General features: G+C 43.3%; 2 protein-coding genes across 6 annotated transcripts; one reads left to right on the top strand and one right to left on the bottom strand.

Annotated features, from left to right (window-relative positions):
* Positions 1–52,433: 52,433 nt before the first annotated feature.
* RMDN2 (regulator of microtubule dynamics 2) lies at positions 52,434–107,159 on the top strand. 5 transcript variants are annotated; one of them, XM_075412706.1, is made up of 11 exons: positions 52,436–52,552; positions 53,168–53,640; positions 61,548–61,734; positions 62,698–62,800; positions 65,726–65,786; positions 78,689–78,764; positions 80,427–80,504; positions 89,212–89,310; positions 91,027–91,080; positions 91,169–91,249; positions 101,553–107,159. In XM_075412706.1, exons 2-11 carry the CDS (start codon positions 53,186–53,188, stop codon positions 101,604–101,606), a joined length of 1,248 nt encoding a protein of 415 aa, XP_075268821.1. In that variant the 5' UTR covers positions 52,436–52,552; positions 53,168–53,185; the 3' UTR covers positions 101,607–107,159. The 5 variants fall into 5 exon arrangements, with proteins under 5 accessions (XP_075268824.1, XP_075268825.1, XP_075268826.1 ...); XM_075412708.1 differs by lacking the exon at positions 91,027–91,080; XM_075412709.1 differs by lacking the exons at positions 91,027–91,080; positions 91,169–91,249; positions 101,553–107,159 and adding an exon at positions 89,889–90,480 and having other exon boundaries at positions 52,434–52,552.
* Positions 107,160–126,740: 19,581 nt separating this feature from the next.
* On the bottom strand, positions 126,741–132,717 carry CYP1B1 (cytochrome P450 family 1 subfamily B member 1). The gene is made up of 3 exons (XM_075445632.1): positions 132,698–132,717; positions 131,064–132,080; positions 126,741–129,603 (listed from the first exon to the last, which is right to left on the bottom strand). Exons 1-3 carry the CDS (start codon positions 132,715–132,717, stop codon positions 128,991–128,993), a joined length of 1,650 nt encoding a protein of 549 aa, XP_075301747.1. The 3' UTR covers positions 126,741–128,990.
* Positions 132,718–144,179: the final 11,462 nt, after the last annotated feature.

Raw genomic sequence — 144,179 nt, 5'->3', positions numbered from 1 at the left:
ACAAAAGTGATCTGAGGGCTGGAGCACGCCTCCCATGAGGAAAGGCTGAGAGAGTTGGGGCTATTGAGCCTGGAGAAGAGAAGGCTTCGGGGAGACCCTATAGCAGCCTTCCAGTACCTGAAGGGGGCCTGTCCTGCCCAAAAAGCCTGTATCCTTCCATTCCAACACTCCAGTCATAGAAGCCATCTCACCATGTCTCCATGATGCCAATAAGATCATAGTTCTGCAGGTGTGCTCACATCTCTAGTTCCTCCCATTTATTCCCCATGCTACATGCTTTTGCATAGAGGCATTTAAGTTGGGCCCCCGATGGAGCTGACTTACTGGCTGGAGTGGCTGAAGTTCTTTTGCGCTGCTCTTCAGGTGCTCTTCTGCTGATTTGTGATACTTCTCCAGGATTTATTGCTGGTACTGGCATCAAACTGGTAGGAGTGGGATGGATTGAGGTTCCCCTCTCCCAGGAACTTTAGTTTAAAGCCCTCTTCACTAGCTTGGCAAACCTATGACCAAAGATGCTCTTCCCCTTCTCTGACAGATGGCACCCATCAGCCCCCCATTAGACCAGGTTTCTCAAAGCGAGTCCCATGGTCTAAGTGGCTGAACCCTGGATGTGGCACCAGTCCTGTAACCATTTGTTGATTTGCCAGATTTGACTGGCCCTTTCCAACCCCTTCCCTTTGACCAGGAGGATTGATGAAAAAACTACCTGGGCTCCAGAGTCCCTTACCACCACTCCCAGGGCTCTGTAATCTTTCTTGATACTCCTCAGACTGCTCCTGGCTGTATCACTGGTGCCCATGTGAAACAGCAGCAGTGGTTAATAGTCAGTGGACTGTATGAGGTTTGGTAGTCTCTTGGTGATGTCCCTGATACCAGCCCCTGACACACCTCTCCAGAGAGTGCGTCCCAATGGCAAATGGGCAAATGGGCACCTCTATTCCTCTCCAAAGAGAGTTGCCTACTACTATCACCTGTTGCCTTTTCTTAGTTACGCTGGTTGTTATGTGGGGAGCAGACTGGGCTGCTTTATTCCGCTCCAGCTGAGCTTCTTCTACCTGAAGCTGTCTAATAATGGCTCTCAGCAGGTTAAATGGGCGTTCAAAGAGCCCTGTGATATTTGCAGCTGAGCTACTTTCCATATTTGACCCACATCTTTTCAGCTCTAGCTGAACAAATGTTTCAAGTTGCCACAGCTGTCCTTCCCCTTCTGCTCATCCCAGATTCATGTACCCGCTTCTGGGGGTGGAGAGGCTTTGCTTATGCCAATGTAATTGTTTTTCAGCCAGATCAATTCTCCAGCTCACCCTGTGGCTGCCCAAGCACGTGTATTGGCACCCAGTAGGGGATAATCAGGGCAAGGGCATTAGCAGCTCAGGCCAGGGCAAGACCCCTTCCTCCAGCAATAGCTGATACCAATTTCTGCTGGCTGAAAGTGTTTGTCAACACGTGGACATCAATATGTTACACAAGACATAATAAAGCATAAGAGTACAAAACAGCCTGTCCATCACATCTACTGTTCACTGAGAAGTTGTACAAGGAGCCATGGAGGCTGACTACTACAGATTTGGAGAGGACTCTGTGCTGACGCTGGTACGCACACATCACCCACCATGTCACAGCCATTCATACAGATCTAAAATTGCAAGCCCGCAAATAGCTAAAGTACCCCTAAAACCCCATCCCTCAGCTGAGCCCCACTGAATGCCACTGAATCCACCCAGAATCAGAGGCGTTGCCCCAGATGTGTGCCCGACATCAGCCTCAGTGTTTTAACTTCACCCACACACAGTGTGGGAGGAAGCGGATCTTCAAATTGTAACGGGAACAGATTTTAAATTTCTGGAGACTGGTGCCAAAGTTGGGCACATTCTTGTTGTTAGACAAAACTGTGTCCACTAGAGGGCTCTTTTAATTTCATCTAATAGAATCAGAATGAAAATTTTATTAAAATATTAAAATCAAATTATATAGTTATGTGAACTGTTCGAAATTGATGGCTAAGTCATATCCTCCTGAAAAGGTAAATACTGATAATAATACTCAGCATTTTTTGATTCAAAGCGCACTTGATTATCCACTAATTATCAATTGATTATTTACTGATTATCAGTTATCCTCATAACACTCTCTGACATGGCAGTGACTTCCATTTTATGCATGGAGCAATTTGGGTCGATCAGATTACCTGTAAGAAGTTCAGCATTTACATTCGCTTACAGGCAAGTGGAAGTGGTTCCACAAGCGATGTGGGGCTCTGGACGTGAATCCTCAGACTCTTATTCTCAGACTGCAGCGTTCTCCTGCGGCTCACATGGTAAGGCAGATGGAGTATATTGCATTGCTCCAAATGAAAACTCTAGAAAACAAAGACTATGAAAGCAAGGCACATAACACCTCTACAGCACAAACTTACCTCCACCTTCCTCACTTGACACCGCACGCCAGAAATGCAATAGCTTTACAGATGCTGGAGGGACGCTTTGGGAACCAACGCCGAGGCAGAGCCCTGAAAGCCAAACCCCTGCCTCTTTTCTTCGTTCAGACAAATCTCCAGCTCAGGTCAATTGCATTGAGCAGGAGATACTTACTTCACACAAGCCATCTCAAAGTCTGCAAATGTTATTTTTCTCCTTTCTTCTGCTCTCAACATAACTGCTGGTCTACTGCCTTCCCCTGACCCTCACTAAACCTTGGAGTCCTTTCTTGCAGGAGACACCCAGCTTGCTGATAATTTCTGTGGTGACAGGAGAGCTTGTATACCTCTGCAGGCACAATCCACAGAATTACATGACAAAAGCCTTGTTTCATGTACATGTGTACTTCCTCTCTTGTGCAGTCACAGCTCTGGGGAACTGCCGCTCAGTTTGTTCACCATTCCGTACCGCTACGTATAGCCCAGTAGCTGCAGCTGGACTAAGTACAATGAAATACTGCAGTTTAAACCATTAGAACACAACCCCAGTAAAAGCAATTATTTCAGTCTTCTACTGTTTACTTTCCAGGTTTGGGACCCCTCAGAGATTAAGCGTGACCGAAGCATTTCTCCAAGGAATGCCAGGAGGATGGGCCAGATCAGGTGCTTCTGGTTCATAGCCCACAGCAGCAGCTATGGTAAGGAGAGGCAGGGGAGGAAGGGGGAACAGGTTCAGATGGAAATAGCAAGTGTGGAGCTGCCCTTCCCTTTTAGCTCTGACTGCTCGGTGTTTTTCACGGCATTTGGCCCCTGCAAGGCAGGAAACCTCTGACCTAATCACTCGGCAGCTTTATTTGACCACACTCAGTCTCTCTCGTTAGGAAACATGATTACTGGGTCCTAAATGCTTCCTAGAGTCTTTCATCTTTCCTCTATCTAATTAATGCTAATTTCCTTGATGGTACTCCTAAAGTACAGTTGGAGCCTGGATGTAGATTACAGAGCACTTTACAATATCAGCATTAAATCAGACAGAGATTGTGAAGCACGTGTAATATGCATTTCCTGAGACAGGGAAGGGTGGGATTTTATCTTGCAGTGCATTAGTGCCGCTAAGATTGTATAACACCATAAGTCACTCAGTTATCATGACTTTTGGTTGCCTGGAAATCCTCTTCCTTTACTCCATATGCCTACTTCATTTTTGTAGACAAATCAGTTTGACACATGTTAACCTGGAACTATAACTTTTGCCTTTCATACAGTTTTAAAGAGTAATTTTTCCCGAAGACCAAAACATGTAACAAATGCTGAGAGAAATGAAGAGGGACTAAAGTCATCTTCAAGAGGATCACACTCATATTTTGCACCCAGAAGTGTATCTATTTGAGACGTAACAGAAGAATGCACATTAAAACTAAAAGGTACGCTCAGCTTGCACTGTAACAGGTATGATACCATTGAATCCATGAAAAGAAAATTGTCCTCCATTTTAGAGACACTTGCCTCTAGTAAGAAATGTATACACTGTTTTTCAGTGTAATGTTAGACCACTTGGCTATATGACTTAAATCATATCATGCAGCCAGCATCATCCCACATATTACTGAGAAGTCTTTCATATGGGTATATATGACTGCTTTCACAAGCACATTTCAAGGTGTATTTGTGGGTGTACGTGCAGAGGTGCAGGTAGAATTTGGAGATCAAGTTCTAAAGACATGTCCTAAATCCTCTAAAAGCCAAACCTATCTGGCTCTGTAACTCCAATAGCCACTGCGCTCCATTGTTTGGTCACTTCCAGTGGTGGAAAACAGACATGAAATATGTCTCTTTTGGCTTGGTAGCATCTTGTCATCACTTCCTACTGATTACCAAGGGATCTGATCAACCCAAGGAATTCCCATAGATTTCATCTCTGCTGTTCTGAACAGTATCTCTTCGATGGCAATACATGCAACCCAGTACAGTTTATAACTCGACTCGGATTACTGTTGTAACTCACTTACAGTGTTGGGTCAGTTTCTCTGTATCTCTTGCTACTGCCAAAGATTAGAAAAGCTCTCAGCGGCTCTTCCTAGCTGAAGTACAGTGTCTTCTCAAATCCATTCAAGGAAGGAAAACTCAAACAAATATACCCTTTCCTCCTTAATAATACCAAACTTCCCACGTTTTTACTTGAGTTTTATATAAAACAAGAATATGATCTGAGCACATGTATCTAAATTTAAGAAAAATCATATATTAAACGTTCTCTAGAGGTTTTCTGAGCTGCCATATGTGAAAATGAGTTCATTTTTTTCAATAGCAATTTAGCTTCAGTGACTACTACAACCCAAACCCAAATTATTTTCATTGTAAATTATGTTACCCACACTTCACAAAACCTATGTGTTATTCAGTTTAAAATCCTCCTCCCTTTTAATGAAATACAGTAGCTGGCATTTCTACTGAAAAATTCATTAAATATTTCCGTACTGGCTTCCAGCTTGTCTGATGTTTTTGCCTGGCAGAATACAGTGCATCTTTGTGCATTATTAATGGGCTGAGCTTCTGGACAACACCATGCTTTTTGCTACTGCAGAATTTTCTTACAAACTATGCACTATAAAATGGACAGAAACAGAAACTTTCATACTTCCAGAGGGCTATTTTTGACAGAAGAAGTTCAGTCACTTTGATTAGGGAAAAGCTGAAACAGAGATTTCTTTGCTTCTAATCATAAATTAAACATTTTCAAAAAATCCTAGGCATTCTAGCAGTTGCAAAACTGGGAGGAATGTGGGAGGCTGTTAGCCTGCAGGTCTGGTCTTTGGCCTGTATGAGTCCTCCCTTCCTTTTGACTCTAAGATGAGGGATAAAGGTATGAACACTGCAGATGCAGAACCACGTAGAAGGGTTGCCATATGTGGGTGGTGCAGACAAATCACTGTCAAGCATTAGAGGAGCCTTTCCAGGAGGGCTGCAGGCTCTGAGCTGGGAAATGCGCCATTCCCAACGGCACCAGGAGCTACTGCAAATGCTGCTACGTTCCCCCAAGCACTCTGGAGATATCCCAAGACCTTAGGGTTGAGTGTTGAAATACAGCATTTCAATATTAGGTACCCTCACTGCCCTGGCACCCAGGAATCTTGCAGCAGAGCAGTGCAGATGTGTCTCTCAGCCTCAACTAAGATCTCTCTGTACTTCATGGCATGCTCAGCACAGGTGGTGAAGCAGGAGAGCAGCTGTGTGCAGCCCTGTGTGCAGTGGGCAGGAGCACATGGAGCTGGTTCTTCTCTTATGGAGGAGTTAAACAAGGTTTCCTTGGCTGTGTGTCTGTCCTCCTAATCCTCACTCCTGCAGCTGAACATGTCTTCTGAAATGAAAACAGTATAGAAAACTGTCTAGGAACTGTCAAGCCTTTGAGATCTTTTTCCTACAAAGACAGTTTTGGGGGAACCTGCCAGATATTGTCACCCCTGGAGCAGAAATAAGTGTGTGCCTTGGTCTCAGCTGCAACATGTCATAAACCTGGGTTTATGTGTTAAACTGCTGGTGAAGAGGGAGTTGTGCTGTTGAGCCAGTATGTGAGTTGGAAGGGAGGTAATGACACGGCTTCCCTTGTGCTCTCTCCCGGGGGGGGGGGGTGTCGTCGTCGGAGGTCGGTCAGCTCTGGCAGACAGGCACAGGAGAATTTTCTGAAACTAACTGATCTAAATTTGCCAAATGAGACCATGTCCTATATGACAACAGTAAGGTCTCATGGAGCTGAATATTTTATTGGCAATATTTCTGGCTTCCTTCATTTCAGAATTATCAGGATTGGAATAAAAACAGACAGAGGCAGACAAATTGGTCCCCTGAATCTCTTATTTATGAAGTTTAATACATAAAAGACAAGGCAAGAGTCACTCATTTAAATTGCCTCAATCACATTCACAAAATGTATGTATTTAACCACCATCAGTCTAAATTACTCCAAGTGTGCACCTTCCCCACCTTTCCGTTCGCCCCCATCCAAAACCTACCCTCCTACCTCAAGGCTTCCAGGTTTCGAATGAAGCGGTGCTCTCTGTTATTTGGCAAAGTGGAGGTCTCTGTCAACTCAGTACAGGGTGAAAACTTGGACTGTCCCTAGCCTTGACCAGGTCACAAAATGAAAGTCATACAAAGATGGGAGACCATCCTAGGAGTTTCAGTGTTAATTTAGTGGGAAGGGATGGGGATCTGACCAATGTGGGCTTGTATTTCCTGACTGCTTGGCAGAAGTGAATCTCTCAAAACGATTTTGTGCACAGAGGCTGGCCCACGCTTAGCAGTCTCATAGCCTGGAACGAGACATAAAGAAATGGAAAAGGAAGCAGCAGTGGTTGAGTAATGAACATGACAGGATACAAAAATGTGGATTTTTTTAAAGAAAGAATTGTTTGGAGAAAGTTCTAACATAAGGTCTGCAGTGGAGGAAACAGCATGTCTTTGATGACAAAGTTGTTCTCCCCTTCTGCTGGAAGGTCTTCGCTCAATATTGCAAGAAAATAGCATTATTTTTAATCTAGTCTGACATGATGAAAATCCAGATTGTTTTTTTTCTTCAGCATTGTGTGCTCTAACAACTACTTGCTGGGACCAGCAACCAAAACTGTGGAACATGCTGCATGTTCTCCAGCACCATCTACTGGCACTTTCCCTATTCACCACTTGGGCATTGCATTACCGACAGCCCTTGAGACACTGTCAGGAACAAAGAGAGGGAGTAAAATCCTCCAAGAGATTGTCCATACACAGTAAACCTAAAGACTAGTCTGGCTGAATTGGTGTTTAAATATATTTTGATTCTTATAAGAAATATAGTACAAATCAGTTAACTTAGAAGCTGTGCAGCCAAGCTAATGGTCATACATGTCCCCTAAAAAAAGCATACTGGAGGCCAGGGACAAAAAGACAACTCAGAGCAAAACAAAACTCCCGAGGTGATGAAAACACAAGACGATGTTATCTGGGCAGGGAAAAAATCTACAAGAAATGTAAGAAGATATTAACCTGGAAAAGAGCTTTTTAGAAGCAGAGACTGGGGACAGTATGTGTTTCCTGAGATCTGTGCCTTAAGAATGGCATTCCTGAACAGGCTTGGACTGTTATTCTCAAATTTTGCAATACTCCTGTTTAAATATAAAACTGGTTAAGAGGGAGGGATGACTGTGTTCTTTGAGGAGACTTTACATAAACAAGCTCTGACCCCTCTGACTAGAGCAGCTCTACGCACTTCTTCAGTGGCACAGATCTGGTGCTGGGTTTATTGACAGTCTGTACTGTCTTCAGAAACACTGATATGAAAACAAAAAGGAAAAGCAAATTTGGAGCACATCTTGTAGACACTGTAAATCAGTGCAACTTGCTGACATCAAAAGCACTCACTGATTTGCTTCAGTGAAGGAACCTTTCCCTCTGTTTGATGCCTTTTCTGCCAGTGGAGTAAACCCAAATTGAAGCACAGCCACTGAGTAAGCCCTAAAATATATTCAAGAGGTTGAATAGTGTTCAGTGCATATTTTCAGTATTCATTTCATTGACAAAAGATTGATTACCACCACCACAAAAGATGGTGTGCCAAAGGCATTCGAGATAACCATGAATGAGCTGTTTCTGGTGTTTCTGAACATGAAATAAGAACGGAGAAAAATGGCATAACAGAATGTGCTACTGTCACATTGGGATAAATGCTCATTAAGCCTAAGGGGTTTTTTGTTTGTTTATCTACAGCTCTGTCTTCACAGATTGATAATAGTTCAGTGAAGCAGTACAGAGAGAGAAGTATATTCTCCTCAGTATGGAAGTTGACCTTAAAGTCATCTAGTCCAATAAAAATAACTGACAAAAGGCTTCTATTCAAAACCTTTTCTTCTTAAAAACTTTCTGATTAATACTTAATTGCAACATCAGCAAAATGTTGACAAAATTAACATTTGCAATATCAGTCTGCAGTATCTCTTTTGATAGCAACACCTTCTGAAAGATGTTTCAAAGTTGTCAGCTTGGCCTCATGAGAACAAAATTTAGGCAAAACCTCATTTAGCATCAGTGCTTGCTTATTTGCTTGCAAATGCCTTCAGCTGCTAAAGACAGGATAACTCCATTATTAGCTGTAGCTAGGGATTCCAGCAAGCTATAGTTCCCCGTGACATCTACAGGCTTGTAAGTTCTGTAAATCTTTTTGGAAGATGTTATTTCCAAAGGAAATAGAAGGACCTGAGATGTCTTGCAAAGCTAATGACTCCATCTCTGATAGAAATGGCCATATGCGTGGGCAGCAGTTTGATACAGGAGAAGTCAGTGGATGAACAGACCAAGGGTAAAGCAAGACTGGATGACAAGTGAGGTTAAGGAGACAAAAGCTTGAAATGACAAATGCCGATGATGTTCTTTGAAAAGGCAACTGATAAAGAAGGGGCAAAGGCAGATTTAGAAAAAGCCAAAATGGTAGAAAAATTGCCCCTAAGAGTTATTCTGGAAATGATGCAAATCAAGCTGTTTACTTTTTATATACTTCTTTAAAAAGACTAAAACAAAACACTGGAGTATGCTTTTGGGGATATAAAACATCCAACAGGCTCCTCCATTGCAGTGCAATTTTATGATGTTTCCAAATTTAGTCATTTTAACAACTATGAGCTCAGAAAGTTGCTTTTGTACTTAACTGGAGATGAGAAGTTGGCAATGCATTATTCCAGATGGCTTTTAGACAGATCCAGGACGCCCAGATAAAGCTGAAGAGCGTTTGGTGAACACATGGGTGAGCAAGTTGCTTATAGATTTTGCAAGACATTGATAGCATCACACTTCTGGCAAAACACAGACTACTTGTTCCCATTTATGAGAAATGAAAGCCCCAACAAGTGTTTGTCTTGGATGACAGAGAGTAGCATGTGCACCAAAGAATTTCCTAGTAGCATCTATCGCTGAGGTAGAACAAATCCTACAACTTAGGGACAGAAACATAAAACAATGAAACCCCACAGCTGGAGTGCTGGAGCTGGAATTTGGCCAGGACTTGCGGATGTAATGATAATTGTACCTCCTTCTAAGGGCTGCAACTCAGTGTGTCGGTGTGACAATTTGGTCTTCAAGAGCAGTTCAAATTGCTAACTGATTAAAAACTACCATGTCTTTCATCCTCCAGGGACAAGTCAAAAGCTGACATTTAAGGAAGGTGTCATTCTTCGGTTGGAGGGTAATCAGAGGTAGCTTTGGAGGACTCTGAGAGTTAATACCTGAGTAGATGGCCCGTGGTAGCAGATTGTAGTTCTTATTCCCTTAGGGCATCCAGTGCTTTACACATTGTGCAGACATATATCTTTTGCTGGTACTAGCATAATATGTATGCAAGTGCAGAACAGCAAAGTCCAGAATAAAAGCAAGGAAGAGTAAGACGTGCCTCCCACACGCACATGTGAGGGACAGGATTTTTTCATGAGTATCTACAACTTTGTTCAAGAACTACAATGAAAGGAATGTAACTTCCTTTTAATAAGGCAAAAAACTCACAGCAAGGAATCTTTATAAATAATCCAGTGCCAAGACTCCTACCTTCAGTTTGCGTGGGGACATATGTGCACCTGGAGGATGCATATGCAGAAGGAGAAAGACTCCTAGCCAGTCCTCGCCCCAGGCTAAGGGCCCAGCCAGCCCAAGATCTCCCCACGTCCTCAGCTGCCCTGCAGCAAGGCCTGCATGGAGGTGTTTGCCCTCCTGCCTCAGCCCCTAGCCCACACCTGCAAGCAATTGGCCGTGGTCCACAACCACTGGAGTGCAGGTCTCAGACCCTGGTCCAGAGCCTTCTTTGTGCACCCTTTCAGAGGAACTCACGTATTGCCAGCAGTGAACACATCCCAGCTCTAGTGGAATTTGCTTCCAGTGCTGAAGTGGTCAACTGAAAAGACAGACAAGGAACCCTGAGAGAAGACTCTGCTGATGGGTAGGGTCCTACAGTTCAGTAAGGAAATCGCATTATTATAGCAGTGAAGTAACCATGCTAACAGCTGTATCCTGTATCACTTCAGATCTGTTTTAAATGTGAAATAGTGGATGACTCTCCAGAAGAAAACAAAAGAACCAAGCATCCAGTCGGCTGTTTGCAGAAGCCCAGCAAAGTCCAAATTTCTAGGTAATTCAACTACACTGTCTTGCTGCCAGGTGCCTGAACACTGCTTAATGATGTAGGGTAATTAGAGCTGCGTCCTAGTGACAGATGCATTTTGATGTAGAGAGACAGGATATAGGAGCAACTGAACAGTTTTCTAGTAAACAGTATTAATAAGAGAGTGGTGGAGGAGATCCTACTGGGCGAGCATGAAAAACACTGCCCTTGGGAAGAAAGTGGAGTTGAAAATTTGTATTTTGAGTGATGGGTAAAGGGCCAAGTCTAGACTACTTGTAGAGTATTCTATAATCATTACTGGTTGGAATTCAATAAAATAGTATTCATTGAGTTTTAACTAGCAATTTTGTGGTTCAACACAGCAATATATCCTTCTTTTAGTTTGCAAATCTGCCTCTCAGTTTTCAACAGACCCACACGCTCCCCTGCTTCAAGGCGAAGGAGCCCACAGGAATGCCGTCTCGGGCTCTGCAGGGAGAGGGGAGTCAACAAAAAGTGTACGTAATGCCCACTTCAATCAACAGTGCTATCAAGTGTGATTTTATGAAGCTGAAGAATATTCAATAGCATTGCCTATTTACGTTTTAATGAACAGATCATTTTACCCAAGAGGAGTGTTCACAGACACGAAGAAAACTGAGTTTCTTACAGTCCTTGCAACTATGCTGTAGTGTATATAATTTAGTCACAGTATACAATGATGGCAAATAGCTCTCCTGCATATGGCATATACAGTAGAACTGTAAAATAAGTTACCTAATAGCAGTTTTGTCCCACCTGCAATTGTTTCATCTATTTAGGACAATATTTGGGGAAACAGAGAAGTCATTCAAAAAGTATAATCCATTTGTGGAAATGAAGACTATAGATTACTATACTTGCATAAAAATTACCTTCAGTAATATCAATAGGGTACATGACACCACTGGTCAGTACAACAGTGCTTGTAACTCCTAGAACAGGTATTTGAGCCTGTTTCAGGCTGATGATGCCTGAGAGTTATAGAAGATCTATATAAAATGAGCCTGTAGGCTTAGCTGAAACATTTAAACCTATGTTTGAAAACCAACAGCTTGGCCGAAACTTTTGCTTAAGCATTCAAGCGCTCCACCCAATGTACAGCTAGGGCACACTGACACTAGTTTATCCTAGCAACTGATCAAGGTAATTTCAAAGAATTATGAATTTAGAGAATGTTTTGGTTTGCTTTTATTTCCTAGCTGCCTGTAAAGACTGGATTTTTGTCTTGCTTTTGGCTATGCTTCATTAGTTATGAATAGGAGCTTTATTGCCTATGCTTCATTAACTACGAATTGGAGCTTTAAGTCTCAAAGGGATGACAATCCAGCTTTTACTAAGCACTAAAACAAAATCAAAATAGTATACTAAAAAACCCAAATAAAACTATTATTGTATTGTCTGACAAAATTACTGCAAAGTCCAAAAGGACTTCTTCAAAAAAGTACTATCTAAATTGTCAGAAGCAAAAATTTTTCATGTTAATTACATGGCTTTACTGACCATTTTCAAGAAATAGTTTTTCATTTTGTTATATTTCTAGAGAACTGGAAAAATGTGCTTAATAGTGGAAGTGACCCTGCTGGGATGGGTAAGTAAACAAATTTTGGCAGACTAGGTTGTTTATTCTGCTTCTTACTATAGGAAGGTAATTACAATTCTTGCTAAGGGTGAAGAATGAAAGACTTTCAGAGGTATTCAGTAGTTCTTAATACCAAAGAGCATGTGAGTAAGTTTTAATGATGTTGGATAGATTCAACTTCAAAGAGTGGGCATACTGAGGTCATTTAATTAAAAACTTACTGAATACATGGCTAGAATATGCTCTCGACTGGTTATTAGCCAAGGTGACACACAGATGGCCAGCCTGCAAACCAATGACAAGAGTCTCCTTGAAACAAAACAGTGATGAAAATGCCAATGATTGAAAAATGCAGTCAGAAGGAAGCTATTTTTCGCTGGAAAAACGAGAGGATCATCAGTCAATCCTTGGCTATTTCTCTGCATATCCTAGTTTTATCTGAGAAAATAACTTCTGATATGGTCCATGTATCTCAAACACAGACTGGAGAGCTAAAAGCCAGTTAAAAGGCTGCCTTCCCTGAGACGGGAAACAGAAGGAAACCTGAGCAGTTGCAGTTTGGCTCGGAATACAGCTGGTGAGGTACTCTGATAGAGTCTGAGGGCTGGATATACACTGCGAACCAGAAGGGTACAGGCAAGTTTTGCAGCTGTGACAGATGTGTCTCTCATCCTACTGACTGAGGAAGGAGAGGGACTAGTGCATTTTTAAAAACAAGGTGTCCTCTCTCTATTTCACCTGAAGTCACTCTCCTAGCTACAGCAGTCATCCACTGCATCCTAAGCAGATGCTCTGACTTTCTCTGATTTCTTCCAAAAGTTTTGCTTTTAAAAGGTGCTTTTGGATGGAGGCTCTAATGGGCAAAATCATGACAGTGTCTCCAAAGGGCTGTTTTCTCTTGCTTCCTGAGCAGCACAGTGGAGTTGGCATGCTGTGGAGCACCTGGTGAGGGCAGGGACAGGCTGAAGGCAGGTGGGAACAGGGGCATGGCACAGCCCTGTAAAGACAGGGATTGTGCAGTGCTGCATGCAGCAGTAATTGGAAAAATGAATTTCTGTTAAAGAAAAGGAAAAGGCTGGGAGAATGAGATGCTGTGAGAGATTAGTGCTTACGGCAAAATCTCTCCCCTGTTCAGAGGCTGGGAGCGGTTAGATTCATTGAAGGAGCAGTAGAGAAGTTGTGCAAGAAGAAATGTAAGGGCAGTCTAAAAGTAGAGGTTGTTCTGTGCGATGTAGCAGTTGATGGTTTCAAGTATGCGTATCAGATACAAGATAGGAGTGTAATATCATCTGCTTAACAATCAATGCAGGTCCTTCTGCTGAGCAGGTCTGTAGCTGGATTAACAGATTTTGTGTGCCCCTGCCTCTCACTTGCAATGGCAGTCGGGTGAAGATTGCAGTGCTTGGCCAACCCTGGGCCAATGCACAAACCCCTGGACGAGGTAAAAGCTGAGTTCCAGCAGATGGTGGCTTGGTGTCACACAAGGTCTTGGAAGAGGTATAAACCAGGGAACAATAAACCCAAAATATATCTGCGAAATGTTCATCAATAAACATGTTGAACCAGACTGTGATTATGCAGAGAAGGGCTGGTACATCAAACAGCAGCTGGGCTCTCTGAGGAGGACTGCTTGTTGAGTGTGGGATCTTCGGTGGTCTTCTTTGTGGGAGACAACAAAGGGTGCCCAGAAGAAAATATGATGAAGTTCTATTTTCAAACAGCTGAGTGACTCCACAAAAGCCATTTGCAACTATGATTTCTCTCATATTATTTTACTGCATTCTTCTGTTTCAACAAAAACGTACGTTGTGTGTTTGCATGTGGTGAACTGCAGATGTGCTGGAGAGAAGGAAAAGTTCATTTCAAACTTGCATGTTGAAAAACTTCATGCAGTGTGAACTTATTTTCTCTTTAAACTAAACATATATTTGTGTACATTAAAAAAGTGCTGATTTTAACTGTTTTTGTTTCTGATCTGGGAACTCAAAGGGCAGTCATCTGAACAAATTTTTGCTCTTACTGAGCTATTATTACACCTTAGAGACCTGAATGATTCCAGTGTGTGAATCTGAAGGTAATTTGACAAGACACGTGGAATCTAAAGTAGCAGAAGTGTGGACAGAGGCACATTTTCTTCCAGAAAAAAAGGTTCAGAGTATAACCCAAACTGAAATGCCGACTCAGCAGCAAGGTGCCACAAAAATTTCTTTCCAAACATTGTGGCATCTGTTAATGCCAGGAAACCTCACAGAAGTCGAAGAATGTGATTGAGATGTTCAAAGTAAGATCTCGAATTCTACTTCAAGGTCTGCTGATGACAGTTTCTGGTATGTCTATGCAGGAAAAGTATCGTTGTTATATGGGTAGGACTACCTTGCCAACAAAATCCAGTAACATAGGTGACAATAATAATGAAGACTCAAAGTCCGATGTATTAGCACATGCCAGCAACTACACTAAAACTCTCCAAGAATCCTGGCCATGTATTTTACTTTCTAGCATGTCCCAAAGGCCAAGCCACCAATTCTTCTTGGCTGTCTTCTGTCCTTACCTGCTGATGCTAGCCCAGGTCTGCCAGCACAGCCTGCAATAGCACGCCCTCATTTTGCTGTGATGCTCGTATCACAGTGAGAATATTTAGATATGTAAATTTAGACGTCTAAAAGAGGGAAATGGTTTGGATTTCATTTTGATGGTCATCTGAACTGACTGCTGTATGCTGGAAGATGAATCACGGGTGCTCGTTGTGGCAGTGGGCAGCTGTGCACTCCTACACTCTTGTGTCTCTGTAATCGCTGGGTGGCCAGTGTCATTGGTAAACGAAAGGAGTATTTCAGACTGAGTACACAGAGATGAGGAGGGGTAATGCAAATGGGTAATTCAGAAATAAAAACTAGGTAGTTGTTCTAAAGGAACAGTTATGATTTATCAGCTGTAAAGTTAGTTCACCACATCTAAATCAAGGAGTGTTTTTGGAACACCTGTGCTTTGCCGCTGGAAGCTCATTTGAGCTGGAAAATTCTTCCTCCAGAGGCAATTTATTACCCATGTAGCGGATGCTATTCTGTTGAATGTGTAGCATACTGAGGTTTGGCTACCAGTTTCACCCTCTCAACACAAAGTGCAAGTATGGAGCTTGTGGGTGTGGAAGAATTTATCTTATTGATATGGAAAACTGAGAATTTAACCTGGAAATTCTTTGATTAAATCCTGATTCTGTTTATGTGGGGAAAAGGCTGTTAATGTTGGAAATTAAGTTCAAACACATTCAGTAACAAACCCCTTCATCAGAGACAGCTTGTTTCACCTTCTGATGGGACACCACTCCCTGACCAAAAGGTCTATCTTTCAACAGGCTGCTATCATGATTCTACATATTTTAAAATTTGAGAGTCATATATTTCACAAATGGGAAAAGTGGAGGTCTGAGAGGCAAAAAGAGAACATTTTCTCTTACTGAAGTAGTTTTAAATTGTTAAGAACAATTAAGAATGCAGCGACTCTGAAAAAAAGCACACCGAACTGTGTACCCTGAATCAGCTGAAGTCACTTAATTTTTCTACGAATGACTTGCAGTGTATTTCCACACCTTTAGAACACACTTCTCTGGATTGTGTGCCTACTGATCTGACTGATGTACAAGATTAGAGAAACTCTAAAACTAGAAATCTAATCATTTCATCTTTCCTTCCTACAACTTCTTTATCTGAAATGGTATTTTTGTTTCATTTCATATTTTAATTTCAGTAAGCACAGGAAGACGGGTATGACTGTGTTAATTTTGTGTATAGGATTGCTAAGGAATTACCATACTAGACTGCTCATGTCCATCTGGTATCTGATGATTCAAAAATATATACAAGAAACTCTGAAATGACTAATCATAAAGTGAAATACGGTCCTGTGAAGCAGTTGTGGATCTATGATGAGTCTTCTAATTTCAAATATTTCAAAGTGATCAGAATTTTATATTCCTTGTTCTAGTTCACCTCAAAATGATAATGACAAAGATGCTTCTATTATACAATCCACAGTCGTTTGACCGTTTAATTATAGCAGTTTTGATAATGTTCTTAGTTTTGAACAGGACTAGGATATGCTTATGAATATTTTCCTTTTTTAGTGTAATGTAAGGTTTACTTTGTTTTAACTGTGAAATAATAGGATTTAGTAAACAAAATCATGGGTGAAAGTAAATCAGTTTCCTGGTGTGGATAACTGTAGCTCAGATATTTTTTTGTCTTGAGGCCAATACCCTATCAGTCCTCAACTGAGGAATAGATCTGTGTGTTCTCTCCTTACCTCCTCCTTTGTACATTCATATTTGGATTAATGTCTTTACAAATGTTCTAGGGAAGTGTCAGATCTGCAAAGACAAAGAACAGGTATTGCTATTTTTGCTGTGAAGCTTAAGTTTATATAATGGAGAGTGACAGGCTGCTTGTGCAAGTGCAGTGGTACAAGTAAGCAAAGTGGAAGGAAGTCTCTCAGAAGCCTACACCAGGCCTTGCAGCAGATAAAATTAGCCACAAAAGGTCTGGAGAACAATATACGGGCTCTTGAGGATAAGGGCTGAACTGGGCATTGGCGTATGCACACAGTTTGTTGCTATCAGGAGAAAAAGAGTAATAATAGTACACAGTACTGATCAAATCCCTTCCTTGAAGGTGGTTATTAAGGCCAATACTGAAAAAATATTAGCCCAAAGGGCAGGCATGTGGTGACCTGGAAGAGGTTTATCGGAATTGTATTGTTCTGTAAACAAAGTTGCGTATCTCAGATTTCACAATGACTGCTTCAGGTGCAGCCTTTCAGCTGAAGTACAAACCCTGTTAGTGCGGAAGAGAGAAACTGCACTTCAAGAACTGTTTGTGAAACAAATACAAAATGCCAAAGCTATAGGTTTGTTTTGCTTTATTTCTTTTTTTAGTTTTGCTTGTTTAGTGCTGTAATTACAATGCGAGTTCCGTGTTGACTACGTGGATACTCCATCATTCATATTTGGATTACTCAGGGTCTTTTTCAAAGGCTTATTGTCAAAGCAACTGCAAAAATTACATTTGCTCCCAGCTAAGGTGACCACCTCATTCCTGTCACTGAGGGTCTCTAATCACTGGCTTCCAAAAACTTCAGTCTGCAGATAACAGAAAGAGAGAGAGACCATGGTATAAACAGCAGGGTTCCCCCCTCCATACAAGCCTCTATCTGTTTCCTGATTTAGACAGAAGTGGGGACAATTGGGTCTGTCTGGATTTTTCTCCTCCACCCTCCAGTTCTTATTTTAGTTTCTTTCATCAGCTGTGCAATGAAAACACTCTTCTCCCAGGCTCTCAGCACAGACAATAAAAGGTATGAGAATCCTAACATGTGATAATGCCAATTAAATCTCTATCCTGCATCATTACCTCATCCATCTTTAAGTTGCTCTTTCCTCCTGGCTGTGGGTTCAAAAGACATCATCTCACTGCATGGAGCTACCGGCACAAAGTAGCTCCAAGGCCGGTTCCGGGCTGGGACCACAGCCTTGCTCCGGGAACAGCGACTGGAACCCCCCTGCCGCGGGGACACCTCCTGATGCCTGAGGTGGACAGCGAGTGCCTTCGTTTCTCTCCACTCGGCATTGATTTTTCTGTTGCCATTCGACTCTGCTCTCCTGCTCCCCCGATCAGGGCTGCCTTTGCACTCCCAATGCGCTTGCACACTCTTTTGGGTGTGGAGGTGGCATTAGCCTGACTTCCACCACTAGCTTTGATGGGTGCAGATCACACAGCCAGGCACCAGCAATTCCTCCAAGGTCTGGACACACAGTAAATACCGTACTTTTGGGATCAATATAGAAAATGGCTACATGATTTATCCAAGGTCACAAAAGAAGCTGATGGCACAGTGGGGCTTAAATCCCCAACTCCCCCATCCATAACCTACTTGGTGATTTTCCCCTTTTCTGTGTTCACATTACCACTGGGAAGGAAGTGGTGCTGGGGCTGCTCTTCTGCCTTACTCATGTGACGGTTGCTCCTTCCCTACAACCCCGCCATTGCCCCATGTACCCCCATGCAGGGAAGAGCCTTACCTTAAATAAACTTCTTGGCATTTAGGGAGTAAATCTCTCTGATCATCTTACAGCACTCTTGTGCAATGGCATAAAAGTTGGTACACATTTTTTCTCTTACGAGCTTACCTCCAGGAAGATGAAAAACCACAAGGAATCTGAGCGCTTTGAACACAGGCTTTGCATGGAATTTCTACCCTCTCTCCCAGTAAATCCTTCGAAACAAAGTTATTTTCAGATGTCCCAAAAGAATCTTTTCATCAGATTGCTGAGATCATGAATAATAGCTTTATTAATGAGAAATGTTGTCGATCGCCTGGTCAGCAGTGAGGAAAGACATGATGGCCCAGCTTCTTGGCCAGATCTTTCATACATTTTTTTTCCTCACCATGAAACCTTCAGGCTTCCCTCTAGCACCCATGAAAGAATTAACTGTGCATCCCTTTGCCACTGCCAAGATCCTTCTTATCCTGCTCTGTAGATGAAAGGGCAAGGAATCTATGGATCTGCTTTGCATCTCTCACTGCAGGCAAATGTCCCCTTTATCACTAAGAAACACACCAAGACTTGGTGAAGATTTAAGTCACAGACTTGCTGTGTCCAAGCGCAGGGCAGAGCTCAGCAGGCAGCCAGCACCTGGATGTAAGCCTCATGCCCACTTGAGGCAGACAGGCAGTATTTTAGCCTCGAACATACTAAGCTACTGTGCCACTGGCATGTGTGCCTATTTTCGGCGTCACTGTTACCAAGCTAGTTAATACAATTGTGAGCCTTATGTCTTGAGCTGGATTTTAAATTCCACAGCTAAACACCACACTTGCAAAAGCTGCATCTTTGGGTATTGGACGAGTCTGCTCGCAGTGGCTGGAAGGTCAGCAGTTTCAGCAGGTTCTGTAAATCAGGTCACTCGAAGTACCTTAAACAGGGGGCATCTGTACTTAGTAGGCGCTTTTCAAAAGTTGGGTCAAGGTCTTATTTTGAGAAAGTAGCGTTTGATCCACTGTAAAGTTAGTGACATGCTTAACGCTTAAGGCAGACAAGGGGCTGGGCTGAAGACTTCTTAATACTAAAAAGATTTAATTTGTACCCAGTGGAGGCAAAGTGAGGCCCCATTTCTACGCCTGCTCCTATATCAGTCATCTGTTTACTTCCAATAGGATTGTTTTGGTCTGCAACCTCTACTCAAAATGAGTAAGGATAACAGAACCTAATCCACTAATAGCAATGTATTAATCGTATTTTAGACTCAAGAGTATGAACTTTCAAAAGTAATTCAGGTGTGATTACGATCCATGCAGCACCAATATTTTTGATGTTGTACATTATATGTGAGAGACCATTATGGTGGGCTTACAGGAGCTCAAATCTAACATGACTTACGATGAGTCAAGTACTTTTTAAAAGTTATGGAAGCTACTCCACACTTCTGTATGGATTCCCCTTTAAAATCAGTGTTCTATTGCAACCTCATTGCTGAAAATATCTTTCCTCTTTCACAGTTTGCTCTTAATGCAAAGAGTAACTCAGAAGAAGGAAAGATGGCAGCTGCTTTTAGAATAAATAGCTTTTGAAACTAGAAATAAGCAACATATACGGAGCTCTGACACTACAGCATCTAACAAAGAGGTGACGTAAGGCTTTGAAAGTAGCTGAATTCTGAGGCGGTAGCTGAAGTCTGTGGGAAGAGCTGAATCCTTATTTAACTGGGAATTTCTGAGTGATGGACACTGCTCTGTTTCCCATCCATCAGCTTCTCCCTGATTCTTTACCTTCCTCATATACATACAAGAATATCTACAGGCAAATCTGATGCAAAAGGTGGCACAGAGTTATATTTTAGTTTGTTCTATTTTATTTTAAAGCAGCTTCTAAGTGGTCTTACTGAAACTGGAAGAAACCTGGCTGACTTTTAAGAAAGTGTCCAGACAGTTTAGTTTTGCTATAACAGTTTAAGATAAAATCCATAAACTAGTTTGACTGAAAGTGCAGGGTCTTACCTATTCTGCTGTAAGGGTTGTTCTTTGCTATGTAATCTCTGCTAAATGCAGCAGACATGGTTCTGCGATTACTGAACTAGAGGGTTTTGAGAGCACAAAACTTGTTTTCATCAAGAAGAAATGTTCCATCAGAACTGATCTTTACCTACTGTTTCGAAAATACTTCCTTGCAGAGCAGCAGAAAAAGGCATGTGTTGTAAAGTAAATGCTCAGCAAGTCACAAAGCATTAATTAACTCCTAATTTTCTTTGCTACTTTTTACCTGTGACTTTACATGCAGCTTCAGTGCGTACAGACTCCAGCCTTAATAGCCAAGGTCCGCTTCCTTACTGCTGAAGAATCTGACCCTACCAGCACTCTGTTACATTGAGCAGAAAAGAAAATATCCTGAAAGGTGCCCCAGCATCAGGGAATGGGAAAGTAAGTGTAAATAAAGCAGAGGCTGGGCAGACCAACAAGAAATGTTTAACATTCCATGCTCTCCACAAAGGGCAGGTCAAGGAAAGGGAATGAGTGGTTGGGATGAAGCACATGCCACAGATATTTTTCAAGTACTGTTCGGCAGAGTATATCTGGTCACGTAAACATCCACAACAAACAGAACAGCCTTGTTCTTGAACGTGGCAAACCTCCCGAGGTCCTTGTATATACGCAGGAGATGGGCCTCGCTACGCAGGGAAGACGCAGCTGCAGAATTCACAGGGGCATGTTTGAATTAATAGGCACAAACAATACTGAAAGCTGTGCCCCAAGTGCCAGATGTTCTCAGATGCGACCAGTTGAACTCTTGCTTGTTCACATCCAGGTCAAACCAATATACTGTCAAGCTACATGTGCACTGACTGATTCTGGGCAGGCTTGAGGTGGAAGAAGTGACCTTGTCAAAAGTTGCAACTCGGGGTTTGGGGAAAAGATGAAAAAACCGTTTACAACAAATGGAAGTTCCAGAAGTAGTGGGAAAGAGTTCTTATTCTTTCTTCTTCTCAGGTGCAATACAAAGTAATTGCATGAAGATAAGAGTTATTAACCTTTTCTTTTAATTTTTATAGACTTGAAGCAACAGGTTTGATTCCACTTACAGCTCAAGTCACTGAGGGCTTTGAATTTGTGAGGCTGTAGTGATGTAAAAGTGGTGTGAGACTAAAATGAGGTTTGTTTTTGGTTTATATTGAAACTTCACCCACACAATGTTTAATAGCAGTTGGCTACATAGATATGGGTCTTCAGAAAGCTGCAAAGCATTCAGCAGAGGTAAAATGCTTCGAATAACTAAACCTTCTTCTGTCATGAATCAGCGACTACCCCATTCTGGGGACTGCCATGCACACATGTAGAAGCAAGAGCACGTTGCTAAAATAGCTACACTCAGCAGGGAAAACATAAGCTGTACTCTGCGAACAATGGTATGGAAAAGAGCACTGTCAAGGCTTTGCATACCAATGAGGAAGATACATGTGCATTTGTTTATCTGGAGGCTATTTTGTTAACACTGTTTGCCCTGCCAGGGTAGGACCACCAAGGGCTCTTGATGCAGCAGAAGTCCTCCCCAGGTGTCCCATGAGTTCACACCGTGCCCCGGCTGCTGCAGATATTCAGCAGTGGCCAGAGATGTTGCACTGGTTGGCAAAACCTTCTATTTATGGGGAAGGAGGGAGAGGTAACTGCACCGGCACTACAGATCTCAACTCATAAGGATTGCAAAGGAATGGAAGGCATGGAAGAGCTTTCTTAATCTCACTTTGCAAGACTTGGACTTGTCCCAGTTTAGCACTAATAGTTGTCTAGAACACCATGAGTTTTTTGATGCCGTGTTCATAATTACTGCCTTAGTACAGAAGAATTATGTAGCTCTACTACTTGCGACAGTGCCAGTACCTATTTTACCTTTTTTTCTTCTTTTTATATTGGTTAATAGTTAGTATTAGCAACTATTTTGCCTCATATGCAGTTTGAAACCACTTACTGGGGAGTTTGCATGGTGATCCAGAGAGACAGGTAAGCTGCCTGGAGCTTGAGAGTTTTGCAGACATGTGATTTTTTTTTTTTTTTTTTTTTTTTAAGATGGCAGGGTTCAGAAATCTAGCTGGAGTTCATGAACCTATATTTCCTGTAACTGAAACCCATGTTTTAGTCAGGGTTGATTCAATTTTTAAAATAAATGTTTTCCTAGTTACAGGGAAAGCCAGTGCTATGTGTAAGGGGTAGAATAACACTCTTCCAAAATCACATGTCATGGGTGGGTGGCCTACATACAGGGTATGCATGCAGACAAAATCTAGCTTAGAGTAAGTCCTGTCTCACTATCTATTCTCTCCCACCTACTCCCCTGCCATGATTTCTGGCATCTTTCTGCCTTCTCTCTGAGCTATTTGCATATCAATTGCTATATTTTTAAAAATAGGTTTGTAGTCATTATTTTCAGTTTCTCCAAATGGGAATTGAGCTCAGCACCATTAAATTTCACCAACATAAAGGTTTTGTCCAGTTTCAGCTGAAGCAGAATTTACTTTTCCTTAATGGGGCTGCCTGTCTGAACTCGGCTTACTGACATAAACACAGTGATAAGAGGCTCTTACTGCTTGGGCATGTCGTTTATCCAGCCTAAGTCAGCAACAGCACCTACTGTCTTGAAGCATCTGGAACACCAGATTTTTCTGCAGAGACCAACATGGGGAGAACTGGGACATGCCACCCTAATGTCCATGACTTAACCCCTGCAGGAGGGCAAAGGTGGAAGCCTTTGTGTTACAAGTGCTGTGCAGTTTTTATGGCTGAGACCTGCAACCCTGTTGCCAAGTGGAGTATCACTGGTGTCCCATCGTTCCCCAGGAAAAGCTCCCCAAGGACAGCAGGATTTTTACCTTGCTGGACTGTGGTCATACAAGTTGTATGAAATTAGTGGGGAAAATTCCATGTACAGATCAAGGGCAGCACAATCTTAGGTATGCAGTCATGTGCCAAGAAAAGACACATCGATTTTCTTTCATAAAACCACAGAACTACCCTTTGCAAAAGGGAGATAAATCATTAAAAGCATGTTAGGATATCAGACAGGAAAATGTAAATAACCACACACAACAGCATCTGTTCCTGATCAGGTTCCATTCTTTGATCTTTAGAAAGATGGTTATTAATTAGCAGGGTCAACACTAAGCTTTTTCTTGGTAAGAATGCTCTGCTGAACCACTCAAATACTAGATAGTTGCTTGTAGTTTTGCTATGCTAAGCTTCTCTGGGAAGGATTCTTCAGATAAATGGGATAACAAAATAACCTTAATATAAACAATTTTGAAGTTATGCCATGTCTGTAGTAGATAGAGGAACCATTTTACTGACAACCATCCTTTGAAATCCTAAATGAAATAAGTTCCAATCATACTGAGATTGGTGGCATTGCAATTGAGATTGCGATCTCTGCTTGAAATGTGGGTATCTATCTGCCATGCCACATTCCATCTGCAACATGAAAGCCACCACATTACAGGCTCCAAGATCGCTGAAACGCTCCTGTTAATCTGCATTTCAGTCTGGTGCTACTGACTGGATTGAAGAATTTTCATTGAACTCACTAGATAAACTGTAGAGTCCTACTGATGCCCACATGACTGGACCCCATGATGGAAAGCAGTATCAGCCCCTGGGGCTGGTCTCAAATCCAGAACAGGCGAGTCCTAAGGCCTAGCAGCAAACCATATGGCAAGAGTAAAACCCCAGAGGCACAGTATATGCTAGAGCTGGGTCTCACTAGTCTCCAGTGCACAGTTTCTGATTCCACTTCTTTGGAATTCAGCAGCAAACTGGAACAAGCTATGCATGTAATTTAATTGTGGGTCATAAAATTTACAGGCAACATCTTTCTTGCTGACATGCTATAATCACACACGCTGTTTTTTCAACGAAAGTCATAGCAACCTCTATGGAGAGAGTCTACTGAAGGAATGGGAAATGACCTTGATTTCTACTACTTTTCACACAGCAACAGGCATTAGAAGTTCAGCGTCTGTGACTATGTCTTTTCCTGCCACAAGACATGCAGAAGACTAGTCTACGTGAATTTGCACGTGTGTTAGAGACAAGCCCAGTATGACCCAAAGTAATTGGGAATAGAACTGCTGTTTCACAATTTTTGGGGCTGGATGTTCAGAAAAGCATGGACATACCATCTTGTCTAACTGTTAATGTGGTTTGACACCAAAATATCTCATCCTCTTGAAAAGGATGTGTAGTCAAATACACAAACACTTCCTCCTTCCTCAATCCAACAGATGCTTGGTATAATGTAAGCCAGTTTGGCTCTCTGTTCATGAAAATGTGTGCAACCAGTTGGGCTATTTATCATTGCCTCTCTGGCTGCTTTGACAGAAACAGAGCAGGGAAAACTTTGCTTCACATACAAAGCTTGCATCCAATGACAAAATGGCTGACTAAAGGTGAGAGAGGAGTCAAAGCAATCTACACAATAGCAGCAAACATTTGGAAAATGCGGGCATCTGTGGCCTAGGCTTACCTTACAATAACTGGAAAGAACTGGGTCGCTATGCCCATGTGTCATTACTTGCACAACTGAAGTATCGTATGTAGGAGCGTATGTCAAGTAAAATCATCACTCATTCAATCCGTAAGCGAAATGCTGCAATGAAACCGTAGCTATAGCTGACTGGAAGAGCAGAAAAACTGTAAACCCACCCATCAGTGGTGCGTTGTTAAGGTCGTAGTGGCTGCACAGTTGAAAACTATTGCATTGGATGTTGTGATAGGAAACACGTGGCACTTTTAAGAATGATCCTCCCTGTTCCTTAGCACATATTGCAGAATTGTAAGATTATATCCCATTTTAAATATGTGAACTGGCCTACAGATTTCAGCCAGGATTCCACCAATTCATACATTCAGCTTGTTCTCCAGGACCTGGGAGCACCAAGGCTGACATGCCAATGTCTCCGTGGCCACTTGCAGCACTAGGGAGCCCTGGCAAAGACCAGTGCCTGGCTCCTCGCTCCTCACTCCACTGTTGTCTCTCCCCTTCCACAGCCACACTCACACGCATTACTCCAGGGCATCACTTACTGCCCACTTCTCTTGGAAGGAACCTCCTGTGGAGCTGGGGCACACTGGATTGCACGATGTTTGTAACTGTGTCTCCATGCTGAAACACTTGCGTAATGCGCTTGGTTTGGTAAAGCAATGAGGTACACAAACGCCTCGCCAACCTGAGCTGTACTTAAAGAACCTAGCTGGGAACCAGTGAATGGTGGTAGGAGTTGTTTAATCTGCTTTGTGCAATTCAAAACTAGCACAAACAGACTTGAGCTTTAGGTGATAATTAGATGCAATATCAGAGATGTATTTTACTTTTGAGCCCTTTGTGGATAACATCGAATTATTGACCTTAAAAAGGGTTGAGAAGTGTCCTTTTCCGAAGCTGTTACTTTTACCCTCATCCTTCTCCCTGTCTTTTGTGCAGCCCCATAAACTACTCTTTTAAGAGTTCAGAAACCACGTACAAAACATCACCAGCTCAGAGTGCCCGTGGTGGCCTGCCTGCAGCAATCCTCAGGAGCTTTACAAGTGGAAATGGAGAGGAAACTCCTAAGAAATAAACACAAATCTTTCTGTGAAGTGTGTTCCCTCTGTGCTGGGGTGGAGGTGAGGGTTTTTTTCTTCTGCTGTGGACCCAAGCCCTGAATTGATAATAACTGGCTGTGCACAAATATTGTGCCTTCTTATACCTTCCCTGTTCTCCCCGCCATCCATGGCTTGCGGACAGAGCACTGCTCACCCCTCTGCTGGGACTCATAAATCTCCATCTCCAAAGGGCTTTATTTTTGCCTAGGAAAAAGGAGCCTAACAGGTAAAAAATGTGGGGTTGTATCTGGAAGAGTGATCCCTATCGTTCTTTCTGCTGGCTGCAGTTCTGCACACTACTGCCCACCAGACCATAGCAACAACCAACAACAGGGAGTTCTCTGTATCCCCTGCCGTCTGAACTCTAAGTACTAAAAACAGATGCTAATTGTACAGTTTCAGAGAAAAAGAAAAAGAGCGTGCTGGGGTGACTCAGGACATCTTCCCGCTGTCGTGCAAGGAAAAACGATATTTAGATATGTGGAGGTTTGTCTGTGGTTAACTGTGGCTTGTTGAGGGCAGGGGAAGGGTATGCATGTATATGCAAAAACTCACAAGCACCACCCTGAACTATTTTAAGTCTTGGAGATGAAACTGGTGATTATCTACGAAGTTGTTAGCAAATGACTATTCAATGCCATGGTGGGACAAGCTGAACTCAATGACAAATACAGAATGGGATAATAAACAGAATTTTATGTGTTTCCTTTGAAGCATAAAACTCGCTATAAATTACATATCATTAAGAAAAGGCATAAAAACTTATTGGAAAACAGAGGGTGGCAACACTTAGACAAAAATGTAAATGTGACTTCGGTGCATATATTTTTACCTGAGGGAAATCAATGCCTGTGAAAACACTCAAGACAAGAATGCCTATGAAAATGGAAACATTCAAGGCAAGAATTTATTACCCCGCAATTATATTTTTTTATTGTATTCTTGAACATCCAGTCAAGTGATAGGAATGCAGTGCTCTGGATCGCAGTCACCCTCCTTTCAGTGCTTGACTACAAGACCTGACAAGGAACTTACACCTCAGGTTAGACACTTAAATTTATAATTAGGCACCTAAATAGCTAGCATCATTATCTTAGCTAATAAGCACATAAATGGAAAACTTCTTTAGAAAAGTTAACTGAAGTTGCTTATTTAGGTGACTTACAAGTACCAAAGCTTGGCAGTGCTGTCTATAAACTACCTGTGCCTTCGGTTACTTCAGTTCGAGGGATTGTAAAACTTCACTTGTTACATGTCATCGCATACTACAGCTTTTTTTTGTCACTGTAAAGCTCCGTATGCTGGACTCAGGTTATTAATACAGAAATATTTTTGGGCACTCTACTGTGACTAATGTCCATAATGGACTTGCAGCAAACAATGGTTCCAACCAGATAGCTTCTCCCAGCTCTCTTTTAAGTATCTCCTTGAATGTTTGAATAAGAAAAGCCATTGTGAGAGGATACATCTGTCTTCCTTGGTATGGTCCTTCCTTGTCTCACCTGATCTGAATTCTGTCTTTAGGCATCTTCACTTTTTGGACAGACATAATTTTTTCTCAATAATGCTTTAAGCTGCTAATAAGATAAAAAGTTTATACAGACAGTAAGTGGTTAGCAAGAAGTAGAGCTATTTTTACACCACGAGAAATGAAAATTATGGCTCTTGATACCCCTTTACAACCTAAGCCTTTTGGTTATGAGGTCTCATTTGCTGCAATGAACTGTCAGGTTCATTGCTAAATGTTACATTACTCTCCATTTCCAACCTCCAGGCTGCAAAATCCTCCAGTAATCCCTCCAGACGAGACAGGACTGCTGTCAGGATGAAGCCAGGAGTGAAGGAGGAGCAGCAGCGATATACTGGAGACAGCTCTCCAGGACTCCGCAGCAGTAGGAAGCAGCCTGTGGTGGCCACGGCCAGCAGAGCAGTAACAAACAGCTACTTGCTGGTGGTCTCCAAAGAGCTCCTGAGGACAGGAGGCCACAGCTTGCTGGTCTGTGGCTCTGCACCCTGTGGTGTAACTGTCTGTGGATGGAAGGAATAACCTTCACGTTGGGTATGAAGACAGGCATTTATTTTCCTATAATGCACTGTCCTGTTGGGACTAGGTATGAAGCTGTAAGCTGTACATTTACATAAATTCTTAAGGCAGCTGTGCCCTGAATATTTGTATGGAATGTCTCTGGCAGGCCTAAAGAAGATCTCCGGTTTCTTTGCTTGTGTACATTTGGGGGACACTGGTGTGGCTGGCACACGAAGAACCTGATGTACGAAGAAACAAGGATAACTTGCTTCCAGACTTCTAGCAAATTCATGGCAATTGGAGGCACAGAGTAAACAGCGGCATCCCACTGTGCTGAAGGCAGACAGGGCTCTCTGCTGGCAGGGTGCTCTGGTATTTGGGGCCGTATCTGCAAGTCCTGGTTTTTTAAAGCTCCAGATGCTGTTGTCAGGCTGATACCTGTGAATGTGAGCTTTTGTTAAAAATGAAAAGAGTAATTTAAAAACAATAGTCTTCAGTATTATAACCAGAAGGTTGAAAATGTAAAGCCTAAATGTCCTCAGGCCATGAGGAAGCAAAAGCAGTATTTCTGATTTTTTAGATCTAGAATTTTTAATCCAGATTTGAGTGAATGCCCAGCAATGGGCTCAGTTTCACTCAGTGGTTTGGCTTTCCCTGCACACGTCCTTCCACAGGAGAGTGGAATCCAACTTTGTTTCTCTTACCAGTGATGCTGGAGCAAGAGGGTTTTTCCACTGTGAAGCTTATGTTTACACTGGCTGCACTATGGCCCCTTTCTGTGGTTCTTTCCCTCCTTTTAGACAAATACTTAAGTTTCCACTGCCAGACATAAGAAGATTGGGTGACTGAAGGGTTTTGGGGTGAGTGAAAAGCAAAGATGTGTGATGACAAAGGGAGCAGAATTGTGAAGTGGGGGGGGGGGGAAGCAGAGGAGGAGGAAGCTGAGACATCAGGAAGGAGTGTAAGACTCAAACACTTTGTGTCGTTGAACCTCCAGCACTTCCAAGACAGAAGGCTCTGTAAGTTCTAAATAACATTATTTTTGTCTGCTTACTATAAACTGATAAACAGGACATGTGTTATAGTAATAAACAAAGGACAGGAAAAAGGAAACGCTACTAATCAAACAGGAACATGGCCTGGGAACACAAAAAGGAACAAACAAGAGTTACATTTTGCCCCATTCTTGCTCAGGATTGAGAATGATAACGAGTGTGACAAAGCACAGGACAAAAAAGGAAGAGATGGTTGTGGTAGGACAGAAATGAAGACCAACATTATCAGAGAGATTTTGGGGCCTTGTTTATTGCTAGGAAAGAGGATGGGAGCTCTTGGCCTCTGGCTGCTGTTCTGCCTCTTACATGGGAGAGTTTTACAAGCTTGTCTGTGTATGAAATGGTAACTACCCCACCTTAGAGCCATCTCTTGTCTTTTGCACACGTGTTTGCATCAACAGAATGAAGCTATATTAGCATGAAAACATGTACAATACTCAGCAGCTGCCAAAGCTAGGCTATGCTCATGCTGGATGGAAAGTGAAAATATAACTTCTTTCATTTTTATATACATGCATTTTATATATATATATATATATATATATATTTTTTTTTTTTTTTTTTTTTTTTTTTTTTTTTGTGCGGGAACATTCTATTTCCAGCATTTCTAGATTTTACTTCAGGGCTAGGGAGTATCCTTTAGTGTATCCTTTGTTCTTTTTTTGTATGTTTGTTCTGTGTTTTAGCCACAAAACCCTCTTTAGAAAACAGACTGTTTCTGTAGAGAAACTTTAGTCAAAAATAAGTCCTAGTGTTCTTCTAAATGTTGTCCCATGAGGTTCATCTTGAAAAAAACCCTACTTTCTTGGAAATACTCTGTTCCAAATTTTGTTGGATTATGATTCACTTAATATCCCATGGCTTTAGGTTGCATCTAAAGGTGAATAATGGACAGTCATTTGGATTTACTTTCTACAAATAGGATATCCATAAATAAAATGCACAAATGAGAAAATGAGCTTCCAGTGGATAAAAGCTAGCAGCATTTGAAATACCTGATTGTTCTTCGTTAATAACCTAGATACTGAGGCAGACTGCACCATCAGCAAGCTTGCAGATGGTACGATACCAGGAGGAGTGGTTGATACATCGGATGGTTTTGGTGCCATTCCTGGGGACCTTGACAGCCTGGAGAAATGAGCCAACAGGAAACTCACAAAGTCTGAAAAAGGGAAATGCAAGCTCTTGTCCCCGAGAAGGAACAACCCCACCTGCCAGGACATGCTGAGCACTGACCGCCTGGAAAGCAGGCTCTGGGGATCCTGGTGGACCTGAAGCTAGCTGTGAGCCAGCAGTGTGGTGACAGCCACTGAAAGGACAAGAGGCAATGGGCACACACTGAAACACAAGACATTCCATTTAAACATAGGAAAAAAATTTTTACTGTAAGGGTGATCAAACACTGGTACAGCTTTCCCAGACAGGCTGTGGAGTCTCCACCCTTGGCAATATTCAAAGCCACCTGAACAACGTCCTGACCTGCTTTAGCTGACCTTGCTTTGAGCAAAGAGGAGTTGGACTTGATGATCACAGGTCCCTTCCAATGTCAACTATTCTGTGATTATGTAAAATTAAAAAAAACAATAATGACAAGTTGAAGATTAAATGGTTGGCAATTCATAATGAAGGACAAGAAGGGGGATATTCTGCAGAGCACCTCTGACTACCTCATTTCTGAAGGTACCCAAAAAAGCAAGGAGATGCTGCTGAACAGTTGCTCTGAAGGTGACCGGAGAACTGACACTGGCAGGGACCAAGCAGTTGAAAAAGTGCTCTAAGGTTTCCTCCACCAGACACTACAGATGGCTGAACGATGCAGCTGGTAAGGAAATTCATGGGTTCTGGGATGAGAGAAAAGAAGTGCAGGTGGAGTCTCAGCATGCTGTTTGGAGAGCGGTTACATGCTGGCACAGTAGCTGGTAGGGATGTGGGATGTGGCTGGCTCCCACTGTATGTCTCAGTCCTCTTAGTGTTCCTGAATGAGTACAGGGTTGTGTTCAGCCCAGATGGATGCTGAGCTTCGGCTTGAGAACAGGCATGGGTCTGGCATGAGTGATTTCTCATTCAGCTCCGGTCATCACCTGCTTCTCTCACTTCTCCTCCCAATTGGCTTTAGATGATGATCCAATTCCTACCAATCATGACAAGATTACTTAGATACTCCTCAAGCAGTACAGCAAGGATAGTCTTGGAAAGCACTACCCAACATAAGGACGGCAGAAGGGTGCGCTGAAGCAATTCCATCTCCCTTGTCTGTGTTGGGTCCTTGTGCCAGAAAATAGCACCACAGAGGTCTGGCGAAAAGGAACCAGACAGGGTTAACATACATTACTTGCATGAACTTCCCATGCTTTACCTTAATGAAAACAATGAGGTACCACTCCACTAGAGACCAGGGTACCTGTGCCTTCCAGCCTAATTAGCAGCAGACTGTCCCTGTACCAAAGAGCTGTATTTCTCTGTCAGGGAGGTACGCGCATGCTTGCTTCACTCACGGTCAGCATGGAGGAAATGCTTTGCTGCTCTGCCAGGAGCCTGAACCTGACACGCTGTGAGCACATCTTCTAGACCTGCATCTTCCCTGCAAATGCCCCAGCTTCAGTCCACAGACATGCCTGTAACTGGCATCAGAAGATGACTTCAGGTGTTGACTGGCTTCAGTCACATGTAAGTTGTCAAATATGGACCTTGTTCATCACTTTCTCTCACCACTGAGAGAACTGCATTCCCAATACAAGCGAAAGCTGTGGCAGAGCAGCAGGAGAGGAGAAATAATAAGTTCAGAGCAGACAGCTCTTCCTACGTGACAGACCATTTCATCATGCAAAAGGCCCAGTCAGACTGGGCACATATGATGTAATTCAGCTGATTTGGCTTAATTTGTATATTAAAGAAAAGGACACGATTGTATAATGACCCATTCCTACTAAAATGGCAGCAACAGGACAAATCTCAAGTTTTGCCTATACGAAACTCTGCTGAGGTCATGAGCAGGAATACGAGGTGTGGTGCACAGGACGGATCTCTGACTCCGGGCACACAAAATGCCACACACAGCTCATCATCACAGCACATAAGGGTATCAGCATGTATCACGAAACATGGCTGTGGTTTAAAATACTGGTAATAATGATTCTCAGGCATATCAGCCAGTTATGCAGCTTTAATAAAGTGGCTTATTTTCCCTCAGGCCATAGCTTGAACCGATGCCTTATCTGCTAAAACATTTGATACTTTATTTTTTTGCATGCACTCAATGCTGAACAAAAGTATGAAGAATTTTGGTAATAACAGTAGAGCATTCACACTGGCCAAGCGCACAGCAAGCAAGTCCTTTATGCAGCCCATTTCTCCTTAGTACTATTAGTAAAACTATTTAATCAGTCTTTTCAGCTCTTGGCTGGGCTCTCGTTCTGATGTCTGAATGAAAATAAAATGAAAAATCACTAATGAAAAATTCCCTAAAGAAGTTTTGTGCCAGTAAGCTGATACAGGTGCAATATACCAGCTTGCAAAACAAATCACTCTGGCTTTGAAAACCTGAGACATTTATTCTTGAGTCCAAATTTTAAAACCATTAAAAATCAAACATTAGAAGTAGAAACCTGGGACCAAAGCAAACCAAAGTCTGCATAAGTTAGTTTTGGCAAAATTAGTAAAAAAAACAGAAGAAAATAAAATGCAATCAAAGGAAGAGGAAACCTACAAACATAAAGGCACTCATAGTGTGATTTTTTCAAAGTGGATTTTCACCAGAATCTTTACATAAACTGAAAACTTCATTAAAATGTAGAGCTTGAAAGGGTTTAGTGGACAGGGCTCTTGTTTATTATGTGAGACTGTGATGTCAGTCCAGGTGGAGGCTGTAATGAAAATAGTTACATGATTTCAGTCCAGTTTCTTTGAAGGTTAACCCAACATCACAAACCTGTCATGTCACATAACACCTGTTGGCAAGGCCAGGGTTGCTTCCATCTAGAAAGCCCGAAGACTGTATGGAGGGGACGTAAACTGACCTACAAATCATTTGTGGGATAGTGGCTCACTAAACGTAGGTTAAAATCTTTTGATGCTCATTATCGATAGTTTGGAAAAGATGAAAGTCCAGGTTTGCCAGAAACACACATGTGGCTGTCTTGAACATGAAAAATACTCTCTCCAGGTATGAATGGGTTCAGTGTTTGCACAAGCAAATACCTGGGGGCACCTGACCTGCAGGTTGGTCTTGAGTGCTGTGCACGCTCCTGTCACATGTGATGCAGACCACTTACAAAGTAAAGCAAACAGCTTCTTTTTAGGAAATATGCTATAACCCCAGAATGCAGAAGAGCTAAAAAGGGAATTCAGCTGAGACAGGAAACTGGCCAACCTCCCCTCTCAGCTTGACAAGATTTTTACAAGAAGCTGAAGAGAATCGGAAGGGTAAAAGCGAGAAAACCCATAGGCTGAGATAAGAACAGTTTAATAATTGAAATAAAATGAAATAGAAGAATAATGATGATAATGATAATAATAATAATAAACTGTAATGAAAAAAGAGAGAAATAAAACCCAAGACAGGCAACGGATGCAAATGAAAAAACCCCAGTTGCTCACCACCAACCGACCGATGCCCAGCCAGCCCCTGAGCAGCAACCCCCCAGCCAACTTTCCCCCTGGTTTATGTGCTGAAGATGACATCCTATGGTATGGAACATCCCTTTGGTCAGCTGTCCCAGCTGTGCCTCCTCCCAGCTTTCTGTGTACCCGCAGCCTACTCGCTGGTGGAGCAGTGTGAGCAGCAGAAGAGGCCTCGACTCTAAGCACTGCTCAGCAACAACTAAAACATCTCTGAATTATCAACACTGTTTCCAGCACAAATCTAAAACATAACTTCATAGTAGCTACTATGAAGAAAATTAACTCCACCCCAGCCAAAAGCAGCATAGAACCTCTGAATCTCCTCTTAGGAGGTCCGACACTGGGCCTGAACCAGCCTTCAGGATCCAGATATCTCAAGAACTTCTTCACATCAGCCTATTCCTAAAGAAGATACAGGAGGAGGAAAGAAAGTCCTGGTTTTGACTTGAAAAAATGGAGTATTTTCTTTCATGACAGAAGAGCTGTGATATGCTGCCTCTGTCTGTTTCTGCCTGGGAAAACAAGCACAGGCAAATTCTCTGTTAATACTGGTTGTTCTAACTCCACCTGGGCTTAGGGAACTGCAATGGACCTTTACTGAGGCTCGGTCACTATGCGCTTAGATAACTATCACACAAATGTACACACAAAACGCTGCATTTATGCCTTACGGACGGTGTACGCACCACAGCCTTAGCAAAGTACTTGCATTAAATGCTAAGGAGGTCTGTATTCCAATGCTGCAGGAAGGAAACCTGTCTCTTGCAAAGCATGCGTTTCAGATTTTCAGATTTCTAACTCAGGCTGTCAAACGGGCTGGGAGGGGTGCTCTGCCCCCCCCCCCCCCCCCCCCCAGCACTCTTTGCCCACATTTCCTCTCATGTCCCACACTAACAGCTAACAGCATGGAGGGGATCCTCTGCTCCCAATGAAGTACCTGGATACCTTGTCAGACACTGTCTAAGGAGTCCTAGGAGTCACCTGGAAGTCAAATCGCTGACTGCGAAGCCAGTGGAAGGTTCTGAGGGGCAGGGCAAGGCTCTGGGGCAGCTGGGGACCTAACTCCACGCTGGCTGGATGCATTTACATCTCAACATTCATCACCACATGCCTCTTCCTCAGCGCGCGTACCAAAAGCGAGTCAGCCCCTTTTCACGAGAAGAGGGTACTGTCTGTATTTTTCCCTTTACGAGAAGGGTGTTGGTTATTCTACATACCCTGAAGGTCTCTTTTTTTGTGGGGTAGACTCTTCTATCTTCCGGAGGTTGCACTAGTGAGATGAATCATGAGGAAACACCTTTGCCGGGAACACTGTGTCAGACCCTGTGAGAGCACGAACAGAAACTGCCTGGAGAAGCAGACCTGCAGGCAATGTAGATCTGCTAAAAACTTGTTTAAGAAGGGCTTAAACATGTAACAGCATGGCTGTATCAGCACCTCAGCAGTCACAACACGCTGCAGGGCAGTAATTTAGGCAGGCAGACAACTCCCGTGCCTCCCTGGGCAGGTGCACTGGAAAAGCTGCGTGGGGGCTCGAGGGCTGAATTCAGGTAGCTGAAGAGGCAGGTGGGGGCCTCAGCCCCTTTGGGGACTGATCCTCTCATGGTTTCCGAAATAAGGAGTAGGGAACTGAAATTTTCCTGCATGAGTGAAAGAGAAATTGTGCAGTAAATGAAAACAACCCACTGTTACAAGTCTTTTTGACTTCTGCCAGGCAGACTTTATCACAGGCCCAGGCAGCAGTCTCCCAGCACAACCTTTAGAGGCAGCTTTATTCAGCTCTGCTGCTGCACTCAAGTGCGCAGGAGCTCCCCAAGTGCTTACGCAGCAGCGTGGAGCATGTTCAGACTTTAACTAGCCCCCCAAATACCCAATTCTACATGTGTTTTCCTGCTCCAGTTTTCTCATCACTGTGGCAGTCTTTGGCTCTGGTTTGTAAAACCTAGCACAAGAAGAAAACATGTATTAGGTTTTTTTGTTCTGAATTTGTTATTTTGTTTTTTCCTTCTGCCAACACCAGCCCCTTGCAAAGTGGCAAGTCGGAAAGAGTTCTGTTAAATGCTTGTCTAAACCTGCTTCAACCTGAAGAAGTTACCACTAAAATTTGCTGCCTGAGTATTTTTGCGTGATGTCTGAGGGGCACAGATATGCCTGGTGGCTGGAACTGATGCAGACGGTCTGGGTTTCCAGGCAAATGCAGCTGCATGGGCCACAGTCCACTCCAGACTATGCAGTCAGCCCTAGGCTGAAGTAGGCAGGAGACCACATGAAGGTGCAATGCTTGGGTTTGGGTACAAACAGATTCAGCAAGTCCAGGGACACGGCACACGCCCTACTAACAAATGCAGAACAGCGCAAATCCTGAGGTCTTTCATAATTCAACAGCTTTGTAAATGTAATGACCGTTTATAAGTTCTACAGATGTTCCTCAAATTCTATTTATAATTAGAAATTTTCATAGAATTATAGAAAGACTTAGGTTGGTTAGCACCTTCAAAGACCATCTAGTCCAACTTCGAATCATGAGTAAAAGGATTCACAATTGAAAGCCAAATGCCATAAGCTATATGCTTATGAAACCCTCAAATCATCTCTGGAGATAAGTAGCAAACATATCTACAGTTCTAAACCAAAAGTTAAATTGATGTAATTTTCAAATAGTTTTTTGGATGATTTATAAACAAGGAATAGTGACAGAATGTCACTTGTGTCAGGGCGAGCACAGGGTGCAAGTGGAAAGGAAAGAGCGCTGGGCACAGCATATCTCTGCCTCGGAAGTTCTCTGAGTCTCGAGGGGGCTCGCAGAGCTCTCCTTCCCCAGAAACATTAATTAGATTGTTGTTAATGTCATATATTTATTTTTCTTAGCATCTAATAGCAGATATGCATTTGCTGTTATACCTTTGTTGGAAATTTAATAGCTGCTGTCCTTAGACTGAACTATTGCTGTATTAGCCAATTCCAAATAAATTGCTTTAAAAAAGAAAATATTATTTTCTCAAGATTTTTTTTTATAGAAAACAAATACAGTTTTTAAAATCTCTATGTTTCTCACCTCACTTTTCTGTTTCCTGTCTTTGAACTAATTGATCATTCCCGACCAGTTCTGTTTCCCAGTATCCCACCTGAACATCATTACACTGTGGATGTACTCAACCACCTTTTTATCACCTCAGAAGGAGGGGCTAGTAACATACTGCTTTCTCTAGCCTATTCTTATTCAAAGAGAAATAATATATTACTTTAGGGACAAAATTTCTTTTGTTCTAGTTATTGATGCTATCCTGTGATATCCACCAATTAAGCTTTTTATTCTGTATATATCTGTATATCATACAGTTGTTTGAAGAATCAATGTCAACTTTTAAAAAAGAGTTAAAACAATGTACAGCCTCCTTCAGATGTGATAGCAAGTGAAAGCCTTGTACGATTGAAGTGTCAGTATTGGCTTGGTTTATTTCCCAGATGTGCATGTTCCCCTTCTCCCCTAACTCTCTAAAGATCTCAGCCTGGCTCAGTCTAGCAAGTCTATTAAAACCTCCCCTGTGACCTCCATGTTACAGCAGAACTGCTTGGCTGCTGGAAGGGTTCCAGAGTTTGAGTGTTTTCCTGTTTGTGCACTAAAAATGTTGGATGCTAGGCTGTGACATCACCTAGTCCCAAATCCTATCTTTATGGCTTCCACTGCTCTGCTTTCCCATGCTTCCAGCAGTTTGAGCTCCTCCAGCAGCTTGTTGGTTCAGTGCAGAAATTTTTGGCTTTCACCCAAACTCTAACAAGCAAACAGTGGTGATGTAGCGTAAGTGGAGGGCTTTATTTGCCGAAGTCTGCCTCTCAGGGGAAGTTTATTGGCATATTTGAAGAACTGAGGATGTTTTTGTAGTATAGAAGCCAAGCTGACTGCGATAAGACCCTGTGGGGTGGAACACCAGGGTATTTTCTGTGTTTGGTTAAACTCTTATATCAGTGAGTAATTTAAAATGCTGATTATATTTTATTGAAGACTTGTGATTCAGTTCTCTCAAGAGCCCTATAAACATGAGGGTCTTCTTAGTCTATGAACAACCCATGTTGCAATGCCAAGATTTAAAACAAACAAACAATCCCCCCCCCTAATCTCTCCTAAGACAATAGTTGAGATTCTAAAGGCCTATAAATTAATTAGCTTTCCAAAAGGAAGAGAGGGTGAAGTCTAGGAGAGTCACTAACTTCCCAAAATAATGTGCCAAGCAAGCCAGAGTCTGACCCAAGGCTTGTTGAAGAAAGTGAAAGGAATCCTTTCACTCCAACAGGAGTCTAAGGACTTTGCCACATCCAACAGCACCATGAAATACAGGGAACTGTGACTCAAATTTTATGACGTATTACAGTCACTTGGACACAGGACACTTGGATTATCTACTATATGGACAAGAAGAACACAGAGCTGGGATTTTATATATGTGAGACTATCTTGGCATAAATCTGTGGGATAGTAGAAGTTCCCAGTGGCAATCATTAGTTGAACAGTAGTAGGATTCCTTGCTTTAGTTTGTCTGGTCAAGACACATGGCAAGAGCCCACAAATATATAGGGCAAAATTACTTCCAAAGTCCTGTCTCTCCTTGCTGAGCTGATGCTTATACAGTATATGCAATAGATACAGCAGCATGTTGTGCATATCAGTCACTGTGCTGTGGCTGCTACCCTGTCAAAGCTTGCTGCTCAGTACATAGCTAGCCTATCACTAAGAAATGCTCTCGCTAAACACTATTTCTGTTGGAAACAACCTTCAACGTTTATGATAGTCACTAGAAGGTTTACAAATACACAACAATTCCATACACTTGGAATGTGAATACTCCACAATCTACAAAAATGTCAGTTCCATCATTTCCAGGAAATCTATCCTGCATTTTCCCATTGACTGACACGACTGACTTTAATGACCCAGCTAACCCAGACTCTTCTCTTGTGACACAGCAGGCAGGGAAACACGGAAATCTCTCTATTTTCTGTGGCAGAGATTGTAATCATCCACATACTTAAACTACAAAAACACAAATTAAATAACCTCCATAATACTTTGCGAGTTGTATGTTGGATCTTTTCCTGTGCTAAGCTCCACTGTTTCTGTAGGACCACAATTTCATGCTAGCTGTGTACCATCTGCTTTAAACAGCCACATAAATAGAGATCCACTGGGGAGAAGAGGGGACTATTGCAGTTGACGGGATTTTGACCAAATCATCCACAGTGAAGAAAGTACTGCAAGTGGTTATGACAAAACAGGATAAATATGTGGTTTTAGATCTGTAGTATTAGAATAAAACCCCTTTTCTAATTAAGACTGCTTCAAAAGGCAAACTGTTCAAAGTCTTAGTTTTGCAGTATCTTACTCAAAACAAAAAATTAAAACCTAAATGTCTGAAGATGTGCTTCTGATTTTCACATAGTTGTAAGTATATTCATGAGCACCCATGTGCTACTCTTGAGGATTAACTAAAAATACACCAACATAATGATATTAGGAAAAGACAGTTCTTTCTCAGGTTTTGTCTGGGATTGGAAAATTGAACTTTCATAGTATTCTGGGGTATTTTTGCCACATATGCTATGTAAAGGATTGTGAGAAATACAACTTCAAGCACTGGGGGGTTTTTCAGTTCTAGAGCTGAGGGATTGAACAGCCAGCCAAGAAACACCACAGAGGAATGTGTTGAGGGAATAGTAGTTCAGGTAGATGGTTTGGCAAGTTTCCTTCTATCGCACCGTTAAATTATGGAGGACTGGACTTGCCAGGACTCAGTGCAGCCTTCTGCATAACTTACAGCCCGATGGGGCTCCCAAATTCACTAGATTCACACACCAGAAACCCGCCAGCAATGCTGCAGAAAATGTAACTCTCAAAACCAGATACAGCCGGCAGCAGCGCAGAGGCTGGTGTTCATACACTCACAGTATTTCCAGATAATCCCCCCCATCAGCCTCTTGCTGTCAGCGTTTTAAGAGACCTTTCTGGAGTCTCCTATGAATTGTTATATTTCTAGAAGAATATGCCTTTCATGGAGTTGATAGCTTTTGTCACAAAAACACAGACTCTTAAGAAGTTTTCATTTCCTTTCAAAATGCTTTAGAAGTTCTATAGTAATTTGTTCAGGTTTTTGATCACTTTCTGGCCTTCTCCCTGTTGAATTTTGTGAAATGCTTTCATAAAGGAAATAATTCACTAATGGCGGCAGCCCTCAGCACAGGCCTAAATGAAGCAGGGAAGTCTGAGTTCCTCGTTGCTGGTGATGGCAGTGCATAGGAAATCCTTGCCCAATCCTCCCACCCAGTACTGGGCACAGGTTGTGGCTGGAGAGCAAAAGGTCTGGGCCTGGGGAAGCACTGCATCTAAGGTGATTATGATTTATTAGGGCTATACACAAACAAATCCTCTGCGCTAATTAGGGAGACTGGCAGAGAAGGGAGTAAGTTGCAGCTGAAAATGAAAACAGGAAGGTGAGCTGATAAAGAGAGTCTCCCTGAGCAGAAGCCTGAGGGCACGGCTGTCAATGCTGCCCATTTTCAGTCCCAAGGTGAACTGCAGGCCAAGGTAAAATCAGTGCTGCCCATCGAGTGCCACAGTCTCAATAGGACACTGATTTCAACTGTTGTCTCCTTACTCAAGAGGAATGAACTTGAGCAAGAGAAAGAGGGAGGAACAACAGGAGGATTCTTTAGAGCTCTTAAAAGTGTTGTCCAGGAAAGAAAACACAGACTACGTGGCTTTGAACTGCTTGCAGGTTGTTTCTGTCAAGTTCTGCTACAGGGAAGAACCAAGACTTTTCAAAAACAGAAAAAAAGATCTTTCTCAGATTCTTTCATTTGACATCTAAGTATTACTTTGTCATGTTTGAGTGACAGAACTGGGTTTTTCCTACTTTCACTGAGCCTCAAAACTCTTAGTGATGGAAAATTGTCTTGTTTAATCTTTTCATAGTGGCTTATTTGGTATTTGGCTTTACTGGTTCACTCCTGATTACATAGTCTCCATCTGTAAAGCACATCCTGCAGAGCTGTCTTAAATTTTGTCGACTGTTCTTGTTATTAAGAGTGTGATTTCACTGATGAATGTTTATAACACAGCTTGAGGAATTTCATCCTCCCCTGGTAAACTGTGTAGGAGATTGCCTTAATGGACAAAGAAAAACGTCTGCTGGACTGTAGCCAGAAGCTTGGACTTGCTCACAAAGAAGAAAATACATGTTCAACCTTCTGGTATTGTGTACAGAAGACACATTTAAAAAAAAAAAAAAATAACCTCTCTTCTCACAACCTAAAATGGAACCAGTGAAAGATTAAAATATTTGTCACTATTTTATAGCAAATCACTTAGATGTGACAAACTTTATTCTGCCTGTTGACCAGATGTCTTACAAGGCTGTCCTGCTCTATTTTCTTCCACAGATACCTCTAACTGGGAAAATAAATTACAGATGACTGTGAAAAACTGAAGAGAACTAACAAGTATGATAAGAAAAAGTGATAATAGGCTTTATTCACAGGTGTAAGGATTCTGACTTGAAACGACAGATTAAAAGCTGCAGCCTAGTTTGAACTTCTCTGAATAGTTTGCTTGAGCAAGACTTGGAACTTAAATTCAGCAAGCCATGACATTAGTTAGATTTATGCTTGCGCAGTTTGTTTAATCAGGGCCTGAATAAAGATTTCGGGATGTGAACTGTTCTGAAGTGAACACAGGGCATTCTGAGCTTCTGTTAAAATCACTGTAGAACAGTTTCTAACCTACACTGAAGAGAAGCAGAATCACCATGCGATGTCTGGCTAATCTACTATGTTGCATTTATTAAAAAGGAAATATACGTGCTCAAAGATATATTGAAGAATGGCTGCTAACAGGTAGAGAGACAAAAAATATTCATGCCAAATGGGTTGTTGAGCATTTCACTGCTTGCTTAAAAACTGTAGACGCCCAATAGTTCTAAAGCAGAGTTTCAAGCAGGACCTACGCATCGCTGAGGCAGCAGCCAGGGTGTGCTGGTGCCTTGCTCAGCCTCAGAGCAGTAACTGAGAACTCTGAATCGCCCTCTGTGTTTCCTCCCCTTGCTCACTGGTCTAGGTTAAATGTCCATTAACTCTATCCCCATGGCAGTGTTACGTGCCAGCAATGGAAAAGCACAGCAGTGACAGCCCATATACCTGATGGAGTGATTAAAAGTCGATGGGTCCCCTCTGCTGCTGTGTCTCAAACAGGGAAGAGAGGATGCTGCTTTTTCCTTAGAGCACCTTATCCCCCACTGCTGCTTCTGGGTTGGAGAAGGATGGATGCTCTTTCTGCTGTTGGCATTGCCTGAGGTGTCTCTGGAATAGGAGACCAACTCTCTTTCCTTCACTGGACCCCTGGAGAACCAGAACTTCTCTACCACATTTCTGGAAAAGACTATCTGTCCAAAGTGGGATTACGATGGAAATGTGGGCTTGATCCTGGCCCCACCTCTCAGGTTCACAGGCTCCCTGACCCATGGTAGCTTCCCTGGTGAGCTGTCAAGAAGCCCAGAAAGCACGCAAACTGCTGACAGAGAAAGCCAAGTAAGCCTGCAGGGGAAGTAACCCTGCAGGCATCCCGCCTGGCTTCCGTCAGAGCCAATGTGCTGCTCAGAAAGCTGTCAATTGTAGTTTGGGGGTTTTTCCCAATGGAGAAATTTTCTGACAGAAATTTCCAGCCAGCCCCGCTCTGTCTTGCTACCACTGCTCCAAATGAGAAAGGCAAAAAGGCCCAGAGAGCCTCGCACAGGGAAGGCGCAGGGCCCTGTGAGTCCTGGCAGTCCTGGCTGCCACAGCCTGAACACGCATACACTTCCGAAATGCCAGATATTCCCTCCAGAATTAAGTACGTGTAGTCACTCTAGTGTGGCCACCGAAACAGTGCACTTGCCTTGCCAGGGACTTTAAATACAGGGTTTCATGCCACACTGTAGTCCTCTGATAAAAAGTTCTGCTTCTTATTAGAGTCTTAGTCCTGGTCAATATTCTTTGAATTTAAGAGGAAAGTGAATTCTCCTGCTATTTTTTTTGCACAAAGAAGTATATGCTTTTTTTATTAAACACCAAGTTATTTAATAACTTGCACTTGTTACCTTAGCTGACTGAAACGTATTTATAGCTAAGCTGGACAATGGCGTCTATCTGAAGTACACAGAACTACCAAAATTACTAGGTCCAGTTACTAGGTCTAAGCTGGGCTCTTAAAATGAACTGGGACATTGCTCGTGATGAGTAATATCGTTAAAGTGTTCTTGTGACTTTCCTGGCTCAGCTTAAGCAACAAATCAATTGCCACGTTACTTCTTTACATTGTAGCTCTTCATGTACTGCTCTTTTCTGTAAATTAGAAAGTGAAACATGATGAAAATATGAAGTTGTGCTTAGCACATGTTTCTCACCTTCTCATGGTATTTACATGCAGATATTACAAAGAAAATGAACTATAATCTAAGTAGCAACTTGACTTTTCAAGCTAAAGTGCCTACAATGATGCTGGTTTCCAGCTCAGTTTGAGCTAATTTTTGTTATGCTTTACTGTTAAACACTGATTACGGTCTTAGAGCCATCACAGATAAAGATTGCCATTGCCTCAAAGAGATTAAAGTATTAAAAAAAAAAAAAGATGCAGATAAGAAAAAATGCACTGAGAAACCCATGTTTGTTTAGAAATACTGGTCAAGCTTCTTCGCTGCACCAAACTGCTGTTCAGCTCAGCTCCTCGGGAGAAGGCAGCCAAGATAAGCAGGGAAGCTATCACAGCTTCATGATTTTCTGCTCGTCCTCCTGTTTCAGTTCAAAATAGATTGCAGGACATCTTGCCAAAGGTTGAAACTGAAGCCAGCCTTTTCAAGACCAAAGAGACAATGATGATCACATGGGCTGACCTCCCACACGACGCAGTCCAAGTATCTGTCTCCAATAATTTCCATGGCAAGCGCGTCTTGCAATAGGCAAAGGTCGGCATACCCCAGGCACATAAGAGCAAGACTCAGCAGCCTGAAGCAGACAGACAGCTGCTGATACCCAGCTTGAAGCGCTGTTCCCCTTGGAAGGGGCCTTTTTCTCCACAGAAGTTACAGAAAGCCTATACCTATGTATCCTGGTTACACACTTAAAAGTTCAGGAGGAGGGAATTCAGGTCACAGTCATTTTTGTTGCAGAGACAAGCTCTCTTGGCACTTAAAATTTTACTGACATTCTCCACCTTATTTCTTGCTTCTTTGCTTTTACCTCCCTTTTTTACTTGTGATTATTCCACTTTTTTTCTGAGCGTCTGTTTTGCTGCTGCCATTTCGCTTTGGTATTTTTTTCCTAAGACTCGAAGGACACAATGCTCCGAGCTGAATCCTTCTCATCAAGGGTCAGTTTATGCAGAGCCACACCATGAGAATTATTATCGTTCAGATTGACGCTAGAAACCAGAATAAACACCACAAAGACCTCTGCTGCTCTCTTCGCTAGCCCTGAGCTGCCTGTTACTCTCCCCGCAGCGCAGGTGCAGGACACAAGCAAAGTGCTGTCTTTCCTTTCTCCATTTGCGTCTCGTACCCTTCCTCTCACAACGGCCCCCATCAGCCCTGCAGCCTCACGGTGTGCTTCCATGAGGCGAGCTGGGTCGGCCATCTTCTCCCTCCGGCTCTTGGCCATCTGCTTCTGCCTCCTTCCTCGTACCGGGCTCTGCCCTGAGCCAATTCCAGCTCCCAGTCCGACAGAAAACCAACAAAAACGTGGTTTTCAGCGAAGTCAGTGAGCTGAGCGACCTCGGGAACACTGCATTCAGCGCAAGGGAGGGTGTAAAAGCGCCGGGAAAAACAGGACCTTTGCTCAGGATGGCAGCAAGCTGTTGTGCGAGCGGCTCTCTTTTCCACTGACTGCACTCCCCATCGCACCGCGGAGCGCCCGGACAACCGAGGAACACCGGGCCACGGCGGGGGTTTTCGTTCAGCACAAACAGGCTCGTTTCCAGGGACGTCGCCGGCCCAGCCCCACGGCGGGGCTGTTCGCGCCGGCCTCGGCGGGAGCGACCCCCGGCCACGGATCCGCGCGCCCCCTGCGGGCCCGCGGCCGCTCCGGCCCTTCCCCCCCGCCCCGCCCCGCCCCGCCCCGCCCCGCCCCGCCCCGGCAGCCGTTGGGCGGTGCCGCTCGAGCGCCACCCAGCGGCCCTGCCGTGGTGCGGCCTCGCCCTGCGTCCGGGCCGCGGGGAGGCGGGAAGGGGCTGCTCTCCGGTGGCGGTGCGGCGCGGGGCTCCGGAGCGGCCTGGCTGCTGTGTCCGTGCGAGCAGGGCGAGTCCCTGCGCGGGCCCAGAGCGTTTCCGAGCGCCTGTGGTGTGCGGGGAGAGACTCGGGCACCCGGGGAGGGCTCCGTGCTCCTCCTGGCAGCACACGCGGGATGTACGGCGCGATGTGTGGGGCAGAGCTAGAGAGGCACCCGGGGCTGCTGTCGCTGCCGTCGGGGAGGCGCGTTAGGTGCCTCTGCTCTCACACCCCTCTGAAAACCAGGCAGCGCTGCCGCGTTTCAGGCTTCATCGCAAGGCGGCTTTGTCACCCAGCTCCTCTGACAGCTCTCGTTTCCAGGCTGCGCCTGCCCACGGCCAGCGGGCACCAGTTTGCCTTTGTGCCCAGCGTACGCCTTAGGGGTACCCCTAAGGGGTCCCCCTTCTCCCCGCCAACCCCCGCGGCGTCTGGGCAGCAGCCTTGCCGCCGGGGCTTGGCTCACCGGGCAGGCCCTGGGCTCTGGTACCGGCACCCCCGGGCAGGAGCTGCCCATTGCACGTTTTGGAGGTGGCAGAGACGGCGGCAAATGGCAGGATGTGGTATGGTTGTGAGACTGGTGGTGTCCCCAGGACAGTGTGTGGCCTTGGGGAAATCAGGTGGGCCTCAGACTACCCCTGCAACAACTCCTGTCAAGGACAGAGGGAACCAAGGCTGGTTACAGGGAGGCATTTGATTCATATCTTGCCTTGGAGCCAACCAGTACCCGACTGTGCCCTGACCTTCCTAGTCCAGTGCTGCTCATTGCTGCGCAGCCCCACCTTGCACTCCAAACTCCCACTTGGGAGCCCTCATCAGCGGTTCCAAACATCGTGTCCCAAAGGCATAATTGCGCCATGACACTTAATACTGGCATGATGCTGTTTTTTATAAATATACAAAGGAAGATTTAAATGTAACTGCCCAACGTTAGTTTGCAGCCCAACACAAATGAGTGGAGAGTACCCTGAGATCAAACAGATTTCCTATTCTGCACATTTACAAACTCCGTTTGTACCCTCATCTGGGAGAACAGTGCAGTAAGTTAAAAAGTAAGCACATTTTTTTAGCATTCTTTCTGCATTTTTGAATCAGGATCTGATGCAAAATAGTGAAATCGATACCTTATGTACATCATTTGCTGCCTCACGCTGTTGGCTCTTCAGAGTAACTCTTCATATGTATCAGATGTTCAAAGTGTAGTGCTAGATTTTATCCTTACTTCAAACTTGTTGCTCGACAGGACTTTGAATGGTGTGAGAAATGCAGATCTATAAACTCATTTAAAGTTTTAAAAGCATTTTACATTTAAAAAAAAAATTTTAAAAACCCCGTAAGTGTCAAAAAGGATTGTTATGCACCTGGAAGACATACAAAATGTTGCCATTATAATACTTCTGGAAATTGTTTTCTTGCCTTTGAAATAACTGTAAGACCAAACCAACCTTTACACCCCCCCATTCTATTTAAAAAGTGACAGACAATCCCACTGAAACAAAAACACTCAGTCAAATTGCTTTGACATAATTTTTAATTTTGCCAGCTCTGGGGCAAGCCCTTCCATTTACGTTTTTGACTTTTCTAGGTGTTTTTCTTGCTTAAGTACAGCTTTCCCAGTCCAAGGCTATTGAGTAGAACACAGAGTACCTCCTTTATAAACGTAAGCGAGCTTGAAAAATGGTTTAGTAACTTGCTAAAGCAGGTTCTATCAGTATGCAGTAGAAGTGTATCAAGTGTTTTATGTGCCTGTTGACATACAAATCTGTATTTGCGTGTGCATTTGAAAATTGGAAAACAAAACAAGAAAACAGAAAAACATTGCAGCTGTTGGTACAATTTCTTCTTAAGGCTGGAGTCTTACTCTGTCGTTCTCAGAAATAACTGGTATTTCAGTCTGATTTTAAAAGCACATGTCAATGAAAATGCTTCTAAAATGACTACTCTGACCAAAAATATGCCTGTTTAACAATAGTGTAATGTTGCCTGAGATGCTTTTCTAGGTGTTTGGATTTTCAAAACTACGTACTGAGTAACAGTGCAGTAGCTTTAAATGGTGTCACTAAGAAGTGGCAATTGAAGAAACATTTTCACTGCTTTCACAGGCAGCAGTACTGCTTATACTCCAGAATGTACTGGGAGGGATTTTGCTACTTCTGCTAAAATACACCACAAAATTCTAGGCAGTCAGAGGGCCCAAATCTCAATCTGGACCACATTGAATAATAATTCCCCATATAAACTACTGGTTTAATCACACTGACACAGGCTGGGTGAAATATTTCTAAATTAGAAAAAAGAAACCCACAACAACAATGAAAACATGCAAACACTTAAAAGGCCTTCTTTACCATTCTTGACAATTGATCTTAATACCCTCTTTTACAAGAGTGCTGACTTGAAGTTGCTGCAGCCTTTTTTTTCCCCACAAGGCAGCAGCACTAGAACTAGCAATGAGCAAGAGGTTGGCGAGGCCATCACCAAAATTTGGAAAGGCTGACATTTATTTTCCTCTTAATCTTCAGGAATCTGCAGCTGAGAATCACAGGAAAAGCTTCTTAAACACCAAGAATGGGTGCAAACAGCAATTAAAACAGTAAAATATACATACATACCTTGCTTTAATAGACCTGTCTCCTGCTGAAAAAGCACATCAGGAGACTTGAAACAGTCTGCAAAACTAAAATGTTGTGTATATAAATGTATTTGTGTGAGTGTATATGTGTGTGTGCATTGAATACAGTAGAAAACCTGTTTTGTTATTGTATATAGCAAAAATCTTGTGACTGATTAGGAGTTTCTTTCTGCTTCCCCTTAACTCTCCTGGTTTCACCACTTTTCCTCATGCTTTTTGCTGCATGTATCAATTGTCATTGTCCAAAAATAATCCTGCAATAAAGGAGGAACCCCTTTGCCAGCACACAGTAACTGCCAGGGGGAGGTGACCTCCCGCCCTGCATTCACTCTGTCCTACCTGAATAATTATGTAACCCACATCAAGACCTCCTAGAGTAAATATGTATGTATAGAGTAATGGTTTGGGCTGGGTTAGGTGTGCACTCCGGAGGCAAATCTCCCAGTTGTCCCAGCTTGGCAAGCTTTGCTTCACCCCTTGGAGCAGGCTTGGGGCACAGGAGTTGCACTTTGGGAAGATCCCTGGCAGAAGCACGCCCAAGGCACCGCAGCCGCAAATGGGGACGCAGCCCCTGCAGTCGGGCGAGGGATAGTCGAAAGTTCACCCAGGGCACAGCGTGGATGCCATGGCCTCAGCGCCAACAGACGCACGCCTGTCGGCCCCCGCTGCTTGCTCAGGTTCGCGTAGCCTTAGTGGCCTAGGTGAGCGGTTAAAATCATAAGGAAATTTTTTATCAGCTCACAAGTGCTGGTACAGAACAGGGGCAGAAATGATGGAAGAGCACACCACATTACCCAGATGGAGGTCTTTTTTAATGTGACATTGCAGACATCCTAGGGCCATGTATTAGGCGATATTTACTGGAGGGACCAATTTGTGGAGTTCAGGAAGGGGCACTCTGCCATTTGCAGGTGGAAATGGTAAAACTCTTTAAAATAATAAGCTCTGAAATTGCATAATAATAGGGAAGCTGAAAAAAACCCCACTTATTAAAGAGAAGAAAATACATTGGGTGGTATGGAATGCATGTGTACACACACACATACATTTACAGACTTTGACTCTTTTTGAGTTTTGACTCCCAAGGAATATATACGTGTATATGTAAAATACACATTTATACAGATACTCTTTTCTTGTGTTTTTTTATGACTGTTCATATATTTTTCCTCTTTGGAGTACACCTATGCACTCCCAGGACCATTTCTCTTTGTGAAGGAATTGGGCAGCACTGTGGAATTACGTCTAATGTAGCCTTGAGTATTTATTCTTATTGTTGGCAACACAACATACACAAACTCTTTTGGCTGCCAACTCTCATCTCTTACATCAAGGAAACTGGAAGGTACCTTGGCCTAAAAAATTAACATAGCTTGCATAATATACTTTGATAAAGTCCTTGAGCTTCCTGGTGAGACAGAAACAAAGAAGCAGGAACAGCGTAGATATCTTTTTTTTTTTTTCAATGCCATGGCATCAGTGACCATTTGTATTTAGCCGAAGTTGCAGCACTGGATCCTATCAACACAACAAATCAATAAACAGATGGTTGTGTGTGCAGTTGGACTAATGAAGCCAGGTTCCCTACCAGGTTATATCTTATAGTTCATTTCCCTCACATCTAATAAAATGTAAGCTCTGCTTTAGCTTTTCCTGTCCTTGCAAAATGCTTTTCTCCTGTGTTGATTTTCAGTTGTGTAACAAGGGGTGAGCAATCTTCCCCGTGGTGGGGGCACTACATCAGGGCTTTATTCTTTAAAAGATCAACTAATTCAGAGAAACTTGTCAGAATTTCTCTCTTGAATTTGACTGAGATTGGCCAAAGATTCAAAAATACTGGAGACGATGCAGAGGTACAGTTACACTTGTACACATACAGACATAAAGACAACACAGTTACAGTAACTTATCTCCTCTGGGAACTGTGCTAAGCAGTATATCTTTATTTGAAGAAAACAGAAAATATCAGCATGCTACTACCCATCTCCTTTTAACCTTCAATTTACTAATTTTTCATGAAGGGCACTGGACAGTTGTTCTGGGCAAGAGCAGCAGAGAATATTGACAAGTCTGACGGTGAATGCTTCACTTCCCTTTGAGGTAAGATATACTTTTGTTTATTTTTATAGCAAAAGATTCAGAAGAATCCAATACAACTTCACAGAACAGTAGGATTTTTGGCAGACTGGTTGCAAGTCCGGTCAAAGGTATTTAAGCTTTTGCAATATTTGGTAATTTATTAACAAGGTTCGATTATACACTTACAAGACAACGGCTAAAGTAATAAGTATGAAGTGTTACTAAGACATTAAAAGTTCTATATTTGTTACAAGCAGTAGATTAACCTCTAGTTGGGAGGGCATTTCAGAAAGAACAGCATACCGTAAAAGAAAAATCTACAGAGGAATTACAGCTAAAGAATTTTATATCAATTGTGAAATACAAGCGCCTTCCATACAGAAACAAAAACTGGTAAATTAAGCTACATCTTGGCTGGAAATGGCATGCATCTGTTACTTACAATGTAGTAATTCTCCCACCCATTGAACACAATTGCTCAATAATAAGCTAACTTTTCTAATATGACACAAATGTACTGTCCAAGTTCAAAATTTCCCAAAAGACCAGTTAAACTACATGGCCTGGCTTTACACAAATAGTGCTGCAAGAAGGCTGGTGCCCTGTGCAGGTGTGTCAGCGTTGCAGCTCTGGTGTGCTGAGCTCGTTCATCCCCAAACATCTGCCTGGGGCCAGGGGTGGAGGGAGGCAGGATGTTCACAGGGTCTCACCACCCCGGAGCTGCTGACCTTCGTGAAGCTGGTTGGAACTTCAGTATCTTGACATCTTTCTTCTGTCAAAATTGGCTGAAATTAAGCTATAGGCTCAGGAGCTACTACTAGGTGGAGAAAGTTTCATGGTATTGCCTGGCAGAAGGACAGCACATGGACAACCTGGGGACAAGGCTAAAAATACACCAAAAATACATGGAACTAACCATTTAATAAGAGATGGTGGTCTGGACTGCATATTTTTTTAGGACTTCAGGTACAAAGTTTCTTTTGAACTGGGAAAAAAATCCACATGCAGAAAAGCAGTACTTTTTTAAATACAGTTCCTCTCAGTTTTTTAGAAGATATGTCAGATTTAGGCCAATTTAATTGTGCTGAATGTAGGTAAATTCATGTTTAGTTCTTCAGCTTGGAAAGCTGTTGTGCTCTGGCAGGTTTCTACGTGCATGCAACAACTTCTGTGCTTCCACACTCCTCTGCCTGGGTAAAATGGCCACAAGTGAAAAGCAAATAAGGAGCTTGGGACCAGACACATGACCGGATTTTCGCAGCTGTGACGCATCCGGGCAGTTGCAGACAGCCGTTCTCCTGGGCCATTATTTTGGAAGACAGGCCACTTCTCTAAGACCTGCAGCCTGAAACAGCCACCTCACTTTGGTTTTTGAATCCATAATCTTTTGTTTCAGCTTTGTGCTGTGTTTGCCTTCCAATTAATTCTCTTTTTAAAATCCTTTCCTGTTTTAATTGGCTTATAGAAAGATTTTTGGCAGGTGATACCGAAAAGAAAAAATAAAGATAAAGTTTCTCCAACAAATTTTTGTTACCGATACTGAACATTTGAAATACCATCAGCACGGAGATTCATGTAGTCCTGTTCCATTTTAAAACACTGATGGATTATGTAACTTAAACCAATTTCTTATAGTGAAATTTGTTCTTTAAAATAATTTTATTTTAGTAAAGTTTCCATAAAATTGAAGAGATTATCATCCTTGGCTTAAAAATCTCAAATTACAAACATATGAAGTGATTGTACTTTTTTTGTGACTAGGAAAACTATAGAATACTGAAGCAGTATTCGTTTTTCCATCTTCACAAATTCCTACCTTTCTCTCAGGTTGCAGTTCAGTCTCATGTAAGGCTGGTTTCGTCCTCAGGTTCTTAGTGGAGACTTAGTTAGCAGCTGTAGTTATTTCAAAGGAAGTCTTTGAAGATAAATAGACATTAGACTGACTGACTTTGCTAATTTGCAGTAAGACTGAAAATTCTTGAGTTCTTGGTACCTACTTAAGGTAACTTTTTTTAAAAAAACAACACTTTGTTCACTTTTTAAAGGTAATGAGTATGTTTTTTAAGAACTACATGGTGTTTCTTTTTTGCCGAGTGATATGGCTGAGGAAGATTCCAACTGTTGAGGAGCGGTTTCCTTCATTGCACAGACACAATGGTTTCCTTAATGGTTGCTTTGAGCCCTCACGCAGAAGAACAGGAGTTCTACGCTTTTAAATTCTGGCAGGGGGTTGTGCAGGGACACCCTCCAGAGGCCTGCAGGAAGGCGAGTGGGCAGCGCAGGTTGTCTGCGATGATCCTTCTTCCAGCCAAGGCCAGAAACAGGGGGCAGATCCGGACAGAAACACTGTCCTGCAGGAGAAAGAGGGGTCTGTGAGCGTCACCGGTCGCAGTGATGTCTCAGGTGGGACGCGGGAGCAATACCTCCCGCGCCCTGTAAAACCCAAGCTGCTCCGTGACTTTGGGCAAGCTGTAACAGACTTTGGTGGAATCAGCCTCGGCCCTTAGCTGGCTGAAATCGCAAGCAGGCTTTTGTGCCAGGACTGCTCCTCTTCCTGGCCACCGGGCAGGGGTTCTCCGGGCCTCCGCAGCTTCAGGTCTCCCCTGATGCAGCGGAAATACTGTTTCTCTAGGGTCTGCGAGTAGCAAAGGTGAAGTTAGTGAAAGCAAGGCTGGAGAGAGACCCGTGAACAGGCACATTCGCCCTGGAACAGCGCCTTCGCGCCCTGCGTGGGGCAGGTGCAGCAGCCGCGCTCCGGCGACACCGCCCGCCGGCACCCCGACAGCTGTGGCCCAGCCGGGCCGGAGGTGGCTCGCTCCGCCCGCCCGCCCCGGGGCTGCCAGGACGGCGGGGCGGGCCCGGCCCGGCCCGGCCCAGCGCCCTCCTCGGCAGGGCAGCGGCCCGTCACCCTGGCGGCGGCGGAGGCCCGTCCCCCTCGATCCGGGTATCGCCGCCCCCGGTGCCGCGGCGGGAGAGCTGCGGGGCCGCGCGGCGCCGCGCCTGGGTCGGACCCCCTCCCGCTCCCGGCCCGGCGGTACGTAACGGGGCGGCGCCGGGCCCGGGGCTGGCGCTGCCGGGGCGGCCCGGGCCGGGGCAGCCCGCGGGACGGGCAGACCCCCGCGGGGAGGTGGCGGCGGGGCTCCGGCAGCCCTTGGCGCGGCGGGGCCGGGGCGGCGGCGAGGCACCCCGGGGGGGGGGGGGGGGGGAGTCGAGCGGGCCGGCTGCGGCCTGGCAGCCGGGCGTCCGCCGCGCTGCAGCTGCGGGGAAGCCGGCTGCGTGAGTTCTGACAACAAAAACACGCCGAGGGGGGGAAAGGTTAAAGGCGAAGGCTGCGGTCCCGCACACGTGCGGAAGTGTGGTGGGTGTCCCGTCCCCCCCCCCGCCCTGGTGGTGCTGTCCCGGCGCGTGGCCGTGCGGTGCCGAACCCGCTGGAGCCGCGCAGTGACTCCGTGTCTGCCGCACGCCCCGGTCGTTCCAGCCCTGACGCTGCTGCAGCTTAAACGCAAAGCAAGTCGTTCGTGGGGAGTGGGAACGTCATGGAATGGTAGAATCACAGAATGGTAGGGGTTGGAAGGGACCTCTGTGGGTCATCTAGTCCAACCCTCCTGCCGAAGCATCTTTAACTCCCGCTGTTGTTGTTGTCTGACAGTTTTAGGAGAGTGCAGAAATGTCTCCCTTCGAAAATAAAGGACTGATAATGGGCATAATGGCGGGGACTGCTGGAATAAGCCTGATGCTGATTTGGTACCGTAAGATCCGAAAACCCGGAGCGGCTGTGCGTATACCTGTGTTCCTAGATGTAGGTAGCAGGCTCAATTCTGTGGGCTTGCAAAATGAAGCTCCTGATGAGCAAGGAGTGGTCATGGTTTTACACGGAAGGCAACTGCAGATACTAGAAAAACTGAATGGCTTGTTAGTAAGTGTGGATGAACTGAAGAGAGAGGTGAAATTTCTGAAAGAAGCTATTCCAAAGCTTGAAGAGCTTGTTCGAAACGAGCTTCAAGGGAAGGGAGGTGTTCAGAGAGTTAGCCCCTCGCACAGAGCAACGAAACGGAGAAAAGCTGAGACAGCTTCTGGTGCAACAGAAACTACCAGCTCTGAGGAGGCCGAAAGTGAAGGAGGGTGAGTCAATATGTTTTGTATGTACTACAGTACACATACAGTGCAAATTGCATCATTACCTATGTGAAACTTTGTATTGTAAACAGGAACCCTTTTAAAGTTTATGAATATTATTTATTTCTCTAAGGGGAAAAAAACACCCAAAATTCAGATTAGTAATGTGTAGATCAGACAAAACTCTGGGTGACCATCTCTGAATCTGCGCTACAGCTGAAGCTGGCTGAACACCAAGCATGGTGGAGATGTTTAAGGGTGCTTTCGGTAACAACCTGATGCAGTATTGCTACATAGCTATGCAATGAGAGGCAAAGTTCAGAATTAAGGTGTGATTTTAATAGTGCTTCTAGTAAGAAAGTAGTCTTGTCTTGTGTTTCTGACAGAGTTTGTTCAAACTGTACAAATGCTCTTGTGCTTTTTGATAATTGTCTTATGTGGGCCTGAAAGATGAGTTATTACAGTGTTCTGCCTAAAGGTATTAAGTGCTATAGAAATGATGTTCAGATGCAATACATACAAATGGCAGTATGTGTATATATATTTGCTGTTGTATATGTTTTCTGGTGGCTTAAAATGTAATCATGAGGAATTTAGACTACTGACCCAGTAAAGGGGTCAAAGGCAGAAAGTTCCTAGTTTTGATCACATCTTGTAGTCCCATTGTGGTTAATGGGATCTTCTATACGTGTGAGTTGAGGAACATGCTGAAGGATCAGATGTACCTGGAGTCCAGGAGAGGGACTTTTGTCTTTTGTTTTGTTACCTAATATACCCCCCAGTAGTAATGTAAAAATGGTGATGACATTACTCTCCTGTAATTGCAACTTTGGTTGGATATAATCACATTAGACACTTGTATGCAATTTAATAAGGCTATGTTTATAGCAACTGAGCATTTTTGACCCATCTCTTCAGTGTGTTGTACATACCTGTGTAGGCAGTGTTATGTCTGTAAATTGCCTATCTTAAGTCACTTTTTCTTCTTTAAAGATGTATTAATTAACTACGATATTTTGAAGACAGCAACATACTGCATATAATAATTAATGGAATCCTACTTTTGAAGAGTCCCTCCAAATTTATTTTCAGTCCCTGTGGGCAGAATTTCTTGTTCTGTTACGTCCCAGCCTACAGGCTTCACAAGTCTTATATTTTGATACTGTATTTTGAGACCTGCCAGTTCTATTATGAACCAGTTCTTTATTTTAAGTATTCAGTATTGGCAGGGATGTTCAAACACATTCCCCCTTCACATGGTGTAGAAACATCTCAGTTCTGTTAGTTTCTCAGGTTGTTTTAATCCATTAGTTGGTTTGCAGAGGCCTTAGTGTTATGCATAAAATATTTGGAGATGTAGATAAAGCTAAAGGACCAGTTTGTGAATAATCAGGTTCACAGACGCAACGTTGGGGTTATTCCTCACCTAGCGTTTGAGAAGGTCCTGTATTCTGGTCGGGAGAGAGGCGATGCTGTTTGGGAACTGGCCAAGAAAACTTGCCTGTTCAGGTTCTTCTGTGTGACTCTGAGATGATCCAATACAAGTGATGATAGAGTGCAAGGGCTTTGAATGTGTCCTTAAGAAAGGCCTTCTCTGACAAATATTTGTATATAGTCAGAAGGAACGAAGATAATTCAAGGTTATAGATAGCATTAGTCATTTGGGTATATGTTTTGCCAATGCTATTTTTTAATCCCTTTTGAAAAGAGGTGGATTTTTCCTACTAACACCTTGTACATGATGTGCTTGTTTTGCATATCTTATCTAAATTTAAGATAATTTTATTTTACTTCAGTAATTTTCTTTTTGCATTTTTTCCTTCCTCTTGCAAGTGGAAATATGTTGTTAATGTGTGTACAATTGCAATGTATATAGCTTTTTCTGAGGTCTTATGTGACCTTAGTGACTGTGGTGCATGTTCTATGAGAGTCTGCCATGAGAGACAGTAACAATACATATTTTTCTTCCAGTTAATGTGCATCACCACTTCATGTGCTGTAGGTGTAACACCATGTGCATTGTTTTACGCTGTTTTGTGGTGAATTCTACACACAGCAATGCATTCAGTTGCTAGTTTGTGCACTAGAGAACAAATTTTTCCTTTTGCTACAGATTTAAACATTTTTTCACTGTCTGTATTCTATCTAAAGCACATGCAGTGTGTTTCACTGCCTCAGCAATATTTTCATGATCTAGAAGATAGGATTTTGCTTGTATTAAGCAATTCTGGTTTTAACCAACAAATGGGTAGATGCTGGGAGTTGACAGATGAAGTAAGCTGAAGAGCTTTATGGACTTGTTCTGGATGATTTCATTCCTTTTAGACTTGTAAACTTCTTGCAGAACATCTTCTAATACTGCCTTTTTTCCATAAAATATATGAAGCTGGCGATCTTTGATACGATCCTCACTGCTTTGAGCTGCTCTGTTAATGTTTTCAGTGTCACTGTTGGTATTCAACACCTTGGGAAGAGAAGCTTTCTATTTTGCCTTTCAAAAATCATATATATCTGTAAGTGGAAAATTACTGCATGCTTATTAATAAATCAGGTGTTTTTTACACAATAACAGATAGCCTGAATGGAAGGTACACTGAATGAATGGGACATTGATTGAATGCTAAAGAGCCTACAGTTTCTAGCTTGTGCTTTTTTGTATTCTATTCTTAATAGTTTGTTTCAGTTTCCATTATTTACTAGTGAAAATCTCAACCTTTAACATTTGAGAATGTGTAACAAACACTCATTCATTTAGAAATGCAATAAATCCATCCTGGGATGGAGAGTGTCACGCAATTCTCCTCTTTGTGATTTTAAAGCTGTTTCCTTGCTGATACATCAGTGATGAGCCTTTGACATCCGTGTCGTGTTTGGCACCAGTCTTCAGCTAGCCTGGCATCCCAGCTTTTCAAGTTACATTTGGCATCAGTCACCAGAAAGATTCACTGCAGTAAATCCTTTTCCTAGCTATGTTTTATTTATCATTCTTCCTTTAAATAGTTTAAATATTCATCAGGAAGAAACATTACCCTTGCCTTCTTCTCAGTATCACTACACTTACCATTTCTTCATTTCTTCATCTGTTTTTGCTGCCCCTTTGTTTTCAGTGCGACCCTCAGTTGACCTAAGAAACTGGTTTGCCAAACTTTTCCTCGAAGTCCGCTTATGATTACTGACAGATATGCACTCTACTGGGTCATGCAGTGCCAATTTGATCCAGATCTGTCTGTGACATACCATCACCTTGCTATTGAATTAGCTGGAGCGGATGAGCTTGTTTTTTTTTTTAAGTTAGCAGGGAGACAACAGATATTTGATCTGTCTAAAAGCTGAAGTGTTGTGAACAGATGATACTTGATTAGGCTCAGTGTCTGCCAGTTTACAGGCAATCCAACACAGTTTTTGAACCAGCAAGGTGAGTTTTTACCACAGTGGCATTTTATACCATGTAGCTCAGTTTTTTCTTAATGCAGTCCCAGGTGCCTGGATTTACTGAACAGCTTAACCACAGTGTGGTGAGTCTCCAGCAGTTTCCATTTGTTCTTTGAACTTTGAACAGTCCTTTGTGATCCACCTGAGTCCTGTTGGTTGATCATTGCTCCTCACATTCTTACCACTGTTTTTCTCTTTTAGATAAAATCTGTTGGTAATAAAGGTGAAAACAAGTTGGCACTAACTGTAGACATTTTTAAAGTTCTTCCATTTTCTCAAATATTGGTCAATGTGTTTACCACGTGTAAATACTCACTTTTCTGTTTATTGTCTGATAAAACCTCTTGCAGGAAAATACAGGTAAAAATGTAGATGTCAGTGTTGTTATACAAAATAACTTGTAAAACAAACCAAATGACTCTTCCTCATTTTTTGCTAATTTCCCTTTTGGATTAGTGTCATCAGCCCTTACACTCTTGGAGTTTTTAAACTGTGTTAAAAAGAATCTCCACTTCTGTTTGTGTTAGTACTGATTTGGTATTTTTATAGTATTATTCTTCATAACATGCTTTTCTAGAATGAGTAGGTGCTTAAGCCTGCTAACTGCTTTGTTGAAGTCAGTTATCAAGCTCTTCTTATTGTAGTTTTATATCAGTAATATCTGTTAGACTCTTATTTTGTCCTTGTGTAGCTGGAAGGATTTCCTATCTTGTAATAAAACTGGCTTCAGTTCAAATTGGTGAAGTACAGCCTACCCAAGTTGTTAGGAAAAATCCTAGCTGTTTATTTTTTAGAAGTCTGTATTGCCTTCTTAATATGTTATGTTTTCAAGCATAAAAGATTTCAGCTACAATAAGGATCGAACAGAGTGCTAGTAAGAAAGTGAATGTCATCAGAAACGAAACAGAAAAACGTTCTTTATGCCTAGTTTGCCACAATGTTTGAAGTGATATTTAGTGTTTTATACTTGATTAAATTACCTTGCTGTCATTTTACCCCCATGACTCCTGAGCAATGTAGGAGTTTGCCTGGGGTGCGTGACTTGTGAGATGGGAACTCATCACAAATAAGTCATGAAGCACTTGGCTGTCACCTTGGTGCTTTTCCTGGGGAAAATGCTGGGAGGTAGCAATGTCAGCTCTGGAGCCAAAGAAGAAGAGGAGAGGAAGAGAGGAGCCTCTGAAGGCACTATGAAGTTACTTTTCTGAGGAAAGGAATGAAAAATTTAGAGGAATGCTGATGCATCTCGGGGGCAACTAGCATGCCCAATCTTGAGCACTAGCAATTATTTGCAGTCCCTTGGAAATTTTGGTATCGGGACATTTAATTTCTGGCCTTCCCATGAAAAAAACCTATTCACTTCAAACCAAATTTGGAGAAGATTTTAAACATTTTGTTTCTTTCGTTTGAGAATGGCATTCTTCTCTGCTGGTTGTGTAGAAACTTCTGCCCCTTAGTGTAGCTCAGTGTCTGCTCACCTATGTCAGCAGGCACAAAGTTGTATGGTTTGTTGCAGTCGCTAAGAATAACTGGCTTTGCCTTACACTGAAGAAAGTGATTTCCTGTTGTGTTTTTCACTTCCCACAGGTTGTTTTGTAGATATTGTTTTGCCGCCTTTAAAGCATATAATCAACAAGTAAATTGAAATTTATGGCATTCTCATGAAGGTTTGATGGTTTGCTCTACATTTAATTTCTTTGAGGATTCATAAAACAGATAAATAGAGGAGGTAGGAGAGAATTTCCCAAGACAGTGGAGGTGATAGGGAGTGGGAAAGACCTGGCCTTTCTGCTGTTTCTCAGCACAAATGTGGCCTGGAGATCATGTTTCTAAAGGAGAGGTGGAATGAGGAAAGGTTTTCAGTATGGTCTGATCTTAAAAAATTATTCCAAGCTTCCCAGGACTGCACCCCATGGAAGTGACCCACGCTGGGACAGTTTGTGAAGAACTGCAGCCTGTAGGAAGGACTCACGCTGGAGCAGTTTGTGGAGGACTGTCTCCCGTGGGAGGGAGCCCACAGTGGAGCAGGGGCAGAGTGTGAGGAGTCCTCCCCCTGAGGAGGAAGGAGCAGCAGAGACAACGTGTGATGAACTGACTGCAACCCCCATTCCCTGTCCCCCTGTGTCACTCTGGGGGAGAAGGGAGAGAAAATCGGGGGTGAAGTGATCTCTCCCTGTCCTTAGCTTGAACCACGAGCCTTTCATTGTATTTTTTCTCCCCTGTCCAGCAGAGGAGGGGGACTGATAGAGTGGCTTTGGTGGGCACCTGGCCTCCAGCCAGGCTAAACCATGACACTGCTTATGGGTTCACATCATCTGTTCGATAGTGACCTGCTTCACATTTCCTCCATGTGAGTCTCTCAGTGAATATTGTCATGTGACTCACCTAATGTTGTATGAATTTGCTGTTTAGCCAAGACAGTTTAATACAGTGCTGCTGGAAATCTCTGATGGGCTTGTTTGGAGTGACAGGGCTTGGCTGTCACCTTGGCCTTTATTTTTTTTGCTAGGATAGTGACAGTTTCTAATAATCAATTATGTCTGTTTTCTAACATTGCAACAGTAGTGATCACAGAAATTTTAGCAGATGTTTATGCAGTGAAGAGAAAAATGACAACATGAATATTGACTTCCAAACACTGATTCCTTACATTCATATCTACCTGCTTAGGCAGCATTTGATGCAGTGCCCAAATTCTTGTAACTGAGGAGTGTTATGGTTGCAGTGTTGTGTGGGGATTTGAAATTGAATTTATTGCTTAGTTGTTGCTACTTTATATTATTTGGCACCCTTATTTTACGTTGATAATTGCACAAACCCTCAGTGCATTTATCTTTTAGCTGGGGGGGAGTGTCCCAACCATGGGAGGAAAGGTATTTTCCAAACCTACTTCACATCACGGGATTATGTATTGGAGCTAAAAGACCGCCCACCTCCCACCAAACCCCTTGCACTTTTGGTCAAGTTAGTACTCTTAAAAATGCAGCCTATATATGATGTAGCTCTGCACCCACTTCAAAACAACTGTGGAAGAACAAGCTACTGTGTTTTAAAAGATACTTCAGGAAACAAAAATAAATGCTTGGTGACTTACAGATAAAGACTTTGCTGGATACAACACAGGATGTGTCATCAACTTCAGCATCATCAAAATTATGTAAAACAAATCTGTAGGAAACTATGAAGTTTCCCATCTCTGCTCTGCTCCATATTGTTTTTCAGTTTGAACATGTACACGTGGTTTATGTGTGTGTTGTTTTATCCAAATGTATTTTTGACTCCTCTTTCCCATATTACTAGGTTGATTTTGTGAAACTGTCATGCCATATCTAGCACTTCTGTAGCTTGATAAGCAGTTGTATTTGTGCTGTAAGAGTATCTGCCTGTGTTTTAGTTCTGATCACTTCTGAAAGCAACGTATTAAAACCAGAATATTTAAAAGCTGTGATAATTAACCTTCATTTATATTGTTAACATTCTGTACTGGTTTTATTTCTGGAAAAAAATAGATTTTATATATTTTGACTGTCATGGTGTACTTCAATTATTCAGTTAATGTGTATAGTACATTTCATGCTTTTTCTGCTTATAGTTACCATTTTAAAAATCTCTGAACCTGGTACCTAATACTTTTACATTATTGTTTCTCATCAGAACAATTTTTTCAGAAGCAGAAATGCAGAAAATTAGGCTTTTCTGTCCATTTTTAGTACATAAGCAAAAAGCTACTGATTAAAAATAATGCTGGTCAGATGCTCATATATGAATGCTCCTATAGGAAATATAATGTATGCTCAGCACTTTGGTCAGTAAGGGCACCCGCTTTTCTCTGCGTGGTATTTATGGCTTTTGTAAATAGTTCTTTGTCCTTGATTGCCTAGTGCTGAGTACTTGTGCACTAAGCACAATGAATTAATGTAAGCTCTTTCCCAGTTTCAGATATTCTGACCTTCAGAATGTTCGAAAGAGATAAGTAAAGGAATTGATAACAGTGATGTTATTGCTTATATTTAGATCTTATAAGTGTTTAACAAAGCATTGTGTAAGTGATTCTTATAGCGTTAATGTTTTGGTTAGCAAGCTCATTCCTATTTCAAAAAATCGGGAAATGGAGGTAAAGAGTTGAAGAGGCCTATTCAGGGTTACAGAGCATGTCTTAATACACATGAATGATTTAAAGTGTTCTGCATTTGAAACACAAGGATACATGTGTTTCTAATATGTGTCTGTGTTTTTTTTAATACAGTATTAGGCAGTAGGACAGTGTAATTACTTGCCTGTTATGTTTGGAATATGATTGTGCTGTCCCTTTGAAGATAATGGTTTTGTAGCAATAATAATAATGAGCTTGATACTAGGAAATAACATCCTTCAAAGTTAGAGAACCGGAAGAAATTGTGCTCCAGAATTTTTGCGTTTCAATTTAACTGTGCTTTACCAATATTTTTGGAAGTTATGGTTATTATTTTCTGTTATTTTAGTTATCTTACAGCTCATACTGACTCTGAAGGAGACTCCGATGAAGAAAAGGGATGTATGAAATCACCCGATGCCATTGTGAAATCAGAAGAGTTAGTTAATCTTCTACAGCAGGTGGACAATTTGCACAAAGGTTCAGAGGATGATAAAAAGGAGGGCTTCAGACTGCTGCTTGAGAAAGATGACAAGGTATTAATGGGTAAACTTAATATTATATTGCTATTAACTTAGGCTTTGCACCGCTTTTGAGAACTTCCTTAATACAAGCATTAAAATGCACACAGGAATGGAAGATGAAATTTCATGCATATTTTTAAAATACAGTGAAAAACAAGTATTTCAAGGTGGTGTCAATATTCATGTTGAGTGAGCATAGAAGTTTTATTATTTTATGTCCCATCTAGGCTCAATAACTTTGAGGCTTTGTTTGATGTGTGTATTCTTGCATGCGACAAAGAAAGATCATGGGCTTTTTTCGACGCCAATGATACTTACTTTTACTGGTTTTAGAATGGTCTATGTGAGAAAGTCCTATGGAATTAAGTAGTAACCAGACCAAGTGTGCTCAAGAAATCAAACTACAAGCCTGTAATCTGCTTACACCTTTCTGGTATAGTTCATGTGAATTTTTCTTGGACTTCACTGGGCACACGTGTAACACCAGATAAAATTTCAAAATGGTTTGATGTGCAGTGCTAAATTCAGTGTATCAGCTGCTTCTGATTTGGCAAACATTAGTTTTGATTGTATTTTCATTTACATATAGAAATTCCCAGGAAGGTAGATCAGATACTGATTGTAAGTGAGTGTGGTGCTTATGGCATACCTAAAGAAAGTATATATCACATCATTCAGGGATCTGTTTTGATTTACTGGATTACCTTTTTATTTTTTTGTAATAAAAGAAATTTAAAACTAGTGTATGAAATAAAACCTCTTGAGACAGCCCAGGGTATTTCCAAAAACTGTCTTCTCCTTTGATTGTGAAAAATTTGTCATCCAGCCCTCACAGAAACTAAAAGTAGTATAGAAAGATGCAAAATAACCAAAGATTTATGCCGTGTTCCAATAACCTGCTTTAAGTGTTGTGAAAGGAGGCTGTTTAAATCACATTCTGATCAGTTTAATTACCCAGCTGTCCTCTACTTTCAGTATGAAAACTGTGTGGACTTTCTTTGGAGAGTTGCACGTGCTTATGGAGATCTGTTTGAGATAACTACTGATGCTGAGGAGAAGAGAAAATACGTTACTGATGGTAAGCAGCGGGAAAATGTTTATGTAGAATGCCATGTGAATGTGGTGAAACATGCTTTGAGCTTTGGTTAAGTTTTCCAATCCAAGGAATTTCCATCCCAATAAATGGGAGCATTTGTACTGCAATAGTAATGTTTTGCACTACAAAGTGCCACAGTATACAAGTTCAGTCCGTTGTTTCCTCACTGGAGAGATCCAAAATTGATGAAGAAGTAGTATCATGGGTCACAGTTGAAGGCTGTTGACTCACAGAATCACAGAATCACAGAATGGTAGGGGTTGGAAGGCACTCTGTGGGTCATCCAGTCCAACCCCCCTGCGGAAGCAGGGTCACCTAGAGCAGGCTGCACAGGGCCTTGTCCAGGTGGGGCTTGAATATCTCCAAAGAAGGAAACTCCACAACCTCCCTGGGCAGCCTGTTCCAGTGCTCCATCACCCTCAGAGGGAAGAAGTTCTTCCTCATGTTCAGACGGAACTTCCTGTGCCTCAGTTTGTGCCCATTGTCCCTTGTCCTGTCGCTGGGCACCACTGAAAAGAGTCTGGCCCCATCCTCCTGACACCCACCCTTGAGATATTTGTAAGCATATATTAGGTCCCCTCTCAGCCTTCTCTTCTTCAGGCTGAACAAGCCCAGCTCCCTCAGCCTCCCCTCGTAGGAGAGATGCTCCAGTCCCCTCACCATCCTCGTAGCCCTCCGCTGGACTCTCTCCAGCAGCTCCTCATCTTTCTTGAAGTGAGGAGCCCAGAACTGGACACAGTACTCCAGATGGGGCCTCACCAGGGCAGTGTAGAGGGGAAGGAGAACCTCCCTGGACCTACTGGCCACACTCCTCCTAATGCATCCCAGGATCCCACTGGATTTCTTGGCAACCAGGGCACACTGCTGGCTCATGGTCAACCTGTCGTCCACCAGGACACCCAGGTCCCTCTCCACAGAGCTGCTCTCCAGCAGGTCCGCCCCAGCCTGCACTGGTGCCTGGGGTTGTTCCTCCCCAGGTGCAGGACCCTGCACTTGCCCTTGTTGAACCTCATCAGGTTCCTCTCTGCCAACTTTCCAGCCTGCCCAGGTCTCTCTGAATGGCAGCACAGCCTTCTGGTGTATCGACCACCCCTCTGAATAGTGCTTTGAAGTACTGTATTTTGTTGAGAATCAGACGGATACCGAATGTGAAAAAAGACAGATGCTGCCAGTGTAGTTTCATAATTGCACCTCTGGGTGAGCAAGAGGAATAAATAAATACCAACGCAAAGTCAAGGTTTGTTTTTCTACTTTGCTGTGGCAAAGGAGCGTTCCTGCATATCAGCAGCCTCTTTTGTGGTTATGATGGTAGTGAAACTTTGTGAAGCTGGAAAAAACTGTTGACCAGAAACAGAAGTCATGTGTGACAGTTGATTTTGCTTCCAGGCATCTCTCCCCATGTGTCCTGTTTGACACCTTAGCCTCAACAAGGTTCTGATTTTCTTCTTCATAGCACTTTTTGGCTTTTAAAAGCACTGCCCTTGCTTTCACTGTCTGGGTGCATATTGGCTAGAGTTACAGTTTACATTTTGCTTTTCGTTTTGGGCCTTCTTCGCTTTATTACAATAAAACCTACATCTTTTCGACCTCTGTCACTCTCCTCTGTTAAACACACTGTTCTTGCCATAATCCTTTTTGCCTGTAACTGGGAATGCTTCTCTCTCTCTGCTTTGTTTCTCCATTGCCTCTCCCTTTTTTGCTGCACCAAGGTCAGATTTTATAAGTGTACTCCAAGTTCAGGTTATTTTGTCTTTTGTGACTCTTTTCCCATTTTCTACTTTTTGTTCTGTCAGCAGTGACATCACTGACAAAGCAGTTTTGGCTGCTCTTTGTCATCCTGAAAGGCAGTGTCATGCGTTTGTGCGGTCATTACCTATTCCATACCTCAGCTTGTCCAAGGTCCTTGTCCCTATCCTTTTGTCGTCTAAATACTCATGAAGACTTGCACTGTCTTAGCTACTTAATTGATACGGTCTTTGCTTTAGTAGCGACTTGGCCTCTTTGTATGGAAATCACCCAGTGCAGTGAGGATTATGACACAAACTAAATTACAACAGTAAACTCTGTTGTTGGTTCTTTTGCTTTTACCAGTGACTACATGTAGCCTCAGTTGATGAAAGATAATGGCATAGCAAAAGACAGGGAGAGATAAAGAATGATGGAATGAAATTGGGTCTTAGGTGTTGAGTAACCAGCCTAGTTTGGCTCATTCTCATGAAGTGGTGGGTGGCAGCAGCCTTTTTCATCTCAGTTTTTGGAAGTGATGCAGAGGGATTGAGACTGCAGGGGAGCTGGCAGAAGTTTCGTGGGGTTTTTTTCATTCCACTGGGTTGGAGGACTGTGTATGCTGTTCTTTGTTTTTATGAAGTTAACTTGCAATACGGAAATGTCAGTGTGGCTTAATTGGTTGCAGCTGAGACTTTGCAAACAGCAAGCATCTCATCTGAGCTTCTTACTGGGAGCGTGGGTTTGATCAAATCACCTACTGTCATCTTCATTCAATTAAAAGTGGAACTTAATGGAAGTCTTTGTGCTGAAAAGAAATTTCAGCTAGTTCATTCCTGTACCCAAGGCAGGAAAAGGCTTCTCTAACCTGCTTTTAGGTGTCTTCAGTCTTACAGACAACCTGGCCTCCTTTGGCAGTCCAGTCCAATCCTTCCCTGATTTAGCTGCACCTGAATTGGATTTTAAGAGAAAATACTAAAATTGTACGCTTATTTATATGCACATATTTACATATGTATGGATGGATATGTAAGTGACGTAAAGCTGGGGTGTTACATTGTCCATCTAAGTATTTACAAGAGCAGAAAGCAATTTTTTCATTGCAGCTAGAGTATGTCAGGTTGCTTCATTCTTGGGACTTGACTACAATAAATCCTTAAATATAATGTATTCCATTTACAGGAAAGATTAAAGCTGAAAAGGCGGTTCAGCTGGATGCCAGCAGTGCCGAGAGTCACCAGTGGTAAGTTTGAGAAAGAGTACATTTTTGCAGAGTTACATGTATTTATAAGATCCAACAAAAAAAGCCCAACTGTCTTTGGCTCTAAGTAGTGCGCACAGCAAGTTACATTTATCATGCTGCAGTTTGACATCAGTTTCCTAAATTAATCATTAATATCTTTTCATAGTTTTATGGAACTCTGTTATCATCAGTTGCAGCTAAAAATTACATTGAAGTATTCTGTGAAGCATTTACTATAGCATGTGAAACAACTCAATAACCATACCTCTGTACGTACCATGAAATGTAGACGTATTTGCTTAAACCAGTATATTATAGCTCAGAGAAGCCATAGTTTTCCATTTACCCTCTCTTTCAACACTTCGCAAAACAAAGTAATGTGACCTAATATTTTGTCCTTTCTTTGACGTGTTATAATCTAAATTCTAATAATTAAAATAGACAGAGAGGACTATGGAAGTTTCAATTAACTTCTCAATTTTTGTTTTATCATATAATTTTTCTCCAAGCTTGGCACTTGGATTAATTTTGTAGACCTTACCGGGACTAACAAACTCTTTGCAAATGTAAATGTTTTTTATCAAATCAACATTAGCAGGTAAAAGACAGTTGTGCTAAGTTCTAGCAGTAGTTCCTCACCTTAATATTTTATTAACCAGTGTTACTGAGCTCCTGGTTTCTTTTCTAATATTGTTAGCTTTTCCTTTCTCTTTTGGTTTCGATGTTCTTCATTAATACTGTCCCTACACGTGCAGGGTGAAATTTCACTTAACTTTTACATATCTAAACCAAATCCTTTTATCCCAGGCTGCCTTCACAATCTAAGAAGAAGTAGCCTTTTCTGGAGTGCAGTTCGTCTATTTTGCCCATCTACATTAGGGTGAGATGAATTTCTCCTGAGGTTCAGTTGAAAACATATCCATTGCCAATAAAGGGAGCGCATGTCAGCTAGCTCAGGTTTAGATACTTGGTTAGACACAGATGTTTTCATTTAATTAGGTGACTCTATGGTTGGTCTCTCTCTCCTAAACTTCAAAGATGGCTCTGTTATTGTTCCACACTGTGTTCCTGTGAGCGTTGCCTTATTTCTATGACTCTTTTTTTCCTTCTGTTTATAAAAACTGGTGATCCAAACATCCACTTTGTAACAATGGGGTGCTAGAAGTGGTGTGCTGTGGGAATCTTGACTAAGCTTCACCATCACAGACAGATTTGCGTTTGCTCTTTCCGATGTCTTAGAAGTAATGATGGTGCCTGCCTGGAGGTGAAGCCTAGGCCACAGGTGGCTATAACGTGGCAGTTTCAGATAGGAGCCTTTGCTTTTGGCCTTACCCAACTGCTGCTTTATTCCTATCAACTGGAGTTTGCCACCGTGACAGCAAAACTAACAGAAGGGTATCATCTCAGCATCACTCCTCAGTGCACGGTGATTTGAAGGCCATATAGCTTGAATGGCGGCTGAAAACAATTCACAGGCATTTCTGCTTTTGCCTGACCATAACCATGGTCACATCTTCAGGGTAATGGTGGTGTAGCCCTCTCAGATAGAGCTGTGCATATAAACAACCAAAAGATCACATGCAAGCACAAGTCCTGCCCCTTCATCTCTCCCTTCCTCCCCAGCCCACGAGACTGACAAAATCTCCTAGTATAAATACAAATCCACTGGCAGAAACTCTGCTGATAAAAGCTTACATGTTATTCAGGGAGATGTAGGTGGTCTGCTGGACTTCAGATGTGAGATCCTGCACTGGCAAGCACATCTAGCGAGGGAAGAATTACGAGTGCAAGGGGATGTGTTCCAGAGGTTGGCTCAGAAAGCCAGTTTGAGACGTTTTAAGAGGAAAATCTTACGGTTTTGAAGCTACTGCTTCTCATAACAGGCAATGGATTTCTGTCTGGTTTAGTTTTCATCCTTTTTGTATTTGGATTGCAAGTGAATGTGAGGTTTTATCAGTTACTGTTGAACTAGTGGCTTTCTGGTGATGTAGATGGACACCACAGATTTGAATAGTTTGGTATAATATTTTTTTCTGAGTATTTTATCTGCTTGTCTTTCTTTTCTGAAGACTTTCTGACTTGATGCATAATTTTTAAAGTGTGATGCCCTATACTGGTTATGCCGCTCTAACTGAAGCTCTGAACACTGGGCAGAATGGACTTCCATGCTCCAGGGAGACATTTGTATGTTTTTTTGTCTAGCCCTCCAACTGTTCTTCAGTCCAGCTGTGGTTCCAATAGATCCTTTTCTGCTGTGCTGCTGCTTAACCAGATGGACTTGTTTTGTAACTGTACTTTTCTTTTTTCTTCCTTGGTGGAGCACTTTACACACGTTTCATTGATTTCGTGTTGATTTTAGACATTTCTCAGGTTTATGAGGCCATTTAGGTTTGTAAATGTTTGCCCCCGCTCCCAGATTACAATTTTAAAAGTGTTTTTTTTTTTTTTTAAATCTTTGACTTCATTAATGAAATTGCTGGAAGATAATGGACCTGGCACAAAACTTTGTGGAACACCTGTAATGATGCTCAGGTTCACCTGGACCTGGTTCTGCAACCATGTACAGCTGATTTAATATAAACAATATTTCCTGGTTAGCCTTTGAGGAACATCAGGTAGGACAAAGTCAAACACCACATTAAGATCAAGCTGTATCCCACTTGTTGCATTCCTCTAATATTCCAGGCTTGTTTATCTTGTCAGAAAAAAGAGTATTTTTGTTTGGTACTGTTTGTTCATGACAAACCGTGTTAACTATTTTGTATGCTTCTGTACTTACAGAATAATTTATCCTGGAATGCATTCAGGATAGGCTGATTTGTCCGTAACCTCTGTCCCTTCCTTTCCTTTCCTTTTTTTTGTAGATAGCAGCAATGTTTGCCTTTTTCCCTTCTGCTGGGACTTTATTACCCAGGAGATTTTGGTAGAGAGCTGTATGTCGGATCTGAATTGTTTGAGTCTAGCTGATGCAAATTTATCCAGTTTATCTAAACATTATTTTACATGTTAATCCCCATGAACAGGAAGTAAGACTTCAGAGACTCTGCCCTGTAGAAACTGTGCTCTCAAAGTTGTATGCAAACAGAATTTTGCCTAAAATCATAAATGGGTAAGACTGTGTGTGAAGAGAAAACAGTACAATACAATTAAGCATGAAGAAGTAATATGTGAAAGTAATATAGAATCTGAAGTTAAAAAGGATAAGAGGAGAGAAAACAAAACTTAAAAGAAAAAAATAGAACAAATATTTATACAGAAATACTAGGATCCCTGGCAGGTGGTGACTTAAAGCAGAATGGCGTACCAGTTTTACCTAAGGTCAGAGATGAAGGGCAGTACCCAACTCCAGATTGACACCTAAATGTACTGCCTCCATCAGATGTCTAGGTGTGAGTGAGAGACTTCTCCTCCACATATAGGGGATGGAGAGTTAAGATTTAAGAGGCAATATGTGCCATCTGATGTGTCAGTATATTTGCATGGCATGGCAGATACCACAGAGGACCTTTGGGGGTCTGTATCTTTCCAGGCTGGCAGCTGGAAGTGGTGGGAAACCCTAGGGCATCTCCAGTGGCAGTAGTGACCTGCGTCCAAGCAGGGTGAATTGAACGGGGTCTCCACTGACTGTAACAGGAGATTAGATACACAGATGAGAAGCTCAGCACAAAGGCAAGCTCAGTGTGAAGGCAATGCTCTCTCAGACCAAAATCTTCCTTCTTCATCTCACTGCCATCATAAAATTTTCTGAAGCTGTATGAGATAAATAATCTTAGCCTGTGTCGGGTAAGCCCAGCTGTTCATTGGACAGTTTTCACAGTTTCACATAAGGTTATCTCTTTCCGTATTAGCTACTGATGAGGAGGCTGGCTTTCTGACCCCGCCTAAGGAAAGTTTTGGTTGATTTCTTACTGATCTGTACTTTCTTATTTCTGAGGGGTTTTGATATTTCCTATCAGCACAACTGAGGTTTTAACTCACGTTTGGTATAGTTGCTATCTGTATTGTCAACTCATGCATTATTTGTAATGTTCTCTCAAACTGTTTAATATATTATGGCTTACTAAATGAGTGAGGATTAAATGATAGGCCTGTTCTTTTCCTGGTCCTGTTCCTTGCTCTCTACTTACAGTTAACCCTTGAGGGGTGGGGGAAATACAAGCGAAGAAGAAATTAAATTCAGCCTTCTCGGTTTCATCTTTTGTCATTTTTTCCTCATTGCTAATTGTTTTGTACTTTCATTTATGTTTCTTTTCCCTCTGCTGTATTTATAGAAGCTCTTCTTATTTCCTGGTATATCTCTTGTGAGTTGCAATTCAGTTAAGATTTAGATTTTCTGATATATATGCCATCCAGTTCTGATATATATATATCTTTAATACCCATCCAATATCCCTGGCTTAGCTGTGTGCACTTGTTTTCATGTTTAGGGTCAATTACTTGTGGATTTTTAAGTCAATAGAGGACAACTCACTGGAGCTGATTTAGTCTTTAAAACTATTTCCTGCTTTTCCTCTGGATCAAAAAGGGTCATTTGCTGCTGTGCTTTTGAATATCGTCTCTCAATAATTTTTCTCTAGAGCTTTTTATAACCTGGCACTTTTTCTATGGTTTAGTTTTCTTCATTAGAAATGTACACCGTGCCGGTCAAGCCAGGATTAGGGCTGTAGAACTCTTTGACAGTTTCTTCTGGAAGCTTATCCCTGCTGCTTGAAAGCTCCATTTACTACGTAAATATGTTTTTGTCACATCCTGACTGACATAACTCTTCCAGTAAAGCCCTAGTGTAGACAGAATTATACTGGCAAAAACATCCCTTTTCCAGAGCAGGGTTTTTCCTGTTTTGTGGAACTGCTGTAAGCTGTCTGGGACATAGAACCTGTCTTTTGTCTCCACCAAGAGAATTTACTGGAATAGCCTCGTGAGCAAACTCTTGCTAATGTAGGCCGAGAGTTCACCTGTCTTGCCTTACTTTTCATATTTACTTCATTTAAGAATGAAAAAAAATCTTCTTAGTCGGTCATCTGTATTTTTTTATAAAACTGTATCATAAAATGTAACAACAATAAAACTGTCCAACTTACTGATCAGAATACTGACAAGTAACCATTATTCATCCTTAAATTAAAAATTGATAAAATAGATGCAGAAAGAAGAGGCCAAAATACCTTGAAGTAGTGAGTTGGTTTTGGTAATGAACTTTTGCAGCTGCAAATAATTTTCGTATCTGAATTCAGATTTTTGAACATGTGATCATACTTAATATTGTAGTTGCCAGTGAGATCAAAAAACTTTGAGATTTTTTGAATGGTGACCTCTAAAAAACTGAAGTGAATGGAAACACTGGAAAGGAAAAACATAGCTGTAACCTTTTATTATTTGTGCGACCACCCTAAAGACAGGCAGAGTAAATATTCTGAGTGACTTGTTGCTTTGTTCAGCTGGTGACAATTATTCGAGCTGTGAAGGAACTCACATGCAAAAGCTGGCATCAGCCAGTTGCAGGTCGTGTTGTTTTTCCCAAGCCTCAAACAAAACCCTTTTGTGGGTCAGTGATTGCCAAACGATAGCTGTGAATCCTCACAGCTGATCTTTGACCATGGAGCATCTTTACCATCCAGATTTTAGCTGGACGTGCTATGCAATCGATTCAGTGCTATAGTTGCTTCGGATGGCCCAACTTTATGATTATGGAAAACACAAAATGTAGAGGCATGTTAATAGTGCTTTTATTTAAAACCAAACCATCACTTTTCAGTTCTCTTGCGAAACAAGTGAGTTTTTATGTTGGGGGTAGGGTTGTTGCTGTTTTTTCTGTGAGAGTTTGGAAGAGGTCCAGAAGGCTTCTCTGCGGCTGCCCAGAGCCTCGCACCTCCTTTTTTGCTGCCGAGGATTTGTTACAGGTGTTGCAAAGAACCGAAAGGTTACTACATGTGGCCAGTGTTTGTGACATTTGCTTAGATCATTATGTGCACTGAACTTTGGTTTGTTTGCCACAAACTTAGTGCTGCCATTAAGTTTGCATTACTCTGTAGAACTTACCTGCTGCTAGGAGTCATACAGCATGTCTCACTTAGATTTGAGTGGAGTTACCAAGTCAAAACCTGGTTATTTAAAGTGAAGACTCCCCCTTGAACCACAGCTGCCCCCAAGATTTTTCTCTGTTGTATATACGTGAGTTACTCAGAAGCACAGAAACAAGTTTCACAAGCCCAGGGCTGTCCATGGAAGTGGGTTCCAGAGCTGTCAGTCTCTCACTGAGAGGGAACACTATGGAAGAAAATGCATTGACTTCGTTGAGGATATGAATAATTACCACTTGGTGTTTTGGCTGACCTGTGTTAGTAAGCCAGAAAATGGAGAAGCATAATCATAGGAATAGTGTTAGCTTTTGTTAGTTGTACAGATTTGTTATTCACTGCCAGGACTAATTCAAAATATTGGCCCTTGTGTTCACATATAATTTTGTGCTGAGCTTGTGCTTGGGCTAGAATTTTTCACATGCTAGCATGACTTGTACTTCTGAGTGGACTTGCTGTACTTGGTGTACAAAAAATGAAAGAAGTGATAGTCTCAGGTAGAACATATTTCAGTGAGAAAGTCTAGAGGTTGAAAAGATACCGAGAGGCTTTTATGTAAAAGTGGAGTATCTAGCCAGAAGGTGTGTTTTATTACTTGAGAGGTACAAAGTATTCAGAAGTGTAGGGGGTTGTGTTTCTGCACAAAGAAACACAAAGCAAGTATTCGGAAATGTATAGAAACATCTAACTTTGGTGTCCTGTGAACAAAAGGTGGTAAAATCACTCATACTAAGATAAAAAACTACTCAGAAGATGGTTCCTGAGAAAGTCTACTACTATGTTGACCCAACTGGGATTAAGTTTCTCCTGGATTAATTTTTAAGATTAAGTGGTATTACTACCCAGCATGAGAAAGTCAACTTCTTAAACCCATATAACTTGATTATTTTGCAGAAATGTGGGAAGCTGTGCAGAAGCAGGAAAAATGTGATTCTTATGGAAGAAGAACTTTTATGTTAGGTGGGATGTACGTGCAAAGGGATTTTACGCAAACTTCCCACAAAAAAGTCAATGTCATGTACTCTCAGTAGTAGAATTATAACAGATAATTTGCCAGATTTGTGGGGTGCAATGGCATAAAAATATTTCTCTAGTGAAACAAAACTCTTAAAAATTATAGAATATGTTGTAGGATATTACCATATTACAACTTTTAAAATTAAATTCATACCATGTTTGTAACTAAATTCTTGTAACCTTCTGCCCTTAATTATCCCCAATTTAGACTTAGAAGAGACAGATACGTTACAAGCTATAAGCATCTGTTTCTGTCCTGCAGTCTTAATTTTCAGGAGTTGATAGCTTGTCCTGAAATACTACTTTAGTCAAAATTTGGTGTAATATAGTTTCAGGTTAGTGGTTATTTGCCCTGTATTTGATTCATGAGATGACAAAAAAAGTTTTACACCCATCTTTATTGTTTATTATGCATAATCTTGGTCAATTATCTTGAAATTACTTACTATTTTGGCAAAAATAATTTAAAATTTAAAATACAGACAGGCAAAGTCAGAAGCCCTTTCTGACAAGCTGCAACTTGCTCTGTAGTAAGTGGGTCAGAGGGATGTGTAGCTTCTTGGGTATTTCTGGTTAAAGAGCGGGTATTTCTGGCTAAAGAGCAATTTAAATGAGAGAAAGGTGGAAGATCATGCATTAGGACTGTGGTTGCTGGGGTTAGTGATTAGATTTGATAAAAGTCACTTTGTGTGCAAAAAAAGAAATCACACTAGTGAGGGAGGTGTTGTGTTTTGGTTTGTTTTGGTTTTTTTCCATAGGGCAGGTCAGTGGAGTATCTCAGTTCAGAAATGTTCCAATGCCTCAGGGCATTGTGGTCCCCATCCCCAAGTTCTCCATCTGTTGATCTTTCTTCTCAGTGCATGTTTCCCTCCCCGCTGAAGGGAGGTAACAGAAGTTGGTACTCGCATGACAGCAGCCCCTTGCAAGGGACTGAGCTCAGGTCTGCAGTCCAGCCTGTGAGGAGAAGCAGGATGCATCCCCTGGGAAAAAGATCTTGAAATAGCAGTGCATTGGCGAAGCACTGCAGCATCCTCATGCAAGTGCAAAGGAGGTAGGTTTGAGATGTGAAAAGATCTATTTACTGCAAGCTTTTTGCCGGAATGGTCACAGAGGAAACAATACTGGCAACCTAGTGATCCCTATTACATTTCTGTCAAGTGTTAATATCTCTGAAAGCTAATTTTTCACTCTGTTTCCACATTTGTGAAGACTACATCCTGCGACTTTGTTCAAGATTGTGTTTGCAGCTACAACAACTAAAAATATCTGGTAGAAAAGTAAAAGTTAAATTTCTGGAATGCAGAAATTTAACACAGTTGCGGGTTGCACAGCCTCAGAAATGCAGAACACGGCATCCGCATGTTCTGCTGGTGAACTTCTGTGAATATGCATTAATAGCAGCATTTTTCCTTGTTTTGGTATATTGTATGTGTTGCAATAAATTACTAGGCCAGAATTCTTACATGTCCTTACTTTGTTGTTTGGGTTTTTTTAACCAAAATATGGGTTTGTTTCCCATATTTTTTGCAAACGTCACCTACACAAGTGTGTGCTACAGCAGATGTTTCCCTGGAGCTCAGCTTCAGTGCTTTGTTGAATTTGTAATAGAAAAACTGTATTTCTGCCAATTTCTACAGTGTAGACTCAATTGTATTCCAAGAAGAAGAAGGAAAAAAAAAAAGAAAACAAAACAAAACCCAGACAACAACAAAACAAAAACAAGGAACCACCTAAAGCCTTCACTTTGCACCTTGGCGCATTTTACTTTGTGTATTGGCAGTCTTTCACATTCTCAGCCACGGCTTCCATACCCTCACCAGCACCAGGAAAGTGATGTCAAACTGATACTTTACTTTTCCATGGAAACTTAGTGTCAGGTGCATTTTTATAGATGAAATACCATGGTAAGAAACTGATACAATTTTAAGTATGCAAAACTGTGATCTCTGGAAGTGTAATGCAACAGGAGTCATAAACAGTAATACAAGTTGCAAAATCTCCTTACATGGGAATTGATGTTTTATTGAAGTCAGATCAAAAAGGAAGCCTGAGGGTCTGGCTGCGTTGCAGAGGCTGTCAGAATGCGTAAGTGCGTGAAACTGGTGAGCGAGGGAGTCGGTGGCTGAGAAATAAGGTGGGATGCACGGGGCTCGGAGCTGTGCAGAGATGGGGAAGCACACGAACACGTTTAGAGCTGGAATGGAAAGGAGCTTTCTTTTCATGGGCCTCTCTTGTGTTACCCACACATTAGCCTTTACTCATACTACCTTACATGTCAAATTTGTCTTGGGTGAAGGCGAGGAAGTGAAAAATAGGTATGAAACAGATGAATTTAATTATTTGGTATTAGTATCACAAACTCTGCTCCCGTTCACGAAGTCATACCAATTACAGTTAAGAAGAACTTTCATGTGGATACTAGGCTGCGGAGAGGGAGACCAAAACTGCTAAATATAAGTCCTCTACCCACACATTTCCAAAGTCTTCATGAAATAAGAGATTACTGAGGGGTTGGGATATGTGGAAGGGGATATAGAAGAGGGAGGAACAAGTCTGGAAAGGTTTTGGCCCTGTGAAATTTGTCAGGGAAAAGGTAGAACATGCTGTGTTTGACTGTCCTAATGTGGCTTAATCTTGATTTAAGTCTTTAAATCTTTTCTGTAAGTCCATCTCATATGGGATAAGCTGTGGTTGCCAGAGTCTGAGTGTTGGTAGCATCTCTTGGCATTTTTGGCATTAAAATTGAGGTTGCTTGCAGATGTGGTTGATAAAAGCTGGATCAGGCTGCTGTTCCGTCTTTTGCAGCAGGTAAGGTATGCCCCGTACAGTTTTATCTCGCCAGAGTACATACAGAAATTCTGGTGCACCAGAAGGGAAAAAGTGATTTCTCCTGGATCTGGAGCCGTCTGCGTGAGGGCCACGTGGGCGTCCACCTCCGTCAGCTACAGTTTCTTGTGGGTCAGAGCTTCAGCGACATCGTTGGTAGAAAGGGCTGTGGTGCTGGCTTCCTGCCGAGATGATTTGACGGCGTTTGTGCTTACAAAGGGAGTATTAATTGTGGTTCTTTAGTCTCTGTGCTTCTACACTGTTCTCAGTAACTTCTCTCCCACCTGGAAATGACATCGTTGCCGTTAACAGAAGTTCTGCGTCTGTCTCGAGGAGGGGAGTTATCATCATTACGCTTATTGCGATGAACATGTCTGTGGCTGGTTTTTGCAGTACCCAGGAGCGGCGTTAGCCCAGCAGTTCGGTCGCTTGCAGCCCTGCAGCTGGTGCCGTTTTCTCTGTATTTTCCGCTGCGAAGGCACTGCAGGCGGTGCAATCCGGACGTTCGAGGGGCGTACGGCGGGCAGTGGCTGGGAGGAGAACCGGCGCCGCTTGCTCTGACAAACGATAGCTGCGTTCCGCCCGTCCCGTGGGGTACTTGCACATCACTCTGTGATTAGGGTTTTTTGTGTATTTATTTCCCCCGGTAACGTTCGTCACGGCGCGGGAGGCGCGGGCGGGAGGCAGGGCTGCTGTGGCCGAGCGTCGCCGCCAGGGGGCGTGCGGGGGCGGCGCCGCGGGCTGTTCCGCTCCCGCTCGGCTCCCGCCCCGCTCGCTCCGTGCCGCGGGAGCGGAGTTCGTTCGGTTTCTAAACGCTGCGGAAATTGTTTAAAACGCCTAAAAATTCTTTTCTGGGGGGTGAAAAAAATCTCTTTTTTTTTTTCTTTTTTAGAAATTAAATGACTATCTGAAATGCCATAGAACTCCAAGAGTTAAATAATCGATTTATGCCAATTGCCTGCCTAGCCCAGTTCAAAAGTTTAAAATGGAAGAAATAAATATACACTCATACATGAAAAACATTCTTGTTTATTCCTTGAATAATAAAACATATTTAAAGTAAGTAGGTTAGCTTATTTTTCAATCTTGAAAACTTTTCTGGGATTTCCACACCATCCCCCCCCCCCCCCAGCGATTTTAGCTGTAAGTAGAAGTTTTTCTTTGGACTGGTTTAAGCTAAGGCCCTCTTTCTTGTCACGCACAGACAGGGAAATACTGCAAGACGTCGGATTAGCTTGTTCGCTTTTCATTGTTTTCTTTTGTAGCGGCAATCCGTTTAGCTATGGTATGCTGAGTTTATCTGATTAGCACTTAATGAGTGAAGGGAGTAGGGGAAATCTTGCCTGAGTTACTTAAGCCTAATAAAGTTTTCAGTACCTTACCCCTCTTTCGAAATACCTGAACTTTGCTGACCCCTGCCCCTTGCTTTTCCCCCTCGCTGCAGCTGGTTCCCATGCGGATCGCGCGGCCCTGCAGCTCTGGCTGGCCAAAGTCGGGGTGCCGTTAGCCGGGCGGTTCTGTGCGGTGCGCGTCGCTCACAACGCGCGCCCTGCTCTGCCGCGTTCGGCAGTCTGTCTGGAGCTCTTCCCAGCTCAGCTCCTGTTGTTATGCTGACTCGCATGCCTTGCCTGGGAGCGCTTACTGACTTAAAATGCAATAACCTGTAGCATGCGTGTTTCTAACTTAAAACCAATAGGTGTAACCATAAGCAATATAATAGTTTATTTAGTTGTGCTAGCAGTGACATTTTCATGAGGATTCACTGGAACTTGAATAATTACATCATATAAAGAAATTCAAGAAAGCTGAGCTTTAGCAATGCTTAAAACCTGTGTGTGACACACAGATTGCGGGTCTGTCACCATAATTAACTCAGTAAGTTTCTTGAATAACTTTCATGTTTTCCTCTGGACTTCAACTTCATTTCCTTCTTTTAGGATTAATTTTAGTTTTAATTCAAAATTGCATTATAAAATTTTTTACTACAAAAGTAAAATTCTGAAACAGAGAAATCATCTGTATTAGTTTATGCTGCTTAAACATATCTTTGGTGGTTCTGTTAGTTTCATACAGAAACGCAAAGTTGTCTTAATGACAATGAAAACAGGTCCAAGGAAAGTACAATAGACATATATGCAAGAGATTCTTTATCCATAGTAGGTTCTATAGCTGTTGAAGCAATAAGGAAAAAGCAACAAAAGTTTAGGTGGAGTGTCAATAAGGCAATAATGCTGCTTAAGAAATCTGAATCTTTATAGGTAGAGACCTCTGAAAATATTTTCAGTTATACCTGCTTAACAATACAAATTTTTAGTAGAAATTTTCACATTTCTTTTATCAATGCCAGTGTCCCCAATTTATAATAATAATAGTAATAACAGTAATAATAATCTTAGCAATAGACAGCTAGTAGCAGTGGTAGTGATCCTATTAAGAGCAGAATGTGTGTGTATTTTTAAATAATTTTAAAGATAGTAAAAGAATGCTAGAGGTGCAAGAATGCACCAAGATATGCTTGAGATGAGTGTGACTGATTTTTGAGGTCTGCACAGCTTGCTGCTGAGCAGGCCCTAAGGATTTACCTTCCCGAGTGAGGTACCACGGCTGACGGCGTTCAAGTTCCCAGTGCACTGCGATGCCAGGCACAGTGTGTCCAGTTAAACTGCCGTCAGTGCTGGAGCCTGCCTGGAAGTGTCGCACTCTGATCTAAATGGCAGAAATTCTGGAAGAGCTTTTTCACTTCACTGACAACCCAAACAGTGTCTTTAAACTTCTTCTTGTTTCCATTACTGCTTTGTTTTGTTTTGTTTTGTCTGCTCCTGAGTATGTACAGCTCATGCCAGACTTCTATCCAGCCATCAAGATGGAAGAAAAACAGGTGTTAATCTGTGAATTAAGTATTGAAATATTTTGTAATTTGATTCAAAGGTTTATTTAAATCACCACAAGTATGTGTGTGTGTTTTTTCTTTTCCCCTCTCAGGTTTGCAGTTATGTGTGGCTATATGTCTCAGTTTGACAGTGTACAAAACAAAATCAGGAATGGTTATCTCTTTAAGGTATGTTTTTTGTAGGCTTTGGGGGTTTTTTAAGCTATTCCTTTAAATTATTTCCTTACATAGTGTCAAAGACAGATTTGTGCAACACAATAATTCAGCCTCACAGGTCTATTTTGGTGCCGATGTTAAAGTGAAAAAGTTATTTTTATGTCTGCAAATAGATTGTATGCTTACAAAATCTAAGAATTAAGGTAGCATTCTGGGAACAGCATTAAGATTTCTGTTTTATTTCGTAGTCAAAGGGGGGGGAGAAAAACAGTAACAATTCTGTTTAGAAAATAAAAACATATGAAATATTAAATGAACTAACACAGTTCTGCAGTCGTCCTTCATGCCCCCCTTAAGAAGTTCATATTTGTTTTAACACTGTCCTTTCAAGGCTAATTTTATGGGTTTTAGTGTTACAGTTTGTGTTACGTGTGCTACTCTCCCCCTCCTTGTCCTCAGCATCGCTTAGGCGCTTTCCATCCCTTGCCCTCTGAGCCGGCGTCCCCCCTTGCTGGGTGTCAGTGAGAGGCAGCAGACGTGTTCCTTTCCCCGGGGAATGCTGGGGACGGGTCCCTGTCACATCGTGTCCATGTTAGGACTTGGAGTGTTGTGGGGCTTTCCTATGAGAGACCAGTAATTACATGTGGACTGTGCCAAGCGAACTAAGCCCCGAGCGCTGGGACAAGCTGGGAGCAAAGGAAAGATGATAAATAGCACAAGTGCTGCAGTTGTTTAAGGATGGAGTTTGAAAAAAAGTCCTGCAGTGTTAGCAGTAGCCTTTTCAGGAAGGCTTTCCTCTTCACGAGTAATTACTGAAATCTGTGTGAATCATTTTTAAATGTTAAGGATTTGGGAAAATAATAGCATGAAAACATAGCTCCTATCTAATTAGTTTGTGGACAAAATGACAGAATAATAAGATCTTAGATCTGTATAACTCAGATACTTTAATGACTGACTTAATTAGAAAAACAGAGATATTGGGGGGGAAGCTTAACAGTGGTATTTATTTTGAGAGGCAAATGGTAGCTAGGGGCAGAATAACATATTTATTATTTCTTCAAGCGCAGGTTGGGCAACAAGAGCTTTCGTTAGTAAATTAAAGAGAGAAATAAGGATACTCATGACCTGTAATGAAAACGATTTTGGAAGAAGCACCTCATTAGATACTTCATAGGTTTTATGGTTCCACTATGAACAGAATCGTTTTATTTTCTGAATTTCACATTATAGTCATTTACCATTTCATTGGGGCAGTCACATTCCAAGGTGGAAGAGACTGTGCTTCAGTGATGGGTGCTGCCATGTAGGATCTATCAAAGAGAGTGGCTGCATTCTCACCAATTCGGTGTGTGACAGTTTCCTAATACTAACTGTAAATAGATGAATTTGGTTCAAATTGTTGAGTCCTTTGAATGAACATGAGAGCCGCTTAGTCATGTTCTAAACACAGTATGCCTTCTTATGTTGTATGTAGAGTTGCTAAATAATTTTGTTTGTGGTTTCTGTCCACAAGGAAAGGGTTTGCTAGTGAAAATACTTTTAAGTTGTTAAAAAAGAATTGCAGCAGAAGAGAATTTCTGAATTTGTTTATGATTTACAGCAAATTTCTTAGACTGTAAACACACTTTGCCAAACAAACATCTGAAGTGACACTGATTTTCTTTCTAATAGGAGCACCTAGACAAAGCAATCGAACTTAAGCCTCAAGATCCTTTTTTATATTACCTAAATGGAAGATGGTGCTATTCAGTAAGTTGTTTTTTATTTAACATATACATTGAGCATACTGAAAAATTATAATGTATTTGAAATGAAATAGTGGGACTTAAGACCAAGTAGGTGTTTACTGAAGTAGGCATTTTGAGCTAAATGAAGCAGTACACTTACATTTCCTGAATTAACTTTCCCATGAGTGGTGTTAAATGCTGACCATTCTTGCCATGTACATTCAGTAAGCTGTGCTTGCATGTCCTCATTGTTGTGTTCAGGTTTCTTATCTGAATGTAGGGATGAAAAGTAACTGACATTTGGGCAGGAGGAAGGGTGACCTCTAGTATTGTATGCCTTGATTTCAGTTCTTTATTCTGCCGCAGACTTTCTGGGTGACCTTGGGGTGGTAACATAGCCTTTTGGTGACTTTATTCCCCATCCATAACTGAAGTTAGGGGCACTTACGTGCTGTGGGATTATGGCTGTGGCAACAAGGCTAACATACCAGCTTGGTAAATTCCAGGGCAATGTCATAACAAAGATGCAGACATAAAAATCTATAGTTCGCCAAGAAGTTTTGCAAGAGATACAATTTGTATTATGCCAACACAACGTGTACTTTTAACTGTTGTGTTAATGACAGAGTGAGAAGTACTCGTATATGAAAAATTAAAATAATTGTTTTACAAGCTTAGCTGTTGATTAATTTTTTTTTTTAGAAAAATAATGCTTGTGCTTGTCTTATTCTTATGCCCAGATCTTTGATGGCTCAGGTGGCTATCCTTATTTCTTCATCTTTAGGGCTGTGAGGAATCTTTCGTCAGAAGAAAATTTGCTTGCATAGTCTATGCTGTAAAAGATCACTGGGAGGCTTCTCAGAATAGTGACTGCTAATGCACGGTGAATTCCAGCCCTACCTTTTTCCTCCAGCTACTTCCAATGCTAGTCACTATGAAGTGCCTGCAAACTGGAAAGAAGGAGTTGCTCTGATACATTGCAGCCTTTGACTTTATCTGCAACAAGACTTAATGCAAAGTAATCTTTCAGCAGTTTTTTCAGATCATATATTTCACTTTCAAAGAGCTTTCAGCAACTACATTTTTTTTTCTGTTGATTTGAATAAGGAACGACACCAGCTTTTTCAAAGAGCTTTTCATTTTGGTTTTCATCACACTGTATTCTTGATTATCAGCATTAGCTATGCGAAAGTGAGTTGCTGAAGATTGTCCTATAGTATGCTTGCTGTTCTGCCTTTGGAGGGCATCTCTCTCGCCAGTGATTCCTTAAGCACTTTTATACCATACTGTGCCAACAGCTGACTGCAGCTTCCGTTTGTGTCAGACTCTGCCAGATGTTTTTCATGGGTTATTTCTCACTTGAGCTATCACTTTTGGAAACTTTACATGTAGTCTCAGTATACCTCACTTTGTTCTTATTGCACTGTTTTTTTTACTCGTTTCATTTTAGTGGCAGTCACCACTTCCTGACTGGTACATGTGGTTTCTTGTGCTATACCGTTACAAACTCATGTTCCACACTTGAAGCATCTATACAGGGCTTGCTTACTGAATGTTGAAGCAACAGATTAGCATTTGCTTTAGGGTATGACCTGACCTGCATTTTATTAAGTGAAACAGTCCACCTAAACAGTTGTAGCCACTGAAATACTTAAGGATTGAGTCCTTTTTTCTTCTTCTTTTTGTTTTTTTTTAATTCTTGCTTTGTGTGACTGTTTTGATGGCCATGACAAAATAGTAAGCTGAAACACTTAGAAAAGATTTTCATAGTTACAAATAAATGCAAGTATAGAACTGAATATCATTTTGTTTTAACTTCTGGGGCTCTCAGCCCTTAAACCTTTCTGTCAGTTGCACACTTTCAGTAGCAGGATGAAGCCATCATTTGGGAACATTAGTTTTGAGGCTCTACTATGGAAACTAGATCTTAATCCTAGCCCAGTTAAGTTGGTGATATCCTCATTAATTTTAGCAGGTTGTATGAGTAGGTTTCTGTGCTGATCCACGAATACAGGTTTTGGCCATGCATGTGATGTAGATAGTCGTAGAGGCTTCTGGAAGGTGTGGCAAATTCCTTGGTCCTGTTCTGCAGACTGTGGTGTTTCATGCTGTGGTAACTATCCCAAAAGTAGACTTGGCCGTGGCATTGGTTCCAAATACTTCTTCAAGGTAGAGGTCGTGATAGGGTGCTTGAAAAATACGTTTATCACTTCTCTATACAGGTACCTGTAGATGGAGCGATAATGCTCCTCTTAGACTTTCCGCTTTTTCTGTTTAGTGTAACGGAGGTTCAGGCTGGGAAGGCTGTGTTGTCCAGTGTGAGGAAATTAAAGAAGAAAAAGGGATGACTGAGGAAAGAAGCTTAGCTTTTGTATTTAGCCTAGCTGACTTTGGGGTCCAGTTAGGACTGGCCGCAATAGTTGTTCTTTCACAAATGTTGCATCCAGGGGCATTATTGTCTGGTTTTAGTTGCATATTCTTCTACTGAAGCAACGTAGTTAAAAAAGATAACTAGGCTTTGATAACGTTTTTGGGAAACGTGATGTGCTGAAGTCTTCCTGGTGTAGTCAGACGCTTCCCATTCACTACCCATTTAGTGTTGGGGGATCCTGTTACTATCTTCTAGTGCTGTTTTTGGGCTGATACACTGAAAAATATAGGTATATCAGACTACAAAAGGGGATGCTTTGAGTGTTGTAAATCTGGGCTCCAGTTCATTTTCACAAATGAAAATCAGTTGAACAGACTTTTAAGTATAGGGGAGGCAAACGGAGAAGATTTATTAAAGACTGAAATCTATAACCAGAGACTTCATGCTGTACTTGTAAAGCTATTTGATTTTTGGAATTTTGCCAGAATCTGGCTCTGACTGCCATTGCTCACTTTCTTCGGTGTAACACAGTCCTTTGCGAAGAGCAGTGGTGTGGCAGCGCCAAGTTTCTTACTCAGCAGTTACTCTTGCTGGGACAGATCCAAAGCCGATGCAAAGCATCATAGCACCTTCCAGCAGGAAGGATGAGCTGGATTTTCACTGCCTCGCAGCAGTGGGGTTTTGTCTCTGACGCAGATCTAGTGACAGTTGTGTGCCACCTTGTCTAAAAATTGATTTTTGCTGTTTCTTATTTCTTTTGCTATCGTAAAGCCAGTAAAGCTATACAAAAGAGGTGGATTCTGTTCTAACATGTGATCTTAACTTTATTAGAAAATTACTCTGGCATCACAGTCAGGTAGGCAAAATTTTCACCAATTGTTTCATAGATGCCATGATGGGCAAAATTTTGCCTGTGAGACCTGCTGTGTATACAAGAAGCTGCATATAGCTCTAATGTTTTTTTTTATTTTGTTTTGCAGAGGTGACAAGGGGAAAAAAAAATACTTATTTATGCATTGAGCAAACTTAACACCACTAGTAATAGATAGTAAACTAGTAAACTGCAGAACCCTACCAAATGTTATTTTAATATTTCTTTTTCCAGTGGTGATATAGATTTCTATGTACAGTGTAGCTTTAGTGATAATGTTAGGAAAAGATGATTACTGTATAGTTGTAATGAAGATACTTTAAAATATCTAATAAGCAATGTAAACCAGTGTTTAGTATGTAAAAGCGATGTTACTATTCCAAAGAAAAACAACTGTAGTGATATAATTTTTATTTAAAATGTCTTTGGTGGTGGACAAAATTTCTTCTTCTCAGCCTTCTGTGACAAAAATGCTTTGTCAAGTTTCAAGCCTTTCAAGTTTCAGCTTTGTTTTTGTTAAGTGAAAGCGAAAACTACTTTGCTCTTCAGATCAGCAAGAAATATTTATTGAAAGTGGATTATCTGTTGTGCATGGTGTGTAGGCATTAGTTTTCTTTCCTTAGAGTTTTGGGCACAATTATCTAATAATCCTTTATAATTGTGTGTTCATGGGGTTTTTTAGTGTCTTAATGTTTAAAATAGCTTTATAAACAGAGTAGGTGTCTAATTAAAACTTAAGGCTACTTGCCATTACAGGACTGGCACAAAACAGTTAGCGTATACTTGTGAAAGTGGATCAGAGCCTCTGGTAGATGCTAGTGGGGTATTAAAAATTAGAAGTCTTGATATTTTCTTTTTGCAGGTTACATGCCGTGTGTTGGATTCATCTCTGGTGTATCCCAGTATCTGTTTGGGTTACATCAGGGAACAAATTGATTCAATTCCTTTGTCTGTGTGCTCTGTAAGTCTGCTCCCCTTATTGGAAAGTGAAAAGCCCAGGGAATTCAAGCTGGATAAATGCCTAGATGCCTGTGCAGACTGTCCTGGTTCCTCAGCTGGCAAGAAAAAGAATATTTGTGTTGGAAACCAGTATTTTAAAACTGCTATCCAGTTACTTAATCTCTTCCAGAAGTCAAAACATTGCAAAATTATTTAATACAGTTTTACATTAATATATTGTAATAAAAAATATCCCCAGAGAGTTGGGTGTTTTTTTTTTTAAGTAGGTGCCATTAATATTTTACTGAAGCTGGATCAATAGGATGATTTTCCTTTATGGAAGACAATTGTGTGATCTCTCTTCAGTGAGCTATTAGCAAGGAAACATCGGAGAAGGAAATCCTTTAGGGCTGCAAGTCAGTCTTGGCTGAATTTTCAGTCCAAGCGGGTTAGTTTCCTTGGTACCAACATCCTGGAATTTGAAAAGAACTGTCAGTAGGCAGGGTGTGCGTCTCATCGAAACCAGACAGAAGACAAAACGAAAAACAAAACTCCAGCCAGTGTTTTAGTTCGTATGTGATTTTTTTTTTTTATGATTCTAGGCTAAGGAAGAGAAAGGGATGTTAGGAAATCCCTTTTCCCAATATTTAGGGAGGAACCACATTTTCTACCTTAGTCTTCAGAGGAACAAGAGGCCTGATAGGAGCGTACTGGGTACGAACTTTACAGTCAGCTGCAGTTTAACTCTGTGGGTGGCTTTCTTCCATCACTGGTATTAGCAAAGATTTGGGTAGAATAAATGGATGAGAGCTTGCTGTTTGACAGATCTATAGAAGAGACTGTTCGAGACAACCGTCTCTGTTAGTTGTGGGATACTGAAGAGTGGCCTCCTCCTTGGCAGAGGCCAGGCTGCTGTGGTGACCCACTCCCCTCCAGCCCTAGGGAAGTTCAGGAGTTGGCTGATGATCTCTCAGGCCCTTGTTTTTTGCTCTTGAGCAAGTGGGACTAGCTCTCCTCATGTACAGCAGCTGGGAGGTGATGTTCCTCAAATGATCCAAATACATGAAAACCTGATATTCTGTGGAGACGCAGTGTTCCTTGCAGTGCTCTTGTGCATTTTTGGGCTGCTGAGGGACTGACGTCAGGGCTTGGGAGACCTAAAAAACCAGAACTCAGTCAAGGTTTGGAAATCATCTGTAGGGCCAAGGCAATCTTAATTCTTTAGTTTTGTTGTTGTTGTAGCCATTACTTGCTGCAGTAGTTGTTTTTCTTATTACTCCTTGCTGTCCTGTACTATTCTTGGAACACGCATTAAGTGAAATCATGGCTCCACTGAAGTTGATGACAGTTACAGTCTCTTTGTACTTGATTTTGTATGGACCTCCAGATATGCTTTGCACTGTAGAAGTCAAATTTGCACTACACTAGAGCATGCTGCACCAGGGTTTCTGCTGGCTGTGCTTGCTCACACACAGAGAATGCTTAATGAAGTTAGTTGGTGTAGTAGGAATGATGTTTCCATTTCACTGAACATGGCATAAAATTTACTCTAATAAAGTTGTTTCAAATTAAAGACTGTGCTTGTGTGTGTTTAGGGGAAGGATATAATTTCCTGTTCATCATTATTGCTCCAGGACACAATTTTCTGTCTTGGGTGAAACAGGTCTTTTCCATTTGTCCCACCCCAGTTGTAGGGGGTACAGACTGACTCAGGTAGGGACATGGTTAAGCTGTTTGATGGGATTTACCTCACCTGTCTTTAGCCAGCCAGAAGGTATTATTGCCAATGCTCCTTTTGTAGTTGAAGGAAAGGAAGAAGAGGAAGAGAGGAGTGTTCATCCCGGGCTAATGTGCATGGAGAGGAATTGCCTAGTGGGAATGCTTCTCTCTGTATTGACCATGCAAGGAATCTGGACAACTCATGTAAACCAGGCACTTCATGTATGGATGGCTAAGGTTAGCTGCAATGAACTCATCAAGCCAGTGGCATGTAATTCTGACTGCTCAAAACATTACAGAACTCTCAGACTGTCTGTGTAATAGTCAGGAATGCTGAAGCCAGTGCACATTAAAGAAAACTCACTATTGTGCATACGTGCATTTCACTTTTGAACATTGTTTTAGGTTGGTGGGATTTGTAATGTAGAAATGGCCAAGTGCACTTATGTTTGGGCTTCTTTAAGTGTGGATACTCCAAAGCAGCACCCAAGCCAGACAAAATAAGGACTAAAACCTCAGTAAAACAGTTGATTAAGTCTTGTAAGAAAATAAAATGACTGCCAGGAAGAACTTGTGTTTTCAATAGATAATTATAACTCCACATGGAAAAACTGCAATTTTGTTTCCTGCCTATTGCATAACAGTAGACACGTGTGTGGTTAATTGTGCAGGGTATGTGTATCTCCAGGGCATTTTGTAGTCTCGCAGAGAACTGTGTAAGCATATACATTCCCTTTATTTTTTTCCCCTCTTTTCCTCCCTCTATAGGCTGCCTCTATCTTGATATGATGGGCCTAGAAATATAGAAAACGCCTTCCTCCTCAAAAAAAAGCAGAGAACACTACAGCAGCAGATTGGCTGTGAAGAAAACAATACTTTTGCAAAAACCCTTTTAATATATGTTGCAGAGTATGTCTCAGAAACTATAGAGCAGCTAGGGAAATGAAGCGTGTGAGGAAATTGTGTACATACCTACAACCTGATGTTTTAACCAGCATGCTGCTGTTTGTAACACAGTGTGAACGCACTGCAGTGCAGAGAGGGGAAACATCTTGTTGTTTCAACGGGTAAGAACTCTGGTATTGCTGAGGAGCTTTTGTAAAACCCACTTTATTCCCTTAAAAAAGGCTTCAAGAGTGGGATATGTGTGAGAGAGAATGAAAAAAAAGCTTCATTTTCTTACTATTATTTCTCTCTGGAATATAATTTTTAGTGGGTTTGTGTCAGAGACTTACTGACGGTGTTTAGCAAGTAAGGCATTGGACTCTGCTGAACAACCAGCAAGACTTGACCAGGATGCCTTCTGTCTCCAGGCCATGTTGCTCTGGTGTAGCTGGAGTCACTGGGGCCAGATGGGAGAACGTGGTCCTGTGCATTTTCCTGTGGCGTGCTCGCCTGAATTTGTACTCTTTGCTGTCATATTTTTAGGACAGTTTGCAACAAGAAATACATCGAGCTTGATGTCTGTTCAAAAGAGAAGCATTCTGGTTGATGGCTGTGGATAGCTGTGCATGGATGGTTTCTTGTATTTTACCGTAATTAACTGACATCTACTGGATAATTGCCGGATTTAGCAGGAGAGGGCGCGGGGAGCAGCAACAGCCCTGAAGAGACTGGGAAGCCAGGGAATTACTCAGGAATAATCTAAAGCTATCCAAAACTATTTAAATTTTTACAACAGTAGAACAGGCTTGAGTTCAAGGCTCAACTCCGTTATTTGAATCGCATCTCCCCCTGTAAAAGACATGTACTTATGCAACTCATTTTTCACCTCCAGGTCTCCGATGAGACGCTCTCTTTCTTTGCCTGTGTGTATCCCTTCTCTGTGTTGCCTCTGCATAGATCAGGCCAGAAATTGTTAGAAAAAACCATAGAACCTTGGTTTTTACCATTTTTAATCTCAGTTGTACTCTATGACAGGAGCCATCAGTGCTGTGGTTCAAATACTGATGTGAAGGAATAAAGTCCTAGCTTTTCTTTACAGGTGTAGTAGAAGTGTCCGAAGGAGGGTGGCTTCACTGCTCTATTCAAACAGGCTTTAGTCTCACATTGCATTTCTTAGCAGCTGCATCCTTGGTTAGAGATATGGTTAGAGATGAGGTGTTTTTTTTCCAGGCTGGGTGATGGAGCCAAATACCTTATGGCAGTAACCAGACAAGCCTCTGTCAGGTGTCAGTATATGTAAGGGAAGAAGTCGTGTATACTGTGCGGCAATATGACAATTCCCTGAAGTTCTTTGACAACAGCCCATCTTCCTGCAATGAGAAGCGGTCTTTGGCAAGTGTTATCTGTAGATTTGAGGAGGAAAAAATGAAGCCTGTTTCTTAACAGTGGTTGTCACCAGCTTCTGTGTAATAAATAAACTTGTTTTTGCAAGTGCCAAAAGCACTCACATTTTGACTGTAGCAACAGCTTTTTGTAATGTTGTATTCGAGTACATGGACTACATGGTCATGCTAAGCTGTCTGCCTCATGAAAACCGTAACAGGTTTAAAGCACTATTTCTAGCCTAAGGTTTTAAAAAGTGGCAAGGTCTTATGAAACCTAAGCTGTACTTTAAACTTTATACATTGGAATAATCTCATATCAATGATGTTGGTATTTTGTCGTGTGTTTCTTAATGTGTACATTTTCCTCTTAGCAGAATCTAGAATCTGAAAGACTATGCTTTGAGCTGGCATATTGACAGTGTAAAACATTCCTGTACAGGTTCTCTTGCAAAATAGGTTGCATAAGTAGCACAGCGGCGCAGGACAGTATTTACTCCAAAACTGAGAAGCAACCCTAAAGACTTCTGATTTTTTTAATTTTTTTTTTTTTTTATTATAGGTAGCTCAATTGTCTTGGATTGAAAAGAAAGTAGCTGCTGCACTCTTTGGGACTCCACCAACTTCAACAGTAGAAGAAGCACTGCAGTATTTCCTTAAGGTAAGTCCTAGCCAAGGGTTTTCCTGTATGACTGTCTACCAGCTGCTATAAGTGACTGTTGTCAAGATGTCTGCTCAACAGATTATGTTCAGTAGCTATAAATCCACGGCCCTCCTAAATACTACAGAGCTCTGTACTAAAATATTTTTTGCTTTTCTATTTCATAATTTGTTTGGAGATGAGTGGCTAGCACCTTTTCGTCTCTTTCTTTAGTTTTAGGGAATTCTTCAGTGGCTTGCCATGTGTAATAGTTATTGGATTTAAAGTGAGGTGGATATAAATTAATTACAAATGCTATTGAAATAAATTAACCATAGAGATAACCGTTGATTTGCCTATTTCTGCAAGATGTTTAACATAGGCAAGAAAAACTTTGACATCATGACACTTCTCTTTTTCTAATCTGAAGCTTTTTCATTGAATTTCTGTGGAAACCTTTCTTGTTTGCGGAGGTGAAATTACCTTTGTAGTGAAGTAGAAAAGAAAGCTCTGTCATATAGGTCCATGTTCCTGGGCATTCTACTTGAATGCACAGTTATGACAAAACACCACATGAATGAAATAAATCTGTCTTTCAGTGTCTTCTGTACGAATCATTTCTACGTCTGGAGCTGCAAAATACAAGTTTTTCGCTTGACTGAATTCAAAACGTAAACCTCCATCATTGCAATTACTTTCAGACAGTTTCTCAAAGGAGTTGGACAAGCAGATTTTCTTCACTATCAAAAGTGCTTGTTTTGTGTGTTCTTAGGCTATTTAAAGATGGAATGATCTGCATTTTGGACAATACAATACGTTACCATCTTCCCAGTTTACCAGATTTTATCTTTAAGGTCAAACAAAGGTGGTAGGAACAATTTGAAATGTTCACTTTAGCTTCAGGGTATTTTGTGGTGGGCTGCAGTGTAACTGTGGTTTTAAGTCATCTTCTGCAACAAAAATTAAATTACTGTCTGAAAGACAACTGTTTGGGTTTCTTATTCATTTGTTTGCTAATACAGAGTTGTAGTGAAAACAGCATTGTTTCAGTCCAAGGATTACAGCTGCTATAAATGTCACTGATGTAATTTTTCTGCCCCAAAAGCTGTTTGTTGATTAAGGCTGCTTCTTGGTTAATAGATAATTGGTAAGGTTTTTACTCATCTTTTAAGCTTCTACATCCTTGATGTGTTTTAACAGGAAGACAATCCTGAACTGTTTTAATGACCTGAAATTTTCAGAAGATGGTAATGTGAAAAGAAAGGTGAACCCAGAGCTAGAAGATGTGAGTCTGTGAAAGAAAAATAATTACAAAGTTGATGAGTACAGTTCATTACCCATTACACAGACTGTGAATGGTTGGTTGCTTAGAGAGAGCAGTGTCTTCCAACCCACTGTGTAAGTGAATGAATCCGACAGATATTCTGTAGAATGATCTGATAACTTTACAAAACACTTCGAGAAAGAGGAGAGCAAGAAGTACAGAACATTTTTATGTGTTCAATATCAGCACCTCATGTGCCTGGTTTAGGATTAGGGGTTTGGATTTTCTGGTTTTCTTGAGGGGTTTTTTTGGAGTGCTGTACAGATTGTGGTGCACACAGTAGGGATGATTCAGTCTGATGTTTGAGGAAGCTTAGTGCATTACTAAAAATGCTCTGCAGACCACATAAATCTCATCACACAAGTATAGACATAGTTTTATGTCTATTTTCTTTCCTGTTTTTTATTATTTAGGCAGAAGAAATGCGTCCAGGATATTCCAAATACAATTATGTGTATTTGGCAAAGGTAACCAAGTTCTTTTAAAAATAATGATTTGTAGACTCTGGTATTCTTACAGTGGTCTGATTGGAAACAAAATGTTTTTTCTTCTCAGTGCTATAAAGATCTTGGCCAGAAAAACAATGCACTGAAGTACTGTGATTCTGCGCTGTCAATTCTCTCAGTTACTAATGAGGTGGGTATTGAGAGTGATAACTTGCTCTCTTGTGACCACTGTCTTGTCTTTGGCACCCATTATTGCACTGTCAGTAACAACATAATGTTTCACTTTTTCCTCTGAAGACAGAACCTTCCTTTTTCCTCCACTATAGGTTGGCTTGTTACAGTTGTCTTTATCAACAGCTTTAAAGACATCATTGTTAGGGGAACTGTCAGGGACTTGTCTGTGTCAGAGGCTGTCAGAAATTGAATTGCACTCTGTAATTCAGCCCATTTCATTAGACTATTTTAAGCATAAGCAGTTGAGTGTGTCACTCTAGCTGTGCTGAAATTTTGCCCCAGACCTGTTTTTGTCGGTTGAAAGCATTCTGGATTTTTGCCCTGCAGTCTCTATTTTTGCTCCTGAAAGCCTCTGGTTTATGATTCTCGTCAAGGCCTTCAGAGCGGTGTGTTAGCTGTAGCAGAGGTAGATGAGCTATTCAAGATTGCCTATGTCTTCAACCACAGTGCAGTTAGAGGCACAGTTTTTCCAGTTACATGTACTGGTACATAGTTTGTTCAAAGAGACTACTAGATTCTTTTTCAGGCCCTTTAGAGTATTTTTAGTATGTGGACGCAAAGTTTCTACAGATATTTGAGAGATTTAAAGTTATTTAATTTCTGAAATATAAACCAAGTCATGGCAAGAAGGTTCACTCTGTCTGTTCTCGTGTAGAAGCAAGTTCCATAATTACCGACCCATGACTGGAAACATCTTACCATCCTAGTGCATGACAAGTTCAAACCTGAGCTTTGTCAGCCTAAGGGACCCCCTCTGAGCACAGCAGATGTGGTAGGGAGGGAGAGCAGTGATTCCAGAGTCGAATTGGCCCTATCCCATTTAGTTCTTTGAAGTTAAGGAAAAAGACCATTAAATAGCTATGTAACTTGATTGACAATAAATGCTGTGTGTGGAGCACTAACATGTTTATGTCAAGTGTTCCTGCTGGGAAGCAAGACCACTGCATGCCTCACCAGCAGCTGCTCCTGGGTGGCCTTTATGTTTTTTGCCCAGGTTAAAGTATACACCAGTCATAAATTAAGTAATCATTGCTTAACTCAGTGTTTCTTTAAATATGTATTGGTACAGATATGACATTAACAATCTAATTTACTCTGCTTTATTCTTTACTTTCTGTTGAAATGTACCTTCAGCTTGCCTGTTACAGAATGTAAGAAAGACTGCTATAGCTTATCTGTTATTTGGTACCTTACGTCTTTGCATAAAAAGTAGGACCAGTGGTGTAATGGAGAGAGCATACAACTGAAATTGCTTTAATTCAGCCTGGTTTTTATATATCTGCACTGATTGTGCTGGAGAATTTTTTGGTTTTGCTGTATTCAACTTACTGCAGCCCAAGTAATCTTGCAATGAACTCTGAAGATATCTGGTAAAATTGCAAACAAACATATACCACGGAAAATTCTGGTGGGCAGAGGACTGCCTGTGTTTAGTGATCTGGATATCATTCAACATATTCATGAGGACTCCTTGAAAAAGTATGGAGATAGCATAGATTGCGATTCATCTTTGATGACAATAGCTGGACAAAATTTTGGTCACCCAAAGGTAGTTGCTGAGGCTCCTCCTACACTCGATGGAGAGAGATAAATGCACCCAGGTGCCTCATCCTGGCACTCTTGTCCCCTGATGGCAGAGGGAGGCTAGATGCGAAGATACCTGCAGGATGTGTACCTGGGACACCTGACTGCTAGACTGTGCAGTTAGTGAGAGGTGAATCCTGCCTCTAAATCCAGTGTCATCAGTCTAAGTGGGAGCTGGAGTTCAGTGCCTCCTGAGCAACCTGGAGGGGCTTAGTTCCTGGAAAAAGGAAGGTCCCATCAAATTTCTGAAGTACTGGCACACCTCAGGGGACCCTGAGATGAGAGCAGCAATCTGAGGGAAGGGGGTGTATTCTGGCAAGCAAGGTGGTAATGAAAATAAGAATGGTACTGGTTTGTGAACAGAAGAAAGCAGCAAATGGGCCCCCAAAATCTTTTGTCCGTCTGAAGAGGACAAGATGATTTGTCCTCCTCTGTTTTGACTAATTCTATAGCTATCACAGATTTGTCTACTTTGTCTTGTTTACTTGTGATGTGTTTTAAGTTTAGAAAAAAAAAGTCCAGGAAAATATGGCATTCGGGCAATAATGTGTAATTCGATTTTTTTTAAAAAAAAAAAAGCAGTCAGCATAAGGTAAAACCAAGTGCATTCTGAAAGGAATTACTGTAAAATGGAGATCTGGAACACAAACTCTGCTGATGCTGTTACCTCAAGTCCCATCTGAATCAGAATATTACGTGTTGTTTTGGTTATTGTGTTAGAGAAAGACTGTTAGTGATTTTGGGGGGAAACATATTGGAACTGAAGTGGTTCAGGGCTTGGAGATGTACACAGGAATAACATTTAGGTAGGTTAGTTTAAGGGAGGGGAGAAACTGTAAGGAGACTAAAGAGGCTTTGGGGAGACAGTAATGAACAGATGCTGATAAAGTGCCTGAATTGACTACAGCCCGGTGAAAGATGGGGTTCTGGTCTGAAACAGAAAACGCAGGTCAGCAGCAGTGAGGATTTTTTTCAGTTTGCCACAGCACAGAATCTCAGGGTTGTCAGCAGTGTGGTATGTTGTCACAGTCATGTGAAACCCATCATTCCCAAGTGTAATCATAGTTTCTCATGTGAGCTTTCTCTCTTTCTTCAGGCAGGGGAATTCCTTTATTGTTTTTAAATGTTGGCTTCTACTGAGAAAGATGTATATGTATAAAGGCATAAAATCAGGAGCAGACTGAGAGACAAAGTTGCTGGAAAGGTGCCACATTGAGGAATTGTATAGTATTTCATGATACAAATCATCCTGCAGCAGAAGTATGAAAATAATAGTAGACAACGGTTTACTTTATATCAGTTCTGAGCATCCACAGTTTCCAGTGACTTCAGTGGGAACCAGAGATGGTCGGCATCACTAAAATAGCCCATAGCTCGTTTTAACCCTCAGGTCAAACTCTCAGCTGGTCTAACTCAGGGCACTTCTTCGACACTTTGTCTAGGATTCATTTCATGTAACATTTCATGTCAAGTGAGATTATTTTTGTCCTGAATGTTGTATCACATCCAAAGATCCCTTCTGTACATCTCTTCTACCACTTAGAGAATATGTTTCTAATTCAAGGGGTAGAGGGGCTTCCAAACAGAGGTAATTCTTGTTAAAGAAAAAAAAAAGAAATCAGATGGCCAGTTTCAGCCCTATTATAAACCCTAAAAAGGATACCAAAGAAATCATCAAAGAAGAGACAACTTGAATGAATGACTCCTGTACGTCCTAATGCCAGCACATTTTTAACTAATCAGTCTATGCATTTTGTTTGTTTGTTTGTTTGAAAAGGAAATGCAGGAGATTTGGTGCAAATTACATCTGGAAAACAAAACTGATGTTACAGTACTACTTTAGAGACCTTTCTCTATCCTCTTTACTCTAAACAATAAAGTCCAATGAATCATACGGTCCTTCCTTGGCCATAAATACTGTCATACTGTAGAGCAGTACTTCACTGCTGGAGGTGCACGGGACGTTAAATTGTCCTGCTTTTCTCTGGTTGCTGTCCAGGTGGATAACCTCAGGGTCCTGGGAAACATTCACCCCTTCAGTAAAAGAGATCCTAATGTTCAAGGCTGCTGTGAGTTACTGGAAAGTGCATAACAGCTGCTCTGTTTATCTGGTAGCTGTTGCATTACCCTTGCTGAGACTCATTACTTTGTAGTGCTCTCAAAGCCTTGGTGAGTGTGACTACATGAAGGGCTGTCAAAACCAGATGTGGTGGACTACTGTGAGGGGAAAAAAAATACTTTTTTAAATTTGGGGAAAATAACATAACTTAAATTTGAAAACATGAGCATTCGTCTTGCATCTAGAAAGACAAAACAAGTGGGGGGGGTGTTTGATTAGACACAGCACTTTGCATGTAAGGGGAATAGAGACTATCTTCTTGTTTAAAACAAAGATTGTTGGGTACTTTAAAGGCTGGAGCTTCTAGTAAATTAAAGTCTCAGTGTAGGATTATAAAGTATAATAGTAAAGAAATTATTTTTTCTTGTATCTGGGGATGAGCATGGGTGTGAGAGTGCACTCTGTGGACCAGGAAGCTCACCACAAAGGGATTAATAGCCTAGTAGAGAAAGAGATTAAAATTTCAAGGTTCTGGTGTCTATGACGTTTTTTGCAAATGAATCTAAAAAGCAGCAGTTATATTACAAAAAATGTAGTCTTAGAAGAGCTGAAGACAGCAAAGCAGGAAGAATGCAAACACTCCCTCCTTCCCAGCAGTTACAAGTGATGGCAATTCGTGGTTGAAATTAACAAATGAGAGAGATTTAGCTGTTACAGGAATTGATCATCATGGCATTCATTTCTTACAGATGTGGACTGGCAGGAAGCAGAGACTTGTTAAAGACTCTGCCTTCGGCCTCAGTGACATTTGAAACTCTAGAAAAGCCCATGCGGAGGAGGAGGTAGATGTAATAATGGGCAGGAACAATGGGTGGATGTTTACACAAGAATGCAGCTGCTGAGGAGAAATCATGCCCATAAGATTTTCTTACATTTTTTTGCATCACCATAACTGATCGCCGTGATCATTAATTTACACTTTTAATATTGTCTGTAAGGAAAAGAGTGGGAGTTACAGAGGGATGGAATAGAGGGCAGAGTACAAACTTCAGCATCCATCAGTTGTTCCTGTTACAACAGACCATTTGTATACCTTGAGTTTCCCAAAAGAAGATTTTCCGAGAAATGCCTACTCCAGCCACCGTAGATAGGTCATATGTTGCAGACCTTGCTGTGATATTTCCAGCAGATCTTGTTTGAAGCTGCTGTGGTAATCTGTCCTTCTAAGTAAGATTTTGACGTGAAAAAATAATTTGCTTTTGCAGTGGGGGGTACAAATTATAACTTGTTTGTGAAAAAACTACCCATTGAAATTATATGAATAATTTGGGTTAACCTTATTAAAAATGTTTTTGTTTTCTCATCAGACAGAACATTTTCTTTTCTCAACATCATTGGCTCAATACAAAATGTCATTGTTTTCAGAGAATATTCGTTCCTTTAGATCTCATGCACATTTGTTCTCCAAATGCCAAGCAAAAGTCCATGGTGCTTCAATTACAAAATAATAGAAGTATTCAGTTTTTGTTAATTTTGACTGTTTGTGGAGTTGAACAAGAATTTACTAATAGCTACCACCAATCCAAAGTTAAAGTATCTTTTGAATATACTTTAAAAAAATATTCCTTAATTAGTGATTCTGTTTACATTCGATATGAGTGCTTCAAGCTCAGGGAATGGGTCTTTCAAAAACTCATTATAAAGAGATCAGATTTTGAGCTGTAAAATGCTGGTAAAAAATGAGATATTTGTAAAAGAGCCGCTAAAAGAATTTGAGACCGAATGTGAGACCTCCTATGTTTTACATTATTTTGCACTTCAGAGCATACAGTCTATTTTTCTTTATCTTATTGATCAGACTGATTTGCCGTATGCGTGTTTTTGAAGTTCTTGCCAAAAGGTTTGTTTGCTTTGTCTGCTTATTCTTTCTCCCCCTCCAAAAACGATTCCAAAAAAGATGAAGATATTTTTTGTAGTGTAGTAGTTTCATGCATAAGGATAAAGTCTATCCTGATAAATACTGAGCCTATTATATTTATGATTAAATTGACTAGTTTATCACGAAGTATTCATTTCAACATCCTGTCCAAGGTAACGCAGTTTTAGCATAGCTCTTAGTGCAGCAAGGTGGCTCAACAGATGATTCCTCAAAGTGTGGAGTGTATCTCCTCCGCTGGCGCACTGATGATGCAGGGGGAGAGGGGGACAAGTACTCACGGAGGTGGTGGTGCCCTGCAGCGTTAAGAAGTTCACAGCTGGCTTCCTATTTTTGCAGAGTGGCTGGGGGAAGTCAAGCTTCCAGGATTTTGAGATAAATTGTCTCAGAGTCCATACACAGGCTGAAGAAGAGCCTCAGCAGGCATCTTTCTGAAGGGGCTATAACTAAGCGTGATCGTGTTCAAGCCTTTTCAGTCATGACTGCACGGAAGGAAGGGCTGTAGGTCCCACCCTGTTGCACAGAAAGAGGGGGATGTGTTGAACACCGAAAGCTCCATGTTGTGTACAGTAGTAAAAAGAAACCAGATTACAGATGAAACTTAGTCTTTTACGTTAGGAAAAAACTAGTAGATAAAAATTTTACACAACTATTAATTATTATAAATTGAATTCTGCCATTTTGTAATTTTTCAACAGCAGTCCTCAAGCTAGCTGAGCTGTTCATGCAGTCTTCTGGGTGTGAAAGGGGGTTTCTCCCTTACTTGAAGTATAATCAGAAAACATGGAATTATTGTCAGCTACGTATTTTAAAGCTGTGCTTACCGTGATCCTAAAAGCCTTGAGAGGTCATGGTTCATCCCCAGAGGAAGATACTAAAAATATGAAAGAACATAAAGTGCCCCAACTTGCATCATTGAAAAGTCATACAGACGCTTGCAAGTGGAGGATTGCATTGGTTTATTGAAATATCTAAGGGGGAAAACGGCATTATTTTGCATACAATTGCATAATACTTACTGCAGTCACACCATCTGTGAGAGTCTGTCATGAAACTGAGAATGGGTAGCATACAGCAATATAATATGATTTATATTGTCCACAAGAGCTATTACTCTCTAATTAACAATCATTGTGCATGTTCAGTAGTCACTTACAGTCCAGGATTCCTCCTGGAGCCGCGAAGGAACGATGCAGCTGTGCCCGAAAGCAGGGGTGGCTCTAAGTACCTCGTTGCTGTTACAGCATATCAGAGCACAGCTTTGGACCACCCTTGCAGCCCAGCTCATTTAATACCATGCAGCCCTGCTGACTTCAATGAAAGCCTACAGGATGCTTCTCAGCTTGGGGTTTGGCAGTGGTTGCACAGAATTATGTTATAGTTGGCTGGTGTAGCCGTTCTGGCTGTGGTCATGGGGTTATATCGTTCTCTGTTGACAGTTGGGACTTTGTCAACAAGTGCACACATATGCAGTGCCTGCGTTGAATGTGTTTAGTTCATAAGGAAATAATTAGCAGAGATGGAAGGTAAAATCATTATCTTTCTGCCTCTGCTTTAATTGCCATTTAATTTTTACATGCACATTTATATGTGTATGTCTGTGTGTATATATATTTACCAAGAAATTTTTTCAACAGAAATTAACTGTCAAAATGTGGTCTACCTCCATTTAAGCCAACATTCCCTTTTGCCCACCAGCTCTCTTTTCTGTCTTGCTCTTGTTTTCATCTCTCTCTTCCCTTCTTCAGTTCCTGGCCTCTCAGGTCCTTTTTCCCTGTGCATGTCCCCTGTGGATGATGCAACATAAAAGAAAAGCAACTAAATAGGAAGAGGGGAGAATACAGTCACTGACCATGTAATTTGAATACCTTTTGTGTGGCAGTTTGCGGTACATTTTGAACTCATATTCAACTCTGAAAATGATAGGTGAAGTGTTTAATAAATGTAAGCCTTGACAGTTGAAAGTCAAGGCTGAAAATGGCTGTGTATGCAGCCAGGCCTGAACTAAGCCTCCAGGTGAACAAATGGGACTGACGCAAATATATTGCATTCGTCCTACAACTTGTGCTTCTTCCTCTCCCTGCTGCGCTCTAGAGGGAGATCAGAACCTGCTCATCTTAAAAAGGAAAAAAAAAGCTGACCTGAAGTTCATTTTTAGCTCAAAAAAAGCTCATTTTTAGAAAGCCACAGACCCAGAAATTGGTGCTGAAGAGAGCTGGCCAAATACAGGATTTATGGCTTTGTTTTCCCACTAACAGTCAAGCTTTGGGCATTAATGAAGTTTTCATTCTTAAAACTGGAGAGTGCTATGCTGAACAGCATTGTGGCTTCTCTCTTCTTTTAGCGTGACGCACCTCTTGGTCTGGAAGGACTCTGTCCAAAGGTGACATAATGGTTACCTTCCCTGGCCATTCTCAGCTTTGTTTTTGGTGCCATTACTGATTTTTTAAAATGCTTTTGCCATCTGAGTTCTTATTACTGGCTAGAAGCCACTGGCTCAATTAACACAGCCCGTTAAGTAGTGTAAAACAATTGTAATTCCTGCTTTTACTGATGTAGTCTTGTTTAGAACTGGCAACCCAGAGGTGGGATGCTTTGCACGTTTGCAGTTTTTTCTCCAGCTAGTTCTTAGAACAATCGTGGATTTGTTTCATTCTTTTTCCTAAGCCCAGAGGAAGATTCAGGAAAGACTGCCCATTATTTTTGGGACCTTTGCAACTCATTAAAGCTCATTGCCCAATGTAATCCTTCGCTTCTAAGGAGAGAGACAATTACACAAAGTTGCTTGGAGATTTTTAAAATGCTGTATCATGCAAAGTGAGTAAACAGTCCCATCAACCATTCAGATATAAGAAAACTTGCATCTTTATCATTTTCGGCTTAGAATAGTGTGAAAAGAGTAGGGCCAGACACAATGAAACCTTTTTCATTTTCTTAGTAGCATGGGACAGTATCTGGCTTTTTACTTTTTTGTTTAATGGAGTTTAGAATAATTTTCAGAAGTCGGCCACGGTCAGTACAGAAGAGAGTATGTTTTCCCTGAATATTGAGGCAAATTTTGAGTTTTCCAATTTTTATTGAAAGCCACGGGCTGGTGCTCCAGGCAGCCTGTAGTGACGTGGAGTTTAAGGGGTGCTGAATTCAGTGTGACATTTCCTTCTGTAGAGGATTTTGGCAAGAGCATGCTGGCTTTGCAGTGTGTGCCTTCTAAGGCCTCTGATAAATGATTAGGCAGATAGTTTAGCCTATTGTTGCCAGTGGGAGCAAGGCAGCGACTCCAAGAGAAGTGTCCAGCTAATGTATTAATGCCTTAATCCAGACCAATAACATAATGTAGTTTGACATGTCTGGCATATGGTTTCTATCATCTCAATATTCTTCTCTATTCCTCCGTGACATTATAGACAACTAACCAAAATAAAGAGAAGCAGGAATTTCTTCACCCGTAAAATGTGTTTTAAAATGTCCTGTATTTTGTTCCAGCTTTTTGGTTGATTGGATAACGAAGTGATCCTGAAATTCAGTGATTACTTCACTGTCTGTCTGCAGTATTTTCTTTCAGAATTGCCTGTGGCGTTATCTGGGGAAGCAATACTGGTCTCTGTCATTAGAAATACTTGCACAAAATTTGTGATGTGCCAGTGCTTTTGGCTTGCACTGCTAAGCACGCATGGGTGCATTTATTGGGTGCTTGGACCCTTACCAGCCTGCAGGTATGAGGTGCTGACTTTTTAGAAATGCGGTTTTAAACCAAGGTGCATTTTGCAAGCTAGAAGTTTTGCAATGGCAAGTAAAGCAAGTGGATTATATCCAGGAGACGTCTTAAAAATAAGTGGAGTAATGGAGTTTTTTGTACTGTGGTTACATGTTCATATGCAGGTACCCTGTTCCAAACAGATTATACATGGAATAGCTAAAACATATGTCACTGGTCACTGGTGAAAGGGTCTGTGGGCTAGGTTTGGTTTAAAGCTCCTGTGCAAACTGTGCACTTACACATCAGCCTGAAAGGAGCCTTTCCCTTCTGTCCTAGGAGGTATAATACAATTTTGGCTCTGAGTGTAGCAGATTGCTTGCCATTTGCTCCTCTCTGCTGAGCCCAGTAGCATAGGCAGAGCCCACCAACACCAGTATGGAAGATACTGAGGGTGTATGCAGCCTGTGGTGGTTCTTACAGGTAGGTATGGCTGTAGGCACTGAAACCACAATCTAACCTATGTCATTAGTTAATGTCAAACATTTCCCAATGTTTTTTCGTTAATTGCATAATCAATCTTTAGCAAACATCTCAGAAATATCTTTAGAAAAACTGCACACAGTCCGGTTGCAAGCTTATGTAAAGTATAAGGCAAGGCAGTACTTTGTGCAAAGTACACCAAGAAAAGCTACGGCCTAAGCTGAAAGGCTTGCTGGTCTGCTGAAAAGGCTATTTGTGGCTAACATTTAAAGTGCTTTAACAGAGCTGTAAAGCAAGGGCTGCCATCTGGCTCTTGTTTTCACTTCAAACTTTATTTTTGCAATCACTGATAAATTAACTTACTGCGCAGTCTTGTACGTTTTGTGCCTGTTGCACTTGTGTGTTATGCCTGTTGCTAGTGAAGAAATGTGGATAGGCACGTATTAGGCAAGTGAAGGGATTTATCCTATCTAAATTGATGCATGATTGTCTGTTTCTTTCAGGATAAAGAGGCCCAGAAAGACTTAGAGGCTTTACTTCTCACACTGAAGCTGTGATACTACGCACTTTTTAACTTTCCACGCTGTAATAAAACTACAAAACTAAAATGAGAATCTGTAGTGACTGGGAACTGCGGGTGAATTCCAGCTAAGTCAGTGGGAAAACTGTCGTTAATTTTAGCTGGCTTGGATCATGGCCTTGAAGCGTCTGGTGATTATGATGTGAAAATGATGCATTCATTTTTGATCATTTATAATCTTGTACTGAAGTTTAACTTTAGATTGCTGACACTGTGAGTCTGATTCTCTGAACATAAAAGTCCACTGCTGGCAATGGATATACTGGGGAACAGAATGCAAAATGCATAAATCTCACTCTTTGAGAGATTAATTGACAAGTATGTGATGCCAGCATAGAACTGTGTGTAGCAAAAACAAACAAACCAAATGTTTCTATAGTAAATTATATTTGTATCAGCTGATTTACACAGATGAGTACAAAAGAAGATCATGAATGTTTATGTTTACACATTTCTCTACTCTTATAAAATTAGAATCTTGTTGAAGTTAAAGAAAAAGCTTTTGCCTCCACAAAGCTGTTTTTACTTTAAACCTACTGTTGGTTTTACATGGAAAAATGAAAACTTTATAAATTAAAGTAATATTTTATTTGTAACATCAAGTACAGTATTAAAAATCAGACCAATGAAATTAAGTGGTTTATATTAATCTATTACAGCTGTGATGTTTAATGGATTTGTGACAGGACCTCCATCAAGTTTGTGAATCCTGGCTCTTTCACTTTCAACAGTTGCCTAGCATGGTGGCATCAGGGTGTCTGCAGAGAACCTAGTCCAGCATGTGGCCATCACTAATGTTTTATATCATCTATATAACATAACCTGTACATAAAAATAGACTAATTAAAGACCTACTACTTCTGCCTGAGTGTGTAGGACAGCAGTGTTTTCAGTAAAATGTAACAGGTAGGGAAAGAATTTTGTTCAGCAACGAGCTGATCCAGAATTCACCAAAGTCTATAGAAAAATAAAGGCCAGTTTTCATTGTCTTTTAGTTCAGGGTCTTAATCTACATGCAGGGTGTGTATGTGAAAGAAGCAAGCATTTCTGTTAAAGGAAATACAATGGATAAGGACAACTGCACGTTCCCTTGGCCTGTTTGATGTGTAAGATAACATGGACCAGTTTATGCCTGAGACGAGGAGGACTCACATGGCACCAATGTATTGAACTAGCGATGGGGGCTTTAATTTTGGACGGATGGGAGACAGTGAAATTAGCAAGTACGAACTACAGTCACCACAACAAAGATCTAAAAATTGGGCAGATGTGAAGGACTATGTATGCATGTGACTGAAGCATCTCATAGTAAGAGTGAGCTTCAACTACTAACAACAGAAAGCAATAGATGCAGTAGACTGGAAGACGAATGTGTAGAGTTAAACTTGAATTTAGCCTGACTCCATGACTCCTCCTAAAGCATGCAGATTTCTTTTAATAAAGTAGGACTGTCCATTTTTTCAAACATTTTCTTTAAAAATATGTTTTCCGACATGCAAGCATTACCGTGATGTGATTGCTTACATGCAGGCATTATCTCTGGACAAAATCTGAAAGTTCAATACTGGTTCTGAGTTCTCACTGTTATCTTCATGGTTTTAGTTTTGCTGAAGATCTCCACAAATTGAAATATGCATTTTAGCTGTTTTTAACGTTTATTCTAAGGGAAAATAGTTCCTATACCTGTTTTTCAATTCCAGAGTTCTCTTTTTTTTCATACACAATTTCAAAGGGGTAATACTATATGAGAGAAATCCTGTCATATAATTCCTTCTGTAACAGAATAATTGGCGTGTGAACAGAGAAGCTGCAAAGGTGATGTGTCGTGAAGGAGGTTTTGGTGAACACTGCTTTTGATGTTTTCATAGCCGTTTGCAGGAAGCATAGTTTAAATGGATGTACAAGAGCGATTCGTACTCAGGGTTGTTGTTAGCAATTCACTGTTGCCTAGGAGGATGTAATAACGAGGCCTTTACTTAAATCAATTTTATGCTAACTGATACACTTTATAAAATAGATTGGATTATGCAATAGATATTTCATTTAGAAGCAATCATCACCGATAAAGGCTGAAAGTGTTATCAAAAGAATAGGTTAGAATAAGAAGTTATTTAAATTAATTGTTGAATTTAGGTGACGTAAGTGGGATTTGCTTCCTTAAAGGCAAATAGAAAATATTGAACTGAAGTAAGTAACAGACAGAGGCTAGAGGAGACCTGGCTAGTTGTGGTAATTCTGTGGAAAAGGACATGCAGATTCTGGTAAGTGGCAAGCTAATCATGGGTCAATAATGTCATGGTTTTGTGAAAAAGCAAATTTCATAATAGACTGAACAAATAAGCATTCCCAATGAAATTCACATGAAATAACCTTTTACTCTAATTAGGCCTAATAGGTCTAATGAGATCTGAGCTGGAATACTAAATCCAGTTTCAGGCACCACACTTCAAGGAGGTTGGAGGCTAATTGGAAAGAGTCCAGTGGAGAGAGACAAGAAAGATGAGAGTGCTAGACAACATCATTTTGTGTGTAAAAATTGGAAGGCTTTGGTTTGTTTAGTCTGCAGGAGCAACGACTAAAGGAGGATTCACGTTTCTAAAAAGCCATTGCAGAGAAGACAGCAAAATAACCACAAAGCCTTGTTCCCCAAATCCCCTGTTCATAAGAAGTAATCGCCTACCTTTAGATCAGGCATTAGGAGAAAATAATCCTGATGGTAACTTTGCAAAGCCCTGCAATACATTTCCTGAGAACATTATAAAATCATTTATACAAGTTTAAAAGTAAAAGTTAAGCAAAGACACCTTTAAACATTGGCGATGTTTAAGGCAGAGTTCATCCCCTGGCAGAGGCTGAACTAGACGACTCCTTCAGATCCCCCCTGGCCACACTGTCCCCAGGGAGAGCACAACTCCAGCCCCCGCCACGCCATGGGCACTCCTGCGGGGTTGCTGCGGGCGGTGGGACTGGCTCGGCGTTTGGGCCCAGACTACCTGAGGAATTTGTGCCGAGAAACATTTACCAGCATGTTGCAAGGCTTGAATTTAAAGATGCGCGTCATGGCTGCTCTCAACTGTTTGCTTGTTACACCTGTGGTTTTGATCCACATGATGACATTTTTTAGTGCAATGTCTAATTTTATAATGAAATTAGTGATCTTTCTTTTCAGCCTTTTGAATTAAGCCCATTCTTCTAATTTTTGCTCATTACTAGTCCATGTGTAGAATCACGAAATAACATCTGGAGAGAAAAGGCTGGTTTTAATTACTGGTTCTAAGTTGTCTTTCATAGTGGGCAGAAACATTCCTCACATAGGTAAGAAACTGCTGTTTTATACAGCTGACGTATTCGTGCTTTTTAAATTTTTTCATAGCAAGTGTACATGAGCATTCTGAGCTTTTTTGCATTTCCACTTTGCTAATCTGAGAACTTTTAATATTGAAGTATGTGCCCTAAATTGTTCTCTAATTGCTGCTTTGAATAACGCTTTTGCGTTTAGTCCTAGGCCTGGGCTATCTGTCCTCTGTGTCATATCAGCTGGGGAAAGAGCAAGCACAGTTCCAGAGGGCCATATGTTTTCTTTTTTGCTTAAAATATCCACAAGCAGACATTCACTTCCGTAGTTTTGTCTCCGTGCAGGGGCTAGAAGTTAACCGTATTAACCCCTGCGGGCTGTTAAGCCGTGTGGAGCAGATGGGGCTGCAGGCTGCCTGAAGCCACGGCGCTGTGGCCGTGTTGCCCGCTGCCTCCTTCCTCCGGTCTCTGCTCCGGTACATACACAGTAAACTCTCTGGGGGGATTTGCCTCGTTACCTGTTTGCCAAAGGTGAGTTCGGGAGCCTTGATCCGGTACTAGGATTCTTGTGCTCCATTGCGGTTAAAATTGGAAGTTCTACCCTCCTGGCTAATTGAGATAATTTTTATTTCTTGTGGTGAAGCTAAGGGCCCTGTCAATGGATCCTGATCCCTGTGGGATTGCCCGCTGCGACAGCAGGTACTCACAAACTAAGTTATATTTTTTGCAGCAGTTGGCCACGGGCACATTGAGTAAGCAGTTAGTGATACACTCTCATACTACTTTGTTTAAATTACTGTCTTTCCTTTTTCAGAGTCTTAGGGTGATTTACTCATTTTTGGGTAGTTACATCAATATACTGACTTCTGGAATGAATTAGGAAGCTGTCCAACAGTGGCGAATAGCTGAGGATTTAGAAAGGAAAGTGACAATTCCTGTGTCCAGTTAAATTAAAAAAAAAACCTAAATCTGTGCCAGCAGCCCCATTATTATAGTAGTAAAAGCCTGAACTTAAAAAAAAAAAACCCAAAACAACCCACGGAAGAAGTGGCTGCCAGAGATCCAGCTATGTTCAACCCAAACATATCGGCTTATCTGGATCTACTTATCTTCAGCCATCTCTACCTGAACACCTTCAACCTGAAGTACCTAGAGCTGTAGGGAGGCACTGTGGATTCCAGCAAGGTCCGTGGGTTTTCTGGAATTTTCCTGGACACCTTGGAGGGCAGTCCTGTGGTGTTTTCTTGCAGTGGGCTCAATAGTCATGTTGGATGCATTACACCTATTCCAAATCAGAAAATCCTGCAGTAATGTGACAGCTAAAATAGTATTGCAGCATTCATCCAGTACAAACTCCAGGAGGAGTCACTCTGACTGAGGGCCAACAGTATTGTTTGCTTTCTTTTTTCTTCTATACTTTAGGTTATATTCTTATTTCCCAGCACTTTTCCTTCTTACAGACTCCCAAGTTCCTTGGAGAAGAAACAAATCAAACTGCCTTGACAATACAAAAAGAAATAAGCTTTTCTGGCCCCATCTATGTTTGTGTAACCCATGCATGTGGGATGCTGGTAAATGAAGCACTAGAACTAAGAATGTGAAACATTAATAATTTTTTTTGAGGAAACGTTTTACTGACTTCATTAAAATAAACAAGCAGTCATTCTAGAAGTATCTGTGGGAGCAACGTCCAGTGTGAACGTGAATATGAACAATCCAAGCTCTGTGCTTGGTAGTGCTGCTGACCCATGATGTGACTGTGGGGAAGCTGCTTAGCTGCGTACCCAAGTAACACACATGCAAACACCGTCTATCCACTCTTTATATGTCTTGTTTATTAAGATTAATTATGAGCTGGTTTGAATTGTCTACCTGTATGAACCAAAAAAAACAGTCACACAGTATTGACTGGGGATACTGTAACCTAAACATGTCTTAAGGATCTGGGCATGAATGTGCGTGTGCTTTTTAACCTACCAAACTAAGTTCAGGTTTCTAATTCATGGATAAAGGTAATCAACATGGCTGATGAAGTTTCAGCCCTCAGGTGAGAGAAGTGTTCTTGTTGTTCAGAAAAATGTGGCAAATCGGCAAAGTGGATTCAGCGATTTACTTGTGTTTTCCTAATCTTGAAAGAGGTTAATTTATGAAGAAATGAAAAGCCATTTGTAAATCTCATGTCTGTGGCTCTGGGTTAAGGATTGCTGTTTTTCAGAATGCTAGGCCAGCTTATATAGTGCCCTATAAAATCATATATGAAGTCTTAAAGCAGTAATAAAAATTATGTTTTCCAAAATAAAAGAGCAGAATGCTTCTACAGCAACACTTTGAAGTGCAGCAAGGGGTTCATACAAAAGCACTGCCAGGCTGTGTGCTGGTTTTGATACCACCTGTATATGGGTATCGGCAGGTTAAAGTGCAGCAGTGCATTTGTCACAAACCCCTTGCAAGAATTACCAGTGCACGCTGGCACAAAAGATCCTAACTGAGTGTGTGACCCCGTGGTCATTGGACATCTTCTTGGTTTTAGAAGTGTCTTACTAAAGAGTAGTTTCACTTGGTTTGTCCCTATAAAACCTACCTGTGACATTTTGGTGCCATTGAGAACATGGCAAAACAGCCTCTGGACATCAGCAAGACCCAGGCTACGTGCCAGGAGGAGATTTTTAAAAGCACCCACTTAACCTGTGTGACATTTGCTTCTGTACCTCCTGATACTTGGTTCGGCTTCTTGCAGCAGCATGCCGCTTTCAGCCCCTTTTACAGCCATTCCTATGTGACCAAACATGTTGATTTCAGAAGATGAGAAGGCAGGTCTTTTCAGCTGTCATGGGAGAAATTCAGAACAGTACACTAGAGGACAAAAAATCCCAAACAACTGGACCTGTATGGTCATTTGACCAATACTTTCAATTAGTTGTCCACCAGATGTGATTTCTGTAAAGGGCATTAGTTTATTCTCTAGAGGTGGAGTTTTATGATCAGTCTAGCCTATTGCACACCACAGAATTTTTTCTCCAGCCTTTACATTGTAATATTTATTCCTGCTACCCTACCCCCCAGGCAAAACCCTGGGCTGCATCAAGAGAAGCGTGGCCAGCAGGTCGAGGGAGGGGATTCTGCCCCTTTACTCTGCTCTCGTGAGACCCCATCTGGAGTACTGCATCCAGCTCTGGAGCCCCCAACATAAGAAGGACATGGGTGTGTTGGAGCGGGTCCAGAGAAGGCCACAAAAATGATCTGAGGGCTGGAGCACCTCTCCTATGAGGACAGGCTGAGAGAGTTGGGGCTGTTCAGCCTGGAGAAGAGCAGGCTCCGGGGTAACCTTATAGCAGCCTGCCAGTACCTGACACACAGAATCACAGAATAGTAGGGGTTGGAAGGGACCTCTGTGGGTCATCTAGTCCAACCCTCCTGCCGAAGCAGGGCCACCTACAGCAGGCTGCACAGGACCTTGTCCAGGCGGGTCTTGAATATCTCCAGAGAAGGAGACTCCACAACCTCCCTGGGCAGCCTGTTCCAGTGCTCCGTCACCCTCAGAGGGAAGAAGTTCTTCCTCATGTTCAGACGGAACTTCCTGTGCCTCAGTTTGTGCCCATTGCCCCTTGTCCTGTCACTGGGCACCACTGAAAAGAGCTTGGCCCCATCCTCCTGATACCCACCCTTCAGATATTTATAAGCATTTATTAGGTCCCCTCGCAGCCTTCTCTTCTTCAGGCTGAAGAAGCCCAGCTCCCTCAGCCTTTCCTCATAGGAGAGATGCTCCAGTCCCCTCACCATCCTTGTAGCCCTCTGCTGGACTCTCTCCAGTAGCTCTTCATCTTTCTTGAACTGGGGAGCCCAGAACTGGACACAGTACTCCAGATGGGGCCTCACCAGGGCAGTGTAGAGGGGAAGGAGAACCTCCCTCGTCCTGCTGGCCACACTCTTCTTGATGCATCCCAGGATCCCATTGGCTTTCTTGGCAGCCAGGGCACACTGCTGGCTCATGGTTAACCTGTCGTCCACCAGGACGGCCAGGTCCCTCTCCGCAGAGCTGCTCTCCAGCAGGTCCACCTCAAGCCTGTACTGGTGCATGAGGTTGTCCCTCCGCACTCGTGGGTGCATTCCATCGGGGCCCATGGATTTGTGGACGTCCAGATCACTTAAGCGATCCCTCACACAGTCCTCCTCGACCAAGGGAAAGTTGTCTTCTTTGTAGGCTTCTTCTCTTACCTCCGGGGCCTGGGATTTCTGAGGGCCAGTCTTAGCACTGAAGACTGAAGCAAAGAAGGCATTCAGTAGCTCTGCCTTCTCCGCATCCTCCGTCACCAGGACACCCGCCTCATTCAGCAGCGGCCCCACATTGTCCCTAGCCTTCCTTTTGCTGCTGATGTAGTTGAAGAAGCCCTTCTTCTTGTTTTTGACATCCCTTGCCAGCTTCAATTTCAGGTGAGCCTTGGCCTTCCTCGTCGCATCCCTGCATGCTCTCACCACGTTTCTGTACTCTTCCCAAGTGGCCTGCCCCTCTTTCCACATTCCATGGACCTTTCTCTTCTGCCTGATCTCCGCTAGAAGCTCCTTGTTTAACCATACAGGTCTCCTGCCTCCTTTGCTCGATTTCTTTCTCAGGGGGATGCATTGCTCCTGTGCATGGAAGAAGTGTTGTTTAAAGAGCGACCAGCACTCATGGACCCCCCTGCCTTCGAGAGCCCTGGCCCATGGGATTCCTCCGAGTAGCTCCTTGAAGAGGGCAAAGTCAGCCCTCCTGAGGTCCAGGGTTTTGATCCTGCTTATCGCCCTGCTTCCTCCACGCAGGATCCTGAACTCGACCATTTCATGGTCACTGCAGCCGAGTCTACCTCCGACCTTCACATCCTCCACCAGTCCCTCCTTGTTTGTTAACACAAGGTCCAGCAGCGCGCCTTTCCTTGTTGGTTCCTCCACCACTTGCATCAGAAAGTTATCATCGATGCTCTGTAGGAACCTCCTGTATTGCACCTGCCTAGCTGTATGGTCTTCCCAGCTGATGTCAGGGTGGTTGAAGTCCCCCATGAGAACCAGGGCCTGTGACTGTGAGGCTGCTTGCAGCTGCCTGTAGAAGGCCTCATCAACCTCCTCCTCCTGGTCAGGTGGCCTGTAGTACACACCCACCGTAATGTCACCCCTATGAGCCTATCCCTTAATTCTAACCCACAAGCTTTCAACTTGTTCCTCATTTGTCCCCAGGCCAAGCTCAATGCATTCCAGTTGCTCCCTCACATATAGAGCAACTCCCCCACCTCTCCTTGTTGGTCTGTCTTTCCTAAAGAGTCTGTAGCCATCTATGACAGTATGCCAGTCATGCGAGTTGTCCCACCACATTTCTGTGATGGCGACCAAGTCGTAGCCGGCCTGCAGGAAGGATGGAGAGGGGCTTTTCACAAGGGTGTGTAGTGATAGGACAAGGGGGAATGGCTGTAAACTAAAAGAGGGCAGATTCAGATATCAGGAAGAAATTCTTCACCATGAGGGTGGTGAAACACTGGCACAGGTTGCCCAGAGAAGCTGTGGATGCCCCCTTCCTGGCAGTGTTCAAGGCCAGGCTGGATGGAGCTCTGAGAAACCTGGTCTGGTGGAAGGTGTCCCTGCCCATGGCAGGGAGGTTGGAACCAGATGATCTTTAAGGTCCCTTCCAACACTTACTTTTCTATGATTCTATGATTTGAAAAAACGGGGCTGATGATAGTGCTTCTTTCACCCACGTGGATGGTTTGAAGAAAAACGTGTCAGGCAGTGAGGCACAGCTCTCCTCAGTGGGGGCCATGGCATTGTTTGAATGGGCCGTCCCCTTGCCTCCAAAGCTGGCAGCAACTCCCCCGTCACCAGGCCGGCACTGCAAAACGGGAAGGCTGACCTGTGGTTTGTCAGTAACCGGTAGAGCCAAGCCAAGGTCCAGCCAGCCACTGACTGGTTGGAGAACACACACAGCAGTAAGCAGTAACATCAGCTTCACTTTTTAGGCCTCCTTTACTCTTTCCGTCAGTGCCTGAAGAGCTGTCAGGGAAGACAAAGCCTCGGGCAGCATTTGTGCTGCATTTCCCGGCTGGTTTGGAACTCACGGAAAGCCTGTGCAGACCCATCAGTTGATACACAGCTGCCTCTCCAGCCACTGACATGTCCTCCAAGGTGCTGGAGCTGGGCTCCGGCAGCGGAGGGTCAGCAATTTGGTGCATGTGATGGAACCGAAGCTTCCCAGTGAGCTCGTGAGCGGCACTGGGCTCACTCGCCCGGCTGCCTGCCGTCGCTGGGGTACGCGTGCTGCACGCTTGGGAGCTGCGTTACCGCAGGAGCTGGCTGGAAGACAGGCTGAACCTCCAGCTGCTGCCGGCCTGGAGGAGAAGGAGCGGGTCAGTCCGTGCTGCGCGGGGTATCCCGCTCCACGCTGCTGCGCCGGTGCGGGGAGAGAGCGCGCGTGACACACGCGACGGGTGCTGTAACGCTGGGTGTTTCGCAAGCCTGTGTGTCTGCTCGTGGCACCCGCCAGCGCTCGGTGAGAGGACAACACCTGGAAGCGGTCCCCAGGAGAGCGAACCAAAGGCAGGCAGGATTCGGTGACTCCTGACGAGGAGCCGTGCCAAGGCTTGAGCCTGCAACCACCTGCACGCGAGACTCCTCTGCGCAGGGCTCTGACTCCCCTCAGAGTCCTGGGGGACGCTCCGGAGCCTCCCGCTGCCATCACTGCGGCATGCTCCGGGCACTGCTGCGGCTGGCGGGGGACAGCGACATGAAAATGGTTTGTTTCCTTCTTTCCTTACCTCAAAGAATGTTTTTGTTTACGTTCACCAACTTAAATTCATGTGGAAAAATACAAGGTAGAAAAGAAATGTCAACTGCCTGACCTGTGAGCAGCCATTTTCCTGTGGGAAGAGCTTGTTATTGGTAAGCAAACGAGGGCCACAATCAAGCTGGAACCCTGGTGTGAAAACATTGCTGTAGCTTGGTTTTGTGGGAGATATTTTAACTGCCAATGTGTTTTTTTCAGTTCCCTTCATCACTGCTTACAGCACTCCGTTAAAATCCTCACCCAGGGGCCTTTGTGGGAGTGGGGTGGTGGGCGTGAGGCCGTTGGCCGGCAGCTGCTGCCAAGGGGCACGGCCCCTGGGGCTGGCTCTGCCGGGGTTAACGCTGATCCCCAGCAGCTGAGACCTGCCCCAGCAACAGCCAGCCCGACAGGAAAGCCAAGGGGTGCTGTGTTTTGCTTAAATTGCTTGGCGGGGGGGCTGTTTAATCCTTCAACTCAGACTAGAGAAGGAGCTTGTGTGAAGGAGCTTTTTTCATAGCGAGTGGTGAGCAGTGGAACAGAAGCAGAAGTTTAGCATCTCTCCAGGGGTATGGGGTAAAGGCAAACAGGCTGATGGGGTTCACCTGCGCCACGACATCCTGGTTTCTGCATTGCACTGGATTCACTCCGGTAGGAACGCCATGGATCCCGTCTTATTCTGAATGTCTGCTTGTGATTATGCTTGCAGAAATTGTATGGGGACCAGTTTCTGGTTTTGTGTGTTTGTATATGCATATAAAAATATTTGTGGGAATGTATATGTCTGTAAGTTTGATAGTGGAGTTAAAATAGATATGACTTTCTGCTTTTTGTAGCTACAATAAGCAACTTGATTACTTTTGTGAACCTTTTGAAATTTCTGTCCATGTGTGAAGTGAAAACTTGAGAAAGCCTCTGCCTGCACATCCTTTTATATCCGAACTTCTAAGAGCAGAGTTAAAACTGCTTCATGAGAGGGAATTACCACAGTTCAGCACTTAATTGGGCCCCCCTCTGAGAGGAAAGACAGGAGACATATCTGTTGAATACAAGGTATTGCTAAATACCTTGTATGCTGGAGAGGAGATGCTAGATGATAACCCTACTGGAGCCTGTAAGCTCATCTTGATATCAAGCTATTGCTTCACATTGGAAGACCCTTACTTGTTCCAGCTTGGGGCAGGTGGTTTAAAAAAAAAAAAAAAAAAAGGTGAAAGATGGTGTAAATAAATCTGTTAGCTTTCCTTCCTTGGCTTCTTGACCTGTGAGCTTGTGAACTCTGAAAGGTTTTCTGAGTCAGTAGGAATCAACTTGTAGTTTACCAACCCTGTCTCTCAGAGAACTGGTTGTAATTGGTATCCCCAAACCATCGATCTGCTTCGAGGGGGTCTGTGGCTGAAGGGGAGGGATGAGGAGGGAGAACTTTATTGTGTCTGTGGGTCAGGTTTTGTCTTTTGAGGGTGCTTTTTTCTAAGCAAAGATTATGGTTTGCAGAGAAATGGTCAGGGAGGCTTGCTTAATATCTGTCTGTGGTATATTTTACTTTCTTTGGTTTCCTGAACTCAGTACTTGTTCATCAAAACGTAAAGTGACTCCCGTGGGAGTGGGAAGGGGAGAGGAATTTCAGGCAACATTGAAGCAATCTTGGATATTAAGTATGAGAAGTTTGAAGCATGTCCCTGAATGGGTCCTGCTGAGATACTAATAACTGGTCTGCTTGCCCATATTGCACTGAATCTCGTCCAGTTTTCTTGCCAAAACAAGTGGTATTTTCAGTTGTATTCCAAGTAAGGAGAAGTCAAAATGTAACCTTAAACCAGTGAGCTGTAGAGCCAGTATTGCAGGGGCTGCGAAGTGCTTTTTCTGCCTGGCAGACAAGCAGGGCACTCAGCGGGAACCACAGGCCTGTCAGTAAGTTTGACCTGAGACAACTGGGGCCCCGTGGCCAGAAGGGAAAGGGTCCTTAAATCCTCAGCAGAGCAGTGTATATCTCCAGGACTTCAGTTCCCAAGGGTTTTGGCAAACTTTGTTTTTCAGTGTTGATGTTTGTGACTCCTTCTCTCTGGAGTTGGTTTTGATTTTTATTCCAATTCTGCTGACACATGGCAGTCAGCAACAGACAAGTTTGGATCCTCAGTTCAACATTTTCTTTTTGCATTGGTATCTTCATTACTAGGTCCGGTCTCCAATATATTTACTGCTTAATGCATACAGTATGTACAACTGAGGGGAGGCAATGCTGTATTTGTTGAGTTATTTGATCATCGTGTTGCCAAACTACTTCTATTTACTCACCTATTTTATCAGACAGGGTCCCTGCTGATCTTTAGCGTAAGCTTTCGCAACTAAGTGGAGCATCTCTTTTTTTCCAAAGTCTCCTAAAGGCTACAGAAAAATATTTCTTGCACTGGAGACCTGTGAAACTTTCCTGTCGGGTAGTATTTCACTCAATGTAATTATGATAAAATACAGCTGATGTGGAAACTTGGGTACGAAGCAGTCCAATTGCCCAAGTGCACTTTTTTTTTTGTCAGTGACCTAATAGATTTTCCAGGTGTTACTAACAGATTTCAAAAGGGTATATCTCATATTCAGAAACAGGTTGAGTAATGCCTTGATATTGCAGGCATCGCAGCAGCCTTAGAGAGACTTGCAGTCTTTCAGCACAGATGGAATTCTCTGTCAAATTTTGCAGAGTAGTTTAGAAAACTTCTGGTGTGAAAGGATAATATTCTGAGGATTGCTTCGTGTAAAGCGCTTCATGCCAACGCTTGTGTGCCATGAGCCTTTGAAGCAATCTTTTTAAACACAGTATTTACCTGATCTCTTCTATTTTGAGAAATATTGCAGAAGTCTTTTAAGACATTTCTCCTATAGTTGACACTCACCACTTGCAAATTGCTCTGCGTTCCTCATCCTTTGTGTTCTTCTAGGTTTAAAGCCAAAAACCAGGCAACAAAACCCAGTCTCTAACTCAGATCTGGAGAGGAATCAGGTGTCCATGAGTTCAGTGGGGATTTTCCTACTGATTTGAAGTGGAGTGTTCTCAGGTGTGATAGTGAGTAAGGTGCCGTAAAATTAACTGTAATTATCTTCTGGGTGTCTGTCCCTGCCTGAAAGGATGCCAAGTGATAGCAGATTAATGCGCTGGAATAAAGCTACCCAGTGAAAGTGTTCACAGAGAACACTGTTTGCACATCACAAAAGCCACAATTTCTAAACTGACTGGAAACTGAAGGGACGGGAGGGGCCAACAGGTTTTGTGGTGCAGGAGAGAAAACTACTTTTCCACCGCAACGTTATCAGAGTGACAATTCAGTAAAGAACTTACAAAAATCATACTAAAAAAACATCGAATGTTAACTTTGAACTACATTTTTCTTGTTAATAATTTTCTGTTTTCTCATGAAAGTAGTTTAATATTTCCCTGGTATTGATTTGCAAACAGGTGTGTCCATCAGTTAAATTAAAAAAATAAATATATAAATGCATCATCGGTATTCTTCCCATAAACAGAGACCACACGGCAGCCTGTAGGTCTATCCTAATAAGTAGATTACCCTGTGAAGGCATGTTGGGGAAACAGCGATGCTGGGCTGCCACTGAGTTGACGGCCGTGTGGTTCCCCCTCTGACGGCCGTGTGGTTCCCCCTCTGACACCAGGCTGCTTTGTGGAAGCCCCAACTGTTGTTTCAGTGTTGGAGTTCTTGTTAGTCATATTGGGACAGCAGGGCAAACATCAAAAAAGAAAGAAAGGAGAAACCCTGAGGTGTGGCAGGATTTCTGCTTTGACTTGTGGAGGCCCAGTCTCTGGAAACATTCAAGGCCAGATTGGATGGGGCTCTGAGCAACAAGATCCAGTTGAAGATGTCCCTGCTCACTGCAGGGGGGTTGGGCTAGATGGCCTCTAAAGGTCCCTTCCAACCCAAAGCATTCTATGACTCTCAGTGGTCCCCAGCGGCCATTCAGCTGGGACAGAGGGAGACTGAGGAGCCTCAGCAGCGCTGGGCAGCAGTTGCTGAGGTGCCTGGGGCACAGCATTTGTTACGGGAACACCACGTATTGTTGATTCAGCAATTAAGTGCTACAGGATTTTGATTTCCTATTTACTCATTTTTCATTTCCTTCATTTTTGGCATTCAGACCCAATTTTGATGAAAGATTGCCCTGGGACATGAACACTTTCCTGGAGCTGAAAGATGGATTAGCAAAGCACTTTTTGAGGATGTCCTCCTGAACACCTGTCTCTTTCCCTGGGGAAGGGGTGGGCTCGCTCTGAGGGCTGTAGCTCCAGACGCGCACAGAGGTTTCATGGCAACAGGAACCCTGAGCCGGAGCTTTGGTGATGGGCTTGACCATATTGATGTGCTGGTGTTACTCTTAGCTCTTCTGTTTCCAGGCTGGGGAGTGAAATTCGTGAGCCTGCTTAGGATCCCAGCCCCTACAATGAACAGGGAGGACTGAGACGTCTCGCAGCATAGCAGTGAGATGTGGTTTTCTCAGGGGGCTGCAGCCTTCCCTGTTGAAACACGTGACACAGCGTGTGTGTCTGCACCCCATGATGTTTTCTCAGTCTGTATTCTGACCCTGGCAATGAGTCCTTTTGCTAGAGAAACTGATATATACGCCATTGGGAAACGAAGAGACTCGTCTGCTCCTAAGTCCCACTGTTTGCCCTTGGCTTAGGTGTACGAGTGCCACCCTGACTTGTTTTATGTGCTCGCATTTCATCGGACGTTACCAGCAGTTTTTAATTTAAGGGATTCTATTTAGCTGTTGGTGACTGCGGGTTGGTCCCAAACAAGGTCTTCTACTAAAATCACCTTGAGTTTGGGTAGTGGCCACAGCATTATTTAACGGTTTCCTGAGACACAAGGGAGGAACAATGCAAACATGCATCTGTGTGGAACGTGTTTGGCAATGTAATATTTTTCTGGGAAAACTCCTTATTGTTGAATGATTATTGCCAGGGCTATGTCCAAATTCCTTGCTATTCCTCCTGCGAAAATATGGAACTCAGCTACAGTACTTGTATCTCTACCTGAAAACTTTCACAGAAATATTATGGACCAGTTGTCAGGTGTTCTCTTTTTCTTTTTTCTTTTCTTTCTTTCTTAAGAAGAGCTGGAGCAGTGCAAGGTTACTTACACCCAGAGTTTTGCATACATGGGAATTAGGTGCCTAAATGACTTCTAGGGGATATGGTCTGGAAAACTTGAGAACTCCACCCTGAGTTGGAGCAGAAATATCTTGGAAGCATCTGATATTTGTTGTGCTCGGGCATAATCCTGAAGTTTTGTCCTGCTAATGTAATTCATCTTCAGCTTATACAAGGACCGGTTGAACTTCCTTGCTAACAAATACCCTTCCTTTACTCCCAGAAAGCTTATGCTTATTTGCAAGCATTCAAAACTAAGGAAACTTTAGACAACTCACTTGTGTAGAATTGAAGTCTCTATGTGACTTGTTTTGTGAGAGTGCTGTTCAGTTCCATTGCAGCAGTAGGCTGCTTGCTAAGGTCTCTGTCTTTCCAAACAGGAGTGAAGTAAAAATAAAGCATAAATCTGAGGGGTTTTGTTGTTGTTGGAGTGTTTTGGTTGGTTTTTTTTCCCGTCTGGGGGAAAAAAAAAAAAGCAATGATCTTATTTTTCCTATTGGTTTTTTGTTGATGAATAAGAAAAAAGCTTGTGCCACCAGAGCAAGATCTGTCAGAAAAGGTGGGCATCCTCGCTATGAAGTATGACATGAAAGAATGTCCTTTAGGGCTTTTCTCCTAGCCAACTCCTATGGACAAACTCTGCTACTCCTTGGGCTGCTCTTATGAACAACTGAAACACATACTGATGCTTTAATTGACCACGGATTAAGCTGTCAGTGTTCATCTTACTGGCCAGATTGATCCGTGGGGAGATGCCTGGCTGCAGTTGAAGAATGCCCTTTGCTAGGAGATGCCAAGGTCTCCTTTGAAGGAGACCAAGAGTCTCCACTTCCCATCTGTTCCTGTAACTGCCTTTTGCTTCCCCCCATGCCTAGCTGAGCAAGGTGTGAGGGCCAGATTAGTAGACTCCAACCCCACTTTTGCTTTTAACAGCAGAATTACTTCTACTGTTTGTGACTTCATTTTTCCCTCTGCAGGGGTAACTGTGTGAAGACTAACGCTAATTAGCTAATGGTGGGCTTCTTAAAAGTGGAAGCCCAAGCATGGCTGTAGGATTATTGCTTTTCATCTGGCTGCATATTTCTGCTCTGAAATAAAGAGCACAGGGGCTCCAATGTTGTGGGTAGTCTGACATGAGGGAAATATTTCAGCTGTGCCTTGGTCCTCAATTAACAAGGCTATGATAGATCAGTGTCCAAAGGTGGACTGGACTTGGAGCCAAAGATGGAGTGTGAGGTCTCTCTCATGGCTGATATGCCCATATCACTTCCAAAGAAGTTGGTGCTCCCTCTTGCACAAGGGAAACTGCAGTCTCTGTGCCCCTCTCCCCTTGTTTGTGCTCTTTCCTGGGGGTTCAGGTGGGCAGGATCCCAGGTAACATTGGCTCCTGAAGATGGTATCCGGAGATGGATAAAGCTTGTTTGGTTTTGGATGTGCTGTTTCTCAGAAGGTTCACAACCATAGACATAGATTCCAAGTTCATGTTACTAGCTTTTCTATGCATTTACTCTGTAGATACAGATGCTGAAACAGCCTAGAGTCTGGGGTCACTGCAGCCAGGTGGCCCATCCGCTCTCGTCTGGGTTACCTGTCAGTGCAGAATAGCTCTACAGATAGTGCAAGAAAGTGCTGTCAATAGTGATGATGAATGTAGGGATTTTTGGATGAAATTCTAGGTACTATGCTACCGTTGAAACCACTTTTATAGTCTGTCATGACCAAGGCTGTAGCTGGAGAGTGGAAAGCAGAGGAATTTGCTAACTAGGGTGCAAACTGAAGTTTTCTAACGGCTTAAACAGTTTACATGATACAGCACTTTAATTGATGTAAACCCTTCCAGCAAGCAGGTAGAAGGGGATTTACTGAGCTTGAGAATAATTAAAACCGTGCTGAAACTTTCCTAACAGGTGCTAAATGTGCCGTAGTGTGTGGTCTCCCTGAACAGGGTTGGCTTTCCCTATAAATGGGAAAGGGAAACATCAGAAGTTTCAATGCGTGCACATGAATAAACAATGCTTTTATGGCATATTAAGAACAGTTTGGTTTATGGCTCTTTAGATGCATCTTAAAATCTTGTTCTAGGAGGACTTTAGCAGAGCTGTCCAATTTCCAAGATGTGCCTCTAAAGCAGGATGAGGATTGTACCTGTTTTTTATTAACTATATTACAAGCTTAAAATAACCAAGTTGCAGACAACTGACAGCAGTGTGGACCCTCAATGTGTTTCATTAAAAATAATAAATGTTTGCAAGGGCATGGAGGCAGAGATCAAGCTCCTTTTGACTCCTGGAACCCCTTTTGCTTGTCTGGGGGAGGAACGTAACCTGGCAGTCTTTGAAGGTTACTGATATTCATCAGGATTACTGGGCTTTGAATGGAGCTTGAGTTAATTATGAACTTTAACCCCAGGTTTTAGTTTGTTCTTGGACAAAGTAAGTGGCTTCGTCTTACGTTGCAGGCTACTGGCAGAGAAGCTCTCTGGCAGCATCTATAAATGGATCCTGGCGTTGTGTGTCGAAACCTGACAACCGCGAGTGCAGAATTACAATGAGGGTGGTCTAATTTTTCAGACCAGCATAGGGATGTGGTGATTCTCTCTAATTTGTTGTTTAATCATGTCTGAGTGCCTTTGTGAAGAATGGACTCCAAGTGACTTGGGAGTTACAGTTTCAATAGAGAAATTCATAGGACCTCTGCAGGAGTGCAAGCTCATCGCTGAGCACAGGTTGAGGGCCGGTCCCTTGAAAGAAGCATTATAAAAACTCTAGCCTGGGCAGAGCTAGACAAGTGAAAAGAAATATTCTGGAAGAACACTGGGCCTTTTTAAAATCTGTACTGTGTAAGCCTACGCTACTCCCAAAATCTATTTCCCCTAGTGTCATATTTTACTGAAGTCTGTCTTTTCTAATAGTGCTGCTATTTAGCAGTCAAAACCAAAAAGGCAATAAACCACATGCATTTAAGCTGAAAACATGTTGTACCTCCTAATAAATTTGAAGAAAATTCCTGTGGCACAATTTGATAAAACTTGTTTTGGTGAACATCTGTAAACACTTGGTTTTGTGCATTGGATAGAAAAAAGCCTCTAAAAAATCTGAAGTACATTTTTGATACCTCTTTTTGATAACTCAACAAAATGTTTCTGGATACCGGGAAAGCGAACCTTCTGCAAATGATTTTGATGAATAGCTGAGCAAGAATGAAAGAGCAAAGAAAAAAAACCCACAAACCAAACACTAGAAAGGAAAAGGTAGAGTTCTAATTTCTAGTGATTTCTGAAGTGCGGTTCAGTGATCTAAATTCCCATGTACAGATTTGGATTGACATAAATTGTAATTTGTGTCCCATCTCTAAAGTTTAATTTTTAGTATGCAGTAAAATGTAATGGCCAGATTAAGGACTTGGGTGTTTGCAAAATAGCTTTTCCTCTCTTAAATTCTGACTACAAAGTTTGTCTGAGGACATGTCATGCATTTACCATGGTTGTCTTGATATTTGGAAACATATGAGAATAGATGACAGTACTTCACAAGGACTTTATTTTTAAAATACTGAGGGTAAAGCTTAGATTCTTTGACTTACGACCATTACCATAAACACCAACTTCTGTGCTAAAATTCCGTGAGCAAACAGGGTGCTGTTGTTTACCTGTGTCTTCAATGCATGGCTACTTCACTCACTGCTTGACATAGTGCTCAATTGCTACTTCAAGTATCAAAGACACTGTGGTGCTATTTAGAACTTCAAAAGAATTAAAACCTTTGAAAGGTGTGGGGGCTTTTCACCAGTGGGTCACACCTGTGTACGCTGGTCCCAGTGGTTCAGGAGTGGTTCTTTGTTAGAGCCTTTGCTTGTGAATCACCCTGGACCAACCCTGCTCCTGCAGGCTAGCAAGTGCGTGGTTCCTGAAGTCAAGTGGAGGATTCCCCCCCACCTCTGCGCTGGCCCAGGTCTTCAGGGAGAGCCGGCAGTATACGCGGTTCCTGTTAGTTCAGAAAACAGGAGCATCTGGAGAAGCCGTGGATGCCTTACTGGCTCGGTTCAGCAGCAGCAGCAAAGGCTGTGACGGGTCGTTCTGGGCAGATAGATCCTCTCCATTACGTGCTGAAGCATGGAGCAAATACATGTAAACTCGCCTAAAATCCAGCTCAAAGCAGCAGGAGATGGGCAGTAGTGGCTGTCGTATATGGCCTTTCCCTCTTCCTGCCTGCAGGGATGCTCCCTAAAGGAAGGGGAAGGGAAGGCTTTTCTCATCAGTTGTGAGCGGGTGGCAGTGCTGAGGAAAAGCAATTCCTAGGGACAGCAGTGGGTTTCCCAGGATGACGCCCATACAGGTTTAACTTCAAGAAGAAAGGAAAGTGAACCAGTGGTGAACATATTGTTTGCTATGTGTTTACCATAACAGATCTGTAGGAAAAAGCCCACAGTGTGGTGGGTAGTTGTTATTATCGTCAAGGTAGAATGACTAGACTGGCTGCAGGAGGCCCTGCTCGATCAGGGGGTTGGACCGGATGACTTCCAGACGTCCCAACCAGCCTGTGATTCTGTGATATCAGGTAGTTAAATTAGGTTAGACTCTGCAAGACGGCCTGGTTAAACCCGTGATTTATTTCCTCAGTCCCTACGGAGATGTGTCCCACCAGTGTAAGAGTATTGTTTTTTTCTAATCTAACTGCATCACTGCAGACATTCTATAGCTTAACGTGTCTGTTCCTAAGCAGGGCAAACCTAAACACCTGTCTCCAGCGTATGGCGAGTAGTGAGGGAGGGACATGGTGCATCAGCAGCCTGAATGGTGGGGTTCAGTACGAGCAGGCTGGCTGTGCTCTCTCGTCAGCTGGGATAGATGGGCAGATGGGCGGAATTGCCTTCCGCAGGGGCGTGTGTGTGTGTGTCTTCACCAGTGACAACCAGTGGTCCCGAGGGTACCCTGGGGACATATTGTACCTGGGGATGGGGCAAATCAGCATTAGCAGCTGCTCACATTCTTTTTCCTCATTTTCATTCTCCTCCATGTGATGAAACATTTCCTTCTATTTTCTCTTGCCTGTTACTTTAACATTTCTATTTCTCTGCTGTGTTCTCCTCACTTCTCAACTGCCCCAATTTTCCCTATACTTCTTCCTCTGTACATACATAATCATCTTTGCTATTGAGCCTGAAGAACTGCTGCTTCTGTTAGCATACAATCAAACCTTGCTGGAGTTCCCCAAAAAGCAGGAAGGTGCCTATTTAGAAAAATAAAAAATAAATACATATAACTTGAGTTCAGTGAAGTAACTGACTAGAGTTCTTTTGCCAGCTAAACTTGTGTGTATATTAGGGAAATATTTGAAGAAAAGAGAGGGATGAAAAATCCTCAGGGAGGAACTTGTTCATAATCACATGAAGACCTTGACTGTAGATGAGTGTAAGGATGCAGGAAGCCCTGCTAACTGGATCTTTGCTAGGGAAAATGTTGTTGCCTAATGGGGATGCGATTCAGGGGCTAAAAGCGAGCTAAAGAGGTCCAGACACTTCATTAACTGGCTTTTCATAAATGCTAGAAGAAAGCATCTGCTCTCTTGAGAGCAAAAGTTATCTTTAGTATCCATTCAGGCAATTGACGGAGCATCTGTTTATTCCAAGAACTTCCCTAAAGGTTTCATTTCTGCTGTACGGTTTTATAGTTTTATACCACATGAAAACTACTGTATGCGCTTAATTCTGGGAACAGGCTAAAGCTATTTACCAAAGCAGAAAAGTACTGTATTAGGGTAAGAGATAGCTTGTGAGGATGAGAAAGGAATGTTTCGGACATGAAGATATTTGAAACAGTGTTGTATAGTGACTATATTATCACCCAAATGCTTTGAATGCTGGCTCTGCTGATGACTTCAAGGAAATTAGTACCTTGTCCTCAAAATGCAGAGCACCATATTGTTGGTGTGCTGTAGATCTGTGTGCGCAGATGCTAAGTATCTTCGTCTCAACGCCAGCAGGAGCAGGATTTTCTTGTACAAGGTTTCAGGTCAGGTATAATGTCACTGGAGGATCTGCCTTGTAATTCTCTAGGGAACCATCTTAAAAAAAAATCTGGTTTAGATAAATATTTAAATTTTTTTCCCTTCCTTTATGGGAGTTTGTCCTTGTTTACTTTTATTAAACATTTTCTATAGTGTTTCTTACCAAAGCCCATTGGCTGATCTGCCCCTCAGCTCACTAGCACAAGGCTTGTCACACACCTGGGAGATGCAGGCTTGGCAGGATGTTGGGCGCCTGAGATGAGAATGCTCATCCAGAGAAAGCTGGGGGAAAACGCTTCCCTCCTGTTCCTGTGCCACCTGGGAGGGTTGCCCAGCAAGCCTCCCTGCAGGGCATATTGTTTTGGAGCATAGGCACAGCTCTTCCTCGCTTCTGCCAGAAATGGAAATATGAATGTAGTTATCCCTTGGAACAAGCTGCAGCACGACACCGCGTCCCAGCGGCTATATACACGAACGAAGGGAAGGAAAAGGAGTTTTGTTACAATGAGACAAAGGTTCATTTAGGAATCTCATTTTTCGTTAGGGTAGTTATTGTGAACTCTGAGTTTAATTTCTGGTGGCACTTTTTTTTTTTATTTAAATCCATTTATTTAAATTTCCTGAACCACAAAATACTAATAGCTTCACAGTTTATTATTTTTCTCTGTAGAGTGAAAAAGTATAATTAAAAATAAGATATACTGTAGAATTAAATTTTTGAACTGCAGCTTGGCAGCTTTTCACATAATAACAAAGCATAAAAGAAGCATGGAGTATCATTTCATGCTGTTCTGCAGATGATTGCAAGCCATACTTGCTTTGTGAAGTCAAAATCTTTCTTAAATCTTGCTTTTGTACTGGGAACAAGGGTGTCTCACTCCACATCTCCACTTCAGCTATGAGTAAAGTAGTCCAAATAAGCGGAGGGTCTTCTGATTTCTTAGCACAGAAAACATGATTATGTGAGATCCCATTTCTTGTCATGAGAGGACTAGCAGCCTGTTCCTGCGTGATAACTATTACGCTCTTACCAGACCCCAGGCTGGGAGAAGGGAGATTGTGGAAATTAAGTCTACTCTTGTAGAACTGTCCTTGCCAACAAAAGGTGATCCATCACTGAAAATATGCCAATCGTATCGGAGGATCAAAGCGGTTCTGAAGCCTCCTGCAACACACACGCCGTTCTTTCCCTAGGGGACAGCGAGCAAGCTTAGATACAACTGAAGACGTAACTGCACAGCGCGGGAATAGCCAGCTGATACAGACCTCTTCTTGTGCAGCTTGCTCAGACGAATGACACTGAGCTGCTCTCAACAGATCCTCTAGACCAGCGATGTTTCTGTCCAGTGTAGCACCACTGCTTCCACCTCTCCGTCTGAATGTCAAGAGGAAAAGTTCCCCAAAAGGTGTTCAGACTCTTGCAGCTGGGCTGTCTTTTCATCCCCATTGCTCTGAGGCGCTGGGGATGCTGAGGGGAGGAAGAGAATGCCAGGCTCTCCATGGCTTTCTGTTGTAGACCAGTTTTGTTTTCAAATCCTACAGCCTGTACGGCACAGCCCGATCCCTTGTGCTTAGTCCCTCAGCTCTCCTTGCCATGCTCACTGCCTCCCAAATCTATTGCTTAAATTAACAGGCAGTGGGGAGTTAGTAGTTGGACATCCTGTGTTTGTCCAAAGTTTTCAGGAAAACAATCGCTCATTCTGTCTTCAGCCTGGTGTGAAGGTAAGGGCTGGTCTAGGTGCTCTCAGTTTGATGTTCCCTGCTGCTGGTGTGAGTGAACCTCTTTAACACAGTGAGGATTCTAATCGCCCTAATCCCGACGTACTGTGTGTGCAAGCAATGTAAAAATTGCCACCTCTCTTTTCCTGGAAATTGGAGACCCTGCAGACAGTTCCTACCTAGCTGGAATCTTCCTAAACTTCAGACATGTATTTTCCTCTGTTACTTCTCAGCCACTCCAGCAAATGACTCCTGTACAGCTCTGCAGCTGATCTATGCACCTTTAGTAAGTCCCCTGTGCATTCACTCCCTTCCCCGCTTCTGCATGTGTGCAGCTGAAATGCCTCCGCGTCCCTTGTCTTCCGAGTTAGCTGCTGATGGGCCGCTGTCCCCAGACATCGGCACAGACAGCGAGTGCGGGGAATTGAGAGACTCCGGTCTGGCTGGGTGAGCTCTGGCTTTGCACTCTCGGGCTGGAGCAAGATCTGCTGTAAGCACTGAAGGACAGGGTAACACTAACAAAGCAACGAATTTTTTGCTTAGTGGAGCTGTCTGAAAAGTTGGCAAAAAGCCCTGAAGGAGGGCTATCAATGCATCGACTGCAGCCGTCTAAAATGCTCCAGGCTGTCTGTGCCTAACACTGAGCTTGTTTTCATCTGACAGTTAAGTGACTTGTCCTGGTCTGAGTACAAGTGACTGGAACAGGAAAAAACTCCGCTGCAGAAATGCAGGGTGGTAAACGGCAAAGTTGTTGTTGAAACTTGAATCACTGTATCTGTGTTGCACTGTATACTGAAATAATAAACAGTGTTTGTGGTGATCTCCACGAATTTCTCCAAGAATGCTTTCTTCATGACGATTTCTGGCTGCATCAGCACCGCATCTTTCAGCACTAGTTAGCAGGTCTCGCTATAAAAATGTGCCTGTCGACACTGAAAAGGGAATCTAGACTTCAGCTGTAGGCAGCTGGTAAAGCAGAAAAATACCTAGAAATGAACGGGAAGCAGGGACAGCATGGCAGCATCTCTCATCTCGGTGAAGTTGCTCTTGGCTTGTACCCAGGGAGGACAAGGGTTCTGTGTCTACGCTGCGTCCCACTGGTCAGCCCCAGCCACCTGTGCACTGCATGGGGGATCTATCTTGGGATACTACACCAACTCCACAGGCCCTTAGCTACTTCTAGGTCTTTGTGAGTCATCTGCAACTTGTGCTCCTTCTGGTTCGACCAACTCAGCCCGTACTTAGAATCCTGCCCCCTGAGGGAGAAACTCCAGATGAAAATATCCCACGTCAGGAGGAAACTACTGCTAGTCAGTCTGCCCAGCCTTCTGTCCCACCCAGCTTTCGTTCCACCTCCCTGGGGTTAGTGAGAACGTGAAGGTCTTTGCTAGGATGGCTTGGCAGTAAGCAGGCTGGCATAGCAGACTGGGGAAAAGAAGACAAAGCAGGGGTGGGGAGGGGAGCTGCTGCATCATGAAGAAATGTTCTATATATGCAATAACAGCCACCCTTCACCACAGGATTGCCTTGATTTCGTGAGAGGTTGCTCTGCGAGGGCACGTTACGGCCTGTTTGGCCCCGAGATTTCCTTCCTGGCACTCCCGACTACACACCAAGGCCAAAACAGCAGAAATTGGTCCCAAGGGCAGTGGTGAGGATCCAGTATCAGGAGTATGTAGGTACCAGCACCAGACATAGGAGGGGAAAGAGAGAAAGGAAAACCAGTCTGTGGGCTTGAAATCAGGGGAGGTGGAACTGAAATGCCAGAGGGAAGAACGTAGCACAGGAGATTCTGCAGGCTGAGGAGAGATTAACAGGTATTAGAAGAAAGCAAAAGACATGAAAGGATTCAGATCAACGCTGAGACGAGCAGCAGGGAATGCTCCTGGCAAGGAGGGTGATGAAGTTGAACGCAGATGGCAAGAGTAAGCAGGCAGACCTGAGGAGCTGTAAGGGCACCATGGAGAAAAACATTAAAATCCAGAAATGGGAAGAAGGTGAAAAGTACATGAAGAAATAATAATACTTTCTAAATCAGAAATAATAATTTTCTTTACCTTGATGTTAGAAAGCCATACATAATGAAGCAAAGATAGTGTAAGAATGATTTTATTTAGTGTTTTGGTAACACAAAGATACATCTCAAAATGACCATAGAAGTTCGCTCGCTGAACAACTGCGTACATTCTAAACGGGGTGCTGCTAAATCTGAGCAACCTGACAGATGCTATGAGGCGTTATTTGACCAACAGCTATATAGCGTGTGACCCCCTGACAGATGTGAGCAGTGTGAATGGACATTGCATTAGTAGCCAACGCACAGTTAAAGCTTTCGGAAGAGTACAAAACTGCAAAAGCCATTTTTATTAAAATATGAATCGGTGATCCTTGCATTAGAATAACTATTCAGTTGTAGGTTACACCTTTTATATTTTTTTAATAACAATACTTACAAAGGTACAGGTAAAATTGTTGTGCTAGCATTTGATCTAATGTAGATCTCCATATGAAAATGCTGAGTATCTTATAAAGCTTTTCACAGGTATAGGCTAAGTTCTGGGATATCACAAACTCGTACATAATTCAGAAAAACACCTGAGGTTACTCCTTGTGTCTGTAGCAGAAAGCTTTTTTAGCTCTAAAAAAAGAAGATAGATGCCATATAAAATCAGAGACTTTAAACAGGTACATTAATACTGTGTAGGGTTACAGAGCAGTACTTTTAGGCTTGACTCAGGTTTTTAAAATCAGTAGCAAAGCTTCAACTTCCAATGAAGATTGTGTTGTTAACCCCGCTCTTCCCAATGTCAGCGTGAGTTCTGTCACTGCTGCCCACGTGACTGAGACTGGCCATCTGTCAGAGGACCCAGTGCAAATCTTTACTTGCTTAGGTCTTGGCAGAGCTACTTAACTGCGCAGCACTGCACCCTTATTTTTCTAGCTCTGCTAATACCTTATTTAGTACTAGGCTGAACACAGCAAGTCACGTGAGGTACTCTCATTTCTGATAGATTTCATATGTAACTGAAGGTGATCTGCAGCTCCAAAGAAATGCCCAACACTTCTCAAAATCAGGCATTTACACAGGGTTGTTTGCTTTTTGGAGAAGTACATGCAGCTTTGTGTACACAAACATTAGACAGAGGTTCAAGGCCATAAAGCTTCACATGTGTATTTTACTTTAAAATAATATTTTGGGGGTTTTTTTCATTTTATGTCCTTCACCTCATAAAAATTTTAAAAGTACTTTTTCTTGTTAATGGGTACATTAACTAGGACATGTAACATTAGTTTTCCTGCTGAGACTGTGTTCCAAGCAAATCGTACTAGAAGTACATAGTTGATTTTTGGAGACACCATTGAACACCTAACAGAACGACTAGTGAGCAGGACGGTGTTTGCTTTACGCTTTACTTAAGGCTTGCAGCACTAAAGTTTTAATATAAAACCCCCCAGATTCTCACTTTTAAATACCTTGACCCATGTGGATTTTACTGGACTTACCTATGTGCCTAGGGACAGGGTTGTTCACTCTTTACTAGGGAAATACAAAGTTCAGCTACACCTTTACGAAACTTTCTAATGCAAATATCTATTTTGTTCATGATTATGCTAATGAACAGATTAGCATATGGTTTGTATCATCCTTGCCACTTGGTAACATCAAACCTGATCTTTCAAAACTTTATGAAAAGTTACTACGTTAGGACATTCTGGTCATTCTCATATGAAATATTAATTTTATTATCAAATGTGCTTATAAGAAATTTTTTTAGTCATTTTTTTAAACACTTTGGAATGCTAAAGGCAAGACTTTACATTGTCATTTTACCAAAAATCATTTGAACATTTATTATTGAGGCATTAATGTACATCCCAGCAGTCACAACCCAGGAGCAGCCATGTGCCTGTGGCAGCTTCCAGTAGAGTGAATTCAGAGGCAGGCTGCAGCGTTCTGAGCAACCCTCTCTTTTTCCGTTTTTTTTTTTTGTTTGTTTTTTGTTTGTTTTTTTAAATCAGAGATTTCACTTTGGGATGTGAAGTCACTGAAGGTGAACTTGGAGTTAAGGCGTAGCACAAGGAGACATGGAAAGGACTGTACAAACAGTTCCTGGAGATGCTCCAACCAGTCAGTAGACAAAATGTGCTTTACAATGGTGACTTCTGTGAACAAGCTAGAAAAGAAAAGGCTTAATTTCAAATTGCATGTGTTTTATCATTTAATATACTAAACTGTTCCCCTGGCTCTCCTTCTAGAATTAAAAAGAGGATTGTGCAGTTTTTCTTCCTGCTCTTGTAACTGGTAATATTGGCTACTTTCCAAAAAGATCATCAGAACAAACTATAACTTATTTAAGTCTAAAAAGAGAGAGAGGGATTATCTTCAGATGCAAGGTCTGTTTCTTAGGCATTTGCTGACAGCTGATTTTCATTGGCTGCTTTCTCTGCTTGCAGTCTTTGGACAGCCTGATCCAGCAAATCCATAGTACCCCTAAGCGTAACATTCAAGGTGAACGGCTTAGGTTTAATGGTCAACCCATAGGTAAAGTCCATTTTAGGGTCCTCGTTTGGGTTGGCAGTGAAATTGCACTGATGCACCAGTATGGAGGTAAAGAGAAACAGCTGCACCTTGGATAACTCCTCTCCAATACACCGACGTTTTCCCAGTGAGAAAATCATCACGCTGCTAGTGAGATCTTTATTGATTAATCCATTCTCATCCAGGAATCTCGTTGGATCGAAATCCTCTGGGTTGGACCATTTTGCTGGATCGTGATTCACTGACCACTGGTTAACGAAAACCACCGTGTCCTTGGGAATGAGGTAGCCCATTATGAAGGTGTTGGTCGTGGTGGCATGTGGGATAGTAACAGGCACAAAGCTGCTGAAACGCATGGATTCGTACAGGAAAGCCATGGTGTAGGGCAAGTGAGGCTGATCTTCAGCGCAGGGCAGACGGTCTCTTCCAACGATCCTGTCCACTTCTTCCTGCATTTTAGCCTGCACGTTTGGATACCTGTCGTTTAAAGTAAGATGTGTCTACGTACGTAACGCTTGCAAAAGATTTTCTTAGAAACAATCCTTCCTGCAAACGTTTCTCACAGAACCACCCTACCCTAACGCACGCCGTTCGGGCAAAGTTTAAATATATTGCGGGACCGTGTAGACCTCAATGGGAAAACTTTGAGAGAAAAATCCAAACTTCCCATGCAATGGTGTCACTTTAGATTTACTCAGTTTTCACTTTAATGTCACATATAACTGACTCTGAACGTAAAAAAATGTGCTGACACTGAATATTCTGATCCAATTTTGAAAATTCATTCTAAAACTAAAATTACTTGTCTCTCTTAAACATTGGGCTTTCCGTGGGCATTTGGTTTTCCAGCTCTGTATGTGACTTCTAAGAGTTAGCACGGAGTTTGTTATCACTAGACGTATTGTGTACATACGAAAGTCTGCAGGTTTTTAAACCAAAAAAAGCTCTGCCAGTGTCAGAACAGCTTTATGAACATCCGGCTCTTCGTTTGTGTGTATGTTTTCTAGTTAATATCAAAATACACTTTCTTTACAATGTATTTTAAGGTGACTGTCCTGAAGTTGGGATCGTTTGGAAGACTACATGTTAGCCAAACTAGATCAAAATATTAGTAAGTTTTACTTATTTTCTTTTGCTTGTTAAAAGCACGCGCTTCTCCAGGGAGCCTTCATGTGCTTGAGGCATTCAAGTTTGGCTTCCGCGTCCTTGCCCGTCCCTCCCGCGGCAGATCTGCGCGTCAGACGCTGGGCAAGTGTCAGGGACGGGGAGAAACCCAGCGGGTCAGGTGAGCGCAGGGCATCGCACCCCTAGCTCGAAGTGCTAGGTGTCTGCCTGCTTTTCGAGAAGCGGCTGAGCAGATAACGTTGGCGTGAGCCTACCGATTACGCAGACGAGGAAAGAAAGAGCCGAGGCATGAAAACGAGTGCTGTGTTCCAGAGGGGTCTGCCCTGCCCCAAGTCGTGCCATGCCGGTAACAGCACGCGCTGCCGGCAAACGGACACGACGGCGGGTCTGTACACCCCTGCGTGAGCGCTGTCTCTTGCTAAGCAGCCGTTGCCCCGTTCCTGTGCTCACCCTGACCTCGTAAAATCTGTCACCTTCACGTTCTGCACAGCTGCCCTTTTGCCAGCCTCTCTTTACGCGCTGTCACCCGACTGCCAGAGTTGGGTTCTGGCGTTTTGGTTTTCTTTCTTCCGACCCTTCCCCACTGTTTCCTGGCAGGTTTCCCGGAGCTGCCCCGTGGGTGACCCAGGCCCTCGCCCCACCGGCCACCCCGCACCAGGCTGAGGTGCTCCTTGGGGCCGGCTCGCACAGGACCCTCCCTGGCAAAGGCTGCGCGTCTTGGTGGGCCACCGCTCGCTCCCCGGCTCCCCTCCCCAGGGCCCGCCGGGCTGCGGGGGCTGTGCGTGTGTGTGTGTGCGTGTCTCGGCACCTACCGGATGAGGAAGATGAGGAGCCACTGCAGGGCGGTGGAGAGGGTGTCCTGGCTGGCGCCAAAGATGTCGGTGACGGTGGCGGGCACGTGCTCGAGCTGCAGGCGCGGCTGCTCCCGCTGCAGGCGGATGAAGGCGTCCATCATGTCGCGGGGGGCGGCCCCCGGGCGCAGGCTGCGCTGGTGCTGCAGGAACTTGCCGCGGACGAAGCCGTAGAAGTCGCGGTTGAGGTCGCGGAAGGCGCGGTAGGCGGCGCGGACGGGGCTGGGGAAGCGGCGCAGCCAGGGCAGCGCGTCCACCAGGCTGCCGGCGCCCACCGCCCGCCCGAACTGCTCGTTGCGGCCCACCAGGCGCAGGAACTCGCCGTCGCCGTGGCTGTAGCGGCGCCCGAAGCAGAGGGCGCTCATCACGTTGGCCACGGCCACCAGCAGCGCCCGCGACGGGTCGAGGAAGGCGCCGCCCGCGCTGCCGCGCACCAGCAGCGCCACCAGCGCCCGCGCCTCGCCCACCAGGTGCCGCTCCAGCAGGCGGCGGGTGGCGGCGCTGCCGGTGGAGAAGGCGCGCACCGTGGCGTGGGCCGCCCGGCGGCGCAGCTTCCACAGCTCCGAGTAGCCGCCGAAGGCCAGGCTGCGCCCGCCCGACACCAGCCCGAAGGAGGGGAAGGGCGGGCGGCCGGCGAAGGCGGCGCCCTGGCGGACCAGGGCCTGGCGGATGGCGCGCTCGCCGTTCAGCACCACCACGGGCCAGCGGCCCAGGCGCAGCTGGAAGACGGCGCCGTAGGTGCCGGCCAGGCGGGCGAAGGAGAGGTGCGGGGCGCTGCCCAGCTGCGCCGCGTTGCCGATCACGGGCCAGGGGAAGGGGCCCGGCGGCGCCCGGCGCTGGCCCTGCCGGCGGCGCCGGCGCCGCTGCAGGAGGAGCTTGCCCAGGTGGACGGCGGCGAGCAGGCAGAGCAGGAGCAGCAGCGAACTCTGCGCGGGGGGGCCGCCGCGCAGGGCGTCCCCGAGCCGCTCCAGGGCCATGCTGCAAGGCAAAGGGACGGGTCAGCGGGCGGCGGCCCTGCGGGAGGCCCGGGGGGCGCTGCGGGTACCCGGGAGGGCGAGGGGACGGTAGCGGGGGGCCGGGCCGCGTCCCTGCTGCGCGCTCCCCGTGTGCCTGGAGCCCGCCCGCATCCCGCGCGCAGAGCGGGGGGACACCGGCAACGGAGCGGCCGGCGCTTGGTCAGGGGTCCGGGTCGCGGCCGGTGCGGACTGCGGGAGGCGGCCGGGGCGGCGGGAGGATGCTCCCGCCCTGACGAGCCTCCGCAGATGCAGGCGGCCGCCGGGGACAGGTTCATCCCGGCGCTCCCGTCGCTCCTCCCGGCCGGGGGAACGGGCTTCCCGCTGCTCCGGAGAGGGAACCCCGGCACACGGGCGCGGAGCCCCGTCCCGTCCCGAACCCTTCCCTCCGCCCCGCGCCTTCGTGCCCGGTGGCCCCGGGGGTGGGCTGCGGAGGATGCCCGGGGTCCCGGCGCGGCGGAGCTGACCGGCCCCGCTTCCCATCCCCGGGGACCGCCTGCTCCCGCCGTCGGCTCCGGCCTTTCTGCCGCGGCGAGGGGAGGAAGGGGCGAGAACTCCTCGGTCGCCTGTAGCAGAACTGACCTGTTGCACGCTGCTTCCATGCGAGACCTCGGGGAGGAGGGAGCGGAGCCGGGCAGCCGGCGGCGGCTCTAACGGGGAGCCCCGGGAGGAGAGCGGCGACGTTCAGATCCCAGCCTCCGGGAATTTCATTGGGAGCCCTGGAGCCTGGCGGGTCAAGTGCAGGCAAACGCCGGTTGCACCCGGTCCCGGCGCCGAGCTGTTATCGCCTGTCCCAGCGCTTTAACCCTTGGGAACTCGCCCCGCCGGCGGCCACCTGCCCGCTGCGGACCGGGACCGGGCTGGACGGGACGGTGCTGGCCCAGCCCGCTGCGGGGGGCGAAGGCGAGAGGGGCTCAGGGGGCTGAGCCGGAGCCGCCGCGTCCGGGCGCCTGGCATCGGGACCCCGGCGGAGGGGTGGCGGCGGTCTGCGGAGCCGCCCGCGGGCCCGAGCCGAGCGCAGCGGCTGAGCCGCCGAGGCTTTTATGGCCGGGGCCGAATGTTTTCGGGGAGGAGGTGCCGGGAGGGGAGCGGGGTGGCGGGCGGGCGGGCTCGCTGCCGGGAGGCGAAGTCTCGCCCGCATCTTCGCTTGGGGGCTGAGGGAGCCGCGGAGCTTCCCCTCCTCCGCCCGTCGCCTCCCCGTTGCGTGCCGAGTTCGCATTGCGTGAGCCGGGGCTGGAAAGCCTCCAGCCATCTCCTCCGCGGGCCCCTGCCCCTCCTTGCCCCCGTACCTGACGCCGGGCCGGGGGGAAGGGGGCCGGGGGGCGCCGGGCAGCTCGCACCCCGCCCGGCCCCGCTGCCCTCCGCTCACGGCGCCGGTTTTTACCCCGAAATGTGGCACCCACCGCCCGGCTCCGGGCTTCCCGGCGCCCCGGGGGGAACCGGGGCTGCCAAACCCCCAGGCGTCGGCGAAACTGCTCCCCGAGAAACTCAGCTCTCTGCCTTTGTTGTCGTCGTTTTTGCTGTACCAAGCGAAAATTTACAAAAATGCAACGTTTGTTTCAGGTTCTCTGCAGTCACCTCGTGAGAAGAAAAGAAGGTGTTTTGTGAGCATTTAGGGATTAGGCAAAATTAGATGCCGGGAGTCAGCCCAGCTCGGGGTGTGTGTGAAGCCGGGCCTGGCCGGGCCGCTGCCGCTTCTGCCCTTGCCGGGATGGGTAATCCTGGCTGCTGGCACCGTCCCGGGCTGCTCCCATCAGCGGCACTACCTCTCGCTCGGGCTGGCATCAGCCGTAGCTCTCGACGCGCCTCGGAGCACCCTGTGCTTCTTCCTGCCATTACCAAGTGGCAGAGGCGTCAAACCCGCTTTCTCCGAGCAGTGCCAGAAAGAGTGAGCTTTCCTGCTCCCAGCCCCATCTCTGGGGTGAACTGGCAGGACCCTGCGGTCCAGCCCAGCTTCACAGAGGAGCAAAGGTAGCTCCATCCCTCCTGCATTAAAGTTAGGGCAAGCCTGGGGGGAGACTGGGCCGTTTGATCTCTCCATCACCAACAGAAGGTTGAGACTGAATTTCATGTGCTGTAACCACTCAGCAGTGGTGAAGTGGCCTGTCCCACCCTGACGGCCACCCTTCCCTCCTTCTTCAGTCATGTGTTGAGGAAAAGACACGGGCATTTCCCTGCAAAGAGTGCAGGATCTGGGTGGTAAGGACTAGCTTGGATCAGCTACCTGAGCTCTGGGTTATGGCTCTGGACATTCACCATTCCCAGCAGGTAAATTTGCCTTTTTTTCTGATGACCGTGGTATCACAGAATCACAGAATCACAGAATAGTAGGGGTTGGAAGGGACCTCTGTGGGTCATCTAGTCCAACCCCCCCGCCGAAGCAGGGTCACCTACAGCAGGCTGCACAGGACCTTGTCCAGGCGGGTCTTGAATATCTCCAGAGAAGGAGACTCCACAACCTCCCTGGGCAGCCTGTTCCAGTGCTCCGTCACCCTCAGAGAGAAGAAGTTCCTCCTCATGTTCAGACGGAACTTCCTGTGCCTCAGTTTGTGCCCATTACCCCTTGTCCTGTCACTGGGCACCACTGAAAAGAGCTTGGCCCCATCCTCCTGACACCCACCCTTCAGATATTTGTAGGCATTTATAAGGTCCCCTCGCAGCCTTCTCTTTTTCAGGCTGAACAAGCCCAGTTCCCTCAACCTCTCCTCGTAGTGGAGATGCTCCAGTCCCCTCACCATCCTTGTAGCCCTCCGCTGGACTCTCTCCAGTAGCTCTTCATCTTTCTTGAACTGGGGAGCCCAGAACTGGACACAGTACTCCAGATGAGGCCTCACCAGGGCAGTGTAGAGGGGAAGGAGAACCTCCCTTGTCCTGCTGGCCACACTCTAATCAGTTGCCTAAAACCCAGGCGTTACAGCTCTTGCTGGTAAGTCCCTAAATCCTTTCTTCAATACAGCACTTGAACTAGTTGTATTGCAGTCAGAGACTGCCACTTACTTTGGAGCAAGCAGAACAGATTCCCTTCCAGCTCCCATATAAATCTGAATTTATAAAGAAGCAGTGTCCTCAAGGTGGCCCAGGTCTGGTTGCAGTAGATAGGAGGAAGAACACCTCGGCACTGGGCTGCCGGAGGTGACATTCTGTGCCCCTTCTTACCTCTCCCACGTGTGGCTCTGCGCCCACCTCACTGTTCCTCCTCCGTTTGGTGAGTAAGCGTGCATCCACTGCACTGTACGCTTGGCATCCTACCGACATTTTTTCTCAATATCGTACTGCAAGTGGGATTGCTCCTGGCCGCTGGCAGGCAGCACAGAGGAAGGAGCACATTTCCACTGTCGTGAGCTGCAGATTCACAGTTGGAGGCATGAACCCAAGAATTACGAGTCCTGGTACATTTATTTTTTTATGCTGTAAGAAAACATTAATTTCCTTCCCCCCCCCCCCCCCCCCCCCCCTCCAGTTCTCTTTGGTCTTCAGGAGTTCTGTTGCTATTAGACAGGACAGAAGGAAAAATCTATTTTAGAGGTTGTGTTCTATTGTGGTAGTACCAGCTGGTCCCCCTGTACCGCGTGCTGTACGACCAGGATATTTGCAGTCTTGGCTTACTGTTGCATGTATTACAGCCTGAGGATTACTTTGGCTGTGTGCAGTGAATGTTCACCCAATTTTCTAGGCTCTTATTCTATGTGACCTTGATTAGTCCCTTACAATCAAGCATAGCTTGGGTGAAGCATTTTATCACACCAATGAAAGCGTGGTACAAAATGCAGGCAAAGGATGATCAGGCCCTTGGTCTCTGTTATATTCTACAAATTGCCCTCCTGCCTACCTCTTTATTTACTATTCTCGCTTCTGTTGTTTCTAGAAGCACAGGTGTTCAGAACTGGTCTTAGATAATGCATGCTTCTTTTTTCCCCTGTTCTGGGGACTTCATTCAGATGCTGATCCTGCTGAAGCCAGTCCCAAATTCCTGAGTCAAAGTTAGTTTTGTTAGGCATTGAAGACTGCATCACTGAAGATGTACGCTGCCTAAAATGAGTTATTTCTGGGGCCTAGAAAACCCTACTTGATATAAGACTTGGAAGAGAAAAGGAGTTGAAGGGGCAGAAGTGGGTGAGTTTGGGATTAAGGGAAAGGAATTCAGGCCTAATCTGTTAAAAATCCTGAGTGATTTGACAGGAATTCCAGACGCAGGGGGCTGCAGAGTCTGGGGGGACATCAGTACCTCTGCAACTCTGAATGAAGGCGCTTTACATATGTGGACAAGAGTCCTTGTTGTGGAGGTAAAAGTTTGATAAAGGAGAAGGCGTTACACGGCCTGGAGAGTCTTCATTTGCCCTTTGAGAGGAAGTTTTTAGCTCTCTGCCACAGTCCTCCCTTTTCCGAGAAAACCCCTTAAACCCTAAGATATTTTTTTACAAGTGTTAAGAATTGCTTACCTAAATAAGGGTTTGCAGACTCAGTTCTCAATTTTTCTTCTAACTCTGGCAGCTATTGGCCACTCTTTTGGACACTGGCAAGGTGCTCATAAATCCTCCTGAGCAGCAACTGGAATTTCTCAAGGACTTGACCTTGTTCCATTTTCTTTCCTTACCTGTTCCTTTTGCAGCTTTCCATGGAGCCTTCCCACAGGGGGTTTCTCTGTCTCTTTCCCATACCTGGGACTATGTATCTTTTCCTCCTCTCTCTTCATTTTACAAGATCTCAAGGTGGATTATATGACAATTGAGCAATGTCTTATGCTGGGATTGCTGCAGTACAGAGCTTGTACAAATTGTTTACAGAGTGATCCAAGCCATTCTTCATTAAATAATCCCTTGGAAATATTGTTTCTGATTGTCTGTCTCTGAGCGTTGCAGAATACCATAGAGGATGAAGAAACGAGTAATGTAACTGTAAAACACAAATCACTTGGAAACTTAAACAAATGCAATATCCTATTGTTTCAGGCTGCTTAAAATTTTACAGGCGTTCTTATGTACCTCTGGAGTTTGACTCTAGTCTCAACAATGCTGTCATAACTCAGGAAAATCACCATTAAAACAATCAGATCACAATCAGGATTAGAACCTGTAAGACCCTGCCTTTACAACAGTTCACTCAGATTAAGTCTATGCTGCAATCCGGCGTGGTGCGGGGTGGTCACTACGCTTCGAGTAGTGTCAGATCCAGGAGCAGAAGACCTGTGCCGGCCACTCGCCCAGCTACAGTGCCGCCGCTGCACTGGGCAGCCAGCTCCGCAGCCACCATCCATGCCCGCTGCTCTGCGACAGAGAGGTGCCTGCTTGCTCGGGCTTATCTACACGACACTGAATCTCTCAGTGGTAAAACTAACCTGAAGCTGGGGTACCACGAGTGCAGATGGTAATGAGATCATGTCTGATGCAGGTCCCTGGTTTCGCTCAGTTCGGCAGCTTTCCTGTCACGCCAAGCAGGAGATTAAGCAAAACAGAAGGAGCCACATCCTCAGTGCTACCCAGAGTGCCAGGCATACAGAGGAGCCAGCTGCAGCTCCATCATGCGGGGTTTATTATTTATGCCACTCACTGTGGGCTAAAATAAAGCATTTGCGGTATGCTTTTTAAAGCATATGTATTTGTGGTTACATATTGCATTCTTAATCTTCATTAACTTGCAGATTTCCTTGGACTTGCACTCTTCCCTGCATTCCCAGTGACTTCCCAGCTCACATTTTCAGTTCTCCCTTGCTACTGAAGAACCTAAACTGGGCTCCTAATTCTAAGCCAAATTCCCCCAGCTGCTGCGGGAAGGCAAGAAACCTCCCAGTACTTGCTGGGACTCAGCTCAGCGCTAGTCTGAATTGCAGCCTCTGCAGCTGTTTGCGTTTTCCACGTTGCTTGCAAATCAAAGGCACACATTGTGGTCTGCTTCCATGCAGGTAACACACAGGCATGATTACAGAAAATGAGGACATCATGTTATACTTAATTCAGGCATCAAACTTGATTACAAAACTCTCTTAATTCTGCAATGCCAAATTCCTACAATACTGCTTTCCAAAGTTTGCTGTCTTTTCTTGACGATATTAGATGAAACCACATAGCTAAGTCTTTCTTGAGAGGAAAACACAGAGCTGATCCCTTTGTGCCTACCTTTTGAGAAGCCTTTTTACACTGCCTTCTGCTATGAGCCACAAGAGCAAAATCGAGTTTAGACATTGTTGGGCACTCATCCGTGGTGTTCTGTGTATGTCTGTATAAAAATATTCTTTATTAAAGTACTCTGAAAGAAGTACTCTGAAGACGACGGACGAAATGACAACGTTTAGGAACGTTTAGACACGGCTCCAGAGATGCATTATTATATCTATCCTCAACGTGAGATGTGTGGACAAACTGTCGTGCCTGCTCGCTCTTGAGCGAAGGGGCTCCCTGGGGCGTCTGGCAGCTTTGCATCCTCACGCTGCTGCTGAGGTTTGCAGAACCAGGAGCTGTGTTGCCAAGATCCATCTTTATTTTGAAGTGTAGAAATCTTACAGTCTGTGTGATGTGCTAGGTCACTCCAAAGCTTAAAAATGATAACATTGCTTAGGGCCAATATTGTTAAAGTGTTAACAAGCAGTAATATTATATTTCTCATGTGTTTTCTGGACTTTGTTGGGTGTTGTATTAGTAGTAACAATGCAAAGTTTGTAGTGCAATTGCTTTACCAACTCTCAAGAGTTTAGTATTGGACATTTTAGAAAATGCCAATGTGCTTGTATGCTCAGTGTAGTGATGGATGCTAGCTCAAAACAGCCCTGGGCTACGGCTGAAAGCAAAGTCTACTTCACTGACAGGGAGAGTATATTCTGTATGAATGAAGGTTTTGAAGATTTACCTGTAAAGTTCTACAAAATTTTTACTACAGGTACGTAAAATATGATTTTTCAGAGTTTGGAAATTTGTCCAAATTTGAGTCAATAATCAATGGAAGAGCAAAAGGCACAAATGTGGGAGAAAAGACCTTACCCAGACGAATGTCAAGTCCCAACCTATGAATGTTCAGCTCATCACTTCCCAGCCGATAATTTCCCATGATACAAATATTGGTCATTTGTGTTCTTGGGTTTCTGTTGTGTGGGTACCATTCTTCGGTGCCTTGACAGCAGAACAACCCATCAAAATGTTAAAACAGGCAACACAATTTGAGTCTAGTAGCCTCTAGAGCGATCCAAGTTGAATTTCAGATTTCTCGTTCCTTCAGAGGATAAACCTGGTTATGTGGTGGGGGGTGCAGGTCTGATCTAGGTAAGGGAGTCACACAGAGGTGCGAGCATTACTTTGTCTCCTGTTATGATACCTCCAATCTTGTTGCGTAAGGGGGTTTTTGAACTGGGCTGCAAACATCTAAGAGTAGGTCAGAAAGCGATGCCAAGGTGTCTAGTGGGGTGTGTGTGTACATATGTATATGCTTTCTCTTTTGGAGTCAGACTAGGACTGTTGCTGAAGCACAGTGCCAATGCAAAAGGAAGGTCTTGGCTGCCTGGGCTCCGTTGGTCTTTTCACGGGGCTGGCAGTGTGTGTCTCCCGACTTTGGGCTTCAGTTCTAACTTCTGAAAAGCCTGTTCTGCTTTACCTGCACCTTCAAGTGGATGCACCAAACTTGCTTGCGCTATTAGGCAAGGACTCTGTAGGGTGTGGAGTAATTTCTTGTTCAAAGGATTGAAAATTTATAATGGGAAGTTTAAAAAAAATGTATTATCCTTATTGGTGCTCCTTTCAGGTTTTCAGAGGCTCTGAGAGAGAAGGTGGTGCAGGGCACAAGCTGGTTGTCAAGATGGCAGCTGAACCAAACAGGAACACAACAATTTGTGTGTCATGTGGGCTTTCCCTGGCTTTTAATCATCAAGAGATAGGCCTTTAGCTGGGATTTCCCAAAGAAGATTCATGTCATGGACCTAAGAAATTTCATGTCAGTCAAGGAGTTGCTTGTAAATGTCACCCTTTAGATAGCCCGATCAGGGAATGTGCCAGGGAACACGCTCACCCGCCTTCTCCCTTCCATTACTGCAGGTCAATAAAATGGTGAATAGCATTTGTGAAGAAGCTGCAGAGTGATAGATTTTCACCAGAAACAGTGGTTCTGGCTACACTGGCTTTGCTGAAGTATCCTGTCAGGTGGAAATGTATGAATCCAAAACAGGACCTTCAGTGATCTGGCTGCTGAAGTTCAGTTGAGGAAACATTTGCATACCCCTCTGCAGCAGAGCATCCTTGGCTTCCTCTTGGCTTCTTTGGTGCAAGGGTTTGGTGTACTTGCCTCCAGCGGTAACTGCGTTTCAGTGGTAAATGAGATGACTCAAGTACTAGGCACTGGGATCTGTGCGGGTAATACTCTAGCCTGTAAAATTATTCATGCTCTTCCCTGGGGCATGGGAAATGGGAGTTGTTTATTTGCACATTTTTTAATCTTAAGAAAGACTTGGAGAAAGTATATTCAAGCCAAGGGGATAAGGGAAACTCCCTTTGTGGTATCTGTGGTCAATGATGGAAAATTAAGTTTAGGAGATTTTTACAGTATTCCATGTAAAGGCTGCAATCTTGATCAAGACTGTTGACAAATAATAACAATAAAGATTTCCTCCAGCCCTCAGTAAATTCAGCAGGGAGAGAAAACACTCTTGACACATACAGATTCCTCCGAGCATTTGGAAGCAAACCCAAGGGAAGTGTCTGTTTCTGAGCCATTCAGGTCTTCTAACCCTCAGCAATGGCAGATCAAAGACCACGAGGGAAACAGGCTGCAGGTGCCAGTCAGGGCAGGTTTCGTCTCGTCACAGCACTCTGGGAAGAGGCATTTGCTAATGTCTGTTAATCTCATGGCACGCCAAGGGAGAAAGACAGAAGAAAATCGCCATAAATTCTTCCCTTTCCCAAGCAGCCTACACCCACGCTCGGGGTGGCTGCGTGAAGGCGTGCAGGCTTCCTCCAGAGGGAGCGCGGTGCGGGAGCCCGTGCCGGCCCCGGGGCGGCAGAGCGGGTCTGGGGTCACCCTGCGGGGTGCTGGCTCTGCCACGGAATGGAGCAGCCGCGACGAAGCAGCCGCAGGAGCAGCGTCGCACTGGGGATATGCCCTCATGGCAAAGGCCAGAGCAGCGCTAGCTGGGACTGTGAGAGCAAAGGTCTCCCAGAGAAGAAAGGCAAAAATCCTTCTTGGCCGCTGTCCTCTCACCCTCCGGTCAAGGAGGAAGCGTCGGACACCGTGCGGCACGGTGGGGAAGAGTCAGCAGCAGCGGAGGCAACAGGGCGCTTTACCAGCTGCAGGGAGAAGGCAGGATTAGGCACAGCTCGGGGCGCTCTTGGGGATGGCTTTGGCCAGAAGCCAGGTTTGCCCTGTCTTTCTTTTGAGGTGTAAATGGCACGCAAGCAGGCTCCTCTCAGTGGCTTCCCTGTGAAGATAAATAACCTGATCCCCCGGTTATTATCCCACTGCTCTCCTCCCCTTCCCTTTGACTGACTTTGATTACCGTAACTTTACATGCGCTTTTAATTTGCGTGCAGGCAAGTACAAAGGCACAACCGGATATACCTGTTATTTGCCAATGACCTGAAAGAGTGTAGTTTATGTTAAGCCTTGGGTTATGGTAAGGTTTGCACGCGATTCCTCAATATACATGCTGCAGGCAACTGATGGATGGAGGTGATGGAGGGTGGAGGGAAGTTTTAAAGTGACAGAACCTGATTTAGTTCCTGCTTAATCCACCAGTTATGCAAAGGCCTACATTGCAATTTTGTGTAGACCCCAGGTCTTGCTCTCTCTTCAGGCAAGGAAGGTATGATCACGTTATCCGGGCTGTAGTTTGTTCACGGCTGCTCCTGCAACTGATCTCATGAAAGCTTTATGAAAAAGAGGCAAAAAAAATGGGTAGGATATTTACACCTCCCTGTTTGTACGTACTCTGGCATGGCAGGGAGAAGATTGGAGCTGGAGGAGGAAGCTACAAGTGAGATGATTCTCAGCAACAGAGTCAGTGCGGAGTGTGCAGGGATGGAGCACTACTGAGGCGTGGGGGCCTGTGGTGCAGAGGGGATCCATATTTTGTGGCACGGGTCTCAGCCCCCCACTCTGCTTGGAGAGATTTGATTGGAGTTAGCCTCCCTGAGCAAGATTTAAAGAATCTCCACTGCTCATGGGTTGCCTGGTCCTGCAGGAGAGGAAGAGAGAGTAGTTAGTTTACTAGTTACAGCAGAAGGTTTCAGAGAGAAGTGTGGTCCAGTGCCGAGCCTACACACTGACTTGCTCAACCTTGAAAGTAACCGCAGAGAAAGCCTAGTGACATTTTAAAAAATTTCATTGCAGTGGTTCCATGTCAAATTAGCTAGGTCTTCAAGCAGAAAGGAAGTGGTTTTATCTGCCAGGCAAGTAAACTAACCTTGAGGTCTGAAACTTGAGTGGTTTTATTTCTGGTATGTGTCTTAACCCAGGCCGCACCAAAGGAATTAATTAGCCATGTTGTCTGGAGGTTCAGGAAAGGGCAAGGATCCCGTTCATTCTCAGGAAAGGGAAAGGATCCCATTCATTCTCAGCACCACCTCTTATCTCCAGGGAAGTGAAAACAACAGGAGTTAAATGCAGTTTTATGGGACTTATGGGACAAACGTTGATACTCGTACTTCCCTCACAGAGAGTGGGCAAGGTACAGAGTCAAATGCTGCTCTTACAAATAAGAACATCAGAAAATGATTGTTAAAGAGACAAGATGGACTATTGTTAGAAGAGTGATGTGGAAGTTTGTGTTTCTGGGCATAAGCACATTTAATCTTTTCAGTGCCTCAGCTTCTGCATAAAATTGGGAGTGAGAATAGTGTGTGGATCTGCCCAGTATCCGTTCTACTATTCTCTAGCTTGTTAAGATAGACCTCGTGCAGCCAGCATCCAGGAAAATGATGTTTAAATTTGCAGCATAGCAATTGAGGGACGGAGTTTTTACTCCTGTTTTGAAGTCAAACAAACCAATATTGCCTTGCATCTTCACAAGCCCACAGTACAGCAGGTAACCGTGGTCCACTTGTGAAAGGCATTTGTCTGAAGCAGCCTTGAAAATAAATCTGTTTGCTTTTCTTCTCTCCACTCTGCTATGTTTTCCTTCCTGTTTGCAACCCTTCAGCTTATCTGCCCTTTTGAGGAATTGGTTTTATTTAAAAAAAACCTCTTCTTTTCCTTATTAGTTTACTGTTTACTATCATGTTTTTCAGTTCTAAGCATCCAAAATATGTAAGACTTTTACATGTCTTCGTCGTTATTCTTCTCCTTTAGTCTTGATACTTTGGCTGAGTATAGAAAACTCACATCTAATAGCAGCTTTTCAGAGGCTGTGAACTCGTAAACACACAGTTGGTCTTTCTGTGGTTAGTTTATTTCTGAAAGCTAAAATCTGTGTACAGGCTTGTTCTGATAAAAAAAGATTTCCATTGTGTTTGAAAGAAAAAAATCACATATAGCAGTCCACAGCCTGATTTTTAAATCAGTTTAGAGAAATTATCTCATGTTGCTGTAAATACTGATGCGCAAAACAAACCCTGAAAGTATTGTGTGCCCAAAACCCTGAAAGAGTGTACAACTGTCTGCTCCAGCCCTGGAGTAAAACATTGACAACAGCAAACCTTGTTGTGTCAGGGTTAAACGGTCAGGAAAGGGTTACAGGCTGCCTGCTTGTCACTTGATTCAGCAGGGTTTAGATGAAGATGTGTGCCCTTTTTCTGGCATGGAAAGCCTGGGAGACCCTGCAGCTGGCTTTGCATGAGGGAATAGCTTTTCTTTGTGTTACTTTATAAATTTGATGTTTAGATAATAAACTGTATCCCGGAGCGAAAGCTGAAGAAGACTTGGGTATTTCTGTGCCTTGACCTTTCCCTTTCCCCTGGGCAAGAAATCCCACCAGCGTACAGGCTGTGAAAGAGCATGTGACGAGCATAGTGAAATATTTTCCTTTCCCTTTATTAAAGTAATCCTTGGTTACGTTATCGAAAGAGAAGTGTGAGGAGACAGCTGTGAAGAAGCTGTAAAGAAGCAGCAGGCTCGTGTTTCACTTGTGCGTGCAAGAGAAAGTCCTACTGAAGAG

This window comes from Opisthocomus hoazin, chromosome 2 (genome assembly GCF_030867145.1).
Source record: "Opisthocomus hoazin isolate bOpiHoa1 chromosome 2, bOpiHoa1.hap1, whole genome shotgun sequence".
NCBI classification, from domain to species: domain Eukaryota; kingdom Metazoa; phylum Chordata; class Aves; order Opisthocomiformes; family Opisthocomidae; genus Opisthocomus; species Opisthocomus hoazin.
Note: the sequence above shows the minus strand (reverse complement) of the source record. Positions and strands in the feature narration are given on the sequence as shown.

Excerpts from the sequence above, each read along its gene's own strand:
- CYP1B1 (XM_075445632.1), bottom strand. The coding sequence starts at position 132,717 with ATGGAAGCAGCGTGCAACAG. Across the intron at positions 132,081-132,697 it reads ATGGAAGCAGCGTGCAACAG|CATGGCCCTGGAGCGGCTCG; the intron begins GTCAGTTCTGCT and ends TTTGCCTTGCAG. Across the intron at positions 129,604-131,063 it reads CTCCTCATCTTCCTCATCCG|GTATCCAAACGTGCAGGCTA; the intron begins GTAGGTGCCGAG and ends TTTAAACGACAG.
- RMDN2 (XM_075412706.1), top strand. The coding sequence starts at position 53,186 with ATGTCTCCCTTCGAAAATAAAGGACTGATAATGGGCATAATGGCGGGG. Across the intron at positions 78,765-80,426 it reads GGAATGGTTATCTCTTTAAG|GAGCACCTAGACAAAGCAAT; the intron begins GTATGTTTTTTG and ends TCTTTCTAATAG. Across the intron at positions 91,081-91,168 it reads ATTATGTGTATTTGGCAAAG|TGCTATAAAGATCTTGGCCA; the intron begins GTAACCAAGTTC and ends TTTTCTTCTCAG.